We start from the raw sequence: 144,179 nt of genomic DNA, 5'->3' as shown, positions 1-144,179 counted from the left end.
GTATGAGATGCTTTCATGTCTCAAGAGTGCAGCCAACCCCTCTCCACTGCTGGTAAGCTTCTCCCTAAGGAGAAGCGCTACCATTTTGTCCAGGACTTTCCCTGTTTTTAACCTAGCAATTTTTGTACTAAGAATTCCTTGGGGGCCGGGTAGCTCTGGATAGTTTGTTATCTTATCACAACCCTGTTCAGGCTGGTGAAATTCTCCCTGATCCTGTTTTCACCACAGTTTAAGGTCCTCAAACCATGCCCTCTGCCTCACAGCACAGTGGGTGCAGCCCTCCCTGGGCTGCACACAGCCCTCAGGACCCTGTTCAGGACCCTCATCAGGGCCCTGGTCAGGAGGCCTGGGGGGATTCTGAGCCCATGGGTAGTGAGGGTATCTGTGTGTCTGCCTGTCTGTTTGTGTATCTGTGTGTGTGTGTGTGTGTGTGTGTGTGCGCCTGTGTGTCTCTCTCAGTGTCTGTGTGTGTTTGTGTATCTGTGTTCCTGCGCATGTTTATATATGTGCCAATGTGTGTGTTTACATGTGAATCTTTGTGTGTGTTTGTGGGTGGAGCGTATGAGTCTATGTGTGACTGTGTGTCTGTATGTTCATTTGTGTGTTTCTGCATGTGTCCATGTGCACGTGTGTGAGCATCACTTGGGGTGGCCTCAGAGGGAGAGACTTACCGGTTCATGGTTATCTGCCAGAAATGTGTCCGGGACACTGGTATCCACTTGAGCTCTCCTTTGTGGTAACTGTGGTCCACCCCACCAAACATCATCACACTGCCATTCTCCTTCCCACTGAGGAAAGGAGGAAGAGGAAGGGCTCATTTTATGAGAATAACACCACTGACGGTCAGAGGGCTGTGCTTATCCACATATCAGTGGCACTACTATGATCTCCATTTTACACTTGAGGAAATTAAGGCACAGAGGGATTGATAACCAGACCAAGGTTGATCACCGACTAATGAGTGGCACAGAAGAGGTCTGAGGCTGGGCAGCTTGGCTAGGATCTGACCATTCATCCTTCTGAAGAGGGCCGGGGCCCCTCCAGTAACCACCATGCTCCAAGATACCCTAAGAGGACACTGTGCTGGAGGGGTCTGGTTTCTGCTGTGTGTAGTCTGTCATTTTTCAGAGAAGCTGAGGCCTGAAAGCACTAAGGCCTGGGTTCAGAATAACTCAGGGTTGGCTTCACAGGCCTGTGACCTGTAACATCCATGGGGACCCACACTCAGCATGGGCCCCCTGGTCTGCTATTGCTGTCTTAAAATTCTGAGTATGTTTTGAACAGGAGGTCCCATATTTTCATTTTGCACTGGCTCCTGCCAGTTGTGTAGCTAGTCCTGGGCTCCAGTAAAACATTAATGAGGAAGTAAACACTCCCACCATCCCTCCCCTTCCTTCTATATCAAATCCATCAGCAGATTCTGTTAATGTATTCTCCAACCTGTATGCTGACACCTTCCATTGCTCTCCCTCTTCCCTCATCCCCCCTGGACTACATTGCTGCTCTTGAGCCCATGAGCATGGTAATGTTCCAATAAATGTTTATTTGTAGAAACCAAAGGCAGGGCCAGGTGTCACCCTGTGGCCATAGTTATGTTGCGCTAGCCTGTCTCTGAGGAAACTTCTTTATCAGGTGGTGTAAAACTTTTTATGAAACTGAAAGCATCTTACAACCAATTTAAGGAAAGGTCTTGTCCAGTTCAGACTTACTTGCTCAAGTAGAAGGCAAAGACAGGTTGAGAAATCATGCCTTGTGTCTTCAGATTGTCGAACACGGGGATGATCCCTGCCTGTGAGAGGCTGGGGAAGCCTAGGCCCAGGACGCCATCAAAAACGCAATTTGTGAACCCAATCAGTTTCTGGCTCAGACCAAGTGCCTGGCCCAGGTCAATGAATTTCCCGATCTGTGGGAGAGGAGAGTTTTGCCACTTAAAGTTTTCGGAAAGGGGACTGGGAATGGGATGGTGCGGTGACCCATTAGCACCTCAGAGTAGACCTGAGGCCTGCCTCTTCCCTGGCTGTACCTCAGAAAGTTAGATCAAGCTGGGACAGGCTTTCAGGTCACATTTGTGCAGGGCTGTGGATTTTAACCATCCCCTGCTGCTCCTACACACACCATGTGAAGTGAGTCAAACTGGCCTCATGTCATCTGTAAAGTTGGGGAAACTGAAACTCAGGACAGGGCTTAATGATTCCCACTTGAGGGTAAAATGAGGAGAGAGCAGGGTAGTCTTCTCTTTGGCATCACTATTATCAGATGACACAAATATACAGAATTCAGTGCAAAGCATTGGCGTTTTTGCAGCTGCCCAGGAAGACAGAAGCCCATTATACAATGTCGCTGCCAGTTTTCTTATGAATATTCTGCCTGGGAGACATGCCTGCATGTGTGTGTGTGTGTGTGTGTGTGTGTGTGTAGAGGGGGAGAGAGAGAGAGAGAGAGATAAAGAGTACTCAGTCCCCTTGGGGGAGGCAGGCCATAGATTTTATTGGTCTCTCAAAGGCCCCCTAGAGTTAGAAGACATTTATCACATTCTTCTGACATTGGTGGTCCCCTGCTTTCCCTTCCAGATGCCTGAATCCCTCAGCAATCTCAACAGACCTAAGAACATTTTATCCTCTCTGCAAATATCTCACACATGCATGAAACCTGACTGGGCACCCCAGCTCCACCAAATGCATGACCTTGGCAAGGCCCTTGCTCTCCACACATCAGTACCATCTTCTGTATAAGGAAGCTAATCATAGTACTTTCTGTGTGGGTTTGTTTCAGGAGTAAACACATTATAACCAGGAAAGTGCCCAGCATATTCTGAGAATAGAAAAGTGGGTGCTTTTTCCCCTCTCTACCTGCTCCCAGCGAAATGAACCTTGAGATGATCATTGGCAAAGGAGCTGCCAATCCACAGCCAAAGCTACTCTCTGTGTTAGCCATTCTGGGAGTTTTTATGTAAGCATTGGCATTGTTTGCCCGGGAGCAAGTGATGTGGGGTCTGGGGACAGCCATTAGGGTACTGTGAAATGGCAGGCCCCTCCCAGTTGGTACTGCATCTGTTTCATAAGCAGTGCTCACTCCCAGGGCCAGACCTGACTCTACTTCGGGCTTCCACTTACCCGAATGGTGTCATAGACAAGGAATCCATCAATCCCTCCAGAAGTGTATTTCAAGTTAAAGGGCCGGCCTGAGAGCCGGCAAGTGGTGGACAAGTGAGGGTTGAAGAGCTTGTGTTTACCTGCAGACACAAGTGATGAGTGTCCCTCAGGTGCCAAGGATGGAGAAGTGAGTGGGAGGGGAAGTATATGACCAGTTGTGGGTGGGTACTCACGGCAGGCGGCACTGTAACAATGGGTGGAGTGCACCCAAAAGTCAGAGGAGCCGGTGTGAAAGACAACACTGAACTCCTGAGGGGGTGTTCCAATGGTGATGTTTCCGAGGTAGGCCACCTAAGGATCAAGGAAGTGTGGTTTGGGCAGGCCTGGCTGCCTTGGCCAGACTTGATTCCCTAAGCGCTGCCCACCCTGAAGTCTCCCATATCTCTTGAAATCATTTTGAAACCAACCCATCTCACATATTCTGCTCAGACTGGTGCCTTCATTTGACTATTTTTTTTTCCCATGTGCAGCCTTAGTTCACTGACCAGGTATCCAGCTCAAGTCAGGGCAGCATTAGAGCAGAGTCTTAACCACTAAACCTCCAAGGAAGTCCCAGTGCCTCCATTTGAGAAGCTCTCCAGTCTTACTTTCAGTGTTTCCTTCTCCAGGTGGTGTCCCTAGGTCACCCTAGGAGACTTCCCCTAAACTCAGACCATGTCCCTTATACCAGGCAGTTGGTCCCTTTTCGGACAGGTATTTACTCTTTGCCTATCACTCAGGCTGGCCTATTCATTCTTGAAGGAGACATGAGACATTAAAAAAAAATAAAATAATCAGAGTGTTACATTTTCATGATATCACAGACCATAGGGCTCAGTAACTTTGTCCTGGTGTCCTTCTTGGATCTGGAGAGGATGACCTTCCTTGGCCTGGGGCTTCAAACTTGATGTGCAGTTGGCTTTTTCTTTTGACTAGACATGGCTCACCTTTCACCTGTGACTCTTCAGGTCACTTAGTTCAGAAAGAACAATCTCCCCCAAACTAATGACTTATTGTTGGCACATAAATGGATATTTACCTGCCCCCTTGTCATTGCTGGGCACAGTCACCACAGACAAAGAGTTAAGGATGAGAGTGTCTTTTCCTCTGGAAATGCGGTCCCTGTTCCCCAGTGTTCCTGCTGTCTGCAGGAGCCTCAGCCCCAACATCAAGCCTGCTACCTCCAGGTGAACCCCAGTGCTAGGGCAGAGCCCCAGGGGGCGCTGCGGAGCACCATCCTCCCCCCACACTCACATCCAGGTGGTTCTTCAGGGGGTGAAGGGTAGTATTTCTGTCATCAGCAACATTCTGGGCCCTGTTGTCAGTGTTGTCATCCAGGAAATTTGTCAGCAGGTTTTTCTCTCTGAACGTTTCTCGCATGGTCTTCACCTTCGTTAGAGGGATACTTTCATGTAGCATTGTGAAAAGGAAACAAAGAAGGGGCAACAATCAGCTGTCCTTGTTATTGTATGACTGTCTTACCTTAAATTGTAACGGTGCTGTGCATTTTCTGGGAATTTTTATGTGTCATGTTCTTATCAGGACGCCATGCAAAGACCAGGGCGAAAACCTTGATTTGAATACAATTTCTGTTGTGTAATCTTGAGTAAGTCATATGACCATCTGGAGTCTCCGTTTTGCCATCAGTCAAAAGGTGGGATACAATAACCCGCATCCCCGTTATACACTGTTGTGGGTATTAAGTGAGATGATGGATATAATGCACCTGATGTGTAGGAAGACTTGCCAATGACACCCTTTGCCATTGCTATTGCCATCCCACTGTATCTTTTGCAGAGAAGCTCTGGGATGCAATTAGAATGGGCATCAATATCTTCTTTTTACAGGTGAGAATTTGAAATGCAGGAAGTTTGTGACTTGGCTGTGGTCACACTGTTTGTTGGAGGTAAAAGAGCCTAGAAGTAGCCTCAGTGTTCTTTCTCCTGTGCTCAAGCAGAAGAAAGGGGTGAGAGAGGAAGCTGGGAGATGGGGTTAAATTAGGAAAGTAAGAGGCTGGGGAAGCAGGGAAGAGTCAAAATAGAAAGAAAAAAAACTCTGAGAGCTCTGTATGCACAGAGACAGCCAAAGAGATGGAGAGAGAAAGGGAGTCACAGAGATGAAGAGATAGACACATTCACACAGAAATGCAGAGAGAGCAGAGAGGAGACAAGAAGCAAATACAGGAGAAATGCTCTTCCATAGGGCCACACTTACAGTTGCAGATGCTGTGCATTGAACATTTCCAAGGAGTGCCATTTTCACATAGGCCATGCTGTGACTGGCTCCCCCCAGAGCTGTGCAACCCTGAATGCTGATCTCAAGCATCTTGGGCCCCACAGTGCCCCTGGCAAGATACTCATCAATAAGTGTGAGTTGTACTTGAAGAGTGTCAGGCAAGGGCTTCCCTGGTGGCACACTAGTAAAGAATCCTCCTGCCAATGGTGGGAACACAAGTTCAATCTCTGAGCCAGGAAGAACCCACATGTCAGGGAACAAGTATGTCGATGTGCCACAAAAACAGAGCCTGCACTATAGAGCAGGTGAGACACATCTACTGAGCCCAGGAACACAATTACTGAAGCCTGTGCACCTACAGCCCCTGCTCTACAAGAAGAGAAGCCAACACAAAGAGATATGTCTGCATTGCAATGATGAATAGCCCCTGCTCGCCACAACTAGAGAAATCCTGTGCTAAGCACAAAGACCCAGTACCGCTTAAGGTAAATAAATACAGTTAAAAAGAGAGAGAGAGAGAGAGAGAGAGAGATTGGCAGGGAATGATTACATTCCCTTCTAAACATTTGGGGTTGAAGAATAAGGGGACAAGAAAAGCACCAGAGAGATGATTCCACTTACAGTCTCTGTACTTACATGACTAGGCAGTCTGAGAGGGCCACCAGGCTGAGGATCCCAAACCACTTCATGTTACTTTCCCAACTGCAATTACACAGGAAAGAGCATGCAGTGGTGGCCAAGAACTTCTAGTTATACATGCTCTGACCTGCCCTAATTGTCCCCTTTAGGCCACTAATGGATATGATAAGAAATATGAACCTCTCGATAAAATCTTTACCTCCATTTGTGTCCTTGGGGAGTGGACTTCGAACATTCTCAGAATACAGAGATTTCTACTGTAATATTTTGTGTGGGGCTTGGCTGCAAAGCCAAACTGAACTGCATGGACTAAATTAGAGTCGGAAGACTTGCCAACTTGGAGACTAAACACTCCTACTAACGTAATAAAAGCAAATGCTAGGGGGCATGCTTGACATCCATGATCTCGTGTAATCTTCCCAGCTACACATGGGATGTGAATTGCCATGCTCAATGGAGAGTGAATTGCTAGGGGGGAAAATATCAGATGGCAAAGAGAACACTTGAGGGGCAGCCCAGGGACATACGAGTGAGTGGCTTTAGGTAGTGGGAAAGATGGCACAGATCAGGATCTCTTATAATGTGAATCTGCATGAAAAATCTAGGCTACAGTAATATTGCATTTGCTATGTATCAGTATTGAAAGACAGTGATGCATGCATCCACAAGGTAGTTCATAGCATCCAAGAAACATATACAGAGGAACTGGTGTGCAGGGGTCTTGGTTACATGCTGGAAAGTCAAAGTCAAGTAAGACACAGGTGGTCCTTATCCTCAGGCAGCTAGCAGTCTAGGGCGGTTCTCACAATCTCATGGGCCAGGAGGCAAAATAAATGATTGGAAAAGCTGGGAGGGCATCATGGACACATGGCAGGCACACATGCTCTACCAGGGTGGACAGCCTCTCCTCAGCTCCAACCAACATCTGCCATGCTGGAAAGCAGCCTGATTGGGCAATTTCTCAAGTAAAGTCAGAAGCAACTATTTTTCTTTCTTCACAAAACATCATGGGAGCCAAACCTGAAATAACTGTGTGCTGGATTTAGCCTGCAGGCTGTGCAGGTGTTTATTTCTTGCCTAGAGGTGGGAGTACAGAGCTAACTGAGAGCGGGTTCAATTCATGTTGGTCGAATGATTAAGAGACTGAATGCATCTTAACCATGTTATTTTTACTTCCATTTGTAAAGAAAGTTCACCAGGGTCCTGTACATCAATGAATTTAATAATGTCCACTTGCTCAGTTTCTGATTTAATTACCCTATACGATCCATGCCTTGAAACATTTTGTCTACCAAACCAAACATAGAGAGAAATAATTTTGAAGGATCTTATCTCTCAAAGAAGACAGAAAAGACCACTCAGAACTCTTACTCAGACTGAGATGAAGAGTATAGCTGTTAAAATGTTATTCCTGACAAAGTTAAGATGATGGAGTTTTATGGCTCCTTCCAGGACTCCCAGGGCCTACGTGTTCCTGGGGGATGTCTATCCAGGCCTGTTCCTTGGGTAGAACAAAGGGAGGCTGGCCGGGTCACCAGGAGGGTGATACATGGGAGCTGCCATTTCCTACTCATATTTGCACTATGTTAAACTTCAGTTTTTGTGGTTCAATCCATACCAGGGGATTTGACAGCATCTAGCAAATGACACACACAAATACCACTTAGCTCTGCAATGCTCCTTGTAGGGACCTAGCCCAAGGTTAAAGTGGCAAAAATACAAAAAGATATAAGTGAAAGCTATTCACTGCAACATTGTTTGCAAAAGCAAAAGATTTGAAATGTACCTGAAGTGACCATCCACTGGGGAGTTTTGATTAAGGCCTAGGACATGTGAAGAATTTGGTAAAATGGTGATGGAGGGAGGTGTGGAATGGATATGATCTTCAGGGTACACTGTTTAATTTCTTGTAAAAAAAATCAAGAAAAAAATGACTATAGTTTCTTGCCTTTCTATACATGCATATGCCTATTTTCAAATGGAACAGTGGAAGAATGTAAGGAAAGCTAATAAAAATCATAATTTAATGGACAGAGGCAGGGATGGGAGGGAGATTTCTCTTGCTTTACACTTTAACTTTGCAACCATGTAAATGTGTTACAGACTCAAAATATAAATCAATAAACACATCTATCAAAATTGACAATCAAGAAAAATGAGCCTAGTTCTCTCAAATTGGTGACATAGCCTCACAGAACAAAGCATTAATTAAGGGGCTTTAAAATGCAGAATTCTGCCTCTACATTCGGAATGAGATACCTTCTCAAGACAAAGACAAACAAACAAAAACACTTCCCATCCAAACAAAACCAAAAACAAAAACCCAATGAAAACTAAAACTATAACACCTTATTGTTGGTGATATTGCTACCGTTATTTTGATAGTATTGTATATACGTGCATACAAGTTAAAGCAAGTAAGCAATTAACACTCATGTTGTTATGAAGCAAGACCTTCAGTGGAAGAGAGGAAAGAGATTGAAGTATACAAACCAAAAGCTTAAGTAAAACCCTGTTGTCTTAAATCGTGAATTGGAAATATATTTGTAGCAATGAATTACTTTCCTTTTATAAAAAGGAAAATCTGTACTTGTTGGCTCTGAACTCTGAAAAGCCTAGAAGCAATGGCATCTTGATAAGAGTGACTATCCTGAGACCTAGTTTGTGGCTTCTAAATACCATTTCCCACGAGAAGATCCAGAGATTCTTGAAGAGATGGCTGATTTCAGGGCTGGGCCCAGAAATGCACAAGATAAGCCTGGGAATCTTGAAGGACCAGAAAGCTGAGGGCTTTCATAGACCACTGAAAGACAGACAAAAAGTTTAGGAATCCATAGGAAGAGGAAAAACATGGGACAATTTTGAAACAGGAATTGAAGGGGGAAGGGCACAACATTCAAAAGAATGACATAGCCCGAGGACATGACATAAACTGAATAGAACCAAATGGGTGCAAGATGGCAGTACCCACTGGTATAAAAGCTGTCAACCCCATACCCTGGTGCTTTTCTCATCTTCTGAGGTGACCCAGAGTCTGTCTGTGGAGTGTGTTTCTCTCTAAATAAACCTACTTCTTTCCTATCACTTTGCCTCTCACTGCATTCTTTCTGTGATGAGACATCAAGAAACTGAGCTTCCTTAAGTCCTGAAATGGGTATCTGATCTCAGCTGGAAGCCTTTGGGGTTTTGGCCAGTTTCAAGTCTTGACAGCATGGGCTCAAGTCCCAATCAGGGTTTTGGCCGGGTTCACATTCTGGCCAAGTGGGTCGAGTCCCAGTCTGAAGTTTGGCTGAATTTGTGTCCTTGCCACGTGGGTTCATGTCTCAATCAGGATTTTGTTGTCATTTATTTCCAGCCACCAGGGTTGAAATCCCAACTAAGGTGTAAGATTTCAATTACAGCATTACAGTAAATCCACTGAAACAGATTACATATGTAAACAGCCAGGAATGGGACCTCTCTGGTGGTGCAGTAGAGAAGATTTGGCACTCCCAATGCAGGGGCCTGGTTTTGATGACTGGTGAGGGAGCTACATCACACATGCTACAACTAATAGTTCACATGTCTGAACTAAACTTAGGGGATAACTGTGGCCTTTGGGGGTAAATGCACAGAAGAGTCTGAGCTGACTCCACATTCCCCACAGCAGGTGCAGAAATGTACCTTGAAGTATTTCAGGACTTCCCAATTTGTTTCACTTGTTCCTGGTTTTATGTATTTGTCAGTTCAATCTTTACTGTATATATTCCTAAGTGGGTTTGCTTTTTGGTTTGATTGATCTATTCTTCATTTTCTCTCTTTTTCTGTTATTTTTTTTTTCTCCTCTTCTCTTCTTTCTGTGAGTGCATGTGTGTACATCTCTTTCTGTGATTTTGACTGCTTCCTTTTGTTTTTACCGCTTACTTTGTTTTTTTTTTTTCCTGTTCTTTTTATTCTTTCCTTCTTTTTCCCTTTCTTTTCTCTTCTTTTTCCTCCTTTTCCTCAATCCTGTGTAGCTTCCAGGGTCTTGGTGCCTGGCTGGGCATTGTACCTGGATTTCTGAGGCACGAGAGCTGAGTCCAAAACTTTGGACCACCATGGGATATTAATTAACAAGAGCTCTCCCAGAGCTCTCAATCTCAACACTAAGATCCAAGGGTCAGCACTCTTCCCAAAAGCCAGCAAACCCCAGTGCTGGATGCCACAATTCCAACAGTGAGCAACAAAGGAACATAAACTCATCTATTAGCAGACAGGCTGCCTATACTCATACTAAACTCAAGGACACACCAAAACACACCACCAGATATGGACCTGTACATCAGAAGGACAACATCCAGCTCCACACACAAGAACAGATGCACCAGCTCCCCCAGCAGGAAGCCTACACAGGGCACTGGATCAACCTCCCCACTCGACACAGACCACAGAATTAAATAGAACTACATCCCTGCAGGCTGAGGAAAGAAGAACCCAAACACAGTAAGTTAAACAAAATGAGAAAACAGAGAGTGATGCAGCAGATAAAGGAATAAGTAAAAATCCACAAGACGAAAATAAATGAAGAAGAGCTAGGCACTCTCCCTGAAAATGATTTCAGAATAATGACAGTAAAAATGATCCAAGATCTCAGAAATAGTATGGAGGCACAGATGATGCAAGTGAAATAAGTCCTTAGCAGGAGCTAGAGGAACTAAGCAGCAAACAAAAAGTGATGGACAACAGAGTAACTGAAATTAAAAACACTCCGGAAGGAATGAAGAGCAGAATAACTGAGACAGAAGAATGGATAAATGACCTGGAAGATAGAATGTTGGAAATAATTGACACAGAATGAAACAAAGAAAAAAGAATGAAAATAATTGAGGACAGTCTCATAGACCTATGGGGCTACATTAAGCACACCAGCACTTGTATTGTAGGGGGCCCAAAAGAAGAAGAAACAAAGAAAGGTTCAGAAATATATATTAGAAGAGAATATAGGGGAAAACTCCCTAACATAGGAAAAGAAATAGTCAACCATGTTCAAGAAGCACAGAGAGTACCATATAGGATAAACCTAAGGAGAAACACACAGAGAGACTTATTAGTCAAACTATCAGATATTAAATAAAAAGAAAAAAAATTAGAAGAAGCAAGAAAAGGTATCAAAAAACATACAAAGGAACCCCCATAAGGCTAACAGGTGATCTTTCAGCAGAAACTCTGCAGACCAGAAGGGAGTGGCAGGATATACTTAAAGTGATGGAAGGGAAAAACCTACCCCCAAGATTACTCTACCTTGCAAGGATATCATCCAGATTTGAAGGAGAAATTAAAAGTTTTCCAGACAAGCAAGACCTAAGAGAATTCAGCACCAATAGGCCACCTATACAACAAATGCTAAAAGAACTTCATTAGGCTGAAGACACAAGGGAAGGACCAGACCTACAAAAACAAATCCAAAACAATTAAGAACATGGTAATAGGAATATAAATGTTGATAATTACCTTAAGTGTGAATGGATTAAATTATCTAACCAAGAGATAGAATCTGGCTGAATGGATAACAATGCAAGACCCATATATATGCTGTCCACAAGAGACACACTTCAGAACTAGGGACATATATAAATGGAGAGTGAGGGGATGGAAAAAGATATTTCATGTAAAATGAAATCAAAAGAAAGCTGGGTTAGCAATATTGATATCAGACAAAATAGGCTTTAAAATAAAGAGCATAACAAGAGATAAGAAATGACACTACATAATGATAAATGGCTTAATCCAAGAAGAATATATAACAATTGAAAATATGTATGCATGCAACCTAGGAGCACAACAATACATAAGGCAAACACTACAGCATAAAATGGGAAATTGACAGTAACACGATCATAGTAGGACACTTTAACACCTGACTTAGACCAATGGACAGATCATTCAAACAGAAATTAAATAAAGAAACACAAGCTCTAAATGACACATTAGACCAGGTGTACTTAATTGGTATTTATAGGACTTTCCTTCCCCAAAACAACAGAATACCCTTACTTGTCAAGTGCACATGGATCATTCTCCAGGAAAGATCACATCTTGGGTCACAAATAAAGTCCAACTAAATTTAAGAAATATGAAATTGGATCAAGCATATTTTCTGACCACACAGTATGAGACTAGATACCAATTACAGAATTAAAAAACTGTAAAAAATAAAAACACTTGGATGCTAGGTGACACACCGCTGAATATCCAAGAGATCACTGAAGAAATCAAAGAGGAAAACAAAACAAAACAAAAAATCTAGAAACAAATGACAATGAAAATGCAAAGATCTAAAATTTTTGGTTTGCAGTGAAGTAAGTTATAAGAGGGAAATTCATTGCAATGCAATCCTATCTCAAGAAAAAAGAAAAATCTCAAAAAAAAAACAATGAAAACCTTTATCTAAAAATCAGAGAAATGAAAACAAGAAAATAAAAATCCAAAGTTAGCAAAAGGAAAGAAATCATAAGTTGAGATTAGAAATGAATGAATAATAAGTGGAGGAAACAATAGCAAATATGAATAAAACTAAAAGCTGGTTCTTTGAGAAAATAAACAATATTGACAAACCGTTAGTGAGACTTATCAGGAAATAAGGGAGAATACTCGAATCAACAGAATCAGAGTTGAAAAGGAAGTAACAACTAACACTGCAGAAATACAAAGGATCATAAGAGACTGCTACAAACAATATTAGATCAATAAAATAGACATCCTATAAGAAATGAAAAATTCTTAGAAAGTTACAAATTCCAAGACTGAACCACGAGAAAATAGAAGATATTTCTTCAAACCAATCACAGCACCAAACTTGACACTCTGATTAAAAAACTTCTGAAAAACAAAACCCCAGGGCCTGATGATGACACAGATAAGTTCTACTAAATATTTAGCTAAGAGGTAGCATCTATCCTTGTCAAACTCTTCAAAAAAAAAAATGGCAGAGGGAGGAACACTGACAAATACATTCTATGAGGCCATCAATACCCTGATACCAAAATTAGACAATGATGTCACAACAACAACAACAACAACAACAAAAAGAAAGAATGAAAGAAATTATAGGCCAATATCACTGATGGTACAGATACAAAAATTCTCAACAAAATACTAACAAACAGAATCCAACAGCACATTAAAAGGATCATACCCCATCATCAAGTGGGGGTTTTCTCAGGAATGCAAGGATTCTTCAATATACACAAGTCAGTCAATGTGATACACCATTCTAACAAATTGCAAGATAAAAACCATACAATCATTCAAATAGATGCAGAGAAAGATTTTGACAAAATTCAACAGCAGTTTATGATAAAAACTCCCCAGAAACTTGGCATGGTGGGAACATACTGCAAAATAATGAAGTACATATTTGAAAATCCCACAGCCTACATGATGCTTAATGGGGAAAAACGGAAATGATTTCCTCTAAGAAGTGTGCCCCCTCTCACTACATTATTCAACATAGTTTTGGAAGTTTTAGCCACAGCAGAGAAGATAAAAAAAAAAAAAAAAAAAAAAAAAAAACAAAAGGAATCCGAATTGAAAAAGAAGAAGCAAAATTATCACTGTTTGCAGATGACATGAGACTATATATAGAAAACGCTAAAGATGCTACCAGAAAATTACTGGAGTTAATCACAGAACTTGATAAAGTTTCAGGATACCAAACTAATGCACAGGAATCTCTTGCATTGCTGTATACCAAACAAGGAAAATCAGAAAGAGAAATTATGGAAACACTCCCATTTACCATTGCAAGAAAAAGAACAACATACCTAGGAACAAAACTACTTGAGTCAAAAGACCTGTATGCAGAAAATTATAAGACACTGATGAAAGAATTCAGGGACGAGACAAACAGACAGAGAGAAATGTCATGTTCTGGGATTGGTATAATCAATATTGTGAAAATGACTATAATGCACAAAACAATCTACAGATTCAATACAACCCCTATCAAATTACCAATGGCATTTTTCACAAAAGTAGAACAAAGTATTGTACAACTTATATGGAAACACAGATGACCCAGAATTGACAAAGCAATCTTGAGAAGAAAAAAACAGAGCTGGAGGAATCAGGTTCCCAGACTTTAGACTATACTACAAAGCCACAGTAATCAAGACAGTATGGTACTGGCACAAAAACAGAAATTTGGATAAATGGAAAAGGAGAGACAGCACACACATAAAACCACACACATATGGTAAACTTACCTTTGACAAAGGAGGCAATAATATACAATGGAGAAAAGCCAACCTCTTCAATATGTAGTGCTGGGAAGACAGGGCAGCTACTTGAAAAGGAATGAATTTAGCACATTCCCTTACACCATACACAAAAATAAATTCAAAATGGATCAAAGACCTAAATGCAAGGCCTAACACTATAAAGCTCTTAAAGGAAAGCATAGGCAGAACAATCTTTGACAGTAATCAAACAAGATCTTTTCTGACCCATCTCCTAGTGGAAAAGAAATAAAAATAAAAATAAACATGTGACCTAATGAAACTTAAATGTTTTAGCATAGCAAAGGAAACCATAAATAAGATGAAAAGACAACCCTTGGAATGGACAAAATAATTGCTAATGAAGCAACTGACAAAAGATTAATCTCCAAAATATCTAAGCAGCTCAGGAAGCTCAATATAAAAGTAAACAAACAATCCCATCCAAAAATGGGTGGAAGACATAAACACACATTTCCCCCCAAAAAATATACAGATGGCCAACAAACACATGAAAAGCTGTTTGACATAACTAAACATTAAGGAAATGCAAATCAAAATCACAGTGAGGGATCACCAAACAAGCATCGGACTGGCCATCATCAAAAAATCTTGGAATGATAACTGCTGAAGAGGCTGTGTAGAAAAGGGAATCCTCCTGCATGGCTGGAAGGACTGTAAAGTGATACAGCCACTATGAAAAACAATAAGGAGGTTCCTCAAAAATCTAAAAATAGAATTACCATATGATCCAGCAATCCCCCTCTGGGCATATTCCCAGAGAAAACCTTAATTCAGAAAGATACATATACCAAAATGTTCTTTGCAACATTATTTTAAAACAGCCAGGAAATGGAAGCAACCTAAATTTCCATCAACAGAAGAATAGGTAAAGAAGATGTGGCACGTATATACAATGAAATATTACTCAACCATAGAAAGGAATGAAATTGAGTTATTTGTAGGAGATGGATGGACTGAGTGTCTATCATATAGAGTGAAGGAAATGAGAAAGAAAAAACAAATACCATATGCTAAGCTATATATATGGAACCTAAATAAGTGGCACTGATGAACTCAGTGACATATGCTGAATAAAGAGAACGATGAATTGAACAAACTTAAGGGCATGGGGAGGGAGGAAAGGAGAACCTGGGACAAAGTGAGAGAGTAGCATTGGAATTTATACACAACAAAATGTAAACTAGACAGCTGGTGGGAAGCAACTGCATAAGACAGAGAGATTACTCAATGATTGGCGATGACCTGGAGGGGTGGGATAGGGAGGGTAGGAGGGAGGCTCAAGATGGAGGGGATATGTGGATATATGTAGAAAAATAGCTGATTCACTTTGTTGTACAGGGTAAACTGGCACAAAAGTGTAAAATTATTATATCCCAATAAAGTTTGAAAGAAAAACATCAGTGATGACCACAGCGTTAGGTTTTTATGGCATCAAAGTCATAGGACTCAGTAAACTTTTACAGGTGTCCGTTTTGGATCTGCAGAGGCTGACTTTCCTGTGCTTGGGGTTTTAAACTTCATTTCCAGTTGGCTTTATCTTTTGATCAGACATGGCTCAACTTTCATCTGTAACTCTGTGATTCAATTAGTTCAGAAAGAACAGCCACCCTCAAACTAATGGCATATATTTGGCACAAAATGAATGTTTACCTGCTACCTGGTCATTGCTGGGCCCAGTTACCACAGACCAAGAATTGAGGATGAGTGCCTTCTCCTTTGGCAATGTGGTCCCTGTTCCCCAATGTTTCTGATTCCTGAAGGGTTCCCAACCCCAATATTCAGGCTGGCATCTCCAGATGAACTCCAATGCTAGGCCAAAGCACCAGAGGGCACTGTGGAGTGCCATCCTCTCAACACACATCTAGATGAAGAGAAATATTCTAGCAATAACCGTCACTATCAGATGTATCTTCAATGTCCCCCAGGAAATATGTCAGCAGGGTTTTTTTTGCTGAGGGTTTCTTACATGGTCTTGATCTTCCTTAAAGGGATTTTTTTATCGAGCATTGGGTAAAGGAAAAAAAGAAGGGGCAGCAATCAGCTTTCCATGTCATTGTATGAGTGCTGTATGTTACACTGGAATAATGCCATGCATTTTCCAATAATTTTTATGAGTGTCATACTCTTATCAGGGCACCATGAGAAGAGCAGGGCAATGACTTCAGATTGAATATTGCTTCTGTTGTATAATCTTATATAAGTCATGTGACCATTTGAAATCTTAGTTTTCTCATTGGTGAAAAGGTGGAATATAATAACTTCCATCCTCCATATACAATGCTGTGGGTATTAAGTGAGATGAAGGATACAATGTCCCTGATATGTAGGCAGTCTCGACAATCACACCCAATACCATTGCTATTGACATCCCACTGTATCTTTATTAAGGAAGCTGTGGGAAGAAGGGAGAAGTGGGGCCATTACCCTCATTTCACAGGGGAGAATTTGACATGCAGGGAGTTTGGGACTTCGCTGTGCTCACACTGCATGTTAGAGGTAAAACAGCCTAAAAGCAACTTCATGATCTTTCTCCAGAGCTCAAGTAGAAGAGAAGGGTGAGAAAGGAAGCCAGGTGTTGGAATATAAATTAAGGAAAATAAGAATCTAGAGAAGCAAGCAAGAGTCAAAATAGAAAACAAACAAACAAGCAAACAAAAATCAGAGAGTTCTTCACGCATAGAGACATCCACAGTGATGGAGAGGTAAAAGAGAGATACACAGATGAAGACAGGCATATTCACACTGAAATGCAGACAGAGTAGAGAGAATACCTAGAAGCTAATGCAGGAGAAATGCTGTTCCATAGGACCACACTTACAGTTGCAGAGGTTGTGATCTGAACAATTCGAAAGAGTGCCATTTTGACATAGGTCAAATTCTGAATGGCACACCCAGAGTTGCGCAATCCTGCAGGTACTCATCAATCTTGCAGGTACTCATCAATAAGAGCGAGCTGAGCTTTAAGACTGTCAGAGAATAATGACATTTCCTGTTAACCCTGATGGGTGGAAGAATAAAAGGACAAAAGCAAAACCTAGAAAATGGAAAGGGAGATGATGCCACCTACATTCCCTGTACTTACCTGACTAGGCACTCTGAGAGGGCCACCAGCCTGAGGATGCCAATTCACTTCATACTTCTCTCCTAAATCCAAGTATTCAGGAAAGCATGATTTCTGTGCATGCAGTGGTGGCCAAGAGATTTTAATTGTATATATTCTGGCCTGCCCTAACTGTCCCCTTTAGGCCACTAATGGATCATATAAGAAATACGAAATCTATACCTCCAATGATATCCGTGGGGAGTGGACTTAGAAAATTCTTAGAATATAGAGATTTCTACTGTAATCTATTTCTTGGGGTTTGGCTGCAAAAGCAAGCTAAGCCACATGGGCTAGCTATGAGTGGGGAGACTCTTGGAACTTGCATACACACCACTGCTCATAAAGTGATGAGAGTAAATGCTAGGGGCCACGCTTGACATTCACAATGTCATGTGGTATTCCTCCCAAATACATGAAATGTGCATTTCTGTCCTCAGACAGAGAGGAGCTGGCTAGGAGGAAAAGAGGTCAAATGGCAAACTGAAGAATTGAGGAGCAGCCTGTGACATATGAGTGAGGTAGTGAGGCAGATGACACAGATCAGGGGTACTTATGATGTGAATCTGCATCAAAAATCTCAGCTAGAGTAGAATTATAATTGCAGAGTTTCACTATTGGAAGAAATGTGATGCAAGCATCCACAAGATACTTTTTATCATCCAACAAACATACAGAGCACCCTGTGTCCTGGGGTCTGGGTTAGATGTTGGAAAGTCAAACCTGAGTAAGTCGCAAGTGTTCCTTATCTTCAGGGAGTGAGCAGTCTCAGGGATGTTCTCTTAAACTCATTTCCAGGAAGGAAGATAAATGAATGGAAGGGCTGGACTGTCATCATGGACATGGGGCAAGCAAACTTTGCCCTATTAATGGGGGTAGCCAGCCACTCCTCAGCTCAAAGCAGTGACTGCCATGCTGGAAAGAAGGCTGGTTGGCCAATTTTTCAAAAGAAGTCAGAAGTCTGGATATTTATGTACAATCCACTGATTGTAAATGTTAGAAATACTTTTTCTTTTCTTCTTCACAAAACTTAATGTGAGCCAAACCTAAAACAACTTTGTGTGAGATTCAGCTTGCTGTCTGTGCAGGTTTTTATTTCTGGCCTAGAGTTGGGAGTAGAGAAGGGACAGAGTCGGGGGTCAATTCATGTTTGTTGAATGAATAAGAGACTTAATGCCTCCTAACCATGTTAATTTTCCTTCCATTTGTGCAGAAAGATGTTCATGGTCCTATAAACCAATGAATTTAATAATGTCCATTTGCTGTGCATTTGATATATTTCCCTAATTGGATCAATGCCTTGAAACATTTTGTCTACCAAAGTAAACATAGAAAGAAATAATTTTTAAGACTCTTATCAATCAAGGCAGACAGAAAAAACCATTCAGAGCTCTGACTCTGCCTGAGATGAGCATGTTACGTTTTAAAATGTTATTCCAGCCAAAGTAAAGATAGTGGAGTTCTATAACTGCTTCCAGGATTCCCCAGGGCCTGGGTGATCCTGTGTGAGATCCATTCAGTCCTGTCCCTTGGGTAGAACAACAGGCTGGCCTATTCACCACGTGGCTGATAGAAGGGGTGCTGCACCTTCCTAGTCATTTTTGCATATTGTTAAAATTCAATTTTGCTGGTTCAGTCTTTATGGAAGGGATTTGACAGCACCTAGTAAAGACACATACAAATACCATTTAGCTCAGATATTCCACTTCTAGGGATTTATCCCAACAATACAATCAGAAAAATGCCAAAAGACATATGCAGGAACTATCCACTGCAATATTGTTGCTAAAAACAAATGTTTAGAGACATACCTGAACTGACATTCCTCAAGTGAGTGTTAAATAAGGCATAGGTCATCAGACCAATTGGGTATAATGAGGATGGGGGAGGCAATAGTGGCTGAGATTTACAGAGTATATTGTCCAGTTACTTAACAAAGACAGATCTGAAAATTTGTTGTTGTTTTTTTCTTTTTTGTTCCTTTTCCATACTTATATATGTCTACCTCATTAAGAAAGAATGGGAAAAAATATAAATTGTAGTTTATGGAGGAGGGAAGGGACAGAAGTTAGATTTTTCTTGTTTTATAGTTTGACTTTGTAATCATATAACTGTGTTACACAATTAAGAAATTAATAAATAAACAGTCAAAATTGAAAAGTAAGAAAGATGTGCCTCATTCTGTCACGTTGGTGACATAGCTGTACAGAACAAAACATCAGTTTAGTGACTTTCAAATGCAGAATTCTGATTCTACATTCAGAGTGGGATATCTTCTAGGAACAAAGAGAAATAAAAAACAAAACCACCCTCCCTACCAAACAAAACCAAAAATAAGTACCCTAAGGAAAATGAAGCTGTATTCAATAAGTTATTATGGTGATATTGCTACTGTATTTTTGTTGTATTGCATTTATGTGCATACAAGTTAGGGAAGTAAGTAATCAATGCTTCTGTTGTTATGAAGCAAGATTTTCAGTGGAAGAGAGAGAAGAGATTTCAGTGCACAATGAAAAGTTTAAGTAAATCCCTATGGTCTTAAAACTTGATTTAGTAGTATAAGTTTGTAACAATGAAACATTTCCTTTTTTTTCCCAAAGAAAATGTGTTCTTCTTGGTTCTGACCTCTGAAAAGCCTAAAAGAAATGGCAACTTGACAGCAATGCATATCCTAAAGCCTAGCTTCTTGCCTCTAAATACCAAAGAATCCAGACATTCTTGAAGAGATGGCTGATATGAGGGCTGGGCCAAGAAATGCACAAGATAACCCTGGGAATTGTGAAGGAGCAGAAGGCTAAGGGTCAGCAAAGAACACCGGAGTGAAGGCAAGCAGTTTAGGAATCCATATGTAGAGGCCAAAAGTGGGACAATATTGCAACAGGAGGGAAGTGTAGGGACCAATCTTTGAAAGAATGACATACACAGAGGACATGGCATAAACTGAGTAGAACCAAATGGTTCCAAATTGACAGAAAATGTTCACTTCCACTAGGATTTGAGCTGCAGTAACACAACCACAAGGATCAAGAAGTGGACTGTGGCCTAATTCCTGGAAATACCCCCTCCTGGAGTATGTTTCTCTCTAAATAAATAAACCACTTACCTATAAGGTTGTCTCCCACTGAATTCTTTCTGTGATGAGACATGAAGAAGCTGAGCTACCTTAAGTCCTGAAACAAGGTGTGTGATCCCCGTTGGAAGACTTTTGGTTTTGGCATGGTTTGAGGTCTGCCTGCTTGAATTCGAGACCCAGTCAGGGTTTTGGCTGGTTTTGGGTCCTGGCACATGGGTTCAAGTTCCGATTAGTGGTGTAGAGTTTCAAACGGCAATCACAAGGTGGCAGCTATAGGTTAAGAAAATGTTGAGAGTTAGCTCTTGGTCCTAAAGAGGGCCATGTTACTGAACATAGAGAGGCAACACTGAATGGTGTCATGAAGGTAGATCTTATTTCCCTGCCCAGGAATAGAACCTGGGCAGCCTGCATGAAATCCAGGAGTCCTAGACATCAGAGCAGCAAGGGCTAAATGCAAGAAGCTATTTTTCACTGGCTCTTTCCCCTTGTGAAAAATGCATTTGTCACAGAAGCTAAATCTGTAAAAACAGGTACAATTTTATTATTAGAGACATAGCATAACAACAAGTGGGAGGAAGGCAGAGTTTCACATCTAATGACGGGGAGTGCAATAAAGAGATTGTTAAGTCAATTATACCATGCAGGTCTTCCCAGTCTTTGTATACCTTTCAATGATTACATGGTTTCTTTTTTCACACCTGACCAGTCTCAGGGCCCTTTCCATCATGCATGCACAACTTTTTACCAAAATGTACTTCAGCTCAGAGGCTTATGGGAAAGGCTTAGCATGGCATATTATGGGATGATGTTACCTCCCTTTTGACCTCCAAGAAGCATGTGTAATGTCGCCCCTGTCCCAAAGAGGGGGACTGCATAACCACTTAAACTCTTAACAGGGTTTAGCCCCTCCCTGTATCTGCCAGAAAAGTTCAGTTATTTACCCTATTACTGCTGCTATTAAAGAGGAAAGTTAGAAATTTACACTCAGCTAAAAACAAATCCGTGCTTGTTTTGCTAAAGAACAGACAAACAGAATGACCTAAGAATTCAATGTAACTTTAAGATGTTTCACTAAAAAATGGAATGTTCTGCACCTGCTCTTGTAAGTTTCTGTTTGGAACCTTTCATGCCCTGTAAACATGTGCACTATAAGAATAAAGCTCATCCTGTGTTCGGGGCCCAGAACTTTGGAGTGTTAGCTCATCTGGAACCTCCAGCTTAATAAATCTGAGTTCTTCAACCCTCAAGTGTGGTGCTTGGTTTCTCAAAGGACTGATTTCTGCAACATTTCTGGAGGCCCCAGTGAGATTCCAACGACGCCAGCTCCTTGAGCCACCGGACCGATTGCTCGGGAGGGTTGGACCAAAGGAGCTCCAATGTGAAAGAGGAGGCATGCCACCTGATGGTATTCCAGGTTCTCTTTTGGACCGGTGCTCTGACTCTCTGGATATGGCCGGGCCCCAACTGGACTCATTGGAGAGATGGACCAACTCACCAGGAATGGCCACAGGATCAGGTAAGGCCACAGGGCACTGAACCCAGTCAGGTCTGTTCTCCAGATGGAAGAGGAGCTTGATCACCCCCTAAGGTCTTCAGTAAGAAGACCACCAGTTAGAGACCTTCCCAGAGGGGGGAGGTACCCACCAGTTAGGAACCTTCCCAGAGAGGGGAGGCACTGTGATAAACTCTGGTGTGAATGTGTGTGTGAGTGAGTACCCTGGTTTTTTCTCATTCCAGGGTGATTGTGTAGCTCCACGGCCTTTGTGGCTATGGAGTCTGAGTGGGCCCTAACCTGTGGTTCTGCAGTGACCTCATACAGCTCAGGGCTGTGTCTGTCTCTGGGAGACCTGGTTCCTCCTTGCAACTCAGATTCAAATCAGGACTCTATATCACCCACCAAAGCTAAGAGGCACCTAAGTTCCACATGGGGATGCAGCCAGGTGGGCACCTGAAGGGTCTCCTCTTCTGAGGGGGCACCCATCCTTGTTTGTTTTCATGACACCAACACAGGGTGGGATAGACAGAGGGGGGGAGACAATTGATTACTGATTTGATTTAGCAATTGTGTATGTCCAAATGGCCCATTTTGCCCTAGGTCCCTCTGCCAAGATTATTTTCTTAAAATTTTATGGCTCACACTCCCCTTCTGTCACCTGACACTTTGAGCTGACTTATTGAAAAATTAGGCTTCCCCTGAAAGACTAGCCCCATTTGCCAGACAGATCTGTACCTCCCTCCCTCTTGGTCTGCTGGACCACTCTGTGCAGAGCAGCACACTCTGATGTGTTCTTGTATACTTTGGGATTCACATTATGAGGTGCTTTCCTCTGTCACCTTTCCTTCATAATCCCCTGATTCCCCAAGTATTTTAGGCTCTTCACTTAGGCAAAGAGTATGCATACTTGCTCCTATGGCCTGCTCAGTGCCCGCAAGTGGGTCAGTCACCCCAGAGCCCCTCCAGAGCCCCACCTGAAATTATTCCTTCACAAGCCCCATTACAAGAGACCATCTCATTAGAGCCCTGTCTCGCTGAGACATTTAACGATCAGGACCATCTTTAAGGAGGCATGTACTTGTGCTGTCTGGAAATATTGGGCTTTCCAGGAGTAGCAACATCAGCAAATATAAGGTTATAAGGCCCTAAGATGAGGCCTTTCCCATGCGCACCCCTCTTCTCCCTGGTCAAAGAGGTAGATGACACTTGTCAACATGGGGGGACGTTCCTCTAAGATGACTGTTTTGGATTGTATGATGAAAAACTTTAAGAAAGGTTTTTCCAGAGACTATGGTGTTAAGATGTCCTCAGGAAAGCTCCAAACCCTGTGTGAGTTAGAATGGCCCACCTTCAGGGTGGGATGGCCTGCAGAGGGTACTCTAAACCTTCCTATGGTTAGAGCTGTGTACTGAGTGGTGACAGGGACCCCCAGGCACACAGACCAGTTTCCATACATAGATTCCTGGTTGCAAATCACTGTTCAGCTGCCTCCTTGGGTTCAGTTCTGTGCAAATAGACAGGGACAGTGTAGGATCCTCATAGCCCAACTGGCTCCGAGGACAAGCAAAGAAAAGCTGGCAAATGGTATCCACCAAGCAGACCCCAAAGAAGTGCCCCCTGGGCCTCCACCCAATATGCCAGCTTCTCCACCAGTTCCTGTTCAGCCTCCTCACCCTTTACCAGACAGACAGCCTTCCACCATCTGTGTTTTCCACTGCCTCCAAATCCACAGCACTCTCCAAGCCCATGACAACTTCATTCCACCAACCAACAAGTTCAAAAGCCCGCAGCCCTGCAGATGCCCTTGTGAGAGGCCTGATGCCCACCCCAGTTCAATGAGTGTGGTTCTGTCCAGCCAGGAAACCTGGTTCTTTATTATCAGCCCTTCAGCACCACCAACCTTCTCAACTGGAAGCACCACAACCTGTCCTCTTCAGAGAAGCCACAAGCAATGATTGACCTCCTTAAGTCCATTTTTTATACCCACCAACCTACCTGGGATGACTGCTGCCATCTCCTTCTGACTCTCTTCAACATAATGGAATGCTGCCGGATCCTGTCAGAGGCACAGAAATAGTTCCAAGGGCAGGAGCCACCTGGTACAGTAGATCCTGCTGCCTGGGCCCTGAGGGCTGCACCAGACAATCTACTCAACTGGGACTTCAATGCCCCAGATGGGAAGGACTGTCTTGAGGAACACTGACATGTCCTGCTGCAAGGACTGAGGGTAGGAGCCAGAAAACCAACCAACATGTCCAAGACAACAGAAGTACACCAAAAGCCAGATGAATCATCCATGGAGTTCTATGAGGGACTGTGTGAGGCATTCCGGGTGTATACCCATTTTGACCCTGAAGCACGGGAAAGCTAAAGCATGGTCAATGTGGCATTCATGGCCCAGTCTCATGCTGATATCTGCTGTAAGCTTCAGAAGCTTGAGGGCTTCTCTGGCATGAATGCCACCCAGCTGCTGGAAGTCGCAAACGAGGTGTTTGTGAACCGTGACCAAGAAACCAAAAGGAGGCTGACAAGCTCATGAAGCAGAAGGTGTCCCTGCTGGCTGCCACACTGGGGAACCCAGGTCTGGTAAAGCAGACTACTCTCCTGTAAAAAGGGGAAGCCAAGAGGAGACCTCCACTAGGTCGTGACCAGTGCGCCTATTGCAAAGAGACAAGACATGGGAAGAATGAATGTCCCCATCGTAGAGGGACACCTGAAGGGTCAAAGAAGTTTAGTCAACCCAGCAGAGGAAGGTACCAGACTGAGCTAGCCACCCAAGACTTTATCAGTTGGCTGGAGTAGGATCAGGATAGGGAAGCCTGGGCTCCCTGATGCTGGGCCCCCAGGAGCCTACGGTTGCAGTGAAAGTAGGGAGCCAATCAATGACTTTTATGTTGGATACTGGAGCTGAACACTCTGTGGTAACTACGCCTGTGGCCTCCCTCACAGGTCGAACAGCAAATATCATTGGGGCCACAGGGGACAGACCGCTCATTCTGCAAGGCCCGCTCATGTCAGCTAGGGGGCCACCTAGTGACTCATGAATTCCTGTACCTACCAGAGGGCCCCATTATTTTGCTGGGCAAAGACCTGCTGACAAATCTTGGGTCACAGATCACCTTTGTCCCCAGGAAGCCCACAAGCCTCACCCTGGGGAGCAAACCGAATCTGATAATGGCTGTGACCATGCCCAGGGAAGATGAATGGCATCTCTATTCTTTAGAAAGAGAACAAACAGATCCAACTAGGCTGCTAGAAGAGTTCTCTGCTGTCTGGGCAGAAAAGGGGCCCCCAGGTTTGGCCAAAACCCATGCACCCATCATGGTGAGCATGAGGCCAGGGCCACTCCTGTCAGGCAGAGGCAATATCCAGTACTGCGAGAGGCACGTCTGGAGATTTGGGACCACATCCATCGCCTGCATGATGCCAGAATTCTGATTGAGTGTCAGTATCCTTGGAACAATCTGCTCCTACCAGTCAAGAAGCCTGGAGGGAATGATTATGCCCCCATCCAGGACCTCCGTGCCATCAACAACACAGTGATCACCATCCATCCAGTGGTCCTGAAACCTTACACCCTCCTGAGCCTCCTTCCCACCCAAGCAAGCTTGTTCAGCTGCATGGATCTCAAGGACACCTTCTTTTGCCTCTTGCTATCACCAGCCAGCCAGCCCTTGTTTGCCTTTGCATGGGAAGACCCACACACAGGAGAAAGACACAGCTGACTTGGAACTGACTGCCACAAGGCTTCAAATCTTGCCTACCTTGTTTGGTGAAGCACTGACTGCTGATCTTGTTGCCTTCCCCGAAGAGCCTTGAACAGCACCCTACTCCAGTATGTAGATGACCTGTTGCTAGCCAGTCCCACCCAAGAGGACTGCTGGAAAGGCACCAAAGCCCTATTGGTCCTACTCACCACCACAGGGTACAAGATATTACGGAAAAGGTGTAGATCTGCAGACAGAATGTCAAGTACCTTGGGTTTGTTATACTGAGTGCCATTGGGTGCTTGGACATGAAAGGAAGCAAAGCATCTGGTCAATACCTCGCTGAGGCACCAAGAAAGAGGTCCATGAGTTCCTTGGGGCTGCCAGATTCTGCCAGATCTGGATACCGGGTTTCTCTGAAACTGCCAAGCCATTGTACAAGGCCACAGCAGGGTCTGGTAAGGACCCCCTAGAGTGGAGGTCTAAACAAGAAAAAGCCTTCAAGGAGAAATAGAGACTCTTACCCATTGCTCCAGCATTAGGGCTGCCAGATGTGACATGGGACTTTAACCTCTTGGTGCATGAGAAAAATCCTACTGCACTGGAGGTCCTCACACAAACAATTGGGCCATGGCAGCACTTGGCTGCATATCTGTCCAAACGACTGGATCCTTTGGCTGCGGGATTGCCGCCATGTCTCGGGCATTAGCTGCTACAGTGGTCCTGGTCAGAGAAGCAGACAAGCTTACACTGGGACAGAATATAAATGTAAAAGTCCCCCATGCTATTACCACGCTGAAGAATAGACAGGAACATAAATGGCTGACCAATACCAGAATGACTCACTATCAAGGACTGCTCTGCAAAAACCCACGGGTCCACCTCAAGACTGTGCAGACACTGAATCCTGCCACCTTCTTATCTACGGAGGTGGGAACCCCTGATCACGACTCGACTGTGAAGAGGTCCTGGATGAAATCTACTCAAGCAGGCCAGACCTGATGGATATGTCCCTCCAGAACCCAGAATGGGAACTGTTCATTGACAGAAGCAGTTTCATCCAGAAAGGACAACGCAAAGCAGGCTATGCAATAATAACAGCAGATGAGATAATAAAGCCTGAGGCCTTGCCACAGGGGTGGTCAGCACAACGGGCTGAGCTGTGGGCACTCATCCAGGTGCTGAGGCATGCCGAAGGGAAGTGAGTCAACATCTACACAGACTCAAGGTATGCCTTTGCTACTTTGCATGTTCATGGAGCCATCTATTAAGAAAGGGGACTACTAACATCAGGGGGAAAAGGGATCAAAAACAGAGAAGAAATAAATAAACTGTTAGAAGTAACTTGGAAGTCTTCCCAGGTGGCAGTTATCCATTGCAAAGGCCACCATAAAGCAACTGATCTAGTCAGCAAAGGAAATCGGTTGGCTGACCAGGCAGCCAAGGAGGCGGTGACACAACTGAGTCCCACATTAGGCCTGGAGCCGATCTCTAAGGTCCTCTTGGCACCAGAATTGCCCCCGTCCCTGAGGTGTACCAAAGAAGAAGATCAGTGAGCTTTAGGCGAGGGAGGGACCAAAGGAAAAGAGGGCTGGTGGAAGCTTCCAGACCAAAGATTCTTTATTCCCAGTGCTATAGCAATCCAGCTGGTACAACAACACCATGAGACAACTCACTTAGGGAAAACTGCACTAGAAGGTCTACTGAGCTGCTACTATTTTGTTCCTAAGCTCCCAACCCTGTGTGCCCAGATCAGTGCTAGGTGTGTGACATGTGCACGAAACAATGCCAGCCAAAGAATAAGACCCAAGCCCAGGGGTGCGGATGGTTGGGACATTGCCCTCTGAAGATTTAGAAGTGGACTTTACTGAAGTCAAGCCTTACCAAGACTATAAGTATTGGCTTGTGATAGTCTGCACCTACTCGCAATGGGCTGAGGCCTACCCCACCCACACTGAACAGGCACGAGAGGTGGCCAAGGCCCTACTAAGAGACATAATCCCCAGATATGGCCTACCTCTCTCCATAGGGTCTGACTATGGGCCAGCCTTTGTGTCTGAGATGGTTCAGATTTTGTCCAAGACACTGGGAGTCAAATGGAAGCTCCACACTGCTTACAGACCACAAAGCTCAGGGAAAGTCCAGCGCATGAATCAGACCCTCAGGACTACATTAGCTAAGGTATGTCAGGAGACCCAGTTACCTTGGGTCGATATGCTACTCCTAGCCCTACTTTGAGCCTGATGCAATACAAGGTCCTCAGGCTATTCTCCCTTTAAGAATGTATATGGGTGATCTCCTTCAGTGACAGGGAATATCAAGGGGTACCCCCAACAACTAGCAGACCTGGAGATGTCTCAACACCTCCAGGCCCTGGAAAAGGTCTTTTGCCATATTACTCAAGAAACATTAGAAGGGACTCCGATTCCCTTTGGCAATTAGGTTCATCCCGATCAGGCAGGAAATGAGGTATGGGTAAGAGATTGGAGGAAGGAACCACTTCAGCCAGTTTGGACTGGCCCTCATACAGTCATCCTGGCAACCTCTACTGCTGTTAAAGTTACAGGAGTCACCCCATGGATCCACTACACCCAGGTGAAGAAAGCAGCACTTCTAGAAGGGCAAGGGACCTGGACTGCCAAAGCTTATCCAAATCAGCTGCTTCAGGTCTTCCACAGGAGACAACTGAGTACCGTCTGAGGTCTCCAGCCCTGATCCAGTAACTCTAGATCTGACTGGTCTATGCATGGTGGAAGCTTGAGGAATTCATTGAGGGGCATCTGAGAGTTAGGTTTACGATGACACCCTGCCTAGTAGGGAGTAGTTGCACCATTGGCCTTGATGTTGTCTATAGGCTAAACACAAGGGTCATGTTGGCTATAATCTACCCAAAGGTAATGGAATCCCAGAGAATTATCTGGGGGTTGGTTTTCTTACCTAAGGGGATTCAAAACTGTGGGAATAGTCCCACTCCTCCTTGGGACTTGTCTCCTTTTACCTTGCCTCTTGCCCTTATTGATGAGGGTAGATTCCAGCCTAGCTGAGGCCACCATGGAAAGGAGCACCAACGCATGTCTCCTAGCCCTAAGAGGTTATCATCCCCTGGGCTTAGAAGATCAAGGAGTTGATGGGGTAAAATTTAAGAAGCATGGAGAACAGTGATTGAAAAGGAAAGTTTGAAACTTACACTCAGCTAAAAACAACTCCATGCTTGTTTTGCTGAAAAACAGGAAAACAGGATGACCTAACAAGTCAGTGTAACTTTAAGATGTTTTGCTAAAAAATGGAATGTTCTGCATCTGCTCTTGTAAGGTTCTGTTTGGAAACTTCCATGATATGTAAACATGTGCATGATAAAAGTAAACCTCACCCTGAGTTCGAGGCCCAGAACTTTGAAGCGTTAGCTCTGCTGGGGCCTCCAGCTTAATAAATCTGAGTTCTCCAACTGTCCGAGTGTGGTGCTTTGTTTCTCGACAGACCAATTTCTGCAACACTGTTACTTATAACAAAGTGCGGATAATGAAAAATAGAAAGGAATCTGGTCATAAATATAAAGTCCTGGAGCCCATTTGTCTCTTGCCTCAGGAAATGTAAATGGGGGCTGGTAATGCATGTCCAACATGGAGATTATCTTCTGCTTTGCTTCATGAGACGTAAATGAGAAGCCAGTTGTAAATGCCTAGCCTGGAGCCTATCTATCTCCTACCTCAGTAGGTCATCTGCCAGGTGTACTGCGGAGGACTATTTATCAATGTCTGCTCATTTTTTACTGATGTGTCAGCCTTCTATGTGTGAACATTTTCAAAAGCAGGTGCAGGACAAAATTCTTAGTCTCAATACTATTCTTGGCTGTGAGGCTTTTCTCCTATAGTCTTACATACTTATTCATTTGTGCTCTTTTTCTTTCTTTCTTATTTACATTAATCCCAGCAGAACTGTGTGACAACCAAGGGCTACTTTTCATTGCTTTTACTCCCCTCCCTCTGACCCTTGCAAGTGCTGACCCTTTATTCCCAACTTATACCAAGACCAGCTCCTGTACATCATCAACACAATTTGGAAAGTGCTTGTGCCATTTCATTTTGACAGCTTTCTGGGCACTAATACCTGGTTGAGAGGCTACCTTGGAAGGGACAGCATCTAAAATTATTAGTGCAAAACTTGACCATATTGCCTGTTTGCTTTTGACTTAAGAGTGGAATTTTGGATAGCTTGGGACTTTGAGGTGTCACTTCAGGCTTGTCTGAAGTGAGTCAGGATGCATCAACCCTAACCAATATCCTTCTTGGCCATATAATATGGGACCGAGAAAGATTTGGACAACAGCCTCAAAAGGAAAAAAAAATAGAAAGTTATGTCATCAGGTTTGGACACAGTATGAGCTAAGCAATTTAAAATGGAGTGAAGTACCCTATGTTCAAATGTTCATGGTCTTGTATCTATGCAATGGAACCAAAAAGGAATTTAAGGCATATGGACCTCAGTGGGATAGCTTCAGGAAGGAAACAGAGGACTGTTGAACTGACACAACCGACAAGGCCATGACTCCCAAGGGAATGTGGATTCCTCCTCCCCCAAGGCCAGGCCCTTTTGGTTATGCATTCCCTAGCCAACTCTGCCCTAGAAAGCAGTGCAAAATTCTGGAAACAATGGCTAGTTCTCAGACTCTGATGAACAGTTTGTTGTAACTGGCTTCTTTGGTTTCAGCAAAAGGTATATAGTGAAAAAAGGCTGAACACACCTAGAGAATTAGGGAAAAGACCCTTATGACTGCAGTGGCATTTTCTGCTCAGAGACCACCAAAGGAAAACTGTCTTTTCTGGGCCAGTCTGGCCCTGGCAGACCACAAGGCCCACAGGTACCCATACAGGCCAGTGAACTCTGTGTGAATAAAAGGAGCACTGAGAGAGCATTGTGACTTATGTGCCCTTTGCAAACAGCCAGAGCATTTGAAAAAAGAATGTCCCAGATGCCAGAGAGTGATGGCAACCCTTCAGGCATTGATGGTTTTGCAATCAGAAGACAGTGGGGGCTCAAGGACAAAAGTGACTCTGCCTAGAGATAAAATCTACATAAGTAATGTCAAGCATCCACTGTTCACTGATGTGGTAGGCCACTTGATAGAATTTCTTATAGACAATGGTACAATCTTCTCAGCCTTAACCCGCAGGATTAGAAACCTTGGCAGTCAAAAGATAAATGTAGTGAGGTAGGCAGGGAAGCAGCAGGGTCACACATTCCTGGAACATCTTTTGTGCAAGATCAATGGCCAGCTGTTTTTACATTCCTTTCTGCTTGTGCCTGATTGTCCCATCCCTTTAATGAAGAGAGTTATTACCTAAGTTAAGGGCTACTCTGTTTCTTGAGGGGCAAAGGAACCAGCATCATCACTAAAGGGTTCTAACACAAAGCAAAAAGGAAGAGACAAAATCTGAAGCTAAAATAAAGGCCTTCACAAAGACCCTGGAATGTAGGGTATCAAAGTTCTGGGCTTGGCCAAAGATATTCAGCCAGTGATTACTGATGACAAGTGGTATATAGTGTCTAATATAACTGACACTTTTCTTAAACCTAGGGAAGTTCTTCAAAAATATTTCTAAATAGATTACCAAAATAAGAGGCCACTGGTCAGACTAATCTGACCATAGCTGATATTCAGGACCTGATAGGAATTTTGGGAAAGGTCTTCTTCCCTAAGCTAAATGAAGAAAAGTAATACTTTCCAACACAGGTGAATGAGTATGTCAGGCCTTCAGTAGCATTCAGGTAACTACCCAAATCTTTGAAAAAGTAAACAAAACTGTGATTTACAAAGGCAGTCTTCACAGGCCCAGAAGTGTGGCTTCACATGTAATCCAAATCCCATCATTCCTTTTAGGATTCCCAAAAGCTTCCCTATTTAACTTAAGAGACATGTAAGTATTTAACAAAGGGGAAAAAAAGTCAAACAAAGAGGAACTTTCTTGTAACTCTGAGATGCAAATATCCTATTTGGTCTTCTGAGGAAATCTTTTGTCTACATCTTTAAAAATGCAAATTAAAAAAAGAGGGTAATTTCCGAACTTGCCTTGTTAAGGAAAAGCAGAAATCCTAACTGTCTTTTCTGAAATCACTTGTAAAAAGGGTTTTGCTATCTAGATAGGTGGCCTTGATTTATTTTATCTGCCAGAATTCCCATTTGAATTCACCTTCTTGTATCCAATGGGTTTCATATAATAACTGACTCAGGGCTGACATTTTGTAATAGAAACTATGAGGCCTCAGTGTTTGTGTTTGTGTGTTCTTATGGACTTGTCTATGTGTCCTAGATATATGGTATTGCCAAAAATTAATTGCTAAAATAGCACTATTTAATTGACTTAAAGGAAATTAAGTGCTTATATAAATCCTCAGAAATAGAAGATAATATGATCAGAATGAATTTCATGTTCATGTCATCTGGAAAATATTCAGAACTAAACTGATATCTGTTATTGAATGTGGTTAAACTTCTTGGTTTGATTAATACAGACATGTCTGAAAATTCATCCATGTTGAGAATAATACCTCTGTTGTACCTAAGTTTACTAGAGGTCAAATAAAAACTTATTCTGTTCTAAAATTGTCAACCAGAAAAGTAACTCTATGTGGAAAAATAAAACCTTAAAAGGAAAGAAACATGCATGATGTCAGTAAAAGATGGGAGGAATGAGAAACAAGATACTGAAAAGATACTGTTCAGGATTTTCTAGGATTGGATGAAATTTAGTTGGGTAAAAGGATTTTCTGGGGAATCAGCTGGGAAAAGGCTGAGTTGGCTTTCCTTCTCCAAAGTTTTCTTGAAATGCTGCTTTTCATAACAGATAGTATGAGTTTCTTTGTGTTTAAGTGGTCTGAATTTGCTTTTGAGTTCTTTTGTAATGGTTAAGGGATAGGTTTTTTTCTCATAATTACCTATGATCTTTTTGACAATGTCTCTTAAAACTTTTTGAAAAATATTCTAATTATAAAATTTTAATTAACTTTCTTTTGATTTCCAGGTAACTCTGGGGTGTTTCAGAGGGTCCCTGAAGCATCTTAAAGAGAAATATTTTACTAAGATTATTTGGTATGTTAAGTGTAATCATTCATAAGTCTGCCTCTTGTAATCACATTTATTGATTATACTCTAATGAGTTGTTTTATCATGCTTTTCAAATCTTCTGTCTTTTATAGATATTTTTGCACTCTGATGCTGTAGACAAAACATTCTTCATCAAGGAGATTCATAAAAAGCCTAGGGAAGCAACTACAAGAGTTCCACACTAAGATGATAGGTATGTGAGTATTCCAGCCTATACTGAATTAAAACAAGGAGGTGTCTTGCCACAGTGGCCCTTTGTTCAGACATCCAGGTATTTTTCTCCCTGACAGGCAGGGTTGCCTACCTAATCAGCCTTGAAATAATTACAGAAGATGGACCATTGCCTTTCTGCTTCCCAGAAGAATATGGGAGTAAAACCTCTGAGTGGGGAATGAAACAGGAGGTCAGGGCCAGGGCACAGTCTATAAAAGAATGGCACAGCCTGAGGACATGACATAAGCTATATAGAGCCAAATGGGTCCAAGATGGTGGAGAAGTCCACTTCCACTAGGCACAGCATTGGTGATTCAACCAAAAGGATCAAAAATTGTGCTGTGGCCAAGTTCCTGGAAATCTCTGCTCTTTCCTGCAATAGCTCCAATACTTTTCCCTCTCATTAACCTTTCAAATGACCCACCCCTATAAAAACTGACAACCCAATAACCTGGTGCCAAATTGATCACAAGAAATTACATACATAAACAGAAATGGCTGGGAATCCCCTGGTGGCACAGCGGAGAGCACTCCACGCTCCCAATTTAGGGGCCCTGGGTTTGATTCTTGGTCAGGGAAGTAGAGTCCACACACTGCAACTAATCAATCATGTGCCACAACTAAAGATTCTGGATGCTACAACTGAAAGTCCTGTGTGCTGCAAATAAGATGAGCACAGCCAAATAAATGAGTCACTTTTTTTTAAAGCCCAACTGATATTTCTTTGTATGTCCATACACCATGTTCTTTATCCATTCAACGTTGATGGATTAAAGTTGTTTCTACATTCTGGCTATTGTGAAATATGCTGCAATGCATATCACTTTGAGATCATGATTTTAAGTTTTTGGAATACACATCCAGAAATGGGATGGCCAGATCAAATAGGTATTCTCTTTTTTTAATTTTTTGAGGCATCTCCATTATGTTTTCCAGTGGCTACATTTCACCTCCCCAAAAACAGTGTACAGGTTTCCATATTCTTGTCAATACTAGTTATCTTTTGATATTTGGTAATGACCATTCTAATAAATGTGAGATGGTATCTCAGTGTCGTTTGATTTGCATTTTCCTAATAATTAGTGAGGAAGGTACTATCCTACTCCCAAACTTACAGAATAGGAAATTGCTGTCCAGAAATCCAATTATCAAGGTCACAAGACTGGTAGGTGTCAGAGGTGGGATTTGAACCCAGACAGAAAAGCTCCAGGGTGAATATGCCTGGTGAGTACACTGCTCTCTCTTCCGTGTGCTTAACAAACCTGGGTCAAATTGCTTGACTGTGTCTTTCCTCTAAATGTCATAATGGAACAATTTCTCATAACACTGAATATTCTCCTAAAACACAATTTTAAGGTAGTTGTATTTGTGAGGGCCCATCTATGCTGTGACTATTTTATGTTTAATGGATCTGGAGATTTCCGAGATTTTTCTTTCAAGAGAGTCTGAGGAGTATATCCTTGCTTATTTAAGTTTTGGGGTGCTACTTATCATTGTTTTAGCATAAAGATTAGAAGCTAAATAGCTATTACAAGAAGCATAAATATTTGAGGTGGAAATCATCTCCAAACAGATTGTGCCAAATTACACTCTTTCTACAACTGTTCAAAATCTGTCTTTCTCTTGTTTTTGCTTTTTTGTTATTTTTTGTTTGTTTGCTTTGCTTGTTTGTTTTTCTACCTTTTCTCTCACTAGTAGCTATAAATCTCTCTGGTTGCCAATAGGTAAAGTATAAAACTGGGAGATAGGTGAAGATTGTTGCTTTGAAGATCAGTCTTTGGGACTTCCAAGAGCATCCAGTGGTTAACACTCCCTGCTTCAAGTGCAGTGGATGTGGGTTTGATCCCTGCTCAGAGAACTAAGATTCCACATACAGTGTGGTGCAGCAAAAACAAAACAAACAAACAAACAAAAAAAAAACAAGGAGAGGTGATGAGGATCTGAATGTATCCTCATGGTGGGAGCACAGGCTATAAATATAGAGCCTCAGGAACAGTGGGCTCATTCACAAACAAACAGAGCTCCAGCCCTGACCTTAGGCTCATCTTTGGAAGCAAACTGTGATTCTTCCAGCTGATAATATGGCTTTAAGCCATACTGACATCATGTTCCCAACACGGATACAGCAGTGTCTTCTAGTGGAAGCACCTACAAATTCATCAATGAATTTATTTATATAAGTGGTTATTGAGTCCCTACTATGTACCTGTCACCAATACGGGGGTGAGAAGATTGCAGGAACCTTCCTTCATCTACAACGGCTGTCATGTCCAGCAGGGACTCAGGGGGAGACCCTGAAATGGCATATGTTATTAAACAGATCTACTATTCTTACTCTTATTGGTGGTTTCTCACCAACAAAGAGACATTGCCTATGGTTCCATGAAAAGCCCTTAGAAGATGAGTTTGACAAACTGTTCACTTGAGCATCCATTAAGCCCAGATCATGATCTTTATAGTTAAAAATAAATAAATACTGGTTCTGCTCTCTCCTTTCCCTCCTTTCTCATCTCTGCAACTGGTCCTTTTCCGCTCTCTTCAAGCTGATCATAATCCAGTGCCATCCCATAGGGGCCAGGCACACGCAACCATGGACACATGACAGATCTGCACACACATGGTAACTAAGGGCTACTGGTGGTTTCCAGGGTTGGTGGCATGACTGAAGTCAATGGCCCTCCTTGCCCTTTGCCAGACTTTCCCTGGATCCCAGAATAGGAAGCCCCTTACTCTTCTGGTCTCCTACATACACCTCATTTTTTTCCTTCATCTGGCCATCTCTGTGGAGGGTTGTGTCTTTATCTGTCCCCATGAACGAGTGGTGGGTTCCTAAACAGGCTCGCTATCCCAGGGCTCCCCCAAAGCACCTGGGACACAGTAGGTGCTCAGTAAATTTGTACTGAATGAAAAGGTGAGGAAGGAATGCAGATGTCCCTTTCGCTGATTCCGGTCTTGCCTTAATAACGGCCGATACCATGCATTGCATTGCGGGTGTGTTTTCTACCTTATATAAGCTTTCCTGCTCCTTCTCTCTTCTGGGTCTCCCTCCATCTTTTCCCCTTGCTTTCTCCAGTCTGGGTCTCTGCCTAGGGTTTCTGGGTGGGAAGAAGTGATGCTCCCACTCCAAACATACCAAACAATGGCAGCTTGAACCAAATCCTTTGTAGCTCTGAACCTAGAGGATGTTCAGAAAGCTTGAAAGATTTGTGCACCCTGGGTCCCCCTTTACATGAGTGGCATCATACCAAACAGCCTTACAGTCCAAAGGAAGGAAAATACTGTGCCCTGGACATATGGGACTGGCTCAGGAATACACAGAGCCTGTCACTTGGGAAGTGGGACTGGAAAAGACACGGCAGGGTGTGTGGCAGAGAGCTGGATACTGGGGTGGTGGGACAAAGGGGAACCAGCTCAGCTTGAAGGGCCTCACCCAGAAGAGCCCTGCAGTAGAAGTCCACTGCCAAACTCCTCTGAGATGGGGTGAATAGAATCGATTTTTATTAACCCTTACCATCCCTCTGAATGAGGAGATATTGGCGTTGATTGGGCCATCATCAACTCTCCCATGGCCTACAACACTCTCCTGTCACTTCCTTTGGGACTGCCTCTGCTCAGCTCCAGTCATGTGGTGCTGGAAGAAACTGTCAATCATGTTGGGCAGGGCCTCGTGGCCAAGTAAAGCCAATCATAGTGCTCCATGCACCTGCCAGGATGGTTTGTCCAGGGCTGGACACATGACCTGAGTTGAATGATTCAGAGCTGTCCCTGGTACTCTGATGTTTTCTGAGCTTCTTTACTTACACTTGAGACACCTTGGGAATATACATGTAGAAGCCTGAGGGAGGAAAGCTATCAGGCTAGGAGAATAAAAGATGAGAGAAGGGAAAGAGTGAGGGAGAGTAAACATGAGCTCAAGGCTTCTGATTCTTGGGTCCAGTGTTTGGACTTGCTCTCGTGCCTGCATCCCAGATCCCCAGGATCCTTCCAGTTAGGCTCCTCTTTTCCTTGAAGATAGTTGTTGTTTGGCTCCCTCACACCTGTGGTTCAGAAGAGGTTCTAGATCCTGCCCGATTATGATGCACTTCCTTGAGTCAAACAGAGGCACTGATTCTCATTAGCACCATTGGGAATGGAATCTTTTATTCTACTGAGAATAAGGCTTTGCAGAGCACCAAGCACAGTTCACTACCATCTCTGGGTGGGAGTGCCCTATGTCTGAGTGAGTGTGCTTGGAGTAGGCCTGACTGATTCCTGAAGCAGCCCCAGCATTTACACTGCGGGAGCCAGGCCAATCCTGTTGCTTCCCCGATCATAAACTGAGAAATACAGCCTCAGGAAGACGTCACCCAGGATCCAGGTCTCCGTCTGTCTCCAGATCTGTGTTCTCCCACCAAAAGTGCTGAAACATATACCTTGAGAACTCTGGGGGAGATAGGAATACATCCCAGTGAGTCTGATCTCTTATCTGTCACTCCCTTCAGTCTCCAGGGCCAACAGCTTCTTGGTTTCATTTCTCTCCTTTAGTAAGAACCAAATGGCTCTCTCAGCAGCTGTGGAAGTGTGGTGCCCATTCAAAAAGAGGAATGGCTGAGACACGTGGTTGCCCTCAGGGAAGGGTGTGGCAGAGGAAAGATAGGAGTTTGGGATTAGCAGCTGCAAACTACTAAATGGAGGGTGGATAAACAACAAGGTCCTACAGGGAACTATATGCAATATCCCATGACAAATCATAATGGAAAATAATAGGAAAAAGAATACATCCATATATACACACACATATACACATAATATATATGTGTATATATATATATGTATATAAAAACATATAAACAAAACTGAGTCAATTTGCTGTACAGAAGAAATTAACACAACATTGTACATCAAGTATACCTCTGACACATGCTCACTCTTTTCTCTGCAGGCAATGCCTTTTCTTCTCCCACTCCCCCAGATACTGCTCTTTAGCACTGAGCTCAGCTTCTCTAGGAAGCATCCTTCAACCCAGGTTGTGCTGGGTGAATTACCCTGGTGTTCCTTTTGTTTGAAGCCCTCATCACTCCTAATCTGGCCCCAGCACTCCCTGACCCAGCCTCTGGCAGTGCCATTTGCATGGAGTCCAGTGTAGATTTGCATCATCCCAAGGAGGCCTCCTCATGCCGCCATGAGTCTCGGGGTTGCCTGTTGTTGAAATCCTTGTCTTCCTCAAAGCCTTCTTTGAACTCATCAGTCTCCTCTGAACTCTCATTGGGAGCTAACCTTAAACCTCAACCCTGTGCTGGGGCTGTGCAGTCACTGTGAACCCTTTCCTCACATGAGCATTCAACCTCCCCACAGAGGGACCTGGCAGCCAACCTCCCAGAGCAGGAACCGGGTCTTAGCAAGGTGAAGTGTGGTCTAGGGGAACCATGGAATTGATCATCCAACCAGGACAAGTTTGAGATTGGAAGGGAGTCTGTTAGTCATTATGGTGGGAAAACACACTGAGACTGTCCCCAACAAGCCCACTTGTCACTTGGCCTGTTTCAGGGATTGGGAAAGCTGACTCTTCAATTTCATCCATCTTAGGGCTTTGGTGGAACGGAAGCTCTTTGAAGGTAGTGACCCTAAATGTCCCCTCTCCTTGTGCCTCACACCATGGTGGCACAGGGTGGTGTCTCCATTTATTTCAAGATGATGGATGTCCCAGAATGTTCTTATCCTCATGGTGTTGACTTTGTGGGCGGCCCTGGCCCAGCCTCAGGGGCTCAGCAGCATCTACAGGGGTGTGGCTTGGCCTGAAGAAGGCCACCTCCTCCCAGCAGCAGCCCAAGGGTTTCTGCAATGCCCAGGTTTGAGAACCATCCTCCTGGGTTGACCGCTTACCTTCCAGATGTAGGCTTCAGCAGGCACTGGGTAGTCATTGCCATTGATGGTGAAGATGATACTAGGCAGTTGCCTGATGATGTTACACGGAACCACATACTGTTAGAGAAAGAGAAGAGTGGTTGACCAGGTGACCCCTGGTATGTGGAGATCCTCAGAGTGACCCTATGCCGTGTTCCTTCACCTCTAGACCAATACGCCTGGCGCTGATGAGCTTCTGGATGGTGTTGACCAGTTCCAGTGGTCCAAGCAGCATTGAACCTCCGGTATCCAAAATGCCCTGGCAGCCGATGAAACAACCAACAGTTATCCCATTCATGGTGATGCTGTGAAATAGTGGGAGAAATTGGGCACCAGGATCACTCTGAAGTCTCCCCCACAACTGACCTTCTCTCTGCCTGTCTCCGCAAAAGCCCTTCAGCTCATCTCCTCACTCTGTTTTCCTATGCTCTGGTCACATTATCTTCTTTGTCTTCTTGACATGTTCTGGTAGCGCTTCCTGGAGGACACCCATCCCATTTATCTACTTAATTTCTTCTCATCATCCATGTTTTACCTTAAATGTCACTCTTCCAGGGAAGTCTTCCAGGGAAGTCAGACTAGATCAAGCTCCTGTCTTGGTCACACTGTGTACACTCATCCTCATGTGTAGCAAGTACCAAAGTGGTAATTCGTTATGTATGCGACACATTTCTTGTACATCTGCCTCACTAGATGTAAGGGCAAGTGGTATCCGCAGCACATCCCTCAAGTGCCCCTCACACATTGAATGTACAATGTAAATTTGTTGAGTGAATGAATGAATGAATAAGTGAGTAACTGTGTAGGTGAAGAAATGTATGAGGAATAACCAGAGTCCTTTGCATTGTGTCTGACAAATAATAGGTCAATGCACATAGTGAAGATAGATGTTCTGTGGGGCAGCAGATGCTCAGAGTGTTGAAGAGTTGAAATCAGGCTGCCCTGGGAGAGGCTGTTTTCCAGCTCAGCCCTCACACTCAGGTCAGACTCTGAGGCACACAGCCAGGTGATGCCCACGTAGCCCAGGTGTCGTCTAAAGGACCCATAAGCTTCTGTCTAAGGGTATCACACAGAATCCCATTAGTTATTGCCCCTAGTTCTCAGGCCATTCCTGCATCCCAGCTTCCTGATTCTCTCTGTCGCAGCCTCTGCCCTACTGTGCCTGGAATGGGGGTTTCGATGGCATGGGTAGTGGGAGTGTTTCTTTGTATGAGATGCTGTCATGTCTCAAGAGTGCAGCCAAACCCTCTCCACTGCTGGTAAGCTTCTCCCTAAGGAGAAGCGCTACCATTTTGTCCGGGACTTTCCCTGTTTTTAACCTAGCAATTTTTGTACTAAGAATTCCTTGGGGGCCGGGTAGCTCTGGATAGTTTGTTATCTTATCACAACCCTGTTCAGGCTGGTGAAATTCTCCCTGATCCTGTTTTCACCACAGTTTAAGGTCCTCAAACCATGCCCTCTGCCTCACAGCACAGTGGGTGCAGCCCTCCCTGGGCTGCACACACCCCTCAGGACCCTGTTCAGGACCCTCATCAGGGCCCTGGTCAGGAGGCCTGGGGGGATTATGAGCCCATGGGTAGTGAGGGTATCTGTGTGTCTGCCTGTCTGTTTGTGTTTCTGTCTGTAAGTGTATCTGTGTGTGTGTGTGTGTGTGTGTGTGCGCGCCTGTGTGTCTCTCTCAGTGTCTGTGTGTGTTTGTGTATCTGTGTTCCTGCGCATGTTTATATATGTGCCAATGTGTGTGTTTACATGTGAATCTTTGTGTGTGTTTGTGGGTGGAGTGTATGAGTCTGTGTGTGACTGTGTGTCTGTATGTTCATTTGTGTGTTTCTGCATGTGTCCATGTGCACGTGTGTGAGCATCACTTGGAGTGGCCTCAGAGGGAGAGACCTACCGGTTCATGGTTATCTGCCAGAAATGTGTCCGGGACACTGGTATCCACTTGAGCTCTCCTTTGTGGTAACTGTGGTCCACCCCACCAAACATCACCATGCTGCCATTCTGCTTCCCACTGAGGAAAGAAGGAAGAAGGAGGGCTCATTTTATGAGAATAACACCACTCACGGTCAGAGGGCTGTGCTTATTCACACACCAGTGGCAGGGCCAGGTGTCACCCTGTGGCTATAGTTATGTTGTGCTAGACTGTCTCTCAGGAAACTTCTTTATCAGGTGGTGTAAAACTTTTTATGAAACTGAAAGCATCTCACACCCGATTTAGAGAGAGGTCTTGTCCAGTTCAGACTTACTTGCTCAGGTAGAAGGCAAAGATAGGCTGAGGAATCATGCCTTGTGTCTTCAGGTTGTCGAACACGGGGGTGATCCCTGCCTGTGAGAGGCTGGGGAAGCCCAGGCCCAGGACGCCATCAAAAACGCAATTTGTGAACCCAATCAGTTTCTGGCTCAGACCAAATGCCTGGCCCAGGTCAATGAGTTTCCCGATCTGTGGGAGAGGAGAGTTTTGCCACTTAAAGTTTTCGGAAAGGGGACTGGGAATGGGATGGTGCGGTGACCCATTAGCACCTCAGAGTAGACCTGAGGCCTGCCTCTTCCCTGGCTGTACCTCAGAAAGTTAGATCAAGCTGGGACAGGCTTTCAGGTCACATTTGTGCAGGGCTGTGGATTTTAACCATCCCCTGCTGCTCCTACACACACCATGTGAAGTGAGTCAAACTGGCCTCATGTCATCTGTAAAGTTGGGGAAACTGAGAATTAGGACAGGACCTAATGATTCCCACTTGAGGGTAAAATGAGGAGAGAACAGGGTAGTCTTCTCTTTGGCATCACTATGATCAGATGACACCAATAAACAGAATTCATTGCAATGCATTGGTGATTACGCAGCTGCCCAGGAGGAAAGAAGCCCATTACAAAATGTCACTGACAGGTTTCTTATGAAATTCTGCCTGGAAAACATGCCTGCATGCGTGTGTGTGTGTGTGTGTGTGTGTGTGTGTGAGAGAGAGAGAGAGAGAGAGAGAGATTTAAAGAGTACTCAGTCCCCTTGGGGGAGGCAGGCCATAGATTTTATTGGTCTCTCAAAGGCCCCCTAGAGTTAGAAGACATTTATCAGATCCTTCTGACATTGGTGGTCCCCTGCTTTCCCTTCCAGATGCCTGAATCCCTCAGCAATCTCAGCAGACCAAAGAACATTTTAACCTCTCTGCAAATATCTCACACGTGCGTGAAACCTAACTGGCCACCCCAGCTCCACCAAATGCATGACCTTGGCAAAGCCCTTGCTCTCTGCACGTCAGTTCCATCTTCTCTATGATGGAGCTAATCATAGTACTTTCTGTGTGGGTTTGTTTCAGGAGTAAACACATTATACCTGGAAAGTGTCCAGTATATTCTGAGAATAGAAAAGTGGGTGCTTTTTCCCCTCTCTCCCTGCTCCCAGCAAAATTAACCTTGAGCTGATCATGGGCAAAGGAGCTGCAAATCCACACCCAAAGACACTCTCTGTGTTAGCCATTCTGGGAGTTTCTATGTAAGCACTGGCACTGTTTGCCCAGGAGCAAGTGATGTGGGGTCGGGGACAGCCACTAGGGTACTGTGGTAATGGCAGGCCCCTCCCAGTTGGTACTGCATCTGTTTCATAAGCAGTGCTCACTCCCAGGGCCAGACCTGACTCTACTTCGGGCTTCCACTTACCCGAATGGTGTCATAGACAAGGAATCCATCAATCCCTCCAGAGGTGTATTTCAAGTTAATGGGCTGGCCTGAGAGCCGGCAAGTGGTGGACAAGTGAGGGTTAAAGAGCTTGTGCTTACCTGCAGACACAAGTGATGAGTATCCCTCAGGTGCCAAGGATGGAGAAGTGAGTGGGAGGGGAAGTATATGATCAGCTGTGGGTGGGTACTCACGGCATGTGGGACTGTAACAGCGGGTGGAGTGCACCCAAAAATCAGATGACCCGGTGTCGAAGACAACACTGAACTCCTGAGGGGGTGTTCCAATGGTGATGTTTCCCATGTAGGCCAGCTAGGGACCGAGGCAGTGTGGTTAGGGCAGGCCTGGCTGCCTTGGCCAGACTTGATTCCCTGAGTGCTGCCTGCCTTGAGGTGTCCCATATCTCTTGAAATCATTTTGAAACGATCCCACCTCACATCTTCTGCTCAGGCTGCTACTTTCATTTGATCTTTTTTTTTTCCCATGTGCAGTCTTAATTCACTAACCAGGTAGCAAACTCACGTCAGTGCAGCACTAGAGCAGAGTCTTAACCACTGAACCTCCAGGGAAGTCCCAGTGCCTCCATTTGAGAAGCTCTCCAGTCTCCCTTTCAGTGTTTCCTTCTCCAGGTGGTGACCCTAGGTCATCCTAGGACACTTCCTCTAATGTCAGACCATGTCACTTATACCAGACAGTTGGTCCTTTATTGGACAGGTATTTACTCTCTGCCTATCACTCAGGCTGGCCTATGCATTCTTGAAGGAGACATGAGACCTTTTTTAAAATCAATAACAATAACCAGAGTGTTAGATTTTTATGGTATCACAGACCATAGGGCTCAGTAACTTTGTTCTGGTGTCCTTGGATCTGCAGAGGATGACCTTCCTCGGCCTGGGGTTTCAAACTTGATGTGCAGTTGGCTTTATCTTTTGATCAGACATGGCTCACCTTTCATCTGTGACTCTGCAGCTAACTTAGATCAAAAAGAACAATCTCCCCCAAACTAATGACTTATTGTTGGCACAAAAATGGATATTTACTTGCCCACTTGTCATTGACGGGCCCAGTCACCACAGACAAAGAGATGAGAATGAGAGTCCCTTTTCCTTTTGGAATGAGGTCCCTGTTCCCCAGTGTTCCTGCTGTCTGCAGGAGCCTCAGCCCCAACATCAAGCCTGCTACCTCCAGGTGAACCCCAGTGCTAGGGCAGAGCCCCAGGGGGCGCTGCGGAGCACCATCCTCCCCCCACACTCACATCCAGGTGGTTCTTCAGGGGGTGAAGGGTAGTATTTCTGTCATCAGCAACATTCTGGGCCCTGTTGTCAGTGTTGTCATCCAGGAAATTTGTCAGCAGGTTTTTCTCTCCGAACGTCTCTCGCATGGTCTTCACCTTCGTTAGAGGGATACTTTCATGTAGCATTGTGAAAAGGAAACAAAGAAGGGGCAGCAATCAGCTGTCCTTGTTATTGTATGACTGTCTTACCTTAAATTGTAACGGTGCTGTGCATTTTCTGGGAATTTTTATGTGTCATGTTCTTATCAGGACGCCATGCAAAGACCAGGGCAAAAACCTTGATTTGAATACAATTTCTGTTGTGTAATCTTGAGTAAGTCATATGACCATCTGGAGTCTCTGTTTTGCCATCAGTCAAAAGGTGGGATACAATAACCCGCATCCCCGTTATGCACTGTTGTGGGTATTAAGTGAGATGATGGATATAATGCACCTGATGTGTAGGAAGACTTGCCAATGACACCCTTTGCCATTGCTATTGCCATCCCACTGTATCTTTTTCAGAGAAGCTCTGGGACGCAATTAGAATGGGCATCAATATCTTCTTTTTACAGGTGAGAATTTGAAATGCAGGAAGTTTGTGACTTGGCTGTGGTCACACTGTTTGTTGGAGGTAAAAGAGCCTAGACGTAGCCTCAGTGTTCTTTCTCCTGTGCTCAAGCAGAAGAAAGGGGTGAGAGAGGAAGCTAGGAGATGGGGTAAAAATTAGGAAATTAAGAGGCTGGGGAAGCAGGGAAGAGTCAAAATAGAAAGAAAAAAAAACTCTGAGAGCTCTGTATGCACAGAGACAGCCAAAGAGATGGAGAGAGAAAGGGAGTCACAGAGATGAAGAGATAGACACATTCACACAGAAATACAGAGAGAGCAGAGAGAAGACAAGAAGCAAATACAGGAGAAATGCTCTTCCATAGGGCCACACTTACAGTTGCAGATGCTGTGCATTGAACATTTCCAAGGAGTGCCATTTTCACATAGGCCATGCTGTGACTGGCTCCCCCCAGAGCTGTGGCAACCCTGAAGGCTGATCTCACGCATCTTGGGCCCCACAGTGCCCCTGGCAAGATACTCATCAATAAGTGTGAGTTATACTTGAAGAGTGTCAGGCAAGGGCTTCCCTGGTGGCACACTAGTAAAGAATCCCCCTGCCAATGGTGGGAACACAAGTTCAATCTCTGGGCCAGGAAGAACCCACATGTCAGGGAACAAGTATGTCGATGTGCCACAAAAACAGAGCCTGCACTATAGAGCAGGTGAGACACATCTACTGAGCCCAGGAACACAATTACTGAAGCCTGTGCACCTACAGCCCCTGCTCCACAAGAAGAGAAGCCAACACAAAGAGATATGTCTGCATTGCAATGATGAATAGCCCCTGCTCGCCACAACTAGAGAAATCCTGTGCTAAGCACAAAGACCCAGTACCGCTTAAGGTAAATAAATACAGTTAAAAAGAGAGAGAGAGAGAGAGAGAGAGAGAGAGATTGGCAGGGAATGATTACATTCCGTTCTAAACATTTGGGGTTGAAGAATAAGGGGACAAGAAAAGCACCAGAGAGGTAATTCCACTTACAGTCTCTGTACTTACATGACTAGGCACTCTGAGAGGGCCACCAGGCTGAGGATCCCAAACCACTTCATGTTACTTTCCCAGCTGCAATTACACAGGAAAGAGCATGCAGTGGTGGCCAAGAACTTCTAGTTATATATGCTCTGACCTGCCATAATTGTCCCCTTTAGGTCACTAATAGATATGATAAGAAATATGAACCTCTCGATAAAATCTTTACCTCCATTTGTGTCCTTGGGGAGTGGACTTCGAACATTCTCAGAATACAGAGATTTCTACTGTAATATTTTGTGTGGGGCTTGGCTGCAAAGCCAAACTGAACTGCATGGACTAAATTAGAGTCGGAAGACTTGCCAACTTGGAGACTAAACACTCCTACTAACGTAATAAAAGCAAATGCTAGGGGGCATGCTTGACATCCTTGATCTCGTGTAATCTTCCCAGCTGCACATGGGATGTGAATTGCCATGCTCAATGGAGATTGAATTGCTAGGGGGGAAAGATATCAGATGGCAAAGAGAACACTTGAGGGGCAGCCCAGTGACATACGAGTGAGTGGCTTTAGGTAGTGGGACAGATGGCACAGATCAGGATCTCTTATAATGTGAATCTGCATGAAAAATCTAGGCTACAGTAATATTGCATTTGCTATGTATCAGTATTGAAAGACAGTGATGCATGCATCCACAAGGTAGTTCATAGCATCCAAGAAACATATACAGAGGAACTGGTGTGCAGGGGTCTTGGTTACATGCTGGAAAGTCAAAGTCAAGTAAGACACAGGTGGTCCTTATCCTCAGGCAGCTAGCAGTCTAGGGCGGTTCTCACAAAATCATGGCCCAGGAGGCAAAAGAAATGATTGGAAAAGCTGGGAGGGCATCATGGACACATGGCAGGCACACATGCTCTACCAGGGTGGACAGCCTCTCCTCAGCTCCAACCAACATCTGCCATGCTAGAAAGCAGCCTGATTGGCAAATTTTTCAAGTGAAGTCAGAATCAACATTTTTTTTTCTTCCCAAAACATCATGGGAGCCAAACCTGAAATAACTGTGTGCTGAATTTAGCCTGCAGGCTGTGCAGGTGTTTATTTCTTGCCTAGATTTGGGAGTACAGAGCTAACTGAGAGCGGGTTCAATTCATGTTGGTCGAATGATTAAGAGACTGAATGCATCTTAACCATGTTATTTTTACTTCCATTTGTAAAGAAAGTTCACCAGGGTCCTGTACATCAATGAATTTAATAATGTCCACTTGCTTAGTTTCTGATTTAATTACCCTATACGATCCATGCCTTGAAACATTTTGTCTACCAAACCAAACATAGAGAGAAATAATTTTGAAGGATCTAATCTCTCAAAGAAGACAGAAAAGACCACTCAGAACTCTTACTCAGACTGAGATGAATAGTATAGCTGTTGAAATGTTATTCCTGACAAAATTAAGATGATGGAGTTTTATGGCTCCTTCCAGGATTCCCAGGGCCCATGTGTTTCTGGGGGATGTCTATCCAGGCCGGTTCCTTGGGAAGAACAAAGGGATGCTGGCCGGGTCACCAGGAGGGTGATACGTGGGAGCTGCCATTTTGTACTCATATTTGCACTATGTTAAACTTCAGTTTTTGTAGTTCAATCCATACATAGGGGATTTGACAGCATCTAGCAAATGATGCACACAAATACCACTTAGCTCTGCAATGCTCCTTGTAGGGACCTATCCCAAAGATAAAGAGGCAAAATAACAAAAAGATATATGTACAAGCTATTCACTGCAACATTGTTTGCAAAAGCAAAAGATTAGAAACATACCTGAAGTGACCATCAACTTGGGCATTTTGAGTAAGGCATAGGGCATGTGAACAATTGTGTAAAATGGGAATGGAGGGAGGCATAGAATGGATAAGATCTTCAGGGTATACTGCTTAGTTTTATATAAAAGAGGCACCAGAAGACTACCTATAGTTTGTTGCTTTTCCATGCATATATAAGTCTATTTTCAAACAAAACAGTGGAAGAATATAAAAAAAGCTAATAAAAAGCATAATTTCTGGGGCGGAGGCCGGGACAGAAGATAGATTTTTCTTGCTTTATAGTTTGACTTTGCAACCACGTACATGTGTTACAGATTCAAAAAAACAGATAAATAAAAGCATCTGTCGATATTGAGAACCCAAACAAATGAGCCTAATTCTATCAAATTGGTGACATAACCACACAGAACAACACATTAATTAAGGGACTTTAAAATGCAGAATTTTGACTCTACACTCAGAGTGGGATACCTTCTCAAGACAAAGACAAACAAACAAAAACACCTTCCATCCAAAACAAAATGAAAAACAAAAATCCAATGAAATCTAAAACTATAACACCTTAGTGTTGGTGATATTGCTACCATTATTTTGAAAGTATTGTATATATGTGCATACAAGTTAAAGCAAGTAAGCAATTAACACTCATGTTGTTATGAAGCAAGACCTTCAGTGGAAGAGAGGAAAGAGATTGAAGTATACAAACCAAAAGCTTAAGTAAAACCCTGCTGTCTTCAAACTTGAATTGGAAATATGTTTGTAACAATGAATTATTTTCCTTTTTTAAAAAAAGCAAATCTTTACTTCTTGGCTCTGACCACTGAAAAGCCTAGAAGCAATGACTACTTGATAACAGTGACTATCCTGAGGCCTAGCTTGTGGCCTCTAAATACCATTTCCCACCAGAAGATCCAGAGATTCTTGAAAAGATGGCTGATTTCAGGGCTGGGCCCAGAAATGCACAAGATAAGCCTGGGAATCTTGAAGGACCAGAAAGCTGAGGGCTTTCAAAGACCACTGGGAGCCAGACAAAATGTTTAGGAATCCATAGGAAGAGGAAAAACATGGGACAATTTTGAAACAGGAATTGAAGGGGGAAGGGCACAACTTTCAAAAGAATGACATAGCCCGAGGACATGACATAAACTGAATAGAACCAAATGGGTGCAAGATGGCAGTACCCACCACTATAAAAGCTGTCAACCCCATACCCTGGTGCCTTTCTCATCTTTTGAGGTGACCCAGAGTCTGTCTGTGGAGTGTGTTTCTCTCTAAATAAATCTACTTCTTTCTGATCAGTTTGCCTCTCACTGCATTCTTCCTGTGATGAGACATCAAAAAACTGAGCTTCCTTAAGTCCTGAAATGGGTATCTGATCTCACTTGGAAGCCTTTGGGGTTTTGGCCACTTTCAAGTCTCGGCAGCACGGGCTCAAGTTCCAATCAGGGTTTTGGCCGGGTTCGCATTCTGGCCATGTGGGTCGAGTTCCAGTCTGAGGTTTGGATGGATTTGAGTCCTGGCCATGTGGGTTCATGTCTCAATCAGGATTTTGGTGGCATTTGAGTTCCAGCCTCCAGGGTTGAAATCCGAATTAAGGTGTAAGATTTCAATTACAGCATCGCAGCAAATCCACTGAAACAGATTACATATGTAAACAGCCAGGAATGGGACCTCTCTGGTGGTACAGTAGAGAAGACTCGGCACTCCCAATGCAGGGGCCTGGGTTCGATGCCTGGTGAGGGAACTGCATTCAACCTGCTCCAACTAATAGTTCACATGCCTGCACTAAAGATCTTGCATGCCACAACTAAAGATCCCAGGTGCTAGAACTAAGACCTGGGACAGCCAAGTAAATGAACAATTTTTACCTTTTTTAAACCCTAATGATATTCCATTGTATGTCTCTACCACATTTTCTTTATCCATCCAACTCTCGATGCATCTAAGTTTTTTCTACATCTTGGCTATTGTTAATGATGCTCCAATGTATATGAGAGGACAAATATCACTTTGAGATCATTATTTTAAGTTTTTGGACTAACTACCCAGAATTGAGATTGCTGGATCAAATAGAAATTCTCTTTTGGATTTTTTTGAGGAACCTCCATTAAGTTCTCCAGTGGCTACACCATTTTACATCCCCACCAACTGTGCACACGGTTCCACATCCTAGTCAACACTTGTTATACTTTGCTTTATGAAAATGACCATCCTGATGGATGTGAGATAATATCTTACTATCATTTGATTTCCATTTTCCTGATGATTAGTGAGGGAGGAACTATCCTTATCCCGAATTTACAGAATAGGAAATCGCTGTCCAAAAATCCAATTATTGAGGTCACATGACTGGTAGGTGTTAGAGGTGGGATTTGAACCCAGGCAGAAATGCTCCAGGATGTACATGCCTGGTAAGTACACTGCACACTCTTCCATGTACTTAGCAAACCTGGGATCATGTTGTTTTGTATTCTGTTCTTTTCTCTCAATGTCATATTGGAATGATTTCTCATCACATTAAATATTCTCCTAAAACACAGTTTTAAGGAGGTTGATGACATGATGGCCTGTCTATGCTGTGGAACTTTAATGATTTTGGGGAATGTCCCAGATTTTCCCTTTTGCAAGAGACTCTGAGGACTATATCCTTGCTATTTATGTTTTTGGGTGCTTCCGTTCATTGCTTTAGCATAAACCTTAGAAGTAAAATTGCTGGGAAAAAGACCATACATATTTTAAGAAAAAGTCATCTCCAAAAAGATTGTACCAATTTACACTTTTTCAAAAAGTGTCCAAGATCTATCTGTTTGCTTTTTTGATTGTTTGGTTTTTTTTAATTTTTTTTACCTTTTTTGTCACTGGTGGCTATAAATCTCTTTCATCTGTAGGGGGTAAAGGAGATAAGTGGAAGTTGGGTGTAGATTGGTGCTTCGAAAGTCACCCTTTAGGCATCCCTGGTTGTCCAGTGGTTAAAACTGCATGCTTCCAATGCAGGGGACTTTGATTTGATTCCTGGTTGGGGCACTAAGATTCCAGATGCTGTGCAGCGCTGCCAAAAAAGAAAAAAAAAGTTGATAAAGATCAGATTTTGTCCTCATGTTGGTAGCACAGGCTACAAATACAGAGCTTGAAGAACAGTGGGGTCATTAACAGACACAGCTCCAGCCCCGGCTTTAGGCTCATCTAGGGAAGCAAAGACAGACTTTTTTTGGTTGATATTATGGTAGTAAGCCTTGCTGACACACTATGTCTCCCAATATGGATGCAGCAGGATGTTCTTGTGGAAACATCTATGAATTCATCCATTCAGTTATTCAACATGTATTTATTGAGGGCCTACTATGTGCTTGTCACCAGTACTGGAGCCAGAAGTTTGGAGGAGACTTCCTTCATCTGTACAACAGGGGTCATACCCTGCAGGGACTCATGTGAAAATAATGAAATGGCATATGTAATTAACCAGAGTTTTGATTCCTAATCTTTTTGGTGGATTCTCACCAACAGAGAAAGTACTTATAGTTCCATGAAGAGCACTTGGAAAATGAGTTTGAGAAACTGTTTACCTGAGTCTCTATTAAGCCCAGATCATGATATTTACTGTTAAAAAAATAAATACCAGTTCTGCTCTCACCTTTCCCCCCTTTATCAGATCTTCAAGTGGTTCTCTTTCACTCCCCTCAAGCTGATCATAATCCAGTGCCATCCCAGAAGGAGCAGGCAGACATGATCATGGACATAGGGCAGATCTGCACACACATGGGAACTGCAGGGCTTAGGGGTGTGTTTTAAGGTGCGGTGGCAAGACTGAAGTCAATGCTCCCTGTCACCCCACCCCAGCCTTTCCCTGGCTCCCTGAAGAGGAAGACCCTTACTCCTCTGGCCTCCTACCCACACCTCTCTTGTTTTCTCCATTTGGCCCTCCCCATTGTGGGTTGTCCCTTTATCTGTCTCCATGAAGCGGTGGTTGGTTCCTAAACCAGCCTTCTATCTCTGGGGTCCACCACAGCACCTGGCACAGAGTAGGTGCTCAATAAATTTGAACTGAATGAAAAAATGAGGATGGAAGTTAGACATCCCATTCACTGATGTTTGTTTTCCTGAGTAAAGGTCCATACTATGCATTGCATTGGGGTGTGTTTTCTACCATTTTTATTCTTCCTTCTGCTTCTCTCATCTGGGATCTCCCTCTACCTCTGACCCCTGCCCTCCACAGCCTGGGACTCTGCCTAGGGTCTCCAGGTGATAAGAAGTGATACTTCTACTCAAATTGTGCCAAATCATGGCAACATAATCCAAATGTTTTGTAGCTCTGCCCCTGGAGGAAGCTCAGAAAGGCTGAAGGCAAGGCCTTGTGCACCCTTGGTCCCCCTTTACATGAGTGACATCATCCCCAAAAGACTTGGGGCTAAGGGAAGGTGCATGCTGGGCCCTGGAGGGGTGAGGCTGGCTCAGGGATGCACATGGGCCAGTCATGTGGCAAGTGGGACTGGAAAGGACTCCCACTGTGTGGGTAGCAGAGAGCTGGCAACTGGGGTGGGGAGATAAAGGGGATCATCTCAGGTTGAAGGGCCTCACCCAGAACACCTCTGGAGCAGATGGCCCCTGCCAAAGTTCCTTTGAGATGGAAAAAGAGAATATTCTTTTAATACCCCTTACCATCCCTCTGACTGTGGAGGTGGCCAACAAGGTAGGGCCATCATCACCTCTTCCATGGTCTAATACACCATCCCATTTCCTTTGGGGCTGCCTCTGCCCAGCTCCAGTTCCTGGTGCTGGAGGAAAGTGGCAATCACATTGGGCAGGACCATGTGACCAAGGAAGGCCAATCATGGTACCCCATGCCCCTGCCAGGATGGTTGGTCCAGGCCTGACACATGATCTGTTGTGGACCAATCAGAGCCCTCTTTTGTTCTCTGATCTTTTCTGAGCTTCTTTACTTACACTTGAGACACCTTGGGGATATATGTGTAGAAGCATGAGGGAAGAAAGCTGTCAGGCTAAGATAATCAAAGATGAGAGAAGGGAAAGAGTGAGGGAGAGAAAGAGTGAGCTGATGGCTTCTGATTTCTTGGGTCCAGTCACTGAGATGTTTGGATCTGCTCTGGTTCCTGAGTTCCAGATCCCCAGTATCTTTCAAATATGTCTCCAATTTCCATGAAGCCAGTTGAAGCTGGGCTTCTCTCACTGGAGGTTCAGACGAGTTTTTAAATCCTGCCCAATCATGATGCATTTCTCTGACACAAAGAAAGGCACCCGTTTTAATAGCACCATTGGAAATAGAATCCTTTCTTCTTTACTGAGAATAGGGCTTTGCAGAGCACCAAACACAATCCACCACCATCCCTGTGAGGGAGAGCCCTGTTTGTAAGTGTGTGTCTGCTTGAAGTTGATTCCAGAAGCAGCCCCAGCATTTACACTGTGGGAGCCAGGCCAAACCATTTGTGTCCCTAATCATAAACCGAGAAATGCAGTGTTAGGAAGATGTCACCCGAGATCCAAGTCTCAGACAAGTTCAGGTTCTCTGTGCCCCCTTAGAATTTGCTCAGGCAGTGGCCCTGAATACTCTGGGGGAGACAGAAATACACCCCAGTCAGCCTGAGCCTTTACCTGCCACCTCCCTCATTATCCAGAGCCAGCAGCTTCTAGGTTTTATTTCTCTCCTTGGTAAGAAACAATTGGCTCTCTTAGCAGCTGAAGATGTGGGGTGCCCTTCCAAGAACAAAAAAGGCTAAGGCATGTAGTTGCCCTGAGGGAAGGGGTGGGGCAGGAAGGACTGGAGTTTGGGATTAGCAGATTTAAACTACTAATAGAGGATGGATAAACAACAAGATCCTACTGTATAGCACAGGGAGCTATATTCAAAATCCCATGATAAACCATAATGGAAAAGAATAGGAAAAATAATATAAATATATGCATAACAGTCATTTTGCTGTGCAGCTGAAATTAACACAGATGATATACCAACTATACTTCAATATAATTAGAAAACAAAAAGACTATGAATAACCTGTAGTTCCCCTCTTCTTCACTTCTGACACACACTCGCTGTTTTCTCTATAGAGAATGCCTTTTCTTCTCCCTCTTCCCCGCAACCTGTTCTTTAAGACTGTACTCAGCCCCCCTGGGAAGATTTCTTGGACACATGTTCACCCACCGTGGCCACTCCAGGGTGGCTTGGGTGACTTACTCGGGTGCTCCCCTTGTCTGTAGCCCTCATCCCCTCTAATCTGGCTCCAGCACCCCTTAACATAGCCCCCAGGGGTGCCATTTGCATGGAGTCCAGTGTAGACTTGTCTCAACTCAAGCAGGCCTCCTCAGGCCACCATGAGGCTGGGGGTTTCATATTACTGAAATTCCCTGTCTTCCTCAAAGCCTTCTTTGAGCCCATAACCCTCCTCTGAACTCCCAAAGGGAGTTCACATTGTCTCAACCCTCTGCATGGCTGTGCAATCACTGTGCACCATTTACTCATGTGAGCATCCAACCTCCCCACAGAGGGGTCTGGTAGCCCAATCACAGAGGGGGACCTGGGGCTTAGCAAGGGGAAGTGGCTGTTGAGTCCTAGAGGAACCATGTAATTGATCATCCAACCAGGACACTGTCAAGATGCGAAGGGAGACCATTAATCATTATGGTGGGACAACACACTGAGAGTGTCCCAGCCAACCCCACTGGTCACTTGGTGTATTTCAGGGATTGCTAGAACTGACTTACAGTATTTACCACCTGAGAGTTGTGGTGGAACTGAAGCTCTTTGAGGGCAGAGACCCTTAGTGTTCCCCTCTCATTGTGCCTTGCATCATGCCAGCATGGGATGGTGTCTTCACTTATTCCAGGATGAAGAGTGTCCCAGAATTCCCTTTACTCTCAGGGGGTTGGTTTTATGGGAAGGACCTGCCCAACTACAGGGGCTCAGAAGCATCTGCAGTGGTTTGGTTTGGTTTGGCCTGCAGAGGGCACCCTCCTCCCAGCTGCAGCTCAATGGTTCCTGCAAGTCCCAGATTTGAGAACCAGCTCCGTGGTTTGGCCCCTCACTTTCCAGATGTAGGCTTGACTGGCACTGGGTAATCGTTGCCATTGATGGTGAAGATGATAGTAGGCAGGCTCCTTATATTGCCTCATGGAACCATGTGCTGTTAGAGAAAGAGGAGAGAGGTTGGCCCAGCTGATCCCTGGTGTGTGGAGAGCCCTAGAGTGACCCTGTGGCATGTCCTTTCACCTCTTCACCAGAATGCCTGGCAGTGATGAGGTTCTGGATGCTGGTAACCTGTCTAGTTGGGCCAACCAGCAATATGGTCCCAGTATCCAGAATGGCCTGGCAGCCGCAGAAACAACCAACAACCACCACATTCATGGTGATGCTGAGAGGCAGTGGGACAAAGTGGGCACCAGGATCACTCTGAAGTCTCCCCCACGTGACTGCCCCCCTCCCTGACTGTCTCCAGAACAGCACTTCAGTTTATGCCTTGACTCTGTTTTTCTTTGCTCTGGTCACATTACTTTCTTTGACTTCCTTTCAGTTCTTGAATGCACCAGGCTCTCTTGTGCCTCTGGGCCTTGGCATGTGCTGGTCACCCTTCCTAGAAGACCTCCATCCCCTTTGTCTAGCTTATTTCTCCTCATCTTGCAGTTTCTAGCTTAAATGTCCCTTTCTCAGGGAAGTCTTTCCCGGAGACTAGATCAGGCTTCTGTCTTAGTCTCTCTCTGTGAGGATTCTTCATCGTTTGTAGCAAATACTGATGCACTAATTCATTATGTGTGTGACTCATTTCTTGTTGGTCTGCCTCATTAGATGTGAGGGCAAGTTGTATCCTCCATTCCTCCTCAAGTGCACTGCACACAGTGGATGCACAAGGTATGTTTGTTGGATGAAAGAATGAATGAGTTAAGAAATGAATGAGAAATAATGAGAGACTTGTGTCTGGGTCTGAACAACATTGGGTCAACCCACACAGTGAAGATGGAGGTTTTCTGGGAAGCAGATGCTTAGAGCTGTGGGGATGGAGACACAGCCTGCCCTGGAGTGTTTTTTTTTCCAGCATGGCACCCTCACCTGGCTCAGGCCTCTGGGCCTCTGGCCAGCCAATGCCCAAGAATACCCAGCAGGTCTCCAAGGACCTGTAAGCTTCTGTCTGAGGGTATCACACAGAATCTGTTTGTGGTATCAGACAGAATCCCCAGGCCTGTTTGTTCTCTGTATATGTCTGTGTGTGTCTCTGTGTGTGTGTAATTGTGTTCCTGTGTGTTTATTTGTGTGCTTATATATGTGTATATATGTGTCTCTGTGTGTGTTTCTGTGTGTCATTTTGTGTGGAGCATAGGTCTGTTTGTGTGACTGTGTGTCTGTGTGTGCATTTGTGTGTTCTGCATGTGTCCATGTTCACATGTTGGAGCATCACTTGGGGTGGCCCTCAGAGGGAGACGTTTACCAGTTCATGGTCATCTGCCAGAAGTGGGTTCTGGACACTGCTATCCACTTGAGCTCTCCTCTGTGGTAGCTGTGGTCCACCCCACAAAACATTACCATGTTGCCATTCTCCTTCCGGCTGAGGAGATAAAGAAGAAAAAGGGCTCCTTGTCAGAGAATCACACCACTCACTGTCTGAGGGCTGTGCTTATCCATCCATCAGAGGAACTACTATGGTTCCCATTTTACAGATGTGAAAATTGAGGCACTGAGGGATTGAGTACATGACCAAGGTTGGTCACCAGCTAATGAGTGGCTAAGAAGAGGTTTGAAGCTGGGCAGCCCTGTGGGCTCTGACCACGCAGACTTCTAAAGAGGGCCTGGTCTCCCTAGGAACCAGAGTGCTCAGAGATGATATCAGAGGACACCATGCCGGAGGGGTCTGCTTTCCCCCTTGTGTAGCCTGTCATTTTTCAGAGAAGCCAAGGCCGAAGGGCAATAAGGGCAAGCGTTCAGGCTTACCCTGGGTTGGTTTAACCTGTGACCTGTGCCATGCTTGGCGCCCCACACTCAGCAGGGTCCCTCACCTCTGCTATTCCTGTCTTGAAATTGCTGTTAGTTTTTAAACAAGTGGTTCCACATTTTCATTTTGCCTCCGCTCAATTGTGTAGCTGGTCCTGGACTCTCAGTAAAATGTTAGTGAGGAAGTAAGCATTCCCACTGTCCCTCTTCTTCTTCTATAACACCACCAGCAAATCCTGTTGCCTCTCCTCCAACCTGTACCCTGCTACCTTACATTGATATCCCTCTTCCCTCCACCCCCTGGAACAATGAGCTGTCTTTGAACCAATGAGTACAGTTGTAAACCAATAAATCTTTATTTACAGAAACCAGTGGTGGGGCCAGATGTGACTCTGGGGCCACAGTTATGCTGGACTAGACAGTCTCTTGGGAAATTTCTGTATCAGGTGGTCTATACATTTTGATGCATCTGAAAGCAACTTGCAGCTGATTTAGAGAGAGGGGTTGTCCAGTTCACACTTACTTGCTCAAGTAGAAGGCAAAGACATGATGAAAAATGATGCTCCATCTCTTTAGGCTGTCCAAGACAGCATTGACCCCTTGGAGGGCAAGGCTGGGGTAGCCCAGGCCCAGGATGCCACCAAAGGGTGAAAGCTCCAACCCAATCTGTGTCTTACTCAGGACAAATGCCTGGACCACATTGACAATGTTCCTGATCTGTGGGAGAGGAGTGTCCCCACATAAAGGTTACGGATGTGGGGCTGGGACTGGGCTGGGGTGAGATGCCATTAACACTGTAAAGAAGACGTGAGGCCTGGCTGTGTCCTGGGTGGACCTCAGATGGTTAGACCAAGCTGAGACAAGAATCCAGATTCCCTTTGTGCAGGGCTGTGGATTTTGACCAACACCTTCTCCTCCTGCACACACCATCTGAAGGGAGTCAAATTAGCCTCATGTCCTCTGTACAGGTGAGGAAACTGAGACTCAGGACAGGACCAAATTGTTTCAACTAGAGAATCCAATAAGTAGAGATTAGGGTAGTCTTGTCTTTGGCATCACTATGATCAGATGACAGAAATGGACTGAATTCATTGCAATGCATTGTGGATTCTGCATCTGCCCAGAAAGACAGAAGCCCATTATACAATGTTGCTGCCAGAGTTTTTGTGAAACTTCTGCCTGGAAAACATGCTTTTGAGGATGTGTGTGTGTGTTAGAGAGAGACAGAGAGAGACAGACAGAGACAGAGACAGAGTACTCAGGCCCCTTGGGGGAGGTGGGCCATAGATTTTATTGGACTCTCAAAGTCCCCCTAGAGTTGGAACACCTTTGTCAGTCCCTTCTCACATATTTAGCCCCCTGCTTTCCCTGCCCACATTCCTGAAGTCCTCGGCTGCCCCAAGGTGCCTAAGATCAGTTTTATTCTCTCCCCAAATAGCCCACACCTGTATGAATCCTGACTGGCCAGCCCAGCTCCACCACTTACCAGATGTGTGACCCTGGCAAGGTCCTGGTTCTCTGGACCTCAATTCCCTCCTCTGTATAATGCAGCTAATCATAGTACTTGCTGTATGGTGTTGTTGCAAGATTAAACATGTTATTTCCATGAAAGTGCCTGTCACAGTCTGAGAATAGAAATGTGGGTGATTTCCCCCTCTCTCCCTGCTCCCAGCAAAATGAACCTTAAGCTGCTCATGGGAAAAGGAGCTGGATAGCCTCACCCCAAGCCACTCTCTGTTAGCCCTTCAGGGATTTTGAGTGTCCGCAGGGGCTCTCTGTCCCCAGCGACATGCGGTGCTGGACAGATGGGGCCAGCCACTAGGGGACCTTGCGAAAGATGGGCCCTCACAGTTGCTCCTGTATCTGCTCTGTAAGCAGTGATCCCTCCCAGGGCCAGCCCTCAGTCATCTTCTTGTTTCCAGTTACCCAAACGGTGTCATAGCCAAGAAATCCAACCATCCTCCCACAGCCATAGCTGAGGTCAATGGTCTAGCTTGAGAGACGGCAAGTGGTGGACAAGTGAGGCTCAAAGAGCTTGTGTGTACCTGCAGACACAAGTGATGCATGTCCCTCAGGCAACAAGGACAGAGAAGGGGGTGAGAGGGGACTACAAGTTGGACTGGGTGGGGGCCGATACTAACACCAGGAAGGACTGGAGCAGTAGAGGGAGGGCACCCACAAGTCAGATTAGCCTGTGTCAAAGATGACCCTGAACTCCTGAGGGGGTGTTCCAATGGTGATATTGCTGACATAGTCCATCTGGGGGGCAGAGAGGGGTGGCTTGAGCAGGCCTGCCTGCCTTGGCCACCCTTGATTCCAGGAGTGCTTCCTCCCTGAGGTGTCCCATGTCTCCTGAAACGACTTTCCAATCACCCTACTTCACAGCTTCTGCTCAGACCAGTGCCTTCATTTGATTTTTTGTCCATGTGTGATGTTAGATTCCCTACCAGGGGTCAAACCTGCGTCAGTGCAGTAATAACACTGAGTCTTAACCACTGGACCTCCTGCAAAGTCCAAGTGTCTTAATTTGAGAAGTTCTCCAGTCTTCCCTTCAAGGCCTAGCCTGAGTGTTTCCTTCTCCAGGTGGCCCTCCTAGGTCATCCCAGGCTATTCCTCTTACCTCAGACCATGTCCTATCCACACCACACATTTGTCCCTTTTATTGTACACATATTTACTCTTTGCTTATCACTCAGGCTGGTCTATGCATTCTTGAAGGAGACATGAGACCTTTTTTAAAATCAAGAACAATAACCATAGTGTTAGAAAGTTATGGCATCACAGGCAATAGAGTTCAGTAAATTTTTCTGGTGTCCTTCCTGGATCTGCAGAGGCTGACCTTCCTCTGCCTGGGGTTTCAAACTTGATGTGCAGTTGGCTTTATCTTTTGATCAGACATGGCTCACCTTTCATCTGTAACTTTGCATCTCACTTACTTCAGAAAGAACAATGTCCCTCAAATTAATGACATATTTTTGGCCTGAAATGAATATTTGCCTGCCACCTGGTCATTGCCGGGCCCAGTCACCACAGACCAAGGGTTGAGAAGGAGAGTGCCTTCTCCTCTGGGAATGGGGTCCCTGTTCCCCACTGTTTCTGCTTCCTGCAGGAGCCCCAGCCCCAACATCCAGCCTTGCACCTACAGTTGAAATCAGTGCTAGGCCAGAACATCAGGGGGTGCTGTGGAGCACCATTCTCCCAACACACTCACATCCAGGTAGTCCCTCATGGATAGAAGAGAAACTTTTGGGTCTTCAGTGGCATTCTGGGACTTGCTGTCACTATTTTCCTCCAGCAAATGTGTCAGCCTGTTTTTTTCCCTGAGGGTTTCTCACATGGTCTTGATCTTCATTGGAGGGATTCTTTCACCGAACATTGGGAAAAGGAAACAAAGAAGGGGCAGCAATCAGCTGTCCCTGTTATAGTATGACTGTCATTCCTTGCACTGTAATAGCACTTTGTATTTTCCCACCATTTTTTATGAGTGTCTTGTTATTATTAGGAGGCCATGCAAAGACTAGGGCAAAGTCCTCGGTTTGAATACGGTTTCTGATGTATACTCTTGGGTAAGTGGTATGACCAATTGATGTCACAGTTTTCCTGTTGGTAAAAGGTGAAATATAATAACCCCTCTCCCATACAGGACGTGGTGGGTGTTAAGTGAGGTGATGGATATAATATAACTGATATGTAGGAAGTCTCGATGATGACAGCCATTACCATTGTTATGGCCATCCCACGTTCTCTTTTTTTTTTTTTTCAAGTATATAGGTACTTTTTTTTTTGCCCACTTTTTTTTTTATTTTTTGGGGGTACACCAGGTTCAATCATCTGTTTTTATACACATATCCCCATATCCCCTGCCTTCCTTGAATCCCCCCCCCCTCGAGTCCCCCCCACCCTCCCTGCCCCAGTCCTCTAAAGCATCTTCCATCCTTGAGTTGGGCTCCCTTTGTTATACAACAACTTCCCACTGACTATTTTACAGTTGGTAGTATATATATGTCTGTGCTACTCTCTCGCTTCGTCTCAGCTCCCCCTTCAACCCCTGCCCCCTCCCATACCTCAAGTTCTCCAGCCCATTCTCTGTATCTGCATCCTTGCTCTTGTCACTGAGTTCATCAGTACCATTTTTAGATTCCGTATATGTGAGTTAGCATACCATATTTGTCCTTCTCTTTCTGACATACTTCACTATGTATGACAGACTGTAGTTCTATCCACCTCATTACATATAGCTCCATCTCATCCCCTTTTATAGCTGAGTAATATTCCATTGTATATATATGCCACATCTTCTGTATCCATTCATTTGTTGATGGGCATTTAGGTTGCTTCCATGTCCTGGCTATTGTAAAGAGTGCTGCAATAAACATGATGGTACAAGTTTCTTTTGGGATTATGGTTTTCTTTGGGTATATGCGCAGGAGTGGGATTACTGGATCATATGGTAGTTCTATTTCTAGTTTTTTAAGGAACCTCGAAATTGTTTTCCATAGTGGCTGTACCAACTTACAGTTCCACCAACAGTGCAGGAGAGTTCCCTTTTCTCCACACCCTCTCCAACATTTGTGGTTTCCAGATTTTGTGATGATGGCCATTCTGATTGGTGTGAGGTGATACCTCATTGTGGCTTTGACTTGCATTTCTCTGATGATGAGTGATGTTGAGCATCTTTTCATGTGTTTGTTGACCATCTGTATGTCTTCTTTGGAGAAATATCTATTTAGGTCTTCCGCCCATTTGTGGATTGGGTTATTTGCTTTTTTGGTATTAAGCTTCATGAGCTGCTTGTAAATTTTGAAGGTTAATCCTTTGTCCATTGTTTCATCGGCAATTATTTTTTCCCATTCTGAGGGTTGCCTTTTAGTGTTGTTTATGGTTTCTTTCGCTGTGCAAAAGCTTTTAAGTTTTCTGAGGTCCCATTTGTTTATTCTTGATTTTATTTCCATGATTCTAGGAGGTGGGTCAAAAAGGATGTTGCTTTGATGGATGTCATACAGTGTTCTGCCTATGTTTTCCTTGAGGAGTTTGATAGTGTCTGGCCTTACATGTAGGTCTTTAATCCATTTGGAGTTTATTTTTGTGGATGGTGTTAGGAAGTGTTCTAACTTCATTCTTTTACATGTTGCTGTCCAATGTTCCCAGCACCACTTATTGAAGAGGCTGTCTTTTTTCCATTGTATACTCGTGCCTCCTTTGTCAAAGATAAGGTGCCCATATGTGTTTGGGCTTACTTCTGAGTTCTCTATTCTATTCCATTGATCTTCCTTTCTATTTTTGTGCCACTACCATACTGTCTTGATCACTATGGCCTTGTAGTCTAGTTTGAAGTCAGGAAGCCTGATTCCACCAACTCCATTTTTCCTTCTCAAGATTGCTTTGGCTATTCGGGGTCTTTTGCATTTCCATACAAATCGTAAGATTTCTTGCTCTAGTTCTGCGAAAAATGCCATTGGTCATTTGATCGGGATTGCATTGAATCTGTAAATTGCTTTGGGTAGTACAGTCATTTTCATGATGTTGATTCTTCCAATCCAGGAACGTGGTATGTCTCTCCATCTGTTTGTGTCGTCTTTGTTTTCTTTCATCAATGTCTTAAAGTTTTCTGCATACAGATCTTTTGCCTCCTTAGGCAGGTTTATTCCTAGGGATTTTATTCTTTTTGTTGCAATGGTGAATGGGAGAGTTTCCTTAATTTCTCTTTCTGCTCTTCCGTTGTTAGTGTATAGGAATGCAAGAGATTTCTGTGCATTAATTTTGTATCCTGCTACTTTACTAAACTCATCAATGAGTGCTAGCAGTTTTCTGGTAGAGTCTTTAGGGTTTTCTATATATAATATCATGTCATCTGCAAAGAGTGACAATTTTACTTCTTCTTTTCCAATTTGGATTCCTTTGATTTCTTTTTCTTCTCTGATTGCTGTGGCTAAAACTTCCAAAACTATGTTGAATAATAGTGGTGAGAGTGGACACCCTTGTCTTGTTCCTGTTCTTAGAGGGAATGCTTTCAGTTTTTCCCTATTTAGAACGATGTTGGCTTTTGGTTTCTCATATATGGCTTTTATTATGTTGAGGTAATTTCCTTCTATGCCCATTTTCTGGAGAGCTTTTATCATAAATGGATGTTGAACTTCGTCAAAAGCTTTTTCTGCCTCTATTGAGATGATCATATGGTTTTTATCCTTCAATTTGTTGATATGATGTATCACGTTGATTGATGTGCGTATATTGAAGAATCCTTGCATCCCAGGGATAAACCCCACTTGATCATCGTGGATGATTTTTTTAATGTGCTGTTGGAGTCTGTTAGCTAGTATTTTGTTGAGGATTTTTGCATCTATATTCATCAGTGATATTGGTCTGTAGTTTTCTTTTTTTTGTGACATCTTTGCCTGGTTTTGGTATCAGGGTGATGGTAGCCTTGTAGAATGAGTTTGGGAGTGTTCCGCCTTCTGCAATATTTTGGAAGAGTTTGAGAAGGATAGGTGTTAACTCTTCTCTAAATGTTTGATAGAATTCGCCTGTGAACCCATCTGGTCCTGGGCTTTTGTGTGTTGGGAGATTTTTAATCACTGCCTCAATTTCCGTACTTGTGATTGGTCTGTTCATGGTTTCTATTTCTTCCTGGTTCAGTCTTGGAAGATTGTATTCTTCGAAGAATTTATCCATTTCTTCCAGGTTATCCAACTGATTGGCATATAGCTGCTTGTAGTAGCCTCTCATGATGTTTTGTATTTCTGAGGTGTCCGTTGTGACTTCTCCTTTTTCATTTCAAATTCTGTTGATTTGCATCTTCTCCCTTTTTTTCTTGATGAGTCTGGCTAATGCTTTATCAATTTTGTTAATCTTCTCAAAGAACCAACTTTATTTTCATTTATTTTTCTTATGGTTTCTTTCCTTTCTTTTTCATTTATTTCTGCTCTGAACTTTATGATTTCTTTCCTTCTGCTCACTTTGGGGTTTCTTTGTTCTTCTTTCTCTAGTTGTTTGAGGTGTAAGGTTAGGTTGTTTATTCGATCATTTTCTTGTTTCTTAAGGTAGGACTGTATTGCTATAAACTTCCCTCTTAGAACTGCTTTTGCTGCATCCCATAGGTTTTGGGTTGTTGTGTTTTCGTTGTCATTTGTTTCTAGATATTTTTTGATTTCCTCTTTGATTTCTTTAGTGATTTCTTGGTTGTTTAAGAGTGAATTGTTTAGCCTCCATGTGTTTGTATTTTTTGCAGTTTTTTTCCTGTAATTGATATCTAGTCTCATGGCGTTGTGGTCTGAGAAGATGCTTGATATGATTTCAATTTTCTTGAATTTGCTGAGGTTTGATTTGTGACCCAAGATGTGATCTATCCTGGAAAATGTTCCGTGTGCACTTGAGAAGAAAGTGTAGTCTGTCGTTTTTGGACGGAATGTCCTATAAATATCAATTAAGTCAAGATGGTCTAATGTGTCATTTAAAGCTTGTGTATCTTTATTTATTTTCTTTTTGGATGATCTGTCCATTGATATAAGTGGGGTGTTCAAGTCTCCCAGTATTATTGTGTTACTGTCGATGTCCCCTTTTATAGCTGTTAGCATTTGCCTTATGTATTGATGTGCTCCTATATTGGGTGCATAGATATTTAGCATTGTGATATGTTCTTCTTGAATGGATCCCTTGATCATTATGTAGTGTCCTTCCTTGTCTCTTTTAATAGTCTTAACTTTCAAGTCTAATTTGTCTGATATGAGTATTGCTACTCCAGCTTTCTTTTGACTTCCATTTGCATGGAATATCTTTTTCCATCCCTTTACTTTAGTCTATATGTATCCCTCGGTTTGAAGTGGGTTTCTTGTAGGCAGCATATAGAAGGGTCTTGTTTTTGTATCCATTCAGCCAGTCTGTGTCTTTTGGTTGGAGCATTTAATCCATTGACATTTAAAGTGATTATTGACATGTGTGTTCCAATTACCATTTTCTTAATTGTTTTGGGATTGTATTTGTAGGTGTTTTCCTTTTCTTGTGTTTCCTACTTAGAGAAGTTCCTTTAGCAATTGTTGTAAGGCTGGTTTGGTGGTGCTGAATTCTCTTATCTTTTGCTTGTCTGGAAAGCTTTTGATTTCTCCCTCAAATCTGAATGAGATTCTTGCTGGGTAGAGTATTCTTGGCTGTAGGTTTCTCTCTTTCAGGACTTTCAGTATATCCTGCCATTCCCTTCTGGCCTGCAGAGTTTCTGTAGAAAGGTCAGCTGTTATCCTGATGGGTTTTCCCTTATATGTTGTTTGTTGCTTTTCTCTTGCTGCTTTTCATATTTTTTCTTTGTGTTTAATTGTCATTAGTTTGATTAATATGTGTCTTGGTGTATTTCTCCTTGGGTTTATTCTGTATGGGACTCTCTGTGCTTCTTGGACTTGGTGAATTATTTCCTTTCCCATATTGGGGAAGTTTTTCACTATAACCTCTTCAAATATTTTCTCAGACCCTTTCTTGTTTTCTTCTTCTTCTGGGATGCCTATAATTCGAATGTTGGCACATTTAAGGTTATCACTGATGTCTCTGAGACTGTCTTCTATTCTTTTTATTCTTTTTTCGTTTTCCTGCTCTGTGGCGTTTGTTTCCCCCATTCTATCTTCCAACTCATTTATTCGTTCTTCTGCCTCAGTCATTCTGCTGGTTATAGCATCTAGAGTATTTTTAATTTCAGTTATTTTGTTATCCATTACTGTTTGTTTTTCTGAGTTCTTATGAAATGTTTCTTGTACTTTCTCTATTTTATCGAGATTTTGTATCATTTTTACTATCATTACTCTGAATTCTTTTTCAGGCATTTTTCCTATTTCCTCCTCATTTATTTGGGCTTGTGGGTTTTTTTCCTGCTCCTTTGCCTGCATGGTGTTTCTTTGTTTCCTCATGGTTTTCCAAACTTTTGGGGTTGCTTGTCCTGGCAATAGAGGTGTTTATAGAAGACTGTCCAAGCCTCAGACTAATGTCCAAGTATTGGATTAAACGAATATTAAGTCTAGGAAACACATACATGTATAAGACACACAATTACTGAATCCGTTAGGACATAAGGCTCTAGAAAGACCTGACAGAACCCCAGTGTGCTATCAGATATTCAAAGAGAAACCCAACAGAAATTGACAACTGAAACAGAACAAATCAGAGACAAAAGCAAAAGCAAACAAACAAACAAATAACACCCTACACATACAAACATCAATCCAGGGAGATTTTGTAAGCTAGGATCAAATATAGAAAAGAACTGGAGTACCACCAGAGAGAATGGAGATTCTCAGAATGTAATTAGACAACTGTACTAAGAACTAAGATAAAGACAAAAGCCTAATATTAAATACCAAGGTGGTGCGTCATCTGGAGAATAGAGCAAGGAATCTGAGCAGACTGATAGTGTTGCTTATAAGTATGTTAAGATAAAATAAAGTTAAAATGTCTGGAAGAAAGGGGAACAGAAGAGCATAGTGTGACTGGAAATATGCAAATAAAAAGAACGGAATAGAAATGTATAAAAGATAGGGATGAAAGGAAAGTATGAGAGATATATTGTCTGTACTACCGAAAACTTAGCTAGATATAGAAGTATATAAAAAGGCAAAAAATAAAAAAAGAATAAAATATCATTAAAAAATCATGTTATAAAACTTGTAGATCCCTTAGGGCTAAGATCGTATTTAATACAGAAAAGAAAAAAAAAAAAAAAAGAAAGAGAGAAAAAGAAAAAAAAATATCCAGAACTGATCCCAGAATGGACCAGTTCAATAGGTATTGATACTACTATTTCTGTTTCCTTAGCGTCTCAGCTGTAAGTGTCCTTCTCCTTGCCTTGGGTTTTTTTGCGTTATTCTGTGACCAGCAGAGGTTCCTTTATTGTTCGTCTGTAAGCGTTGGTGTGTGGGGAGGGAGAGGGTACAATAGTGGCTCCTTCTCCTGGGAGTGAGTGAGCAGTGGCGCACTGTTGTTTCAGTCAGGCTTGGAGGTGCCTGTTGCAGAGGGCGCTGGTGGCTCAGGCGTAAACAAAAAGTCTTAGAGTTGGGCCTCTCTCGGGGTTTTTTTCTTTTTGATGCTGTTGTTTTTTTTTTTTTTTTTTTTTTTCTTTCTCTCGGCAGCCTCCCTACTGCTGGCGTTGCAAGGGGTTTTAATCTAGCTCCGCCAGAGTGCCTGAGGGTGCTTTTTATCCCTGAGCACCTTAGGTGGCCCGCAGGGCTTCTCTCCACTGTCTGTTGCAGAGGCGCCAAAAGAGAGAGAGAGGCTACGCGCATGGCTCCTCCCCCCGGCCCGTGAGCCTGCAGCCTCCAGCCGCCATCATGGCCGGGCAGCTCTCAGGGACGGGCACTCCTCTCCGCGGACCTCCTCCCTCCTGTCCTCTCGGTCCGGCACCCTACCGGCAACAATGTTTCTCACCCTGAACCAGCTCTCTGGTTCCCACGCTCCCGCTCCTGGACCCTCCGTTCAGCTGCGGATCGACATCTGGGTCCGGGATCGCTGAGCTGTGCTGCGGACCTTCCGTATGTTTCTCACTCCCTCCCATCTGCCACAGCTCCGCCGCCTCACCCTCTTTGAGCCGTCGTAGATGCCTCCTTACTGGCTATGTTGGGCTCCCCGGAGCCCTTTCTGGTGTCCAAGGCCGTCTGCTGGTGTTCAGCTGGTTCTCTGTGGGAATTACTGCATCCTTCCGTGCATTCCCAATGCATCTGTGGAGAGGGATGCACTCCACATCTCTCTACTTTGCAGCCATCTTTTCTCTTCTGTCCCCACGTTCTCTTTTTCAAAGTAGCTCTGGGAAGCACATAGAAAGGGGATCATTATCTTATCTTTATTCAGGAAAATTTGAAATGCAGGGAGTTTGTGTCTTGGCTATGGTCACAATACTTGTTAGAGGTAAAACATCCTAGGAATAGCCTTCTTTATCTTTTTTCAGGGCTCAAAGAGAAGAAAGGGATGAGAGAGGATGCCACAAGATGTGGCATAAATTAGGAAATTCAGAGGCAGGGGAGCAAGGAAGACTCAAAATAGGAAGAAAAAACTCAGAGCTGTCTGCATGCACAGAGACAGCCAAAGAGATGGAGAGAGAAAAGAGATACAGAGATGAAGACACAGACACATTCACACAGAAAAGGAGAGAGAGCATAGAGAAGACCTAGAAGCTAATACAGGAGAATTGCTCTTGCATAGGACCCCACTTACAGTTGCAGAGTTGGTGCACTGAACAATTCCAAGGAGTTCAATTTTCACATAGGTCATGATGTGACTGGCACCCCTAGAGTTGTGCAACCCTGCAGGCTGACTCCAAGACCCTTGGGCCCCACGGTGCCCATGGCAAGTTACTCATCAATAAGTGTAGGTTGAACTTTAAGATTGTCAGGAATGATTATCCCTTCTAATCCTGATGGGTGGAAGAATAAGAGGACAAGAAAAACCCCAGAAAGAGCGGTGATGCCACTTGCAGTCCCCGTGCTTACATGACTAGGCACTCTGAGAGGGCCACCACCCCAAAGATCCCAAGCCATTTCACGTTTCTTTCCTGGCTGCAGTTACTCAGGAAACAGCATGCCATGGTAGCCAGGAGCTCCTAGTTACATATGCTCTGATCCGCCCTAATTGTCCTCTTTAGGCCACTAATGGATAGGATAAGAGATATGAACATAATAAAATCTTTACCTCCATCAGTGTCTGTGGGGTGTGTACTTCAAAATTTTTCAGATACACATGTTTCTACTGTAATCTCTCCCTTTGGGTTTGTCTGCAAAACCAAACTGAACCACACGAACTAAGTAAGAGTGGGGAGACTCTTCCTAAGTTAGAGACAAAACATTGCTACTAACTTGATGACAGTAAATGTTAGGGGTCATGTTTGATATTCATAATCTCATGTGGTCTTCCTAGCAACTTCATGAGATGTACATTGTTGTCCTCAGTTTGAAAGGAGATTGTTAGGAGGAAAACAGATGAAATGGCAAAGAGAATACTTGAGGGGCAGCCCAGTGACTTATGAGTAAGTGGCTTTAGGTAGTAGGACAGATGGCATAGGTCAGGGGCTTTTATGATACCAATCTGAGTCAAAAATTTAGGCTAGAGTAGTATTACAATTGCACATTTCTATTATTGGAGGATATGTGATGCATGCACCCACAGTATACTTTATATCATCCAACAAACTGATATAGAGGACCACATTTGCTGGGTTCTGGATTAGATCCCGGAAAGTCAAAGCCGAGTAAGACACAGGTGGTCCTTATCTTCCGGGAGCTAGCAGTCTAGGGCACTTCTCAGAAACTCATGGCACAGGGGGCAAGATAAATGAATAGAAGGTCTGGGGGGGCATCATGGACACAGGGCAGGCACCACATATCCTACCAGTGGAGGCAGCCTTTCCTCAGCTCCAACTAGTGTCTGCCATACTGGAAAGCAGCCTGGTAGGCCCAGTTCTCCAGAGAAGTCAGAAGTCTAGATATTTAAATCAAATCCCCTGATTTTAAATGTTAGCAACTTTTTTCTTTTCTTCTTCAGAAAACATTGTGACAGCCAAACCTGCAACAACTATGTGACAGATTCAGCCTGTAGGCTGTTCAGGTTTTTATTCCTTGCCTAGAGGTGAGATTAGAGAGGGAACAGAGAGGGGTTTCAATTCATGTTGTTTGAAAGAGTAAGACACTGAATGCATCTTAACCATGTTAATATTCCTTCCATTTGTAAAGAATGATCACCAGGGTCCTGTACACCAACAAATTTAATAATGTCCACCTGCTGAGCATCTGATTTAATTCCCCAATAGGAGCCATACCTTGAAACATTTTGTCTACCAAACCAAACAAATAAAGATATATTTTTTAAGGGTCTTATCTCTGAAAGAAGAAAGAAGAAAACACTCAGAGATCCTTCTCAGCCTGAAATGAAGAGGCTATCTTTTAAACTATTATTCCAGACAAAGGGAAGACAATGGAGTTTTATGGCTCCTTCCAGGATTCCCAGGTCCTGGGTCTTCCTGGGTGATATCTATCCAGGCCTGTCCCTTGGGTAGAACAATGGGAGGCTGGCCTGGTCACCAGGTGGGTGATAGATGAGGTGCTGTGCCTTCCTACAAATTTTTACACATTGTTAAAATTATGGAGGGCATTTGACAGCAATGTACCAAATTCTAGCAAATTTCACACAGAAATACCATTTAGCTCACTCATTTTACTTCAAGGGATTTATGTCAAAGATACACTGGCAAAATTCAGAAAGACATACATACATGCTATTCACTGTAACTACTGAGAACTTGCACCACAAATACTGAAGCCACAGTGCCTAGAGCCCATGCCCCATAGCAAGAGAAGCCACCTCAAAGAGAAACCTGCACACCCCAATGAAAGAGAAGTCCCCGTTCAGTTCAACTAGAGAAAGCCTATGCACAGCAACAAGGATCCAAGAGAACCAAAATAAAGACACGGGTATAATCAATTAATTAATTAATTAATATAATAAAAAAATCTTCTGTTAAAAAAGAAATAAAACTCTGTACTTGGCTCTCACTACTAAAAAGCTTAGAAGCAATGGCAACTTGATAACACTGACTATCCTGAGGCCTAGCTTGTGGCCTCTAAATACCATTTCCCACCAAAGGATCTAGAGATTCGAGAAGAGATGGCTGATTTCAAGGCTAGGCCAAGAAGTACACTAGATAAGCCTGGGAATCTTGAAGGATCAGAAAGTTGAGGGCCTTCAAAGACCACTGGGAGCTGGACAAAAAGTTTAGGAATCCATATGAAGAGGCAAAAATCGGCACAATTTTTAAACAGCAGGGAAGGGGGCAGGTCACAACATTTTAAAGAATGACATAGCCTGAGGACATGACATAAACTGGGAGAACAAAACAGGTCCAAGATGGCAGCCAAGTTGACTTCCACTAGATCTTGAGGCTCAGAAATACAAGCATAAGGATCAAAAAGTGTCCCAATTCCTGGAAATCTCAACCCCTTCCAGAAATAGCTGGAATACCTTTCCCAGAGATTAGTCTATGGAATTTCCCAACCTTATAAAAACTGACAACTCCATACCCTGGTGTCTTTCTCACCTTCTGAGATGGTCCACAATCTCTCTGTAGAGGGTGTTTCTGGTAAATAAATCCTCTTCTTACCTGTCAGTTTCTTTCTCACTGAACTCTTTCTGTGATGAGACATTAAGAAGCTGAGCTTTCTTAAGTCCTGAAACCAGGTGTGTGATCTCAGTTGGAAGACTTTGGGTTTTGGCTGGTTTTGAGCTTTGGCAGTATGGGTTCAATTCCCAATCAGGGTTTTGGCTGGGTTTGTGTCTCAGCTGCATGGGTCCAAGTTCCAATTCAAGGTACTCAGTTTCAGCTGGGCACCATGTACTGACAAGGATAAGTTTAGAAAATGTTGAGAGTTAGGTCTTTGTCCTAAAGCAGCCCATGGTACACCATGATTCAGGTGTACAGGGGAGGACCCTCTGCTGTGGTCTGCTCATTTTTGGCTGGTGGGCCAAATTTCTATGCTTATACACATTCAACAGTAGGTCCAGGACAAAACTGTTAATCTCTATACTCTTCCATTTAACTGTGAGTTTCTTCTCCTACATTCTTACATTCTTATTCATTCCTGCTCACTTGCTTGCTTCCTCTTTCTTTCTTTCTTCCTCTTTCTTTCTTTCTTTCCCTTTCTTTCTTTCTTTCTTTCTTTCTTTCTTTCTTTCTTTCTTTCTTTCTTTCTTTCTTTCTTTCTTTCTTCTGTTAACCACAGAATGCCTATATAATTACCAACGTGTACTTTTTACTGCTTTTACTCCCTGCCCTCTGACCTCTACAAGTGCTGACCCTTTATTCCCAACTTATAGCTAGGCTCACTCCCACTCATTGTCAACACCACTGGGGACATCTTGTGTGTCATTTTTTTTTGTGAGAACTTTGTGTTAACTGCATTAACACCCAGTTGAGTGACTACTTTGTTTTTTTTTTTTTTTTTTTTCTTTTTTTTTTTCTCCCTGTATGATACCTATGGTGAATGGAGAATTTACTCCATAATTCTGTACTGCTTGTTTTAATTCTTTCAATATTTTGAAGGGTATCGGCTCATGTATTGCCTCATAAATTCCATTGGGATTATTAGGATCTACTCCAGGTGCCACCCTTTCATGAATAGTTACTGGAAATGCCATTTGCATAGCTTCCAGATCTCCCTCTTGTCTAGCCTGCAAAATGCCCTTCTGTGAGGGTGATAAAACTGAGTGTCCTATAGACACAGGAAAGGCATAAGCTCCCCCAGGCGGCATTAAAGAGGGTGGAGGAGGGGGCAGTATAGGAAGTTTGCCCTCCTCCACAAGTGAGGGAGCCGAGGGTCTTAATCCCTCAGCCACTTGTATTCCCTTTTGTTTTTCAGTTTCGTTTGGCACCGCACATGCCCATCGGTCCTCTGACGGACGGGCTTCTTCATCTAAGCTATCATTTGAGCCTTCAGGAGCCCATAGAGGCGCTAATAGAGGCTTTAATACTGACTTAATCAGAGACCACATTTGACCAAACAGAACCTGGTACGGGAGTCCCTTTAGAATGCAGTTTTTTAAGTTTGCTCCCAACCTTATCCCCAAGTACATAAACCCAGTGTTAGCCTAAAGAAGAAAACCACATAGAGTATTCTCAACTATTTACAGAATTTCTAACAATCGACCTTCACTTGCTTTTTACAAGACCTTCACTTGCTTTTTACTCCACCTGCCCTTAGGAGCTGCCATAACAGGCATACATCTGGTCAATATTAATCTAAACTTTATTTCCCATATTTTACCCCGAACACAAACTACCCAAGAGATTTACTTACTGGCAGGATTTTTTCAGAGGCCTCTTACTCTCCTCTTGGGGGCCTCACGGCACTTCCCAATTCTTTACTTTTATCAATTTCACTTTCCGTGAACCTTCGTCACTCAAGCCTTTCGGGCCCCACGTTGGGCGCCGCTTGCCAAGACCAGCTCGGCGACTCGAGGTGAGTGACGGGTGCCGCAAGCTTGAAGAAGACACAGACACAGACTGAAGAGAAAAGTGGGACCGGGGGGCTCAAGACCTCTCGGATCAAGAGCCGAGAGACTACTTTGGAAGGGATAGCATCTGAAATTTTAACTGCAAATCTTGACCATATTGCGTGGTTGGTTTTGAGTTGAGCGGAGTTTTGGATAGCTTGCAAGTTAAACATGTGACTTCAGGCTTGTCTCAGGTGGGATAGGCTGCATAAATCCCAACCAATACACCTGTGACCCTATACCCTTGGATTGGGAAATATTTGGACAACAGAAATTAAAAGGAGAAGAACTTAGTAGGTTATATCATCAGGTTTGGGTACGATATGAGTTAAGAAATTTAAAATAGAGTGAAGTGGAACAAATTTGAATCCAATCTCTTGTAACTGTTGTGTTTTATGTTGTAAATTTTGACTTAAAAAAAAAAAAAAAAAAAAAAGCACAATGTGACAGTTGCGAGTTAAGTATTATTTGGGGAAAATGAAGACAGCAGCCCTGGAGAAGGCACCCCAGAGAGCTCTCTGAAACTCTTCCAAAGAAGAATAAGGGAATTTACGGTATATGTGATTTTGGTGAATGGGGCGTACAAGCAATAGAGCACATATTTTTCAGCAGAAGGTGTCTGCTAGTCTTGAGGAAAAATCATACCCATGAAGGATTTTAGTATTTTTCTAAATATGAGGAGATACAAGAATTGGGCTCATAAAATGAGCTCCTGTAAATATCTGACTATCTGAAGACCTGTTCTGCCAGTTTTTTTGTTTTTTGTGTTTTTTGTTTTGTTTTGTTTTTTAGCTCTTTATTGCAATATAATTGCTTTACACTCTTGTACCAATTTTTGAGGTACAGCAAAGTGAATCAGCTGTATTTATACATATATCCTCATATCCCCACCCTCCCTCCCACCCTCCCCATCTTGGCCCTCCAAGGCATCATCCATCATCCAGCTAATCTCTCTTTGTTATACAGCAACTTCTCGCTAGCTATCTATTTTAGAGTTGGTAGTGTATACATGTCTATGCTACTCTCTCACTTCGTCCCAGGTTCCCCTTCGCCCCTACCAACCCCGTGTTCCTCAGTACATTCTCTGTATCTTCATCCTTATCCTTGCCCTGTCACTGGGTTCATCAGTACCATTTTTTTAGATTCCATATATGCATGGAAACAACCTAACTGCCAGTTTTTTGTAGAGAATGGAGTGCCTCATTCTAGCTCTCCACCTTGAACTTTCAGGGTGACTTTGAAACTCAGCAGCTGCAGCAGCACATGATTTAAACCTTGTAGTGGTAGATGGCAAGAGCCAATGGCGAGTGCCAATTAGAGTTGACATACTTGACTCAAGACTGACATTTTCAAATGGGAACTAAGGGGGCCTGATGTTTGTTTCAGTTTGTGTGTTCATAAGTATCAATGTGTGTGTCATAGATATATGGTATTGCCAAAATTAAGTTGTAAAAGAGCTGTATTTAATTGAATTAAAGGAAATTAAGTGCTTACATAAATAGAAATAGAAAATAATTTGGGCAGAATGAATTTTATGTTCACATCATCTGGAAAATATTCAGTACTAAACTGATATCTGGTATTGAAGGTGGCTTAGACTTGTTGGTTTGATGAATATAGACATGTCTTTAGAGTCATCCATTTTGAGTATCGTACACCTGCTGTACCTACGTTTACTAGGCATCAAATAAAACCTTATTTTGTTATAAATTTTTCAATTATAAAAGTAATATGTATGTTTTAAGTAAAAGAAGATGGTGGCATTAGAAAAAATACTGAAAAGAGTTGTGCATAATTAGGATTTTCTAAGATTGGATTAAATTTAGTTGGGTAAATTATTTTTCTTGGGAGCAGGCCAGGTGAAGACTGAATTGGGTTTCCCCTTCCATAGTTTTCTTGAAATGCTGCTTTTAATAACAGATAGTATGTTTTTTTTGGTTTTTTGTTTGTTTGTTTGTTGCCTTTAATTGGTCTGTATTTGCTTTTGAGATCTTTTGTAAATTTGGTTAAGGAATAAGTATTGTTTCACAGTGACCTCTGATCTTATTTGAGATTTTAAAATTATTTTAAAAGGTGTGGGAGGGGGCGGGGGGTGAAGGGGAAACTGAGACGAAGCGAGAGAGTAGCACAGACATATATATACTACCAACTGTAAAATAGTCAGTGGGAAGTTGTATGGCGGGGGGAGTCCAACTCGAGGATGGAAGATGCCTTGGAGGACTGGGGCGGGGAGGGTGCGGGGGACTCGAGGGAGGGGAGTCAAGGAAGGGAGGGAATACGGGGATATGTGTATAAAAACAGATGATTGAACCTGGTGTACCCCCAAAAAAATAAAAAAAAAAATTGACATTAAAAAAAAAAAAAAAAAAAACAAAAAAACAAAAACTGTATTACAATCTTCCCAAATATCCAATTTTAATTGAATTTATTTTGATTTCCACATAACTGTGGTGTGCTTTAGAGGGCCCCTGAGGTATCTTAAATAGGAATATTTAACTAGGATTATTTGGTATATTAAATGTAATCATTCTTAATTCTGCTTGTTTTAACAAAGTTTATCAATTATACTGTAATGACATGCTTAATCATACCTTTTAAGTCTTCTGCCATTTATAGATATTTTTGTACTCTGATGCTGTTACAAAAAGTGCTTCCTCATCAGGGAGTATCATTGGAAAATTATGGAAGCAATTACAACAATGCATACCAATATGATGGCTATATGAGGATTCCAGCCTATACTGACTTAACACAAGGAGCTGTCCTGCCCAGGGGGCCTCTACATCAGGCATCCAGATTTTTACTCCCTGACAGGCAGGGTTGATGTCCCTACTCAGCCTTGAAGCAGGTACAGAAGATGGACCATTGCCCTTCTGCTTCCCATAAGGATATGAGAGTAAAGTCTCTGAGGGGGGAAACAGGAGGGATAAGGGCAGGGCACAACTTTTGAAAGAATGACAAAGCCAGAAAACATGACATAAACTGAGTAGAGCCAAATGGATCCAAGGTTGAGGAAAAGTCAACTTCCACTACAACTTGAGCCTCAATAATACAAACATAAGGATCAAAAAGTGGGTGGTGGCCCAATTCCTGTAATTCCCACACTTTCCTGAAATATCTGGAATACTCAGCCTACTCATTAGCCTATGAAAGTACCCACCCCTATATAAACTGAAAACCACATACCCTGGTGCCTTTCTCACCTGGGATGGCCCACAGTCTATCTGTGGAGTGTATTTCTCTCTGAATAAATCCACTTCTTAACTATCACTTAGACTATCACTGAATTCTTTCTGCGATGAGACATCAAGAAACTGAGTTTCATTAAATCCTGAAACCAAGTGTGTGATCTCAGTTGGAAGATTTGGGGTTTTGGCCAGGTTCTAGTCTTCACAGCATGTGTTTAGGTCCCAATCAGGGTTTAGGCCAGATCTGAGTCCCAGCCAGGTGGGTTATTATCTCAATCAGGATTTTGATGGGGTTTGATCCGTGGTGCCAGGGTTCAAGTCCCAATCCGAGGTGCAAGGTAGGAGGCCTGGGTGATTATGAACCCATGTGTGCTCTGTGTTTCTGTGTGTTTTTGTGTCTCTGTGTGTGTATGTGTTTCTGTGTGTATCTGTGCATGCTTCTGTGTCTCTGTCTGTGTCTGTATGTGTCTATGTGAGTGTTTCTGTGTGTATCTTTGTTCCTGCCCATGTTTAGATGTGTGACAATGTGTGTGTTTATTATTTGTCTCTGTGTGTGTTTATATGTGTGTCTTTATGGATGGAGTGTGTGTATCTGTGTGTGACTGTGTGTGTGATCATGTATTTGTGTGTGTCTGCATGTGTCCATGTGCACGATTGGCAGCATCACTTGGGGTGGTCCTCAGCAGAAGAGGGTTGTCGGTTCATGGTCATCTGCCAATAGTTGGTTCTTGATACTGGTATCCACTTGAGCTGTCCTTTGTGGTAGCTGTCCACCCCACCGAACATCACCATGCTGCCTTTCTCCTTCCTTCTGAGGAGAGAAGGGAGAGGGAGGGTTCCTTGTCAGAGAATAACACCCCTCACTGTCTGAGGGATGTGCTTATATACCCATCAGAGGCACTACTATGGTCTCGATTTTTCAAGTGCTGAAATTGAAACATAGAGGGATTGTTTACCCAACAAGGTTCTGTCACTGACTAACGAGTGGCAGAGAAGAGGTTTGATGCTCAGCAGCCTGGCCTGACTCTGACCGCCCAGCCTTCTGAAGATGATCTGGTCCCCTCCAGCAATCAGGGTACTCAGACATACCTTCAGAGGACATGCTAGAGGGGTCTGACTTTCACTTTTATGTAGCCTGTCATTTTTCAGAAAAGCCAAACCCAGGGGCTCTAAGGGCATAGGTTCAGGCTCACTCATGGTTGGTTTCATGGGCCTGGGACCAGTGCCATCTATGGGGCCCCATGCTCAGCAGGGCCCTGCACCTCTGTTATCCCTGTCTTGAAATTCCTAATACTTTCTGAACAGGAGGTCCCACATTTTCATTTTGCACTGGCTCCTGTCAATTGCGTAGCTGGTCCTGGACTTCCAGTAAAATGTTAGTGAAGAAGTAAATATTCCTGCCATCCCTCTCCTTCCTTCTGTATCAAATCCATCAGCAAATCCTGTTAACTTTTCCTCCAACCAGTATTCTGATACCTTCCATTGCTCTCCATCTTCCTTCCACTGCCCTGAACCAAACCACCACCCTTGAGCCCATGAGCATGGTTGTTTTCCAGTAAAACTTTATTTACACAAACCAGTGGCAGGTCCAGATGTCATCCTAGGCCATAGTTATTCTGGGATAGACAGTCTCTCAGTACACCTCTGGATCAGGTGGTCTAAAAGTTTTCATGCAAGTGAAAGCATCTTACAAAGTGATTTAGAGAGAGTGCTTGTCCAGCACAGACTTATGGGGTTAAGTAGAAGGCAAAGACAGGCTGTAAAATGATGCCTCGTGTCTTCAGGTTGTCAAAGGCAGGGCTGGTCCCTTGGAGAGCAACACTTGGGTAGTCCAGGCCCAGGACACCATTGTTGAGTGTGTGATCCAACCCAATCTGCATCTGCTCAGGCCAAATGCCTGGCCCAGGTCAACAACGTTAATGATCTGTGGGAGAAGATAATGTTTCCACATAAAGTTTTGGGGAGTGGGGCTGGGATGGAGATGCCATTAGCAGCTCAGAGAAAACCTGAGGCCTGATGCTGCCCTGGATTGACCTCAGATGGTTAGACAAAGTTGGGACAGGAATTAGGGTCCCATTTGTGCAGGGCTGTAGATTTTAACCAATACCTGCTCCTCCTGCTCACACCAGCTGATGTGAGTCATGTTGGCCTCATGCCTTCTGCACATGTGGGGAAACGGAGACTCAGGACAGGACCAAATGTTTCCCACTTGAGTCCAAAATGTCTAGAGAGCACAGTAGTCTTCTCTTTGGCATCTCTATAATCAGATGTCAGAAAAAAACTGAATTCATTGCAATGCAATGTGGATTCTGCATCTAATCAACCCAGGAAGACAGAAGCCCATTACACATTGTCACTGCCAGAGTTCTTATGAAAATTCTACCTGGAAACATGCTTTTGGGGATATGTGTGTTTAAGAGAGAGAGAGAAAGGCAGAGAGAGGCTGAAACAGAGAGAGAGAGACAGAGAGAGCACTCAGGCCCTTTGGGGCAAGCAGGCCATAGGCTTTATTGACTCTCATAGACCTCCTAGAATGAGAACCCATTTATCAGGCACCTTCCACTACTGTAGCAGCCTGCTTTCCTTGCCCACATACCTTCAGTCCTCAGCTGCCCCCAGGAGCCTAAGAACAGTTTTGTCCTCTCTTTAAATACCCCACACCTTCATGAATCCTGATAACCAGCCCAGTTCCACCACTTACCAAATGCATGAGCTTGGCAAGACCCTGGCTCTGTGCACCTCAGTTCCCTCCTCTTTATAATGGAGCAAATCATAGTACTTGTTGTGTGGGTTTGTTGCAGGATTAAACATGTTATTACCATGAAAGTGCGTGGCACAGTCTGAGAAAAGAAAAGTGTGTGCTTCCCCCCATCCCCCACTCCCTGTTCTGAGCAAAATGAACCTTGAGCTGCTCATGGGCAAGTGAGCTGAAAATCTACACCCCAAGCCACTCTCTGGGTTAGCCGTCCCGTGAGTTTGTGTCAGCAGGTCCTCTGTCTCCCCAGGGACATGCTGTGGGGCATGTGCCAGCCACTATGAAACACTGGGAAAGACAAATTCTCTCAGATGGCCCTTAATTTGTTCTGCATGCAGCAGTCACTCACAGGGTGAGCCCTGACTCAGCTTCTGGTCTCCAGTTAACTGAGTGGTGTCATGGCCAAAAAATCCAAGCATCTTCCTAGAGCCCTAGTGTAGGTAGATGGGCCGGCCTGAGAGACGGAAGGTGATGGACAACTGAGGGTTGAAGAGCATGTGTGTACCTTCAGATACAAGTGATGAATGTCTCTCAGGTGCCAAGGATGGAAAATTGGGTGAGGGGGGAGTATAAGATGGGTGGTGGTTGGGTACTCACGGCAGGAGGAACTGTGGCAGTGGATGGAGGGCACCCACAAGTCTGATGAGCCGGTGTCAAAGATGATCCTGAACTCCTGAGGGGGTGTTCCAATGGTGATGTTTCCAAACTAGCCCAACTTCACAGACCACAGAAGGGTGGTTCAGGCAGGCTTGGCTGCCCTGGTCACCCCTGATTCCCAGAGTGCTGCCTCCCTTGCAGTGTCCCATGTTCCCTGAAATCACTTTCCAACTTCCTTTTTTCACAGCTTCTGCTCAGGCTGGTGAATCACTGGATTTTGTTTGTTTTTCTTTGTCCATATGCGATCTTGGTTCCCCAACAAGGTTTTGAACCCATGTCACTGCAGTATTACCACAGACCTTAACCACTGGACCTCCAGGGAAATCCTGGTGCCTTAATTTAAGAAGCTCTCCAGTCTCCTCTTCAAGCCCCAGCCTAAGTGTTTCCTTCTCCAGGTGGCTTTCCTAGGTCACCCCAAGCTGCTTCCTCTAAACTCATACCATGTTCTAGCAATACCACACAGCTGGCCCTTTTATTGTATATGCATTTACTCTTTGCTTATCACTCAGGCTGGCCTATGCATTCTTGAAGAAGACATGAGACCTTTTTTAAAATCAATACCAATAACCAGGGTGTTAGGTTTTGATAGTGTCACAGGCCATCAGGCTCAGTAACTGTTTTCTGGTGTCTTTATTGGATCTGCGGTGGCTGACCTTCCTCTGCTTGGGGTTTCAAACTTGATGAGCAGTTGGCTTTATCTTTTGATCAGACATGGCTCACCTTTCATCTGTAAGTATGTGGCTCACTTAGTTCAGAAAGAACAATCTCCCACAAACTAATGACATATCTTTGACACAGAAATGGATATTTACGTCACCTGGTCATTGCTGGGCCCAGTCACCACAGGCCAAGAGATGAGGTTGAGAGTGTTATCTTCACTGGGAATGGAGTCCTTGTTCCACAGTGTGGCTGCTTCCTGCAGGAGCCCCAGCCTCAAAATCCAGCCTGGCACCTCCAGATGGACCGCAGTCCTAGTCCAGAGCAGCAGGGGGTGCTGCGGAGCCCACCCTCCCAACACACATCAAAGTAGTTCCTCAGGGGTTAAAAGGAAATTTTCAGGTCATGAGTGGCGTTCTGGGACATGTCCTCAGAGTTCTCTTTCAGGAAATTTGTTAGCAGATATTTTTTCCCTGAGGGTTTCTCACATGGTCTTCATCTTTCTTAGAGGGATTCTTTCACCAAGCATTGGGAAATAGAAAGAAAGAAGGGGCAGCAATCAGTTGTTGGTTTTATTGTATGACTTTTACACTTTGCAATGTAAATGCACTGTTTATTTTCCAAGCATTTTTTATAAGTGTCATGTTATTATCAAGATGCCATGTAAAGACCAGGGCAAAGACCATGGTTTCAATACCAGTTGTGTTGTGTAATCTTGGGTAAGTCATATAAACATTTGGAGTCTCAGTTTCCCCATTGGTAAAAAGGTGGAATATAATAACCCCCATCCCCCTTATAGAATGGTGTGGGTATTAAGTGAGATGATGGGTATAATGCACCTGATACGTATGAAGTTGGAATAATGACAGCCATTACCATCGCTATTGCCATCCCACTGTATCTTCTTCAAAGAAGGCTCTGGGAAGCAGGTAGAAGGGAGATATTATCTTCTTTTTATAGGGAGGAATTTGAAATGAAGGAAGATTGTGACTTGGCTGTGGTCACATTGCTTTTTAGAAGTAAAACAGCCTAAAAATAACCTTCCTGAACTTTCTCCAGGGCTCACACAGAAGAGAGGGATAAAAGAGGAAGCCATGAGATGTGGTATAAATTACAAAATTAAGACACTAGAGAAGCAAGAGAGAGTCAAAATAGCAAGCAAATAACTCAGAGATTTCTGTATGCACAGAGACAGCAAAGTAGATGGAGAGATAAAAGAGAGACACAGAGATGAAGACACAGACACATTCACACAGAAATGGAGAGGGAGCAAAGAGAAGACCTAGAAGCAAATACATGAGAAATGCTGTTCCATAGGACCACACTTACTGCTGCACAAAATGTGCACTGAAAAATTCCAAGGAGTGCCATTTTCACATAGGTCATGTTGTGACTAGCACCCCCAGAGCTGTGCAAACCTGTACGCTGATGATCCTTGGACACCATGGTGCCCATGGCAAGGTACTCATCATAAGTGTGAGTTGAACTTTAAGACTGGCAAGGAATGGTAATATTTCCTCCTCACCCTGATGGGTGGAAGAATAAGAGTTCAAGAGAAACCCTATAAAGGCCATTTACAATGCCTGTACTTACATGACTAGGCACTCTGAGAGGGCCACCAGCCTGAACATTCCAAGCCACTTTATGTATCTTTCCTGGTTGCAATTACTCAGGAAAGAGCATGTAGTGGTGGCCAAGAGCTGCTAGTTATATATGTTCTGACCTGCCCTAATTGTCCCCTTTGGGCCACTAATGGATCTCAAAAGAAATATGAACCTGTCAATAGAATCTTCACCTCCATTCATGTCTGTGGGGAGTTGACTTAGAAAATTCTCAGGATACAGAAATTTGTTCTATAATCTCTTCCTTGGGGCTTGGTTGCAAAACAAAAATGAACTCCATGGACTAATTAAGAGTGGAGAGACTCCGCCAACTTGCAGAGAAAATGTTGCCACTAATGTGATCACATTAAATACTAGGGGCCATGTCTGACACTCATGATCTCATGTGGTTTTCCTAGCAACTTCATGATTTGTGCATTGCTGTCCTCAGTTGGAGAGGAGACTGCTAGGAGGAAAAGAGGTCAAACAACAAAGTGAAGACTTGATGAGCAGCCCAATGACATATGAGTGAGTGGCTTTAGGTACTGGGACAGATGGCACAGATTTGACGGCATTTATGATGCCAATCTGCGTCAAAAGTCTAGGCTAGAGTAGTGTTACAATTGCAGAGATTCACCATTGGAGGAATTGTGATGTATACACCCAAAAGATGCTTTCTATCATCCAACAAACTTATACGGAGGCCCCTGTGTGCTGGGATTTAGGTTAGATGCTGGGAAGCCAAAGTTGAGTAAGACATAGTTGACCCATATCTTAAGGAAGCTAGCATTCTAGGTCAGTTCTCACAAACTCATCGCCCAGGAGGCAAGGGCAATGAATGTAAGGCCTGGGCAGGCATCATGGACACAGGGCAGGCATCACTTGCCCTAGTAGTTGGGGCAGCCTCTCCTCAGCTCTAACCAGTGGCTGCCATGCTGGAAAGCAGACTGGTTGGCCAAGTTTTCAAGAGCAGTCAGAAGTTTGGATATTTATGTATAATCCTCCGATTTTCAATGTTAGCAACTTTTTTTTTTCTTCTTCACAAAACATAGTGTGAGTCAAACCTGAAACAACTGTGTACTGTATTCATCCTTCATGGCATAAAGGTTTTAATTTCTGGTCTAGAGGTGGGAGTAGGGACAGAAGAGAGAGGGGGATCAATTCATGTTGGTTGAATGACTATGAGACTGAATGCATCCTAGCCATGTTTACTTTCCTTCCCTTTGTAAAGAAAGGTTACTAGGGTTCTATAAATTAAGGAATTTAATAATGTCCACTTGCTGAGTATCTGATAAAATTCCCCAGTAGGATCCATGCCATGAAAGATTTTGTCTATCAAACCAAATATAAAAAGAAATTATTATTATGCCCCTTATCTCTCGAAGATGACAGAAAGACTACTTTGAGCTCGTGCTTAGCCTGAGGTGAACAGTCTACCCGTTAAACTCTTATTCCAGCCAAAGTAAAGACAATGGAGTTTTATGGCTCCTCTCAGGATTCCCAGGGCCTGGGTGTTCCTGAATGAGATCTATCCAGGCCTGACCCTTGGGTCGAACAACAGGAGGCTGTCCTGGTCACCAGGTGGGTGATATATGTGGTGCTGCATCTTTCTACTCCTTTTTGCACTTTGTTAAAATTCAGTTTTGGTAGTTCAATGCTCATGGAGGGGATTAGACAGCACCTAGCAAACACACACACAAATATCATTTAGCTCACAAATTCTAATTCTAGTGATTTATCATAGAGATACACTGATAAACATACAAAAAGACATACACATAAGCTATTCACTACAGCATGGCTTGTAAAAACAAACTATGAGAAACACACCTGAAGTGACCATTCATGGAGGAGTTATGCATAAGGCATAGGACATCTGAAAAATTGGGCACAAAGGGGATGTTGGGAGGCATGGAATGGGTGAGATCTTCAGGGACTCTTTAGCTTTTTAAAAGCAGGGTCCAGAAAGGTGCTTGTAGATTGTTGCTTTTCCATACAAATATATGACTATTTTCAATAAGAAAGAGTGGAAGAATAAACCAAAAGCTAATAAAAATTGCAATTTAGAGGGGAGGGGCAGGGACAGAAGTGATATTTTTCTTGTTTTATGGTTTGACTTTGCAACCATGTAAATGTGTTTCAGAATCAAAAAAATAAAGACATCTGCTGAAATTGAGTACTGAGAAAAATGAACTTAATTCTATCAAGTTGGTGACATAGCTGCACAGAAGAAAACATCACATAAGCAGTGTTAAAATGTAGAATTTTAACTCTGCTTTCAGAGTGGGATATCTTCTAAGGACCAAGAGAAACAAACAAACAAAACACCCTCCTGGGACTTCCTAGGTGGTACAGTGGTTAAGACTCTGTCTGCCATTGCAGGGGACATAGATTCAAGCCCTGCTCTAGGAGGTTCCCACATGCTGTGAGGCAACTAAGCCCATGTACCACAACTATTGAGACTGCATTTTAGAGCCCGTGAGCCACAACTATTGAGCCTGTGTGCAGCAGCTACTGAAGTCCAAGTGCCTAGAGCCCGTGCTCCACAACAAAAGAAGCCACAGCAATAAGGAGATCGTGCACCACAATGAAGAGTAGCCCCTGCTTGCTGCAGCTAGGCATAGCCTGTGTGTGGCAACAAAGACCCAACACAGCCAATAAATAAATAAATAAATAAATAAATAAATAAATTTATTAAAAAAGCAAGCAAGCAAACAGAAAAACACCCTCCCTCCAAACAAAACAAAAAACAAAAAGCCAAAGCAATCTAAAACTATATCCAAATATATCCAACCAGCAATCTAAACAATATCATCTTATTGTTGGTGATATTGCTACTGTTATTTTGAAAGTATCATATGTTTGTGCAAACAATTTAATGCAAGTAATTAATTAAACCTCATGTTGTTATGAAGCAAGACTTTCAATGGAAAAGAGAAAAGACATTTAAGTGTAAAACAAAATGATTAAGTAAAAACCCTATGGCTTTAAACCTTGAGCTGGAATTATAAGTGTGTACCAATGAATTATTTTCTTTTATTTTCTTATAAAGAAAATTTGTACTTCTTGGCTCTTACCACTGAGAAACCTAGAAGAAAATGGCAACTTGACAACAGTGACTATCCTAAGACCTAACTTGTGACTTCTAAATACCATTTTCCACCAGAGGATCCAGAGATTCTTGAAGAGATGGCTGATTTTAGGGCTGGGCCAAGAAATGCACAAGATAAGACTGGGAATCTTGAAGGACCAGAAAGATGAGGGTCTTCAAAGACCACTGGGGGCCAGAAAAAAAAGTTTAGGAATCCATATGAAGAGGCCAACCGTGGGACAATTTTGAAGCAGGAGGGAAGGGGACAGGGCACAACCTTTGAAAGAATGACATAATCTGAGGACATGACATAAAATTAGTAGAACCAAATGTGTTCAAGTTGTCAGAGAAGTTGACTTCCACTAGACCTTGAGCCTCAGTAATACAAGCATAAGGATCAAAAAGTGGGCAGTGACCCAATTCCTGTAAATCCTCATGCCTTCCTGAAATCGTTGGATTACTCTTCCCACTCATTAGCCTATAGAATTACCCACCCTATAAAAACTGACAACCCCATACCTTGGTGTCTTTCAACCTTCTGAGAGGGCCCACAGTCTGTCTGTGGAGTGTGTTTCTCTCTAAATAAATCCACTTCTTACCTCTCAGTTTGTCTCTCACTGAGTTCTTTCTGTGGTGAAACATTGAGAACCTGGGCTTCCTAAGTTCTGAAACCAGGTTTGTGATCTCAGTTGGAAGACTGGGTTTTGTCCAGGTCGAGGCCTTGCCTCACAGGTTCAAGGCAAAATCAGGGTTTTTGCTGGGTTTGTGTCCTGTCATGTGGGTTCAAGTTCTAATCTGAGGTGTACAGTTTCAGCTGGTGACCACAAAGTGAAAGTGATAAGGTAAAAAAAAAAAATGTTGAGAGTCAGGTTTTGTTCCTAAAGAGGTCTGTGGTACTGACCTTGGAGAGGCAGCAGTGAATAGCATGAAGCAAGATCTTAATTCCCTGCCCAGAATTTGAACCTGAGTAGCCTGCATGAAAACCAAAAATCCTAGCCACCAGACCAGCTAGGGTTAGAGGCTAGAAGATATTTTCCCCTGGCTCTTGTCCCCAGTGAAAAATGTACTTCTCACAGAGGCTAAAATTGCCAAAGCAGTTGCAAAGTTTATTATTAGAGACATAATATAACAACAAGTGGGAAAGCACACAGAGAAATAATTTGTTTAGTTTAGACAGAAGCAAAGCAGAGATGCACACCTGGAGAGAAAGGGTGTGGGCATTTCTCCCTAATGAGAGGGAGTGTAGTGATGATGCAGTTAAGTCATTTATGTAGGGTAGTTCTTCTTGGTCTTTCTTTAGCTTTGGCCAATTATCTGGTTTCTTTTTCCAAAGCCAACCTGTCACAGGACCCTCCCCATCATGCATGCACAACTTTTTTCCAAGATGGATTTCAGCCCAGAGGCCTATAGAAAAGCCTTACCATGACATATTATGGGGTGGTGTCCCCTCCTTTTTGACCTCCAAGGAGTCTTTCTGTGCATGTGTATTGTTTCCCTTGTTCCAAGGACAGGGAGTGTATGACCTCTTGATCTATTAACTGAGTTATCAAAATATATACAGGAGTCCAGTCATAAATATGTAATCCTGGAACCCACTTGTCCCTTGTCTCAGGAAGTGTAAGCAGGGGGTTGGTAATGAATGTCCAGCCAGGAGATAATCTTCTTCTTTGCCTAATGAGATGCAAACAGGAGGCCAGTTGTAAATGTCTAGCCTGGAGCCCATCTATTTCCTAGCTCAAATCCCTGGAGAGATGAGAACTCCAATAAATTTTTATTGGGAAGATGAAGGGTGAAAGTCTGTCTTCTGCAGGTTCTTCATGCTGACATGGGCCTCATAGACCCTACTTAGCTTAGGTTACTAAGCTCTGGTCCTATCTTATTAAGGGGCTTAGGGTGACTTCTGTTATTTTGGCAGGATCTGTTCCAAGGAGTAGCTGGAATCTCTGCATCACATCATCTTGGCTGGGAAACCATTGTGTCCTTAGAAATAACACCCTAGACAAGTAGATTAAGAAGGCAGGGGCCAAAGATCAGTACTATATATATATATATATATATATATATATATATATAGTAACTAGGGGTCCAAGCAGAAGAGTAAAAACTTGAGTTACTCTGTACAAAGGAATGGAGTCTTTTGGCATGGTCATATACATTTTCAATGTCCTCTTCTATTAGCCCACTGTAATTGATGTAGGTATAACAGACCCAGTTAGAAGTATTTGGAGGAGTGACAGCTTGAACATTAATAGACAAAATAGATCTCACTTTTTCTTTCTTTTTTTTTCTTTTTTAGGAGAATAAGCCTGAAACCTAGACTAGACCTGGTGCTTTTGGGAGGCTTGTAGCCAGGTAGCCAGTTGTATAGTTTCATCTCAGTAGGTTTTAACCTTTGTGTGGTATTAACACATAGATAACAAGTGCTATTGGTCTGAAAATTTTTGTCCTTAATAGCCAAAGCAGATGTTACTGTCAATGATTTTAGAGTTTCAACTAAGTATGAGACAATGCAAGAATTTGACCACATAAAATCTTTTTCTGATATTATCTAACTATCCGGAGGCCTGTTCTGCCAGTTTTTTCCAGAGCACAGAGTGCCTGATTTTGGATTTCCACCCTGAACTCCTTTCAGGGGGTGTTGAAGGTCAGCAGCTGCAGTGGCCATGATTTAGTCCTTGTAGAGATAGAGAGCAAGCGTCAGTTTCCAATTGTCAAGGCCCCTTCCTGTTCAGAAGTTTAACTATGGTTTGGGGGGAATTTCATGACCATTTCATCCTACAGTGTTAGGACAGCTCATTCCCAGGCCTGGTGAAGATTTCATTGACAAGCTACTTGATGTGCTGTTCCTGCACTAGGCCCTGAGAACAGCAGCCAAAAACCTATGGGCCACCTGTTTAGTCTTTTATGGTCCAGGAAAATATTCCCTCTTATTGCATGTTTCCATATCCAGAGTTTCACTGTTAACATTACTGATCTCATATGGAATTATATATCATTTTATCAGAGGCTCAGTCACACATTTGGTAATGCAAGAAATAACAATTTCTTGAAATAGGCAATATAGAAAATACCATAGCTAGCAGTATTAGTAAGGTCATAAGTAAGAATTTAATTCATGAACTTCCATTAGGTGCAGCCTAGTATATACCCAGGTTATCTGACTTAGTCTATTCTCTACCAATCCTTATTTTTCAGGGAAATTATATATTGACAATGTTTGTAAGGCATTTAGCCCAATTTTGTAGTGTAACTAGACTGATTATCTTTAGGATAATTAAATTGTTCCCAGTACAAAGGAACTGATAATGCTGCTGAGAATCTAAGAGGTTTTAATCTCCAGAGGTAGCAGAGAGAAAAATAAATGTTTTCATTTCACCAACAGGAATAAATTACCAAATTGCTGTAAACCATAAGTAATTTGAAGAGAAGAGCTCTTTTATATCTGTAAAATTAGGATTAAAAGCCAGCAATATGTTAGACAAAATTCATAAAAATCATCCCATATTTAGCAGTTCATTTAACCCCACAAAATTAACTTCTGTTCTGTTTGAGTCCAGTGAAGGGGGAACCTTGATCCCTGGGAGTGTAAAAGGTATACCCCAAGTGGAAAACACAATTTTAACCATATTTTTAATTGTCAGGTCATTAGCAATGCAGCCAGAAAAGGCTTTAACAGAAAAAATTTAAAAAAATGAGGTTTGTAAGGGAGCCAGGAAAAGCCAAGTAGCCATCTTGGATTTCCCATAGCCCTGAATGTTTACTTTACAGCCTATGTTGACCCATTTTCAATTCCCTGATTTAGGAGTAGACCATTGTCATGCTTGAAAGACATCAGGATGGCAAAAGTTTGACAATGAGGGTTCATTTTTGTAGACGCTGAATTAACTTATTTACATGATCCATAGTCTTCATAGATCACTGTGAAGTACTACTTATTCACTCAACCAAATTAACGAAAGATCTTAAAAGCAAATATAAATCACTTAATGGCAAGGTAACTCAACACAGTCTGTTATCAAAAGCAGCATTCCAAGAAAACTTTGTTTTCTTAACAGAGAGAGAAAACCAAATTCCAGTCTGCTACCAGCTTACTGTTAATCACATATTTATTTACCTAATTAATTTTAATTTAATCTTAGAAAGTCTTTTTAAACATCCTGAAGAGGCAGTATCTTTGCAAAGGCATCAGAGTGAAAGAATAGCTGTCTATAATGACAAAAACCTTCAGAAGGCATGTTTAAAATCTGATTACAGTGCAGTTGATACAGCAATTTGGTTACTGTTGTGACATACAACATTTTTAGATGATAACTAGAAGTATGATTGATAACATTTTACCAAGACATTTCAGAATTTTAGGAATGCCATATAATTTCTGGGATATTCACATTAGCAAACAGTTATCATACAATATGAAAAGGGTTTAGAACACTTGGGATAAAATATCTCAGTGTGGCACCAAACATTTAATAATAGTTTTAAACCATTCATTTATCTGTAAAAGGAAACCAATGTTCAGTAATTAATGTTTTATTATCTGGTTTTATTCCTAAAAATTTCACCTAAGATTCTTACCTCACTTGAACTTTTCCCCCTCAAATTTTCTTTACATTGAGTTACTTTCATCACTGACACATTTGCAACAGATAGCTTATATTAAACCTAGGCACAATAAAGTGTTATACTTAATGTTAATGACTTTAAAGACATGTCTATATTAATTAGATCAACAAACATTAGTACAAGTATTAATTGAATATTGACTATTTCCCAGTTCATGTGAACCTCAAATTTATTCAGCTTAATTTCTCTTGTATTTACCATTGTTTGATTTCGAAGTGCTTGCTTTTCTTTAAGCCAGTTAAACAGAGCTCATTTACAAATTAACTTCACCGATATTATTCAAAGACAAAGACACATGCTGAGACATACACATATATGCAGACAGACAGAGATCTCATAGTTTCCACTTGAAATTTAAAATCCCTCTTGCCCCCCACCCACACTTCCCTTGGCTTGCAGGTCTACTGATTAACCACAAAGCCTGAAGTTTCAGACAAAATGGGTTGTTATTGTATCTCAAGAGGCTGATAGGAGTATACTTAAGCTTTCTCCTAGGCATTCTTTTGTTCTCTCAGGGTCAGAATTCTGATAAAGATATTTTAACAAGCTTGTTGTTTTTAATTTCATATGTTGAAATAACTGGTTTTGGCATTTAAGAAAAATTTTTTCTTAACCAGTTTTCTCCAGAATCTAAAGAATATTGTGGCCACACTGTCAAAAGTCATCCTTCTCTTTCTGTCGTCATGGTTTCATAACTAAAATTTAAATGAGATAGTACTAAAATTGGCTCTGATAACAGGGGCACACTGGCCAATAAAATGTTGTCCCAGCAGGGACTGTCCCTCTGGGGAAGTGGGGTCTTTTTTGATTAGAAGAAAGAGTAAGGGAAATTTCAGGAGTGGGGAAATCTTGGTTTCCCACCACTGAGAGTTGGGAGAAGTTAGAAGGAGAGTCTATAGAATGTTAACAGAGGTTTTTCTCTGATTCCTCAGGCTTTTGATTATAGGAGAAAGTCCTTGACAAAAGAGAACCTAAGTCCATTTTCCCATCCTGTGGTAATAAATGTGTAACTGTAAGAGACACACTTTCAGGCCATTTTTCCATCCTCCAACTTAAATAAAGGCGAGTCATGGCTGCAGTAGAATCTAAAAGTTTTTCCTTTTTCTCAGCCCATCTGGCTTAGAAAGGGGATCCTCCCATGTCAAGTAACCTGAAACTGAGAACAAGAGAGTGCTCCTGGAATGGAATCCAGCATCCTGGAACACTTACAAGGAGGCCTGTGCCTGAAGGAATTTGGGGCTTCCCCCTAATTCCCTTCACACTTGCTGGGGTTTTAAGCATATTTTCCAGCGGAATCCTGACCAGATATCCCAGACCCACAATGATACCTTGTACAAGGCACCCAATCCAGCATGGCTGGAGAAGGGCTTTTGAACAAGTGCAGAATGGTTGCTAGGACTTTTCTTAGGAGGAATCCCTTATCCATAGAGCTTCCTATGCTGTAGTGTATCCCTTGAGACTGAGCATTTATAAAGCTGATGTAGGATGTAGGATGTTTGGAAGCAGCCAGATCAATAGAAAGTCTGTTACAGCCTATGGGCTGTTAAGGCCTGAAATGAAGGCAGAATGGAGGAGCTGGATTTGGCCACAAGGGAAAGTGACACACAGGTCAGGATCTGAGGGCTAAGAGATGGCAAAATGCTCATAGAGGATCTTTGAACACAGAGCAAGGTGAGAGATTAATCAGCAGAGGAACCCCAAGTCTATCACCATTTGCTTGTCATCTAAGGTAAAATTGAAGGAGACATAAGGCTTAGGTGAAAAAGAAACCTTGTTTCCTGAGTAGAGTAGATTAGAAAATTGCAGAGAAAATTAAAAAAATAAATAAATAAAAAAGAAGAAACAAAGGGCGAGGTGCTTGCCTGGCAGGCTGCTTGGAGAGAAGGACACTGGAAGGCAGCAGGACTCATAGGAAGTAATTTTTCTTCCCTGAGAAATAAAGTGTGGCAAGTACCAGGAGACAGTGGCAGGCACTGAGCTCAGACACCCCTTGCATTGCTCCCAAGTTTACTGAAGAAGAACACCTTGGTTGTGGGGCATGCTAGGTGTTGTAGTTTAGGCAGAGTGGGAGAAAGAGGTAGAGGGGAGAGCTGGAGCAAAAGAATGAGAGAGGGAGAGAGGGATTGTGAGTGAGAGAGACCCCTTGGGCTCCTGAACTGTAAGAGCCAACATTAAGCCCTGTGGGATTTGGAAGGAGGACAAAGCAGAGAGCTGAGAAAAAGCAAGTTCTCATGGGAGAGGGAATGAAAGTGAGAAGTCTCCAGCCAGCAGTTTGGGTGAGACCAGCAGTGTACCTTGAATTCCTGGGTTTCACCACCATCTAATCCAAGAGAGGCAGCAGTGAGCAGTGGGGTGAAGTGAGATCTTAATTCCCTCCCCAGGAATTGAACATGGGTAACCTGCATGAAAACTAGGAGTCCTAGCCACCAGACCAGCAAGGACTAGAAGCTAGAAGCTATTTTTCCATGGCTCCTGCCCCCAGTGAAAAGTGCATTTCTCACGGAGGCTTAAACTATAAAAGCAGGCACTAAGTTTCTTATTAGAGACATACCATAACAACAAGTGGGAGAGCACACAGGGAAACCATTTGTTTAGTTAAGACAGAAGCAAGGCAGAGATGCACACCTGGAAAGAAATGTGGGGGTGTCCCCCCTGATGAGGAGGAGCCAGTAAAGCATCAGTTAAGTCATTTATATTGGGCAGTTCTTCTGGGTCTTTGTTTACATTTGGCCAATTATCTGGTTTCTTTTTCCACAGCTGACCTATCCCAGCACCCTCCCCATTATGCATGTGCAACTTTTTTCCAAGATGGATTCAGGCCCAGAGGCCTGTGGGAAAGCCTTACCATGACATATTATGTGATGGTGTCCCCTCCTTTCTGACCTCCAAGGAGCTTTTCTGTGCATGTGTACTGTCTCCCTTGTCCCAAGGATGGGGAGTGTATGACCACATGATCTCTTAACTGGGTTTAGCCCCTCCCTGTCCTGCCATAAAATTGTCCAATGTTCAGTTATTTACCATATTTCTGTTACTGTTTCTTATATCAAAGTGCAAATAATGAAATATAGACAGGAGCCTCATCATAAATATGTAGTCCTGGAACACATTTGTCTCTTGCCTCAGGAAATGTAAACAGGGGGCTGGTAATGATGTCCAGCCTGAAGCTCATCTTAATCCTGCCTCATGAGATGTAAACTGAAGGCCAGTTGTAAATGCCTGGACCGGAGCCCACCTGTCTCTTACCTCAGTATGTCATGTGTCAGGTATACAACAGAGGATGCTCTGCCAATGTCGGCTCATTTTTTTTTTCTTTTATCTCACATAAACTCCGTGTTTATTTAGATACATGTAGAAAGCACTCATACAAAAGGAAAATCATATCCTTTCTTTCTTCTGCCTATGTCTTTGCAAGAAAACCCACAAAAGAGAGGACCCTGCTCCTCCAAGTGCTCAATGCTACAGGAAATCACCAAAATCATTTACTTGTTTTACTCTACTAAATATACTTTCTACATTCTCTGCAGAACTGAGTATCTTTCTTGTTTGGCAGTATTTTCCCTTAGGTTAAGAAAATATCAATGACATACCATCTTGAGATTATTTTGCAGACTTTGACTCATTAGATATAGCACATAATTCAACTCTGGAGGCACAAATCCAGAACTCAGCCATCAAATTCAACTATATCACGTGAACAGTAATATCCCATCTACTTGAAACAACATGGAAAAAGGCTTCTCCACACTGATATCAGCTTAGCTGCTTTACAATTTTAAGTTGAGTAGATGTTTATTGAACCCCTGCAATGTTGCAGACATTGTGCTGTGTACTGAGGAGTAAGACATGGTTCCTACCCTTGAGGAATTCAGTCTCCTGGAGGCAGATTGTTAGACTTACACTTATAAGAGTGAAGTAAGTATTGTTAAATAGAGGTAAGCCCAGGGAACCTCTTGCACTTGGAAGGAAGGCTGTGGCAAGGCTTTTTATGTTTAGCAAAAGTGGTGAAAGGATTCCTCCTGAAGGGTGAGAATGAGGCCACAAGGTAGAGAAAAAAAATGGGGGGATATTCTAAAAGGAACATCATGCACTACAGCAGAAAGGTGCAGAGAGTTTGAGATACCTTTAGCAGTGTGACACGATGAGCACTGGGTGTTTACACATGTTGAATGAGGAGATACTACAATTACTGAAGAAGGCACTGGTCTTATATGGCAAGCTAAGCAGCTCCTACTTTATTCTGAAGGCCCTGGGGATTTATTGAAGGATTTTGAGCCAGAAGACTGTTTGGATTTGCATTTTAGAAACATCAAGCTGGCATCTGTGTGGAGAATGGATTGTTGGGGAATAAGAGAGGGGCCACAAAAATCAGCTAGGAGTTTGTTGTATAATCTAGGCAAGAAATAATGATTTTATTTTGGAAATTTAGTTCACATGTATATGAAAATACATATGAGGAACACAGAAGCTGCCCCCTGACAAAATTCATTTCCCATTGTATCAAATTAAGGTTGAAATATAGAGCAATCTCCTGAGAATATATCTTGTTTTTTTTCATCCCGTGAGAGTGAAGGTCTCTAGAGATGGAAGTATACCTTCAGGATCCTACACTTTAATAAGGACTACTTTAGATTCTTTCTGTGTCCTACATATTATATAAGTTAAATTCAAAGAATTATTGACTATCCATGTGCCTAACAGTGTATTAGATATATGAGGATATTGAAAAAAGATAAGACATGGTCGCAGTAAAGCAGCCAAAGATATGAATAGGTAGGTCAAAAGAAAAGACATATAAATGCTTCCTGCCTCCCCCAGATATGGGAAGATATTTCACCACATATATAATTATAGAAATGCCAGTTAAAATAATGACATATTATTGACACATAGCACCTTGGCAAAAGCGCTAAAGTTTGATGATACTCAGTGTGAGCTGCAGGCATGTAAATCAGTGAACAACTTGATAATACCTATCAAAATTTCCTTTGGCCAAGTAATCTCATTGCTAGAAACTTATTGTAAACACATACTTGTCCAAGCTTATAAAGATGTGTGCTTAAGGATATTTACTACAGCATTGGCTATAGTAACAAAAAGCTGGAAACCACTGAAATGCCCATCAGCAGAGAATTGGCTGAAGAAATTATGGTTCATCCAAACAATGAAATAATATCCAACAGTTAATAAAGAATGTGTTGATCGTCATGTGCAAATCCAGCAAGAGGTCCAAAAATCTATCCAGTAAAAATCCAAAAATCAGGTTATAGAACTGTATAGTCTCATCTCATTTATGTTGAAAAATACATAAACAGAACATGTTTTCTTATATATGCATAGAAAGTTTCTGAAGGATGCACAAGAAACTGTTAACCTGGAAGTAGGGATGTGAAGCTGCAGGTGGGAGAGTAAGACCTCTTTCTCACATCTATTTTTCTACTATTGTTGATTGTTTTTTAAACTACTTTATTTTTTAAAAGCAGATTCTTGCTCTTCAAGAGCTGCCAAATTGATGACATTTATAAGAAAACTCTTCTTAAACACAGCTTAAAAACATTTATAAAAAAGTGCTTTATGTGACAAGTGCCTACTGGAAACAGGAGTCTTGACTGGTCCCTCAACCAGTGGAGGAGGAAAAAGGAAAATGGGATGCCTTCCTCATGCCAACACACACCATCTGAGCTGATCCTAGCAGCCTTCTCCATTGGAAATATCAGCTTCAGTGATGAAAGCAGAATGTTTTGGGTTTTTATAATGTTGGTAACATTCCGAGGGTGAGAAGGAGAAGGTGGATTCATTTCTTTCTCATAGTGATGACCATGGTTGACAGACTAACAGGGTTGGCATTAAGGTTTTCTCAGCCGTAATGTGGCACCACACTGCTGACTCCAACCGAAGAAAATAGTGTAGCAATGATAAGGGTGGCAGGCAGAAGTTCCAGGTGGCTGTTGGTACTTGTGCTGACATTACAGTTGTCAATCTGGGATGTGCTCAGGCCATCGGAAGCCCCACTGTCCTCTAGTTCTTCATTCTGTTGCCTCTGTAGGCTTGCCAGAATTTGCAACTCAGATTCACTCATCTGGCTGGGCTAATAGTTTCTCCAGTCATAATCAGATACTTCAGGAATCGGTTACAACTTCTACCCTGAAGTTTCCCATAGGGATGTTTTGTTTATGAAAGCTGACACTTTATGGGCAGGTAGGTCCTTTGCTTTAATAACAGGATATGGAATTTTTGGAAAGGATTCACTCCTTCTTCCAGAGGGAGAAAGGCATGGAGTAGGCACCAAACTAATTTCAGAGTCTTTTTTATCTATCTGCTTCACCAAGGAATTCTGGTTTTCTGATTCTCCTGCTTCTGCATAGGCATTATTTAGATATCCTTTACTTATCCACCTCACAGTCTTCCCCAGCATGCTCTCTAATGTTAACTGAGATAACCCTGGGGGACTAGTTATTGGGCCTGCAGAACCCTGGATACTATGATTACCCTCTTTGCTGCTGTCACCAACATAAAAATTATCCTCTAAGTGGGTGTCTCTCCTTGTCACCGGGTATCCTCTTTTAGATCCAAAATAAATGGGCACTCCTTTGGGGACATATTCTGAGTCTTTCCATAAGGTGCTGATTGTGGTCTTGATGAAAAAAGTGCAAATATCCCTTGAAACTATCTGGGTTTCCTCCGTTTGTTGGTCATGTTCACGGTCCTTGCTGGTTTCTAGCCACAGGTGTGAAGTGTGGCAGAAGTCTTCATCCAGAACTAGAAACTGAGTGCTGGAGGCCAAAAGGGGTATGTAGTCATCATTTTCAGGAAATTTCCACTCATCTGCTTGATCAGAAGACTGGGGTGCTGGAGAGCTGGGGTTGACTGTCTCTGTTATTTGTTGGGACACAGTGGGGAGGACCATTGTTGCTTTATGTTCATTCCTGTTATTTCCTGAAGAATTGCTGTTGGGTGTCTCTGTCCTTTGCTGTTTTTTCTTAACTGTAGTCTTCCCCTGTTATTCTTATCAGCTGATGGTTCTTGAGGGGGATGTGGATGCATAATAGGAAGATGAGTATGAATAGGTACAGGCTGCTTTATTTGGCCAAGATTTTATTTTTCTCCTCATGCCTCAGACTCAGGTAACAGCAAAGCTGACATTTCTGCACTATTAACACACTTCTCTACTGTAGATTTCTGGCATGATCGGTTATTTTTGGACTCAACAGATCTTACTGTCTCACTGGATATCCTCAAGTTATTTCTTCTGTCAGAGGGTGGAGGTAGTCCAAGAACTTTGGATCCAAAGGCAATATGAAAAACATCTTGATTTTTACTGCTCCACATGCTACCTGTTCCTCTGTTAATGAACTTATCTGATTCTGCAGAACTTAGAGGATGAGCTCCAAATTTTATTTCAGTTTGGCAGAGTTTAGTTATGTTTAGCAGCTGTGTGACTTGTGGAAACATCTGTCGCTAGTTATCAGCTTTGTGGAATAATGCCTGTAGGTTCATCATCTTTATCAGCAGTGTCTTGAGGCTGAGACAATAATTTGATCCAGTGAATGGACAACTGCTCCTTTGACTATTTCACTGGTAAATGTCACAAAGTCAATGCATAGATTGCACCAAATTTTGTGCTTGATCATGAAGAGTGCGATTTTTGCATGAAGAAGGGTTGAGGACAGTTCCTTATGGACTGTTGATAAATACAATCTTCTTTTTATGTTCCTTAAATCAGTAATTAGCAATTTGGTGGAGATGTCTCTTCCCAGGAGTATGGAAATCTGAAGTACAAGTAACCGCTGAATCAGTCCAAAGATTTGCTTATTCTCCTTTGGTAAATTAATTGTATTTGTTTGGCTGCTGCCTACCTGGACAAACTCAAAACTTTTAACTTCTTTATCAAATTCTTTCCAAATCACAGATGGACTGTCAAGGATCTTCCATTTTGCTCCGGGATTTTTTCCATGAGCACTATAGATTTCAACAAATATGTCTATTTTGTGCAAGATCAACAGCCAGGTGTTTTTACATTCCATTCTGTTTGCCCCTGACTGCTCCGTCCCTTTAATGGGAATAGATTTATTAACTAAGTTAGGGCTCACTGTTTCTTGAAGGGCAAAAAACCACCATCATCACCAGTTCTAACAAAAAGCAAAAGGGAACAGATAGAATCTGAAGCTAAAATAGAAGGCTTAGTAAAGATCCTGGAATGTGGAATATTAAGATTCTGGGCTTGGCCAAAGGTATCCAGGCAGTGATTATTAAGTAAAATGGGTTATATAGTGTCTAAATATAAGGTACAGATTTCTTAAACCTAGGAAAGCCCCTCAAAAATGTTTCTAAATAGATTACCAAAATAGGAGGCCACTGGTCTGACTAAATTGACCATAGCTATTTTTCAGGGCCTGATAGGAATCTTTGAAGAGGCCTTCTCCCCTAAGCTAAATGAGGAAAAGTAATACTTTCCAACATAGGTGAATGGGTATGTCATGCCTTCAATATCATTTAGGTAATGACTGGATTCTTTGAAAAATAAAACAAAGTTGTCCTTGTTTTCCAAATGTAGTCATTACAGTACAAGAGACTTGTATCCAAAGTAATCCAAAACCTGCCAATCATTTTACCCCTCCCCAAATCTTCCCTGTTTATCCTAAGAGGCTAGTAAATATTAAAGGAAGGGGAAAAATTCAAACTAAGAAGAACTTGCTTGTAATTTTGAGATGCAAATGTCCTATTTGGTCTTCTCAGGAAACCTTATCTCTGCCATCTTTTTAAATGAAAAGTTTACAATAAAGGGTAAAGTAATTTACAACTTGACTTGTCAAGGATATATAGAAATCCTAAGCATCTTTTCTGTAAACAATTGCAAAAAGGGTTTAGCTATCCAGATATGAGACCTTGATTTGTTCCATCTGCCAATAGTCCAATTTGAATCCACCCTCTTGTAACAAATGGGTTTTAGGTTGTACCTGACTCAGCACTGAAATATTGGAAAGGAAACTATGAGCCCTCAGTATTTGTGTTTGTGTGCTTGTGTGTACTTATGTGTGTCATAGATGCCAAAAATTATTTACCAAAAATTAATTTTAAGAGTTCTATTTTATTGATGTAGAGGAAATTAAATGCTTATATAAATACTCAAAAATAGAAAATAATATGGTCAAAATAATTTGATGTTCATGTCATCTGGAAAACATTTAGTACAAAACTGATATCTAGTATTGAAGGTGGCTTAAATTTGTTGGTTTAGTTAATATAGACATGTCTTTAGAGTCATCCATGTAGAGTATAGTACATCTTTTGTACCTACATTTACTAGAGGTGAAATAAAAACTTTATTCTGCTATAAATTTGTCAACCAGAAAAGTAAATCTATGTGGAAAAATAAAACCTTGTAAGGGACATAAGATGTGTGTTTTCAATAAAAGAAGGTGGGGGGAATGAGAAAAAATATACTGTAAAGAGTTTGCATTATCAGGATTTTCTAGGATTGGATTAGATTTAGTAGGGTAAATGGATTTTGTTGCTAGTGTGCTGGAACAAGACTTAATTTGGTTTCTGTCTCCAAGGTTTTCTTGAAATGCTGCTTTTAATAAATGATACTATGAGTCTATTTGCCTTTAAGTAATCTGTATTTGCTTTTGTGATCTTTTGTAACAGTTAAGGAATAAATATTGTCTCACAGTGCCCTATGATCTTATTTGACCAAATGTTTTAAAACTTTTTGACAAACTTCCCAAATATCAAATTTTAAGTTCTTTTTGATTTCCAGCTAACTGAGGGGTGCTTCAGAGAGCCTCTGAGGCATCAAAAAAAAAAAAAAAAAGACATATTTTACTAAGATTATTTGGTATAAGTGTAATCATTCATAATTCTGGTTACTGTAAAAAAAGTTTATTAATTATACTGTAATGAGGTGTTTAACCATGCCTTTTAAGTCTTCTGCCATTCACAGATATTTTTGTACTCTGATCCTTTTAAAAAAAAAGTGCTTCTTCATCAAGGAGATTCATAGAAAGGCTATGGAGGCAATTACAACAGTTCCATACCACAGTGATGACTATGTGAGGATTCCATCCTGTACTGACCTAAAACAAGGAGCTGTTCTGGCCCAGGGACCCTGAGAACAGGCATCCAAAGATTGTTCTTCTTGATGGGCAGTGTCAATACCCTTACTCAGCCTTGAAGCCCTTCTGCTTCCCGTAAGAATATGGGAGTAAAATCTCTGAGGGGGGGATGAAACAGGAGGGAAGGGGGAGGGCATACACTTTGAAATAATGACATAGCCCAAATACATGACATAAACTGAGTAGAGCCAAATGGGTCCAAGATGGCGGATAAGTCAACTTCCACTAGACCTTTAGCCTCAGTAATACAACCACAAGGATCAAAAAAAGTGGGTGGTGGCACAGTTCCTGGAAACCTCTGCCCTTTCCTGAAATAGCTGGAATAATCTTCTCACTTATTAGCCTTTGAAATTACCCACCCCTATAAAAACTGACAACCCAATACCTGGGTTCCAAATTGATTGAAAGAAAACTAAATACAAAAACAGAAATGACTGGGACTTCCCTGGTGGTGCAGTGGAGAAGACTCCATGTTCCCAATGCCAGGGGCCTGGGTTTGATCCCTGGTTTGGGAGGTAGATCGGACATACCACAGCTAATAATTCACATGCCACAACTAAAGATCCTGCATGCTGCAACTGAAAATACTAATTAACATTTGTTATTTATTTATTTATTTATTTGTAATGACCATCCAAATAGATGTGAGAAGTTATCTCAGTGTCACTTGATTTGCATTTCTCTAATGATTAGTGAGGAAATATCCTTCTCCCAAATTTACAGAATAGGAAACTGCTGTCCAGAAATGAAATTATAAAGGCCACATGACTAGTAGATGTCAGAGGTGGGATTTGAACCCAGGCAGAAAAGCACCAGGATATACATGCCTGGTGAGTACACTGTACTGTCTCTCTAAGCTTAGCAATCCTGCATCACTTTGTTTTGTATTCCATTCTTTTCTATCAATGTAGTATTGCACTGATGTTTTATAACACTAAATATTCTCCTAAAACACAATTTTAAGATGGTTGTTTGCATGATGGCCTATCTGTGCTGTGGATACTTTATGTTTAATGGACTTTGGGATGTCCCAGATTTTCCCTTTGGTAAGAAACTCTGAGGACTATATTCTTGCATATTTAAGTTTTTAGGTGTTTCTCATCATCACTTTAGCATAAACTTTAGAAGCAAAATAACTAGGACAAAGACCATATAAATTTTAAGAACAAGTCATCTCCAAAACAACTGTACCAATTTACACTCTTTAATGAAGTGTTCAAAATCTGTCTTTTTCCTGTTTTGGTCTACCTTTTCTCTCACCAGTTGCTATAAAACTTTCTGGTCTCCAGTGGGTAAAGGATAAAAGTGGAAGATGGGGGAAGATTGTTGCTTTAAGGTCAGACTTTGGCACTTCCATGGTGATCCAGTTGTTAAGACACCCCAATTCCAATGCAGGGGATGTGGATTTGATCCATAGTCAGAGAACTAAGATTCCACATACTGTGTGGCATGGCCAAAATAAAAGAAAAAAAAGAGTTTATTAAGATCAGAATTTATACTTATATTGGTAGTACAGGCTACAAATATAGGGCCTCAGAAACAGTGAGCCCATTAACAGACACAGCTCCACCCCTGGCCTTAGGCTCATCTAGGGAAGCAAAGCCTGACATTTTCTGGTTGATATTATGGCAGTAAGCCCTGCTGACACTATATGTCTTCCAGCATGGATGCAGCAATGTGTTCTAGTGGAAGCATCTACAAATTCATCCATTCATTTATTCTACATGCATTTATTGAAGGCCTACAATGTGTCTGTCACCAGTACTGGGGACAGAACTATGGAGGAGACTTCCTTCATTTGTACAATGGGAATCATGCCTTGTAGGGGCTCATGGGGAGACAGTGAAATGGCATTTGTAATTAATGAGAGCTATTACTATTACCCTTATTGATGGTTTCTCACCAACAGAGAGACATTGCTTTTAGTTTCATGAAGACCACTTGGAAAATGAGTTTGACAAACTGTTCACTTGAGTCTCCATTAAGCCCAGATGATGATATTTACAGTTTAAAACAAATAAACTGGGAGGAGAAAGATGGTGGCAAAGTAGAAGGATGTGGAGTGCATCCCTCTCCACAGATGCATTCAGAATACACCAAAAGATGCAATAATTCCCACAGCGAACCAGCTGAACACCAGCAAATGACCTCGGACACCAGAAAGGACTGCAAAGATCCTGATATAACCAGTAGGGAGGCATTTGCGACTTTCAAAGAAGGTGAAGCAGCTGAGCTGTGGCAGATGGGAGGGAGGGAGAAACACATGGGGGGTCTGCACCATGGCTCAGTGTGCCCAAATTGAGACATCAATTCACATCTGAGTAGGGAGTCTGGGAGCAGGAGTGTGGGAACCGGAGAGCTGGTTCAGAGTGAGAAACATTGTTGGCAGTGGGGAGACAGACTGAGGGGACAGGAGGGAAGAGGTCTGCAGAGAAGAGTGCCTACCATAGAGGGCTGTGAGACTGTAGAGGTGGCTGGATACTGCTGATACACAAGCAGTGGGGAGGAGCTGTGTGTGTAGCCTCTCTCTTAGTGCCTATGACTGACAGAGGAAGGACCCCTGTGGGTCAACCTAATGCACTTAGGAACAACAAAGGCCCCCAGGCAGGGCTGGCTTAGAGTGCCTGCAGCTGAGAGCCAAAAGAACACAGAGTGGGCCAGCTCTGGAGAGGCTCTATTTACAACTGAGACACCAGCATCCTTCTGCAACAGGCACCACCACACCTGACTGAACTGCCATGTCCCAGACAGGACACAATTGCTCACTCACTCCCAGGGAAAGGAAACACTATTGTACCCTCTCTCTCCCCACACACCAGTGCTTACAGATGAACAATAAAGGAAGCTCATCTGGTAGCAGAATAATACAAAAAACCCAAGGCGGGTAGAAGGACACTTACAGCTGAGACCCCAAGTAAACAGAAATATTAGTATTGATTCTATTGAACTGGTCCATTCCAGGGTCAGTTCTAGTTTAGTTTTATTTCTTTTTTTTTTTTGTTTTCTTTTTATATTAATTACAAGCTTAGTCCTAAGGGATCTACAAGTTTTATAACATATGTTTATTCCATTTTTATTCTATTTTTATTTTTAGCCTTTTTATATATTTCTAGCTAAGGTTTTTGTAGTGCTGACTGTAACTCTCCTACCTTCTTTTCATCTCTATCATTTATGCATTTCTATTTCTTTCCTTTTATTTTCGTATTTCAGTAACCCTACCCTCTTCTGTTGCCCTGCCTGCTATGCTTCTTTACTTTATTTTATTTTAATATACTTATAAGCAATATTATCAGTCTGCTCTGTCCCCCTGCTTTATTCTTGAGATGACACACTGCTTTGGTATTTATTATTAGGTTTTTTGTCTCTATCTTAGTTCTGAGTATAATTGTCTGATTTCATTCTGAGAATCTTCAGTCTGTCTGGTGGTACTCTAGCTCTTTATTATATTTGATTCTAGCTTTCAATATTTCCCTGGATTTGTGTTTGTGTGTGTGGTGTTATTTGTTTGTTTGTTTGTTTTTGCTTTTGTTTCTATTTTGTTCTGTTTTGGTTTTTAATTTCTGCTGGGTTTCTCTTTGAATGTCTGATAGCATACTGGTTTTCTTCTGTCAGGTCTGTCTAGTGACTTATGTTCTATTGGATTCAGTATTTGTGTGTCTTACACATGTATATGTTTCCTTGACTTAGTATTTGTTTGACTCAACACTGCCATTAGTCAGGGGTTTGGACAGTCTTCTTTAAACCCCTTTATTGCTGGGACAAGCAACCTCTGAAGTTTAGACTACCATGAGAAAACAAAGAAACACCATGCAGGCAAAGGAGCAGGAAAAAAATGCACAAGAGCAAATAAATGAAGAGAAAGTAGGAAAAATGACTGAAAAAGAATTCAGAGTAATGATAGTAAAAATGATACAAAATCTCAATAACAAAATACAGAAAATACAGGAAACAGTTAATAAGGACTCAGAAGAACTAAAGAACAAACAAACAGCAATGGACAACAAAGTAACTGAAATTAAAAAAAATATATATGGTATAAACAGCAGAATAACTGAGGCAGAAGACCAAATAAGTGAGTTGGAAGATAGAATGGGGGAAATAACTGCCACAGAGCAGGAAAAAGAAAAAAAGAATAAAAAGAATGGAAGATGTTGGTGTGCTTAATATTATCAGAGACCTTGCTGATAATATTAAGCACACCAACATTCAAATGATAGGCATCCCAGAAGAAGAAGAAAAAAGGAAAGGGTTTGAGAAAATATTTAAACAGATTAGAGTGGAAAACTTCCCCAACATGGGAAAGGAAATAATTAACCAAGTCCAAGAAGCACAGAGAGTCCAATACAGAATAAACCCAAGGAGAAATATACCAAGGAACATATTAATCAAACTAATGAAAATTAAACACAAAGAAAAAAATATGAAAAGCAACAAGAGAAAAGCAACAAATAACATATAAAGGAAAACCTGTAAGGATAACAGCTGACCTTTCTGCAGAAACTCCGCAGGCCAGAAGAGAATGACAGGATATAATGAAAGTCTTGAAAGAGAAAAACCTACAGCCAAGAATACTACCCAGAAAGAATCTCATTTAGATTCAACAGAGAAATCAAAAGTTTTACAGACAAGCAAAAGTTGAGAGAATTCAGCACCACCAAACCAGCCTTACAACAAGTGCTAAAGGAACTTCTCTAAGTAGGAAACACAAGAGAAGGAAAACACCTACAAAAACAAACCCAAAACAATTAAGAAAATGGTAATTGGAACACACATGTCAATAATCACCTTAAATGTAAGTGGATTAAATGCTCCAACCAAAAGACACAGATTGGCTGAACGGATACAAAAACAAGAACCTTCTATATGCTGCCTAAAAGAAACCCACTTCAGACCAAGGGACACATATAGACTGAAAGGAAAGGGATTGAAAAAGATATTCCATGCAAATGGAAGTCAAAAGAAAGCTGGAGAAGCAATACTCATATCCGACAAATTAGAATTAAGTAAAGACTATTAAAAGAGACAAGGAGGACACTCCATAATGATCAAGGGATCCATCCAAGAAGAAGATATCATAATTGTAAATATCTATGCCCCCAACATAGGAGCACCTCAATACATAAGGCAAATACTAACAGCCATAAAAGGGGAAATTGACAGTAACACAATAATAGTAGGAGACTTTAACACCCCACTTACATCAATGGACAGATCATCCAAACAGAAAATAAACATGGATAAACAAGCTTTAAATGACACGTTAGACCACCTCGACTTGATACATATAGGAAATCCCATCCAAAAATGACAGAGTACACTTTCTTCTCAAGTGCACAGGGAACATTCTCCAGGATAGATCACATCTTGGGTCACAAATCAAGCCCTGGTAAATTCAAAAAAATTGAAATTGTATCAAGCATTTTCTGTGACCACAACATCATGAGACTAGATATCAATTACCTGAAAAAAACTGTAAAAACACAAACACATGGAGGCTAAACAATATGCTATTAAACTACCAGTAAATCACTAAAGAAATCAAAGAGGAAATAAAAAATACCAAAAACAAATGACAATGAAAACACAGCAACCCAATACCTATGGGATGCAGCAAAATCAGTCCTAAGAGTGAAGTTTATAGCAATACAGTCCTACCTTAAGCAACAAGAAAAATATTGAATAAACAACCTAAACTTACACCTAAAACAATTAGAGAAAGAAGAACAAAGAAACCCCAAAATTAGCAGAAGGAAAGGAATCATAAAGATCAGATCAGAAATAAATGAAAAAGAAAGGAAGGAAACAATAGCAAAAAAAATTAATGAAACTAAAATCTCGTTCTTTGAGAAGATAAACAAAATTCATAAACCATTAGCCAGACTCATCAAGAAAAAATAGGGAGAAGATGCAAATCAACAGAATTAGAAATGAAAAAGGAGAAGTAACAACGGACACCACAGAAATACAAAAGATCATGAGAGACTACTACAAGTAACAATATATATGCCAATAAATTGGATAGCCTAGAATGAATGGATAAATTCTTAGAAAAAGATAATCTTCCAAGACTGAACCCAGAAGAAATAGAAAATATGAACAGAGGAATCACAAGTACAGAAATTGAGGCTGTGATTAAAATCTCCCAGCAAACAAAAGCTCAGGGCCAGATGGATTCACGCATGAATTCTATCAAACATTTCAAGAAGAACTAACACCTATCCTTCTCAAACTCATCCAAAATATAGCAGAAGGAGGAACACTCCCAACCTCATTCTACGAGACCACCATCACCCTGATACCAAAACTAGTCAAAGATGTCACAAAAAAAGAAAATTACAGACCAATATCACTGATGAATATAGATGTGAAAATGCTCAACAAAATGCTGGCTAACAGAATCCAACAGCACATTAAAAAAATCATACACCATGATAACATGCAGTTTGTCCCTGGGATGCAAAGATACTTCAATATATGCAAATCAATCAATGTGATACATCATATCCACAAATTGAAGGATAAAAACCATATGATAATCTCAATAGATGCAGAAAAAGATTTGACAAAATTCAACATCCATTTATGATAAAAGCTCTCCAGAAAATAGGCATATAAGGAAATTACCTCAATATAATAAAAGCCACATATGAGAAACTAAAAGCCAGCATCATTCTAAATGGTGAAATACTGAAAGAATTCCCTGTAAGAAGAGGAACAAGACAAGGGTGTACACTCTCACCATTACTATTCAACATAATTTTGGAAGTTTTAGCCACAGCAATCAGAGAAGAAAAGAAATAAAATGAATCCAAATTGGAAAAGAAGAAGTAAAATTGTCCCTCTTTGCAGATAACATGATATTATACATAGAAAATGCTAAAGACTCTCTCCCAAAACTGCTAGCACTAATTGATGAATTTAGTAAAGTAGCAGGATACAAAATTAATGCACAGAAATCACTTGCATTCCTATACACTAATAATGAAAGAGTAGAAAGAGAAATTAAGGAAACTCTCCCATTTACCACTGCAACAAAAAGAATAAAATATCTAGGAATAAACCTGCCTATGGAGGCAAAAGATCTGTATGTGGAAAACTACGACACTGATGAAAGAAATCAAAGATGACACAAACAGATGGAGGAACATATCATATCCTGGATTGGAAGAGTCAACATTGTGAAAATGACTGTACTACCCAAAGAAATTTAGAGATTCAACGCAATCCTGATCAAATTACCAATGGCATTTTTTCACAGAACTAGAGCAAGAAATCTTACGATTTTTATGGAAATGCAAAGGACCCCAAATAGCCAAAGCAATCTTGAGAAGGAAAGATGGAGTTGGTGGAATTATGCTTCCTGACTTCAAACTATACTACAAGGCCACATTGATCAAGAGAGTATGGTACTTGCATAAAAATAGAAAGGAAAGTCAATGGAACAGAATAGAGAACTCAGAGGTAAGCCCAAGCAGAAATGGGCAGCTTATCTTTGACAAAGGAGGCAAGAATATACAATGGAAAAAAGACAGCCTCTTCAATAAGTGGTGCTAGGAAAATTGGACAGCAACATGTAAAAGAATGAAATTGGAACACTTCCTAACACCATACACAAAAATAAACTTAAAATTGATTAAAGACCTAAATGTAAGGCCAGACACTATAAAACTTGAGGGAAACATAGGCAGAAGACTCTATGACATACATCAAAGCAAGATCCTTTTTTATCCATCTCCTAGAATAATGGAAATAAAATCAAGAATAAACAAATGGGACCTAATGAAACTTAAAAGTTTTTGCACAGTGAAAGAAACCATAAACAAGACAAGAAGGCAACCCTCAGAATGGGAAAAAAATACTTGCCAATGAAGCAATGGACAAAGGATTAATCTCCAAAATATACAAGCGGCTCATGCAGCTTAATACCAAAAAAGCAAATAACCCAATCCTCAAGTGGGCGGAAGATCTAAATAGACATTTCTCCAAAGAAGACATACAGATGGTCAACAAACACATGAAAAGATGCTCACTTCACTAATCATTAGAGAAATGCAATTCAAAGCCACAGTGAGGTATCACCTCAGACCAGTCAGAATGGCCATCATCAAAAAATCTGGAAACAACAAATGTTGGAGAGGGTGTGGAGAAAAGGGAACTCTCCTGCATTGTTGGTGGGAATATATGTTGGTACAGACACTATGGAAAACAGTTTGGTGGTTCCTTAAAAAACTAAAAATGAAATTACCATATGATCCAGTAACCCCACTCCTGGGCATATACCCAAAGAAAACCATAATCCCAAAAGAAACATGTACAGTAATGATTATTGCAGCACTATTTGCAATAGCCAGGACATGGAAACAACCTAAATGCCCATCAACAAATGAATGGAAAAAGAAGAAGTGAAATATATATACAATGGAATATTACTCAGCTATAAAAAGGGATGAGATGGAGCTATATGTAATGAGGTGGATAGACCTAGAGTCTGTCATACAGGGTGAAGTAAGCCAGAAAGAGAAAAACAAATATTGTATGCTAACTCATATATACAGAATCTAAAAAAAAAAAAAAATGCTACTGATGAACCCAGTGACAAGACAAGAATAAAGATGCGGATGCAGAGAATGGACTGGGGGACATGAGGTTGGGGGGGCGGGGGGAGAAGGGGAAGTTGGAACAAAGTGAGAGTGTAGCATAGACACATATATACTACCAACTCTAAAATAGGTAGCCAGTGGGAAGCTGCTGTATAACAAAGGGAGTTCAGCTTGATGATGGATGATGCTTTGGAGGACTGGGACAGGAAGGGTGGGGGGAGTAGAGGGAGGGAGGGGATATGGGGATACGTGTATAAATACAGATGATTGACCTTGGTGTACCTCAAAAACTGGAACAAGAGTGTAAAGCAATTATATTCCAATAAAGAGCCAAAAATAAATAAATAAATAGGTTCCTGCCTTTGGGTCACAATATATTTATGAGACATGAAAACAGTTTAAGAAATTTAGTATTTAAAAAATCCTCTCACATCTTTTCCAACGTAAAATTGCTTTGAATATAATAAAAGACATTACATAATGAAATTTACATTTGAATATAATAATAGACATATGTTATATAATGAAATTTTGTGGTATTAAAAATTGTATGTAACCTATTCTCAAAATTAATTTGTTTCTGGTAAAAAAACTGGATAATTAAAAAAATTAAAATATAAAATAAAATAAAACAGACAAAGAAACAAACAAAAAATAACTACTAGTCTACTCTCACCTTTCCCTCCTTTATCAGCTCTGCAGCAAGTCCTCCTTCACTGCCCTCAAGCCAATCAAAATCCAGTGCCATCCCAAAGGGACCAGACACACATAACTGAGGACATACAGCAAATCTGCACACACAGTGTAACTGAAGATCTTAGGGGTGTGTTTCAGGGTTGGTTGGAAGACTGCAGTCAATGTCCCCCACCCCAGCATTTCCCTGGCTCTCAGAATAGGAAGCCCCTCACTCCTCTGGCCTCTTATGGATAGTTCTGTTGTTTTAGCCATCTGGCCCTTCCCATTGGGGGTTGTCTCTTTATCTTTGTCCATGAACCGGTGGTGTGTTCCTAACCCAGCCCCCTATCCCTGGGGTCCACCACAGCACCTGGCACACAGCAGATGCTCAGTAAATTTGTACTGGATGAAAAGATGAGGAAGTAAATGAGACATCCCTTCCCTGATGTTTGTCTTGCCAGAGTAAAGGCCCATGCTATGCATTATGTTAGGGTGTGTTTTCCACCTTATTTATTCTCGCCTGCTACTTGTCTCTTTTGCATCCCCCTCCACCTCTGACCCCTGCTATTCCCAGCCTGGGCCTCTGTCTAGGGTCTCCAGGTGATTTAAAAAAGTGATGCTTCAACTCCAGTGTGCCAAATCATGGCAGCTTGATCCAAATCATTTGTAGCTCTGCCCCTAGAGATGCTCAGAAAGGCTGAAGGCTTTGTGCACCCTGAGTCCCACTTTACATGAGTGGCATCCTCCCCAACAGCCTTGGAGGCCAAAGGAAGGAACAGGTTGGGCCCTGGAGGGGTAGGTCTGGCTCAGGGATCCTCAAGGCCTGTTACTAGGGAAGTGGAACTGGAATGGACACTGCAGGTGTGTGTGGCAGAGAGTGTGTGACTGGGCTGGGGGAACAAAGGGGAACCATCTCAGGTTGAAGGGCCTCACCCAGAGGAGAAGGCCACTGCCAAAGGTCCTCTGAGATGGGAAGAATGGAATGTATTTTTATCACCCCTTATTATCCCTGTGAGTGAGGAGGTGGCAGAGTTGATGGGTTTGTCACCAACACTCCCATGGTCTAGGACACCACCTACCACTTCCTTTGGGGCTGCCTCTCCCCAGCTTCAGTCATGTGGTGCTGGAGGAAACCGTCAATCATGTTGGGCAGGGCCAAGTGACCAAGTAAAGCCACTCATAGTACTCCATGCCACCACCCGGATGGTTGGTCCAGGGCTGTATGCATGATCTGAGGTGGACCAAGCAGAGACCTCCCTGGTAACTGGATGTTTTCTGAGCTTCTTTCCTTAAGGTTTAGAGGTCTTAGGGATATATGTGTAGAAGCCCGAGGGAAGAAAACTGTCAGGCTAAGAGAATCAAAGATGAGACAAGGGAAAGAGCGAGGGAGAGAAAGAGTGAGCTGATGGCTTCTGATTTCTTGGGTCCAGTCACTGAGATGTTTGGATCTGCTCTGGATCTGCTTTGGTTCCTGGGCCGCAGATCCCCAGTATCCTTCCAAGAAGTCTCTCCTTTCCTTGAAGTTGGTTGGAGTTGGGGTCCTCTCACTTCTGGTTCACCTCTAGATAAGTTTCTAGATCCTGCCTGATTATGATGCAAGTCTCAGACCCAAACAGAGGAACCAATTCATATTAGCACCATTGGGAATGGAATCTTTTATTCTACTAAGAATAGGGCTATGCCAAGCTCCAAACACAGTCCACCACCATCCATGGGCAGGCATGCCCAACGTGTGACTGAGTGTGTGTTTGGAGTGGACCTGATTGATTCCTGAAGCCTCAGTATTTATACTGCGGGAGCCAGGCCAATTCTGTTGTTTCCCCGATTATAAACCGAGAAATACAGCCTCAGAAAGACGTTACCCAGGATCCAGGTCTCCGACTGGTTCTGTTTCTCTGTGTCCCCTCCAAACCTGCTGAGACAGGTGCCCTGAGGACCCTGAGGGAGATGGAAACACACCTCAGTCAGCCGGATCCCTTATCTACTACCCCACTCAGTATCCAGTGCCGGAGGCTTCTCAGTTTTATTTCCCTCCTTTAGGGAAAACCAAGTGGCTCTCTCAGCAGCTGTGGAAGTGGGATGTCAATCCAAGAAAAAGAATGGCCAAGACATTTGGTTGCCCTGAGGGAGGAGAGTGGGGGAGGGAAGGATTGGGAGTTTGGGATTAGCAGATGTAAACTACTTTATAGAGGATGGATAAGCAGCAAGGTCCCCCTGTATAGCACAGGGAACTGTATTCAATATGCCATGACAGACCATAATGGAAATGAATAGGAAAAAGAATAGAAAAAATATATATGCATTCATATATATATGCATAACTGAGTCAATTTGCTGTACATATGAAATTATCAGAACATTGTAAATCAAGTATGTTTCAATATAATAAAAAAAAATAGAACAAGAATTGCCAGTAGATCCCCTATTCTTTCCTTCTGACCCATGCCCACTGTTTTTTCTGTGGAGAATGCCTTTTCTTCTATATCTTCCCCACAACCTCCTCTTTAAGACTGTGATCAGCCCCTCTAGGAAGACTTCCTGGACCCACATTCCCCCTCCCTGACCACTCCAGGCTGGGCTGGGTGACTTACCCTGGTGGTCCCCTTGCCTGTAGCCCTCATCACCCCTAATGTGGACTTGGCACCACTTGGCACAGCCCCCAGAGGTGGCATGTACATGGAGTCCAGTGTAGATTTGCTTCATCCCAAGCAGACCTCCTAATGACCCTATGAGGCTTTGGGTTTCAAATTACTGAAATTCCCTGTCTTCCTCAAAGCCTTCTTTGAGACCATCAGCCTCATCTGAACTCCCATAGGGAGTTGACATTAGGCCTCAACCCTGTGCCAGGGCTGTGCAGTCACTGTGCACCCTTTACTCATGTGAGCATCCAACCTCCCCACAGAGGGGTCTGAAAGCCCAACTCACAGAGGGGGATCTGGGGCTTAGCAAGGGGAAGTTACAGCTGAGGACTAGAGGAACTATGTATTGGTCACCCAACCAGGACACGTTTGAGATGGGAAGGGAGACTGTTAATCATTATGGTAGGAGAACACACTGAGAGTGTCCCAGCCAACCCCACTTGTCACTTGGTGTATTTCAGGGATTGCTAGAGCTGACTTTCCGTGTTTATCCATTTGAGTGTTCTGGTGGAACTGAAGCTTTTTGAGGGCAGAGGCCCTTAGCGTTCCCCTCTCCTTGTGCCTCGCACAATGCTGGCACGGGGTGGTGTATGCATTTATTCCAGGATGATGGATGTCCCAGACTGTTTTTTACTCTCAAGTGATTGGTTTTTTGGGAAGAACTGCCCCAGCTATGGGGACTCAGAATCATCTGCAGTGGTTTTGCTCTGACTGCAGATGGGCCCTCCAGCCAGCAGAAGCCCAAGGATTCCTGCAAGACCCAGGTTTGAGAACTAGCCCCCAGGGTTGGCCCCTCACCTTCCAGATGTAGGTTTGAGGGGGCACTGGGTATTCGTTTCCACTGATGGTGAAGATGAGAGTAGGCAGGCACCTGATTTTGCTACATGGAACCTCGTACTGTTAGAGAAAGAGGAGAGAGGTTAGCCCAGCTGATCCCTGGAGAGCCCCAGAGTAACCCTGTGGCATGTCATTTCACCTCTTGACCGATCGGCCTGGCAGAGATGAGCTTCTGGATGGTGGTGACAAGTCTAGTTGGGCCAAGCAGCAATGAGGCACCAGTATCCACAATGGCCTGGCAGCCACGGAAACAACCAATATCCAGCCTGTCCACGGTGATGCTGAGAGACAGTGGGGCAAAGTGGGCAACAAGATCACTCTGAGGCCTTCCCCCATGACTACTCCCCTCCTTGACTGTCTCCAGAACAGTCCTTCAGCTCATGCCCTGACTCTGTTTTCCTTTGCTCTGGTCATATAACCTTCTTTGACTTCCTTTCAGTTCTTGAATGCACCAGGCTCTCTTGTGCCTCTAGATCTTGGCATGTGCTGGTCACCCTTCCTAGAAGACCCCCATCCCCTTTGTCTAGCTAATTTCTCCTCATGTTCCAGGTTGTAGCTTAAATGTTACTTTTACAGGGAAGTCTTCCCCGCAGACAATATCAGGCTCCTGTCTTGGTCACTCTCTCTGAAGATTCATCCTCATTTGTAGCAAGTACCAAAGTGGTCATTTGTTATGTGTGTGACTCATTTCACATACGTCTGCCTCACTAGATGTAAGGGCAAGTTGTATCCTCAGTGCCTCCCTCAAGTGCTCAATACACAGTGGATGCACAATATATGTTTGTTGAGTGAATGAGTGAGTGAATGAAGAAATCCATGAGAGAGCTCTGTCTCGTGTCTGACCAATAATGATCAATCCACACAGTGGAGATGGATGTTCTGCAGGGCAGCAGATGCTCAGAGTGTTGAGCTGGAAAAAGCAGGCTACCCTGGGAGATATTGTTTCCCAGGTAGGACCCCTCACCCAGCTCAGACACTGAGACCCTGGCCAGGCAATGCCCAAGCTAGCCCAGGGGGCCTCCAAAGGACATGTAAACTTCTGTCTGAGGGTATCACACAGAATCCCACCTGTTATTTTCCCTTGTTCTCAGGGATCTCCTGGATCCCAGTTTCCTGATTCTCTCTGTTATATCCCCTGCCCCACTGTATTCCCTTGATGGGTGCATTGGTGGCAATGGGTAGGGGAAGTGTCTCTTTGTATGAGTTGCTTTCAGGTCTCAAGAATACATCCAACTGGTAAGCTTCTCCCTAAGGGGACCAGTTTTTCCAGTTTGTCCAGGACATTCCCTGGTTTTAAACTAGCAATTTTGTGTACTAAGAACTCCATCATTCCCAGGTAGTCCTGGACAGTTGGTCATTCTCCCTGATCCTCTTTACACCACAGTTTAATGTCCTCAAATGATGCTATCTGCCTCCCAGCACAGTGGGTGCAGCCCTCTTTGGGCTGCACACACCCCCCTGGAATTTATTCAGAATCCTGGTCAGAGCCCTTGGTAGTAGACCTGTGGTGATTATGAGACCACTGGTGGTGTGTTTACCTGTATGTTTGTGTGTGTGTCAGTATATATATCTGTGTGTGTGTGTGTTTGTATCTGTGTTTCTCTGCATGTTTCCGTGTGTGTTTATATGTGTCACTCTGTGTGTTTACGTGTGTCTTTGTGGTTGAAGTATATGTGTCTCCGTGTAATTGTGTGTCTGATCATGCATTTGTGTGTGTCTGCATGTGTCCGTGTGTACCTGTGGGAGCATCTTTGGGGATGACCCTCAGAGAGAAAGGCTTACCGGTTCATGGTTATTTGCCAGTAGTGGGATTGAGACACTGGTATCCACTTGAGCTCTCCTTTGTGGTAGTTGTGGTCCACCCCACCAAACATCACCACACTGCCATTCTCCTTCCCACTAAGGAGAGAAGGAAGAGGGAGGACTCCTTGTCAGAGAATAATGACACTCACTGTCTGAGGGCTGTGCTTATCCACCCATCAGAGGCACTACTATGGTCTCCATTTTGCAGATGTGAAAACTGAGGCACAGAGGGATTGAGTACCTGACCAAGGTCGGTCACCAACTGATGAGTGGCATAGAGGAGGTTTGAAGCTGGGCAGCCTGGCCGAACTCCAACCACCACCCTTCTGAAGAGGACCTGGTTCCCTCTAGCAACCAGAGTACTTAGAGATACCCTCACAGACACTGTGCTGGAGGAGTCTGGCTTCCCCCTAGCATAACCTGTCATTTTTCTAAAGCCAAGGCCCAAGGGCACTAAGGGCATGGGTTCAGGCTCACATAGGGTTGGCTTCATGGGCCTGTGACTGGTACCATCCCTGTGGCCCCATACTCAGCAGAATGCTGTGCCTCTACAGTCCCTATCTTGAAATTCCTAATACTTTTTGAACAAAAGGTGCTACATTTTCATTTTGCACTGGGTCCTGCCAATTGGGTAGCTAGTCCTGGGCTCCCAGTAAAATGTTAGTGAGGAAGGAAACATTCCCGCCATCCCTCTCCTTCCTTCCATATCAAATCCATCAGGAAATCCTGTTGCTTTTTCCTCCAACCTGTATGCTGACACCTTCCATTGCTCTCCCTCTTCCCTCCACCCTCCTGGACCAAGCTGCTGCCCTTGACCCCATAAGCATGGTTGTGTTCCAATAATCATTTATTTATAAAACAAGTGGTGGGTCAGATATGGCCCTGGTACTATAACTATGCTGTGATACACTGTCTCTCAGGAAACTTCTATATCATGTGGTCTATAATTTTTCATGCAACTGAAAGCATGTTACAGCTGTTTTAGAGAGGCTTTTCCAGCTCAGACTTACGTGCTCAAGTAGAAGGCAAAGACAGGCTGAGAAATGATTCCTCATGTTTTCAGGTTGTCAAAGACAGGGGTGGTCCCTTCATGGGCAAGGCTGGGGTAGCCCAGGCCCAGGACATGATCAAAGATTGCATGCTCCATCCCAATCAGTTTCTCACTCAGGCCAAATGTTTGGGCCAGGATGACAAGGTTCCCAATCTGTGGGAGATGAGAGGGTTCCCACATAAAGGTTTGGGAAATGGGGCTAGGACTGAGCTGGGGTGGAGATGCCATTAGCACCTCAGAGAAGACCTGAGGCCTGGCTGTGCTCTGGGTGGACCTCAGATGCTTAGTTAGACCAAGCTGGGATAGGAATTCAGGTTACATGTGTGCAGGGCTGTGGATTTTAACCAACAACTGCTCCTCCTGTGCACACTATCTGAAGTGAGTCAAATTGGTCACATGTCTTCTGTAAAGGTGGGGAAACTGAGACTCCGGAGAGGACCAAATTGTTCCCACTTGAGGACAAAATGAAAGCAGAGTAGTCTTCTCTTTGGCATCACTATGGTCAGATGACAGAAATGAGCTGAATTTTGAATTCTGCATCTGCCCAGGAAGATAGAAGCTCATTGAACAAAATTGCTGTCAGAATTGTTAAGAAAAATCTGCCTGAGAAACATGTTTTTGGGGATGTGCTTTGTGTGTGTGTGTGAGAGAGAGAGAGAGAGACAGAGAGACAGAGACAGAAAGACAGAGAGAGAGAGAGAGATGCCATAGATTTTACTAGACTCTCAAAGGCCCCCTAGAGTGAGAACCCATTTCTCAGGCCCCTCCCACATATGTGGCCCCATGCTTTCCCTGCCCAAATGCTTTAAGTCCTCGGCTGCCCCCAGGGGTGAAAATCAGTTTTAGCCTCTCCCAAAATGCCCCACACCTGTATGAATCCTGAATGTCCTGCCCAGCTCCACAGCTAACCAGATGCATCACTTTTTCAAGGCCCTGGATCTCTGCAGCTCAGTTCTCTCCTCTGTATAATGGAGCTAATCATAGTACTTGCTGTGTGGGGTTGTTGCAGGATTAAACATGTTATTACCATGAAAGTGCCTGGCACTGTCTAAGTATAGAAAAGTGGGTGTTTTTTCCCCCTCTCTCCCTGCTCCCAGCAAAATGAACCTCGAGCTGCTCATGGGCAAAGGAGCTGCAAAGTCACATCCCAAGCCACTCTCTGGGTTAGCTGTTCAGGGAGTTTGTGTGTCAGCAGGGGCGCTATATCCCCAGGGACAGTCCCTGTGGGGAGGGAGGCCAGCCATTAGGGGATGTTGGGAAAGACAGGCCCTCCCAGTTGGTCCTGTATCTGTTTTGTAAGCAGCAGTCCCTCCCAGGTCCACCCCTGACTCAGCTTCTGGTTTCTAGTTACCTGAACGGTATCATAGCCAAGAAATCCAACAATCCTCCCAGAGCCATATTTGAGATTGTATGGCCGGCCTGAGATCCGGCAAGTGGTGGACAAGTGAGGGTCGAAGAGCTTGTGTGTACCTGCAGACACAAGTGATAAGTTTCCCCCAGGTGCTAAAGACAGAGAAGGGAGTGGGAGGGTGAATATAAGATGGGAGGGGAAGTGGTGTACTCACGGCAGGTGGGACTGTTAACAGTGGATGGAGGGCACCCAAAAGTTAGAAGAGCCAGTGTCAAAGACAACCCTGAACTCCTGAGGAGGCATTCCAATAATGATGTTGCCAACACAGGCCAGCTATGGGGGTCGGGGAGAGGTAGTTAATGTAGGTCTGGCTGACCTGGCCACCCTGGATTCCTGGAGTGCTGACCCCTCATGGTGTTCCATATCTCCTGAAGTCTCTTTCCAGCTAACTCACCACACAGCCTCTCTTCAGCCTTCATTTGATTTGTGCGTGTGTGTGTGTGTGTGTTTCCATGTGCAATCTTAGTTCCCAACCAGAGATCAAAACTGTGCTAGTGCAATATTAACACTGAGTCTTAACCACTGGATCTCCAGGGAAGTACTGGTGCCTTCAATTGAGAAGCTGTCCAGTCTCCCCTTCAAGGTCCAGCCTGAGTGTTTCCTTCTCCAGGTGGCCCTCATAGGTCACCCCTGGCCACTTCCTCTAAATTCAGGCCATGTCCTATCAACACCATGTAGTTGGCCCTTTTGTTGGACATGTATTTTTACTCTTTGCCTATCACTCAGGCTGGCCTATGAATTCTTGAAGGAGAGATGAGACCTTTCTTAAAATCAATAACAATGACCAGCGTGTTAGATTTTTATTGTGTCACAGGCCATAGGGCCCAGCAACTTTTTTCTGGTGTCCTTCTTGATCTGCAGAAGCTGACCTTCCCTCTGCCTGGGGTTTCAAACTTGATGTGCAGTTGGCTTTATCTTTTGATCAGACACGGCTCACCTTTCACCTACAGCTCCATGGCTGACTTAGTTCAGAAAGAACAATCTCCCTCAAACTAATGACATATCTTTGGCATGAAATGGATTTTTACTTGCTCCCTGGTCATTGCTGGGCCCAGTCACCACAGACCAAGAGCTAAGGCTGAGAGTGCCTTCTCCTCTGGGAATGGGGACCCTGTTCCCCAGTATTGCTTCTTCCTTCCGGAGCCCCAGCCCCAAATCCAGCCTCGCACCTCCAGGTGAACCTCAGTGCTAGGCCACAGCACCAGGGGGTGATGGGGAGTACAATTCTCTTAACACACTCACATCCAGGTGGTTCCTCAGGGGTTGACGAGAAATATTCTGGTCATCACTGGCATTCTGGGGCCTGCTGTCAGTGTTCTCCTCCAGGAAATTTGTTAGCAGGTTTTCTTCTCTGAGGGTTTCTTGCATAGTCTTGATCTTCATTAGAGGGATTCTTTCACTGAGCATTGGGAAAAGGAAACAAAGAAGGGGCAGCAATCAGTTGTCCATGTTATTGTATGACTGTCATACCTTGCATTGTAATGATGCTGTGTATTTTCTCAGCATTTATACGTGTCATGTTATTACCAGGCCACCATGTAAAGACCAAGGCAAAGACCTCGATTTGAATACCAGTTCCCTTGTGTAATCTTTAGTAAGTTTTAGGACCCTTTGGAATCTCAGGTTCCCCGTCAGTAAAAAGGTGGAACATAATAACCCCCATCCCCCATATAGAATGTGGTCAGTAATAAGTGAGATGATGGATATAAGGTACCTGATATGTAGGAAGTCTCAACAATGACAGCTATTACCATTGCTATTGCCATCCCACTGTATCTTTTGCAAAGAAGCTCTGGAAAGCAGATAGAAGGGGGATCATTGCCTTCATTTTACAGGGGATGAATTTGAAATGCAGGGAGATTGTGACTTAGCTGTAGCCACACTCCTTGTTAGAGATAAAACAGCCTAGAAGTAGCCTTCCTGATCTTTCCCAGGGCTCAGGCAGAAGAGAGGGCTTAGAGAAGAAGCTAGGAGATGGGGAATAAGTTAGGAAATGTAGAGGCTAGAGAAGAAAGGAAGAGTCAAAATAGGAAGAAAAAAAAAAACTCAGAGATGTCTGCAGGTACAGAGACAGTCAAAGAGTTGGAGAGTTGAAAGAGAGATACAGAGATTATTTTCCTTTTTTTTAAAATGATAATCTGTGCTTCTGGGCTCTGAGCTCTGAAAAGCCTAGAAGCAATGGCAATTTAATAACACTGACTATCCTGAGGCTTAGCTTGTGGCCTCTAAATACCATTTCCCACCAGAGGATTTAGAGATTCTCGAAGAGATGGCTGATTTCAGGGCTGGGCCAAGAAGTGTACAAGATAAGCCTGGGAATCTTGAAGGACCAGAAACCTGAGGGCCTTCAAAGACAACCAGGGATGAGACAAAAATTTAGGAATCCAAACGAAGAGGCCAAAAGTGACACAATTTTGAAACAGGAGGGAAGGGGGCAGGGCACAACCTTTGAAAAAATGACATAGACTGAGGACTTGACATAAACTGAATAGAGCCAAATGGGTCCAATATGGCAAAAAAGTTGACTTCCACTAGACCTGAGGATCAGAAATAAAAGCATAAGGATCGAAAAATAGGTGGTGGCCCAATTCCTGGAAATCCCCACCCCTTCTTGAAATAGCTGGAATACTCTCCCCACTCTTTAGCCTATGGAAGTACCCACCCTTACAAAAACCAAAAACTGACAACAACATACCCTAGTCCCTCTCATCTTGAGATGACACACAGTCTTTCTATGGACTGTGTTTCTAAATAAATCCACTTCTTACCTAATAGTTTGTGTCTCAAGCAATTATCTCTGTGATGTGATATCAAGAACCTGAGCTTCCTTAAATCCTGAAACAAGGTGTGTGATCTTGGTTGGAAGACTTTGGGTTTTGGCCGGGTTTGAGTCCTCACTATGTGGATCCAGTCCCAGCCTGAGTTTTGGCTGGGTTTGAGCCCCAGCTGTGTGGGTTCATGTGTCAGTCAGGGTTTTGGTGGGGCTTGAGTTCTGGCCACCAGGGTTCAAATCCCAATCTGAGGCAGAAGGTTCATTTTTAGAATCATATCAAATCCATTGAAACAAATTAAATATATAAACAGCCATGACTGGGACCTCTCTGATAGCCCAGGGGAAAAGAATCTGCCCTCCCAATGCAGGGGCCTGGGTTCGATGCCTGGTCAGGGAACTAGATCTCACTTGCCACAACTAATAGTTCACATGCCACAACTAAAGTATCCTCATGCTGCAACTGAAGATCACGCATGCTGCAAATAAGAGATAGCACAGCCAAATAAATGAATGAATTTCTTTTAAAAATGACCGAATGATATTCCATCGTATGCTTGTACCATTTCTCTATCCATTCAACTGTTGATGGATCTAAAGTGTTTCTTTAACTTGGTTATTGTGAAGGATGCTGCAATGTACATGACAGGACAAATGTCCTTTTGAGATCATGAATTTAATTGTTTGGAATATACACACAGGAGTGGGGTTGCTGGATCAAATAGGAATTCTCTTTTTGATTTTTTTGAGGAACCTGCATTATGTTCTCCAGTGGCTACGCCATTTTACATCCCCACCAACAGTGTACAGGGTTCCACATCCTCATCAACACTTGTTTTAGTTTCTTTTTTGATACTGACCATCCTAATGGATGTGAGATGGTATCTTTCTGTCATTTCATTTGCATTTTGCTGATGATTAGTGAGGGAGGAACTATCTTTGTCCCAAATTTACAGGATAGGAAACTGCTGTCCAGAAATGAACTCATCAAGGTCACATGACTGGTAGGTTTCAGAGGTGGGATTTGAACCCAGGCAGAAAAGCTGCAGGATGTACATGCCTGGTGAGTATGCCACACTGTCTTCCATGTGCTTAGTAAACCTGGGATCATGCTATTTTGTATTCTGTTCTTTTCTCTCAATATCATATTGGGACAGTTTCTCCTAGCAGTAAATATGCTCTTAAAACACAATTTTAAGGCAGTTGACTGCATGATGGCCTATCTATGCTGTGGACACTTTATGTTTAATGCTCCGTGATGTCCCAGATTGTCCTTTTTGTAGGAGACTATGAGGACTATACCCTTGCTTATTTAAGTTTTCCAGTGCATCTGGTCATCATTTTAACATAAACCTTAGAAGCAAAATTGTTGGGATCAGACAATACATATTTTAAGAAAGTCACCTTCAAAAAGATTGTACAAATGTACACTCTTTCAAGAAGTGTCAAAGATCTATCTTTTTCCTGTTTTTTCTACCTTTTTTCTCACCAGTGGCTATAAATCTCTTTTGTCTGCAGTTGGTAACGATAAAAGTGGAAGGAGGGGTAAGCTTGTCGCTTTCAATATCAAACTTTGGAACTTCCCTGGTTGTCCAATGGCTAAGATTTCAATATTCAAATGCAAAGGAGGTGGGCTTGATGCCTGGATGGGGAACTAAGATCCCACATCCTATGTGTTGTGGCCAAAAAAAAAAAAAAAAAATGATGAAGATCAGATTTATCCTCATGTTGGAGGCACAGGCTACAAATTTAGAGCCTGAAGAAGAGTTGGCTCATTAAAGAAATATAGATCAATGAAACAGGATAGAAAGCCCAGAGATAAAACCACAAATATATAGTCATCTTATCTTTGACAAAGGAGGCAAGGATATACAACAGAATAAAGATACCCTCTTCAATAATTCGTGCTAGGAAAACTAGACAGCTACTTGTAAAAGAATGAATTTAGAACATTCCCTAACACCATACACAAAAGTAAACTCAAAATGGAGTAAAGAGCTAAATGTAAGGCCAGAAACTATAAAACTCCTTGAGGAAAACATAGGAAGAACACTCTTTGAGGTAAAACTCAGCAAGATCTTTCTTGACCCACCTCCTAGAGTAACACAAATAAAAACAAAAATAAACAAATGGGACCTAATGAAACTTAAGGGTTTTTACACAACAAAAGAAACTATAAAGAAGACAAAAAACCAAGCCTCAGAATGGGGGAAAATATTTGCAAATGGATCAACAGACAAAGGATGAATGTCCAAAATATATAAACAGTTCATGCAGCTCAGTATCCAAAAACAAACAAACAAACAAACAACCCAGTCAAAAAAGGGGCAGAAGACCTAAATAGACATTTCTCCAAAAAAGACATACAGATGGCCAAGAGGCTCATGAAAAGCTGCTCAACATTACTAATTATTAAGGAAACAAATCAAAACTACAATTAGGTATTACCTTACACCGGTTAGAATGGGCTTCATCAGAAAGTCTACAAACAATAAATGCTGGAGAGTGTGTGGAGAAAAGGGAACTCTCTTTCACTCTCGATGGGAATGTAAATTGACACAGCCACTATGAAGAACAGTGTGGAGGTTGGAGTTTCCTTAAAAAACTAAAAATGAAATTACCGTATGACATGGCAATATATCCAGAGAAAACCATATATCCAGAGAAAACCATAATTCAAACAGACACATGCACCCCAATGTTCACTGCAGCACTATTAACAATAGCCAGGTCATGTAAGCAACCTAAATGTCCATCAACAGAAGACTGGATAAAGAAGATGTGTTGCACATATACAATGGAATATTACTCAGTCATAAAAGTTAACATAACTAGGACATTTGTAGAGACATGGATGAACCTAAGGACTGTTATACAGAGCGAAGGAAGTCCAAAAGAGAAAAACTAATATTGTATATTAATGAATATATGTGGAATCTAAAATAATGGTACAGATCAACCAGTTCTTTAGGCAGAAATAGAGACACAGATGTAGAGAACAAACATATGGACACAAAGGAGGGAAAGCCAGGGGGGTTGGGGTGGGATGAACTAGGAGATTGGGATTGCCATTTATACATTACTAATAAGAAAAAATATCAAATTGTATACTTTAAATACATGCAGTTTATTGTAGGTCAATTATATCTCAATAAGAGTTCTTTTAAAAATTAATCTTCATGGTGGTAGCACAGGATACTAATATAGAGCCTGAAGAACAGTGAGCTCATTAGCAGACACAGCTCCTGCCCTGGCCTTAGGCTCATCTAGGGAAGCAAAACCTGCCTTTTTCTGGTTGATATTTGGCAGTAAGCCCTGCTGACACCATATGTCTCCCAACATGGATGCAGCAGTGTATTCTGATGGAAGCATCTATGAATACATCCATTCATTTATTACACATGTATTTATTGAGGGTCTACTATGCGGCTGTCACTAGCACTGGGGCCAGAAGGCTGGAGGAGGCTTCCTTCATCTGTACAGTGGGGGTCATGCCCTGCAGGGGCTCATGGGGAGACAGTGAAATGGCCTATGTAATTAATCAGAGTTATTACTCTTACTCTTATGGGTGGTTTCTCAGCAACAGAGAGACATTGCTTATGGTTCCATGACGATCACTTGGAAAATGACTTTGACAAACTGTTCACTTGAGTGTCCATTAAGCCCAGATCATGATATTTACTATTAAAAAAATGCTGGTTCTGTTCTCACCTTCCCCCCCCTTTATCAGCTCTGCAACTGGTCCTCTTTCACTCACCTCAAGCCAATCATAATCCCAAAGAGACAAGGCACACATAAATGTGGACATATGGCACATCTGCACACACATGGTAATGGCAGGGCTTAGAGGTTTGTTTCAGGGTGGGGGTGGCAAGACCGAAGTCAATAGCCCCTCGTCTTATGCCAGCCTTTCACTGACTCCCTGAAGAGGAAGCCACGCACTCCACTGGCCTCCTACCCACATGTCTCTTTTTTCTCCATCTGGCCCTCCCCATTGCGGGTTGTCTCTTTATCTGTCTCCATGAACTGGTGGTGTGTTCCTAACCCAGTCCTCTAACCCTGGGGTCCACCACAACACCTGGCACATAGTATGTGCTCAGTAAATTTTTACTGAATGAAAAGATGAGGAAGGAAGTGAGATGTCCCTTTTGCTGATGTTCATTTTGGCTGAGTAAAGGCCCATACTATGCATTGTCTTTGGGTTTGTTTTCCACCTTATTTATTGTTTCCTGAACCTTCTCTCATCTGGGTCTCCCTCCACCTATGACCCCTTCTATCCACAGACTGGACCTCTGCCTAGGGTCTCCAGGTGGGAGAAGTGATATTTCCACTCCTAATGGCCAAACCATGGGAGTTTGAAACAAATTTTTTGTAGTACTGCCTCTGGAGGAAGCTCAGAAAGTTTGAAAGATTTGTGCATGCTGTGTCCCCCTTTACAAAAATGGCATTCTCACCAACAGCCTTGGAGGCCAAGGGAAGGATCATGCTGGACCCTAGAGGTGTGGGCCTGGCTCAGGGATCCACACGGTGCTGTCAGTAGGTAAGTGGGCCTGGAAAGAACACTGTAGGTATCGGTGGCAGAGAGATTGTGACTCGGGTGGGGGACAAACGGAACCACCACAGCCTGAAGGGCCTTACCCAGAAGCCCCTGAAGCAGGAGGCCACTGCCAGAGTTCCTCTGAGATGGGAAGAATAGTCTATTTTTATTACCTCTTACTATCCCTCTGAATGAGAGATGGCAGAATTTGTGGGGCTGTCACCAACTCTTCCATGGTCTAGAACAACCCCCTGTCACTTCCATTGGGGTTTCCTTGCCCCACCTCCAGTCACATGGTGCTGAAAAAAACTGTCAATCACAGTGGGCAGGGCCATGTAACCAAGTAAAGCCAATCATACTACCCCATGGCCTGGACAGGATTATAGGTCCAGGCCTGACACATGATCTGAGGTGGACCAATCAGAGTTCACAATGGGGTCCTGATATTTTCTAAGCCTCTACACTTAGGGGTGAAAAGCCTTGGGGATATAGGTGTAGAACCCTGAGGGAAGAAAGCTGTCGGGGGTAAGAGAATCATAGATGAGAGATGGGAAAGAGTGAGGGAGAGAAAGAGTGAGCTGATGGCTTCTGATTTCTTGGGACCAGTCCCTGAGATGTTTGGACCTGCTCTGCTTTCTGTGTCCCGGATCCCCAGTATCTTTCAAATAGCTTTCCCCTTTCTTTGAAGCTAAAAGCAGTTGGGCTCCTCTCACTTATGATTCAGAGTGGTTCTAGATCCTGCCTGATTATGAAGCACCTCCTTGACCCAAAGAGAGGCACCCTTTTGTATTATCACCATTGGGAATGGAATCATTTATTCTTTACTGAGAATAGGACTTTGCAGAGCACCAAACACAGTCCAACACCATCCCTGGGTAGGAGTGCCCTACCTGTGAGTGAGTGTGTAGTTGGAGTGGGCTTGATTGATTTTTGAAGCAGCCCCCAAATTTACAATGCAGAAGCCAGGCCAATCCTGTTGTTTCCCCGATCATAAACCGAGACTTACAGCCTCAGGAAGACCTCACCAAGGATCCAGGTCTCTGACTGGTTCAAGTTCTCTGTGCCCCCTTTAAAGTTGCTGAGGCTGTGGTGCTGAAGACTCTGGGGTGTGGGAAAACATTCAGAAGCCTTTCTGAAACCTTGAAAATGTTACTAAAAGTAATTAAAGTATGTGGGCTGAGCAACTGGATGCAGGATGTGCTGCTTGAGCAGCGGAGGAACTAAGAGTGCTGGGTGTGGAGACCATGGGGGCATAGGCTACCATGGAAACAGGAAATTGACCCTTTCTGGGGGTGCAGCCCCTTTCTCACTTGCACACCTCATATCACCCTGTTTGGCCCCGGAGGATGGCTGGTTACCCAGAGACAGGTGAGATTCCTCAGGGGAGGAGCAACCTAAGACAGGCACAGTCGCAGAGGGGCCAACAGGGGTGGGGCACAGACCCTTAATCCTTCTGAGAGAGGTCTTCTGCACCCAGGCTGCTTTGCTTTCCACATCCAGCTCAAATCCACACCTAGCTCAAATCCACACCCAGCTCAAATCAGACCCAGGAGGCAAACAAAGATCACTGCCCCCAGTCATGTGAGGCCTTTGTTTGTTTACTTCAAAGATAACCTTGATTGTGGGATGAAACTGGGAGTGTTAGACCCTTAGGCTATGCCGAGAGCTCAGTAAAAGCAACGTGGGATCAATCAGTGAGGCTTTTGATCCTAGAGGTCTTGAGTCCCCTGGTCTCATCTTTCTCTTAAATCTGTGTCTGTGTTTCTTTAAGCTTGCAGCACCCATCACTTGCCCGGGGTCGCCAAGCTGGTCTTGGCATTGGGGGATACAGAAACAGAGCCCAGTCAGCCTGAGGCCTTATCTGCCACCTCAGTCAGTAATCGGAGCTGGCAGCTTCTCAGTTGTATTTGCCTCCTTTGGGAAGAACCAAGTGGCTCTCTCAGCAGCTGCGGAAGTGGGATGTCAATCCAAGAACAAGAATGGCCAAGACATGTGCTTGCCATAAGGGACGGTGTTGGAGGAGGGAAGGATTTGGAGTTTGGAATGAGCAGATGCAACCTACTATATAGAGGATGGATACACAATGTCCTCTTGAATGACACAGGGAACTCTATGCAATATCCCGTGATAAACCGTAATGGAAAAGAATAGGGAAAACTATATATATATATATATATATATATATATATATATATATATATATGTCTCTGTGTGTGTGTGTGTATATATATCTATATATACACACAAACATATCCATAACTGAGTCACTTTGCTATACAGCAGAAATTAATATAGCATTGTATATCAATTATACTTGAATACAATTAAAATTTTAAAAAAGCACAAGAATGGCCTGTAGTTCCCCTGTTCTTTCCTTCTGACCTGTGTACATTTTCCTTTGTGGAGAATGCCTTTTCTTCTCTCTCTTTCCCACAACCTGTTCTTTAAGACTGTGCTCAGCCCCTGTAGGAAGACTTCCAGGACTCACACTCACCCTCCCTGGTCACTCCAGGCTGGGTTGGGTGATTACCATGGGGCTCCCCTTGTCTGTAGCCCTCATCACTCCTAATCTGGTCCTGGCACCACTTGGGCACAGCCCCTAGGGGTGCCATTTGCATGGAGTCCAGGGTAGATTTGCCTCAACTCAAGTAGGCCTCCTCTTGCCTCCATGAGGCTGGGGATTTCAAATTACTGAAATTCCCTGTCCTCTTCAAAGCCTTCTTTGAGCTCATCAGACTCCTCTGAACTCCCACAGGGAGCTGACATTAAGCTTAAACCCTGTGCCAGGGCTGTGCAGTCACTGTGCACTCTTTACTCATGTGAGCATCCAACCTCCCCACAGAGGTAGTCATGCAGCCTTCCTACTAGAGGGGTCTGGTAGCTCCACACACAGAGGGGGACCTAGGGCTTAGCAAGGGGAAGTTGCAGCTAGACTAGGGAACCATGTAATTGATCATCCAATTGGTAAACTTTTGAGATGGGAAGAGAGACTGTTAATCATGATGGTGGGACAACACACTGAGACTGTCCCCAGCCAACCCCACTGGTCACTTTGCATATTTCAGGGATTGTTAGCACTGACTTTCTATGTGCAACCATCTGAGTGCTCTGGTGGAACTGAAGCTCTTTGAGAGCAGAGGCCCTTGGTGTTCCCCTCTCACACCATGCTGGCACGTGGTGGTGTCTCCATTTATTCCAGGATGATGGATGTCCCAGGCTCCCATTTACTCTCAAGTGGTTGGATTTCTGGGAGGCACTGGCCCAGCCACAGGGAATCAGCACCATCTACAGCAGTGTGGCTTGGCCTGCTGTGTGCCCCCCTCTCTGCAGCAGCCCCAGGGGTCCTGCAAGGACCAGATTTGAGAACCAGCCCCCAGGGTTGGCCCCTCACCTTCTATATGTAGGCTTGAGTGGGCACTGGGTAGTGGTTGCTGTTGATGGTGAAGATGACAGGAGACAGGCTTGTGATGTTGCTACATGGAACCAGGTACTATTAGAAAAAGAGGAGAGAGGTTGGTTCAGCTGATCTCTGGTGTGTGCAGAGCCCCAGAGTGAGGGATTGTGTACCTGACCAAGGTCGGTCACCCACTAATGAGTGGCACAGAGGAGATTTGAAGCTGGGCAGCCTGGCTGGACTCTGACCATGCACCCTGCTGAAGAGGGACTGATCCCCTCAGCAACTAGAGTGTTCAGAGATACCCTCAGAGGACGCCGTGCTGGAGGGTCTGATTTCCCCTTTATGTAGCCTGTCATTTTTCAGAAAAACCAAGGGCTGAAGGCACTAAGGGCATGGAGGCAGGCTCACCCAGGTTTGGCTTCACCAGCTTGTGACCTGTGCCATCTATGGGGCTCAATGCTCAGCAGGGCTCCAAGTCTCTGCTCTCCCTATATTGAACTTCCTAACAGTTTTTGAACAGGAAGTCCCACATTTTCATTTTGGTTCCTGCTAATTATGTAGTTGGTCCTGGGCTCCCAGTAAAATGTTAGTCAGGAAGTAAACATTCTGGCCATCCCTCTTCTTCCTTCCATATCAAGTCCATCAGCAAATCCTGTTGCCTTTCCCTCCAACCTGTATCCTGACACCTTCCATTGCTCTCCCTTTCCCCTCCACCACCCTAGTCCAAGCCTCTGCCCTTCAGCCCATGATCATCGTTGGATTCTTTTTTTCATTGTTGGATTTCAATAAAAATTTAATTACAAAAACCCAGTGGCAGGGCCAGATGTGGCCCTGAGGCTACAGTTACACTGGTGTAGACAGTCTCACATGAAATTTCTTGAGCAGGTGGTCGATAATTTTTCATGCAACTGAAAGTATCTCACAGCTGATTTAGAGAGAGACCTTGTGCAGCTCAGGCCTTTTACCTGCTTACGTAGTAGGCAAAGACAGGCTGAGAAATGATGCCCTCTCTCTTCAGGTTGTCAAAGACAATGGTGGTCCCCCAGAGGGAGAGACAGGGGTAGCCCAGGCCCAGGACTCCATCCAAGGGTGCATACTCTGACCCAATCTGTGTAGCGCTCAGGTGAAATGGCTGGAAATCGTCCACAAGATTCCTAATCTGTGGGAGAGGAGAGTGTTCTGTGTACAGGTTTGGGAAGTGGGCTGGAACTGGGCTGGGGTGGAGATGCCATGAGCACCGCAGAGAAGACCTGAGGCCTGGCTGTGCCCTGGGTGGACCTCAGATGGGTAGACCAAGCTGGAACAGGAATTCGAGTTCCATTTGTGCAGGGCTGTGGATTTCAACCAACACTCTCTCCTCCTGCCCACACCATCTGTGTGCGAGTAAAAAATCTGAAGTGAATAAAATTGGCCACATGTCTAATGTATGGATGGGAAAACTGAGACTCAGGACAGGACCAAGTGGTTCCCAGTTGAGAATAAAATTAGTGGAGAGCAGAGTAGTCTTGTCTTTGGCATCACTATGATCAGATGACAGAAATGGACTGAATTCATTGCAATGCATTGTGAATTCTGCATCTAATCTGCCCAGGAATACAGAAGCCCATTATACAATGTTGCTAGCAGGGTTCTTATGAAAATTCTGCCTGGTTAACATGGTTTGGGGGATGTGCGTGTATGTCTATGTGTGTGTGTGTGTGTCTATGTGTGTGTGGGGGACAGAGAGAGAGCGAGAGATGTCAGTCACTTTGGGGATTCAGGCCAAAGTTTTTATTAAACTCTCAAAAGCCCCTAGAGTGAGAACCAATTTATCGGTCCCTTCCCACATCTGTGGTCCCCTGCTTTCTTTTCCCAGATGCCTGACTCCCTTGGCTACCCTGAGGGGCCCAAGAACAGTTTTGTCCTCTCCCCAAATACCCCACACCTACATGAATTCTGATTGACAGTCCAGCTCCACCGCTTACCAGATGCATGACCATGAAGAGGTCTTGGCTTTCTGCACCTCAGTTTCCTCCTCTATATAATGGAGCTACTCATAGTGCTTGCTGTGTGGCTTTGTTTCAGGATTAAACATGTTATTACCATGAAAGTGCCTGGTATGGTCTGAGAATAGAAAAGTGGGTGTTTTTCCCCCCTCCCTCCTCCCAGCAAAATGAACCTTGAGCTGTTCATGGGCAAAGATGCTGCAAGTCCACACCCCAAGCCACTCTCTGGGTTAGCCATTCTGGGAGTTTTTATGTCAGCAGGGGTGCTATCACCCGTCGCCCCAGGGACATGCCCTGTGGGAAGGGCAGCCTGCCACTAGGGGACCTTGGGAAAGATGGGCCCTCCCAGTTGGTGCTGCAACTGTTTTGTAAGCAACGGTCACTCCGAGGGCCAGCCCTGACTCAGCTTCTGGTTTCTAGTTACCTGAATGGTGTCATAGCCAAGAAATCCAACAATCCTCCCAGATCCATAAATGAGGTCTGTGGGCCAGCCTGAGAGCAAGAAGGTGGTGGATGAGTGAGTGCTGAAGAGCTTGTGTGTACCTGCACACACAAGAGATGAGTATCCCTAAGGTGCCAAGGATGGAGAAGGGCATTGGAGGAGGAATATAAGAAGGGAGGGTGGGGGTGCAGGAACTCACAGCAAGAGGAACTGGAGCAGTGGATGGAGGGCACCCACAAGTCAGATAAGCTGGGTTCAAAGACAACCCTGAACTCCTGAGGGGCATTCCAATGGTGATGTTGCCAAAGTAGCCCAGCTAGGGGGGCCAAGGAGGGGTGGTTATGGCAGGCTTGGCTGCTTGGCCACACTTGATTCCTGGGGTGCTGCCCCCCTCAAGGTGTTCCATGTCCCCTGAAATAACTTTGAACTGCCCCGCCTCACAGCCTCTGCTCAGACCTGTGCCTTCATTTGGTTTGTTTGTTTGTTTTTCTTTTTTTTTTTTTTTTTGGTCTATGTGCGATCTTAGTTCCCCACCAGGAATCAAACCTGCATCAGTGCAGTGTTAGTGCAGATTCTTAACTACTGGACCTCCAGGGAAGTCCTGGTGCATTCATCTGAGAAGCTCTCCACTTCACCTTTAACACCCAGCCTGAGTGTTTCCTTCTCCAGGTGGCCTTCCTGGGTCATCCCAGGCCACTTTTTCTAAACTCAGATCGTGTCTTATCAACACCAAGCAGTTGGCCCTTTTGTTGGATATGTATTTACTCTTTTCCTATCACTCAGGCTCACCTATGCATTCTTGAAAGAGAGAAGAGAACTTTTTTAAAATCAATAACAATAACCAGAGTGTTAGATTTTTATGGTGTCACAGGCCGTAGGGTCAGTATGGAGTCCTCCTTGGATCTGCTGAAGCTGAACTTCCCCTGCCTGGGGTTTCAAACTTGATGTGCAGTTGGCTTTATCTTTTGATTAGACATGGCTTACCTTTCATCTTTAACTCTGTGGCTCACTTAGGTCAGAAAGTACAATCTCCCTCAAACTAATGACATATCTTTGGCACAGAAATGGATGTTTTCCTGCCACCTGGGCATTGCTGGGCCCAGTCACCACAGACCAGGGGTTGAGGATAAGAGTGCCTTCTCCTCTGGGAATGGACTCCCTGTTCCCAGTGTTTCTACTTCCTGCAGGAGCCCCAGCCTCAACATCCAGCCTGGCTCCTCCAGGTCAACCCCAGTGCTAGGCCAGAGCACCAGGTGGAGTTGTGGAGCACCATCCTCCCAACACACTCACATCCAGGTGGTTCCTTGGGGGCTGAAGAGAAATTTTGGGGTCATCAATGGCATTCTGGGACCTGTTGTCAGTGTTCTTGTCCAGGAAATGTGTCAGCAGGTTTTTTTCCCTGAGGGTTTCTCGCATGGTCTTGATCTTCATCAGAGGGATTCGTTCACCAAGCGTTGGGAAAAGGAAACAAGAAAGGGGCAGAAATCAGCTGTCTCTGTTATTATATGACTGTCAGTCCTTGCACTGTAATGGTGCTGTGCATTTTCCCAGCATTTTTATGTGTCATGTTAATATCAGGATGCCATACAAAGACCAGGGCAAAGACCTCAGTGTAAATACAGGTTCTGTTGTGTAATCATGGTTAAGTCATATGACCATTTGGAGTCTCAGTTTCCCCATCAGTTAAATGTTGTGCGCATTAAGTGAGATGATGGATGTAATGTACCTGATACGTAGGAAGTCTCAACAATGACAGCCATTACCAGGGCTCAAAGAGAAGAGAGTGCTGAGAAGGACGCCAGGAGATGGGGAATAAATTAGGGAAATTAAGAGGCTAGAGAAGCAAGGAATACTCAAAATAGGAAGAAAATAATTCAGGGAGTTCTGCATGCACAGAGACAGCCAAAGTTATGGGGAGATAAAAGAGAGAGATACAGAGATGAAGACAAATACACATTCACACTGAAATGGAGACAGAGAAAAGACCCAGAAGCTAATACAGGAGAAATGCTGTTCCACAGGACCACACTTACAGTTGCAGAGGTTGTGCCCTGAACAATTCCAAGGAATGCCATTTTCACATAGGTCATGATGTGACTGGCATTCCCAGAGTTGTGCAACCCTGCAGGCCCTCCCCAAGACACTTGTTTCCATGGGGAAGTATTCATCAGTGAGTGTGAGTTGCACTTCAAGACTGTCAGGGAATGATTACATGTGCCTCTAACCCTGATGGGTGGAAGTATAAGAGGACAACAAAACCCCAGAAAGAGAGATGATGCCACTTACAGTCCTGGCACTTACATGACTAGGCAGTCTGAGAGGCCACCAGCCCAAGGATCCCACAATACTTCATGCTTCTTTCCTGGGTCTAAGTACTCAGGAAAGAGTGTGTTCTGAGCATTCAGTGGTGACCAAGAGCTCCTCTTTACATATGCTCTGACCGGACCTGATTTTCCTTTATGGGCCACTAATTGATCTGATAAGAAGCATGAACTTCTCAATAAAATTTTTACCTCGTTACCCGTACCTATTTTTGTACCTAAGCCAAGGTCACTCCTTAATACCGGGCCATTGCCTGAGCTGGGGCGTCGCGCTCTGCCTAGCGACGGAGGGCGGGGAGGGGAGAGGGGGCGCGGGTGGCGGGGCGGGGGCGCCTGGCGCTCCCCGGCTAGCCAAGCGCGCACCTGCCCGGCGCCTGCCTGACCCGCGAGCCCGGCGGGAGGCAGGGCGGTGTCCGCGGCGCCGAGGAGGGGCCGAGCGGCGCGGCGCGGCGCGGGCGGGGGGATTCGCGGTGGGCGCGGGCGCCGCGCGGCTGCGAAGGCTGGAGGCGCTGAGGCGCGAGTGGGTCACGCCGCCGGAGGGCACGGTGGGCTGCGGCCGACCCGCAGACCAGGAGCCGGGTGTCCCGGGCGAGGGGCAGGCGGGCCGCGCCCACCCCGGCAGCCGCGAGCGGCGCGGCCCCGGCCCAGGCCGGCGGTCGCCAGCGAGCCAGCGCCGGCTCCATTCATTCCCGCGGCTCCGCCTCCTCTCCCGGGCTGGGGCGGCTTAGGCGGCGCGTCGGAGAGGATGGCATTCCTTGTGGATATGCTGGATAATTGCAGTCATGAGGAGTTGGAAAATTCTGCTGAAGATTACATGTCAGATCTAAGGTGTGGGGACCCTGAAAATCCTGAATGTTTTTCTCTTCTCAATATTATGATTCCTATTAGCCTGTCAGATGTAGGCTTTGTACCTCTCTGTGGTGGAGATCAGACCCAGAAAGTTCTTGCTCTTTTTGCACCTGAGGACTCACTCACAGCTGTGGCACTTTATCTTGCTGATCAGTGGTGGGCTATTGATGATATTGTGAAAACATCTGTCCCTTCTAGAGAGGGGCTTAAGCAGGAAGTATATGTGCCTCCTTTCTTACCCAGAGCTACCAACTGCCAGTTCTTGATACAATGTTTGTAAGAAAGAAATATCGAGGCAAAGACCTTGGGCTTCATACGCTGGAGGACTTCGTTGATTCCTTTACCAAAGATGCACTTGGCTTGCGGTATCCACTGACTTCACTCGTGTATATAGCTTGCAACCAGTACTTTGAAAAATACCCAGGAGACCATGAACTGCTTTGGGAAGTTGAAGGTGTTGGACACTGGTACCAGAGAATACCAATCACCAGAGCATTACAAAGAGAAACACTTAAAATTAGTTTCTCAAAATGAAGATAAAAGACCTATGTCTGGAGAATATGGTCTTGCATCTGTTCCAGAATATGAAACAGGAGCTGAAGACAGTCAGTCTAGTGAGATGCAGCTAACTATTGATTCTCTAAAAGATGCCTTTACAAGCACTTCTGAAGGTCATGATAAAACACCTGTTTCCACTCGTACTCGAAGTAGTCATCTAAAGTGGCCAAAGATTGGAAAGCGGTTTCAGGATTCTGAATTTAGTAGTTCTCAATGGGAAGATGAAAAGACTCCCCAGACTTCACCTACAGCTTCAGTGAACAAATTGGAGTCCACTGCAAGGACATCAGAGAGCTCAGAAGAATTCTTGGAAGAAGAACCTGAACAGAGTGTGATTGAATTTGAGGATGAAAGTAGTGATAAAGATGTTCGACCAGCACCAGAAACCCAGCCAGGCCTGGCAAAGCAAGAAGGTGAAAAGGAATCTGAATTAGAGCCTATGAATGGTGAGATACTGGATGATACTCTTAAGACTTCACTTATAACAGAAGAGGAGGACTCCATTAGTGAAGCTTTAGATGAAGAATTAAAATGGCAGTCTTTTAATTCCACTGAAGACTCTACGAATCTTATTCCACTGGTGGTAGAATCTTCAAAATCTCCTGAGGCTTTTGCACAGGATAAAACTTCACATGTAACTGACTCAGAAATGTTGCTAGATGAAGGCCCATCTGATGACAAGGGGCACACCGAAGAGAAGCTGCCTCTAGTTTCAAGGAAGAAAGCACATTTGGGGAGTTCAGACAGTATGGCTACTATCCCAAATGAAGAACGGTCTGACAGTGGTTTTCCAAACTCTGTGATAGCTGAATTTTCTGAAGAATCGATTCCTGAAAATGTATCACCCAACACTACTGCTTCATTGGAAGACCAGGGTGAGGAGGGGGTAGCCGAGCCCCAAGAAACACCTACAGCTCTTCCTCAGAGCTCTTTGATAGAGGTTGAACTTGAAGATGTGCTGTTTTCACAGAATGCAGGACAGAAGAACCAGTCAGAGGAGCAGTCTGAAGCGTCTTCTGAACAACTAGATCAGTTGACTCAGTCAACAGAGAAGACTGTGGATAGCAGCTCAGAGGAGATAGACGTGGAAGTGCCTGTGGTTGACAGGAGGAATTTAAGAAGAAAGGCCAAAGGGCACAAAGGACCTGCGAAGAAGAAAGCCAAACTGACCTGAATGAGGAATGAGGAAGAAATGCGGATCATAAATCCTCTTCTTTGTAACATGATTGTTGTTTTTAAAATTGTGGCAATTAATAAATAGCATGGGGCACAGGACAAAAATTCGAAATTTTCCGTTTGAACTTATGTATGATGCCGCTTTCCCCCTCCCCTGCAGGACCTAGGACTCACCATTCTTTTTAATTTTTCAGGCTATTTTGTGTAAATACACTTTTTTTATTTTTATTAACCATGTTTTGATTTTGGGAAACCATATCATATTATATTTTCTTTAGCAGTTGGGGATATCTGACCATTAATATTCCAGAAAATATAAACTAAAAAACTGTGAAAGTAGTAGGGTTTCCATCAGTTGTAAGGATCACAGAAATCTTTTATACTAAGAGTTTTTTTTGTTTGTTTTTTTGGCACACGGGCTTGGTTGCTCTGCGGCGTGTGGGATCTTCCTGGAGCTGGGATTGAACCCGTGATCTCTGCATTGGCAGGCGGATTCTTAACCACTGTGCCACCTAGGAAGCCCTATACTAAGAGTTTTAATAGTAATCTTGGTGAAGGTTCTAGAAGTTTTATCTTAAATTTCAAAACTAATCACCATCTTTTAAAACGTAGGCATGCTTAAGCAAAAATGTCAGTAAATTAGGATAAGTGTAACTTCAACTAAATGAGAGCACAACTTCAGAAATTTATGGTCAAAGGTGTATGAAGGTGGTATTTTGGCCTCTTAGTTCTTAGCTGTAGGTGCAGTTTCTTCCTTTGACTTCAATGTCTGTGGAAAGGTACAAACAAAATCTGTTTCCAGTTCACTCTTGGTAACATCCGATATTAAAGTACTGCTAGGGATTTACCTCTGGCATGTAGGCACTAGTATAATTATTTAAAATTTCCTTGGAAGCTGGGGACTGTACTTTTGTCCTCACCCAATTAAAATGTATACTTTAGAAGTGTGAACCTTTCCTAAGGCTTCTCCTTAATCCTGCCACTGCCTTTATTCTAGAATTTTCTTTATATTCCCCCCAGCTTTCATTCACTTCCCTAACTCATGGAGTGATTCCTCTCAAAAGATCCTTTTGCCCACCTGCTAGCTTATACCCTTGGCTTCCATTTTTGGTAGGTTTGGAACTGTGCCCCACAATCTTAGACCTAGATGGTGGGCATAAGCTGCTCTAGGAGCCATAGTTACAAGAGCTTAAATCAGATCGGAGGCTTTGTTTGTCCCTTTGGGCTTCTCACTTGATTTGTTCTGTGTGGACAGGTTACAAGCTAGCCTGTGTGTACATTGTGTTGCCCCAGCAAAGGCCTTTTGCCTGGGAAAACTAAAGAAATCAAAACTACCAAACAGCCTCAATTGTTTATTTTTATATAATAATTTATTTAAAAATGAACAAAATGGTTATCCCTAGAATCCAAAGATAATCTTAAAATAACCCTACTCTTTGGAAGTATTATGTGTGCTCAAATTTTCATGTATGTTTGAGGATGTTGTGAGGCCATTTAAATTGTTTTTAAAACTGCTTGGTCCTTACATGAAGAAAATAAACATGTTATGACTTTGTGTCATTATTTGAGGTGCTAAGGATTGATGTTGAAGGTTTATTCAGTCTAGTCAGGTGATACTAAATTTTATTTTGGGATGTTGTCGTTTTAGGAACATTTAAATTTGAGGTAAAATACTCATATTTAGCAGGCAAAATAGCAAACCCTCCTTAATCATGTAAAATTTTGAACACTTGTATCCTCTACATTTTCTTTAATTATTGGTCAGAGTCAGGCCAGATTATTCCATTCTAAATGAAAATTAAGCAGGTTGGCCATTTGTTTTCTCAACGATTGCTAATCAAGTGAAAGAATAAGTTTGAGTAATACTAGTCTATCGTTCGAATGTTTATGCTGTTTTATACATTTTGTGAGAAATTTTTGTTAATACCACAATTAGGGAAATAAAGATTTAGTAAATTCTTAAAAAAAAAAAAAAATTTTACCTCCATCAGTGTCCCTGGCGTGCGGACTTAGAAAACGCTCAGAATACAGAGATTTCTACTGTAAACTCTTCCTTGAGGCTTGGCAGAAAAACAAACTGAACCGCACCAACTAACTAACAGTGGGGAGACTCTTGCCAAATTGGATATAAAATACTGATATTAACATGATAAAAGTAAATGCTAGGGGCCATGCCTGACATATGTGATCTCATGTGGCCTTCCTAGGAACTTCATGAGGTGTGCAATGGTGTCATCAGTCCAAAAGGAGATTGCTAGGAGGAAAAGAGGTCAAATGGCATAGTGACAACTTGAGGGGCGTTCCAATGACATGCAAGTCAGTGGCTTTAGTTAGTGAGTCAGATGTCACAGATCGGGGCACTTATGATGCAAATCTGCATCAAAAATCTAGGTAAGAGTAGTATTACAATTGCACAGCTGCACTATTGGAAGAAATGTGATGCATGCATCCACAGGATACTTTATATCATCCAACAAACATAATACAGAGGACCCTGTGTGCTGGGGTCTAGTTTAGATACTGGAAAGTCAAAGTGGAATAAGACACACATGGTCCTTAGCTTCAAGGGGTAACAGTTTAGGGCCTTTCTCAGAATCTCATGGCCCAGGAGGCAAGGGAAATGAATGGATGGGCTGGGTGGGCATCATGGCCACGGGCCAGGCAGCACATGTCCTACCAGTGGGTGCAGCCTCTTCTCAGCTCTAACCAGCATCTGCCATGCTGGAAAGCAGCCTGGTTGGCCAAGTTTTCAAGAGACATCAGAAGTATGGATATTTATGTAAAATTCCCTGATTTTAAATATTAGCAATTATTTTTTTTTTTGTCTTCACAAAACATAATGTGAGACAAACCTGAAACAACTGTGTGTTAGATTCAGCCTGCAGGCTGTGCACATTTTTATTTCTGGCCTAGAGGTGTGAATAGGGAGGGGACAGAGAAGAATTTCAATACTTGTTAGTCGAATGAATAATAGACTGAATGCATCTTAACCATGTTAATGTTCCTTCCATTTTTAAAGAAAGATCACCAGGATCACATAAACCAATGAAGCTATTAATGTCCACTTGCTGAGATTGTGATATAATCTCCTCACAGGATCCATGCCTTGAAACATTTTGTCTACCAAGCCAAACATAGAAAGAAATAATTTTTCAGTGTTTTATCTCTCAAAGAAGAATGAAGATACCACTCAAAGCTCCTGCTCAGCCTGAGATGAACAGGCTACCTATTAAATTGTTAATCCAGCCAAAGTAAAGACAATGGAGCTTCATGGTTCCTTCCAGCATTCCCAGGGCCTGGGTATTCCTGCATGAGCTCTATCCAGGCCAGTCACTTGGATAAACGGTGGGAGGTTTGCCTGGTTGCCAAGAGGGTGATAGATGGGGTGCTGCAACTTCCTACTCACATTTGAATGTTGTTTAAATTCAGTTTTTCTAAATCTGTACAGAAGGGATTTGACAGCATTTAGCAAATGACATGCACAAATACCATTTAGTTCAGCAATTTTACTTCTAGGGATTTATCCCAAAGATATACTGGTAAAACTACAAAAAGTCATACCCACAAGCTATTCACTGCAACTTGTTTGTAAAAGCAAAAGGTTAGAAACATACCTGAAGTGACCATTCACGGGGAGTTGAATAAGGCATAGGGCATCTTAACAATTAGGTATTATGGGGATGGAGGGAGGCAGGGAATGGATGAGATCTTCTGGGTATACTGTTTAGTTTTTTAAAAAGAGGGACCAAAAAAGTGCTCATCGTTTGTTACTTTTCCATACACATATATGTCTATTTTCAATAAGAAAGATTGGAGGATAAATAAAAAGCTAATAAAAATTGTAATTTATGGGGAAGGGGCAAGGACAGAAGTGAGATATTTCTTGTTTTATAGTTTAACTTTGCAACCTTGTAAATGTGATACAGAGAAAAAAAATAGGTAAATAATCACATGTATAAAAATTGAGAGCTAAGACAATTGAGCCTAATTGTATCATGTTGGTGACATAGCTGCACAGATAAAAACATTAGTTAAGTGGCTTTAAAATGCAGAATTTTGACCTTACCTTCAGAGTGAGATATTTCTAATGACAAAGAAACAAAAACACCCTGCCTCCAAAACAAAAGCACAAACTAAAAACCAAAGAAATCTGAAAATATACCCCAAACATTATTTTTTGTGACATTGCTATTGTTATTGAAAATATTATAAGTATGTTATAGGTTAAAGCAAGTAACTAATTAATGGTTCTGTTGTTATGAAGGAAGACTTTCAGTGAAAGATAGAATGGAGGTTTAAGTATACAACCAAAATGCTTAAGTGAATCCCTGTGGTCTTAAAAGTTGGATTTGAAATATAAGTTGCTAGCATTAAATTATTTTATTTTTTTTTTAATGAAACTCTGTACTTCTGGCTGTGATCACTGAAAAGCCTAGAAGCAATGGCAACTTGATAACAGTGACTATCCTGAGGCCTAACTTGTGGCGTCTAGATACCTTTTCCCACCAGAGGATCCAGAGATTCTTGAAGAGATGGCTGATTTCAGGGCTGGCCAAGAATTGCAACAAGATAAGCCTGGGAATCTTGAAGGACCAGAAAGTTGAGGGCTTTCAAAGACCACCAGGGGATGGACAAAAAGTTCAGGAATCCATAGGAAGAGGCCAAAAGAGGGACGATTTTAGCATCACATCAAATTGATTGAAATAAATTAAATATATAAAAAGCCATCACTGAAACTTTCCTGGAGGAACAATGGACAAGACTCCATGCTCCCAATGCAGGGGGATTGGGTTCAATCCTTGATCAGGGAATTAGATCCCATGTGTCAAAACTAATAGTTTGCATGTCACAACTAGTAGTTTGCATATCACAACTAAAATTCCTGCATGCCGAAACAGAAAATTTGCTTTGCCCCAACTAAGACCCAGGGCAGCCAAATTATTTTTTTTTAAATGCCAAACAATATTTCATTTTATGCCTCCACAACACTTTCTTTATGCATTCAACTGTTGATGAATCTAAGTTGTTTCTACATATTCTCTGGTATGAGTGATGCTGCAATGTACATGACAGTGATCTCACTGAGACAGCAGTGACTGGTCCTGAAGAGAGATCGTAATTTTTTGCCCAGGAATTGAACCTGGGTAGCCTGAATGAAAATCAGGAATTCTAAGCACTAGATAGGAATTCTAGCACTAGGGGCTAGAGGCTAGAAGCAATGTGGTCCTAGATCTTTCCCCCATTTGAAAGCAAGAATGTTTCAAGGAGGCAAAACCTGTAAAAACATATACAAAGTTTATTATTAGAGGCCCAGCACAACATATGGGAGAGCACATAGAGAAACAGTTGATGTATTTAAGACAGAAGCAAGGCAGCAATACACACCAAGAGAGAAATAGTGTGGGCATCCCCTCTAAGAAGGAGGAACACGAAAAGTCAGACATTATGCAGAGATACACACCCAGGGAGGAGTGTGGATGCCCTGAATGAGGAGTGCAGTAAAGAGGTGAGTTAAATTACTTACATAGAACAGCCCTGCCATGTCTTTGTTTACCTTTGGCAAACTATCTTGTTTCCTTTCTCACATCTGTCTGGTCCTAAGACCCTCCCAGAGATGCATGTGCAACTTTTTGCTGAGGTGGATCCTATTGCAGAGGCCTATGGGTGCATGTCCACACTTATTTTTGGGGGGGTGGGGTGCTCCCTCCCTTTTTTGACCCCAAGGAGCCTTCCTACGCATGTGCAGACAGGAAAGTTTTCCTTGATCTCAGGAGTGGGCACCTTCTCTCTTTACTTCAGCAGAGCTCAGCTTCTGCCACTAGCTTGGTCCTTGGAGTGTCTGGGTGAGAACAAAGCTTCAGTTTGACTCTATTGACAAACACCAGCTGTCCAGCCCAGGGGCCTGTCTATCTCCTACCTCAACAGGGCAAATATCCCTTTGAGATCATTATTTTAATTTTTTGGATTAAATGCTCAGAAGTGAGATTGCTGGATCATATAGGAATTATCCTGTTATTTTTCTGAGGAACCTCCATCATGTTCTCCAGCGGCTACACCATTTTACATCCCCACATCAGTGTACAGGGTTCCACATCCTCATCAACAATTGTTATCTTTTGTTTTTTCATAATGACCATCCTAATGGATGTGAGATGGTATCTTACTGTCATTTGCTTTGCATTTTCCTGATGATTAGTGAGGGAGGAGCTATCCTTATGCCAAATTTACAGAAGAGGAAACTGCTGTCCAGAGATGAACTCATCAAGGTCACATGACTGGTAGGTGTCAGAGGTGGAATTTGCACCCAGGCAGAAAAGCTCCAGGATGTACATGCCTGGTGAGTACACTGCACTGTCTTCCATGTGCTTAGCAAACCTGGGATGATGCTGTTTCATATTCTGTTCATTTCTCTCAATGTCATATTGGAACGATTTCTCATAACAATAAATATTCTCCTAAAACACAGTTTTAAGGTGGTTGGTTGCATGACAACCTATCTATGCTGTGGACACTTTATGTTTAATGGACCTTGGGATATCTCAGATTTTCCCTATTGCAAGAGACTCTGAGGACTCTATCCTTCTTATTTAAGTTTTTGGTGCTTCTGACCATCACTTTAGCATAAACTTTAGAAGCAAAATAGCTCGGACAAAGACCGTGCATAGTTTAAGAACAAGTCATATCCAAATAGATTGTACCAATTTACACTCCTTCAAGAATTGCTCAAGGTATTTTTCCTGTTTTTTTTTTTTCTTTTTTTTTCTAGCTTTTCTCTCACTGGTGGCTATAAATATCTAGTCTGCAATGGGTAAAGTATAACGTGGAAAGTGGGGGAAGATTTTTGCTTTGAAGATCAGACTTTGGGACTTCCCTGTTGAAACAGTGGTAAAGACTCCATGCAAATAATTCAGGTGATGAGGATTTGATGCCTGGTCTAGGAACAAAGTTACCACAGGCTGTGTTGTGCAGTCAACAGGAAGTTGATGAATATCAGAATTTATCATCCTGTGGGTAGCACAGCCTACAAATATAAAGCCTGAAGAACAGTGGACTCATTAACAGACACAGCTTCAGCCACTTAGGCTCATATACGGAAGCAGAGCCTTTCATTTATTGGTTGATATTATGGCAATAAGCCATGCTGACACCATATGTCTCCCCATATAGATGAAGCAGTGTGCCTAGTATAAGCATCTATGAACTCATCCATTCATTCATTCAACATGTATTTATTGAGGGCCTGATATGTACCTACCAGTAGTACTTGAGCCAGAAGATAGGAGGAGACTCCCTTCATCTGTACAATGGCGGTCATGCCCTGCAGGCTTATCAGGAGACAGTGAAATAGCATATGCAATTGATCAGAGCTATTACTCTTACCATTATTGGTGTTTTCTCACCAACAGAGAGACACACTTATGTTTCCATGAAGAGCACTTGGAAAATGAGTTTGACAAACTGTTCATGTGAGTATCCATTAAGCCCAGATCATGATATTTACAGTTAAAAAAACTCAAAAAAACTGCTGGCTCTGCTCTCACCTCTCCCCTCTTTATGACCTCTGCAGCTGATCCTTTTTCACTCCCCTCAAGCCTGTCATAATCCAGTGACATCCCAAAGGGACCAGGCACATGTAACCGTGGACATAGAGCAGATCTGCACACATGGTAACTGCAGCACTTAGGCGTGTGTTTCAGGCTGGGGTGGCAAGACTGAAGTCAAGGCCCCCCCAACTACCCCAGCCCTTCACTGGCTCCCTGAAGTGGAAGCCCCTCACTATGGCCTCCTACCCACACCTCTGTTGTTTTCTCCATCTGGCCCTCCCCATTGGGATTTATGACTTTATCTATGTCCATGAACTGGTGGTGGGTTCCTAAACCAGCCCTTTATCCCTGGGGTCCACCACAACACCTGGCACACAGTGGGTGCTCAGTAACTTTGTACTGAATGAAAAGACGAGGGAGGAAGGGAGACATCCTTTTTGATGATGTTCGTCTTGGCTGCGTAAAGGCTCATCCTATGCATTGTGTTGTGGGCGTGTTTTCCACCTTATTTATTACTTCCTTCTCTCCTCAGGATCTCCCTCCATCTCTGACCCTTTCTGTCCACTGCCTGGGTCTCTGCTTAGGGTCTCCCGGTTGGAGGAAGTTATGCTTCCACTCCAAATGTGCCAAACCATGGCAGCTTGAGCCAAATGGTTTGTAGATCTGCCCCTGAAGGAAGCTAAGAAAGGCTGAAGGCTTTGTGCACCCTGAGTCTCCTGGTACATGAAAGACATCCTCCACAGCAGCCTTGGAGGCCAAGGGAAGGAACATGCTTGGCCCTGGAGGGGTGAGGCTGGCACAAGGATCCACACAATCTGTCTGTTTGGGAAGTGGGACTGGAAAGGCAACTGCATGTTTGGGTGACTGGGGAGGGGGCCAAAGGAGAACCATCTCCGCCTGAAGCGCCTCACAGTGAATCCCCCTGGAGCAGAAGGTCACTTTCCAAGGTCCTCTAGAAGGAATGAGTAGAAACTGTTTTTAACACGCCTTACCATCCCTCTGAATGAGGAGGTGGCAGAGTTGCTAGGCCATCACCATCTTTCCCATAGTGTAACACATCCTTCTTCCACTTCCTTTGGGGTTGCCTCTCCCCAGCTCCAGTCATGCAGTACTGGAGGAAATTGTCAGTCACATTGGGCAGGGACATGTGACCAAGGAAAGCCAATCTTAGTAGTCCATGACCCTGCCAGGATGGTTCATCCAGGGCTGGAACATGACCTGAGATGGAGCAATCAGAGCTCTCCCTCATAACCAGATGTTTTCTAAGCTTCTTTCTTTAGGGTTAGATGTCTTGGGAATATATGTGTAGAAGCCTGAGGAGAGAATGCTGTCAGGTTAAGAGAATCAATGATGAGGGAAGGGAAAGGTGAGGGAGAGAAAAAGTGAGCTAATGGCTTCTGATTTCTTGGGTCCAGTCACTGAAATGTTGGGATCTACTCTGGTTCATGTGTCCCTGATCCCCAGTATCCTTCCAGTAAGTCTCCCCTTTCCTTGAAGCCAGTTGGAGTTGGTCTCCCCCCACTTGTGACTCAGATGATGTTCTAGATCCTGCCCGATTTTGAAGCACCTCCCTGAACCAAAGAGAGGCACCCATTCACAGTAGCACCATTGGGAATGGAATCCTTTATTCTTTTGTGAGAATAGGGATTTGCAAACCCCAAGCACAGTCCACCACCATCATTGGGTGGGATTGCCCATTGTGTGAGTGAGTTTGATTTGAAGTAGGTCTGATTGATACCTGAAGCAGGAATCATTTACACTGCAGGAGCCAAGCCAATCCTTCGGTTTCCGCGATCAAAAACTGAGAAATACAGCCTCATAAAGATGTTACCCAGGACCCAGGACTCCGATTTGGCCCACTTCTCTGTGCCCCCTTGAAAGTTGCTGAAACAGTTGCCCAGAGGACTCTGGGGGAGATGGAAATACACCCTAGTCAGCCTGATATCTTATATGACACCGCCCTTTGTATCCAGAGCTAGCACGTTCTCAGTTTTATTTCCTTCCTTTTGTGAGAACCAGGTGGCTCTCTTAGCAGCTGAGGAAGTGGGGTGTCCATCCATGAACAAGAATGGCTAAGACATTTGGTTGCACTGAGGCGGGGTGGGTTGTGGGAAGGAGGGATTGAAAGTTTGGGATTAGCTGATTCATTCTACTATGTATAGGATGGAAAAACAACAAGGTCCTAATGTATGGCATAGGGAACTCTATTTAAAATCCCATGATAAACTGTAATGGAAAAGAATATGGAAAAGAATACACACACACACACACACACACACACATAGATACATACATAACTGAGTTACTGCTGTACAGCAGAAAATGCAAATCAACTATAATACAATATAGTTAAAAAAAATAAAGAGTAGCACATAGTTCCCCTATTTCTTTCCTTCTGACCCATGCTTGCTGTTTTCTCTGCAGAGAATGCCTTCCTTCTCCCTATTCCCCATAACCAGTGCTTTAAGAGTGGGCTCAGGCCCTCTAGGAAGCCTTCCTGGACCCACGCTCACCCTCCTTGGCCACTCCAGGCTGGGTTGGGTGACTTACCCTGGTACTGCCCATGTCTGTAGCCCTCATTACCCCTAATCTGGCCCCAGCACCACGTGGCAAAGCCCCTAGAATTGCTATTTGCATGGAGTCCACTGTAGATTTGCCTTAACCCAAGCAGGCCTCATCATACCTCCATGAGGCTGGGGTTTTTGAATTACTATAATTCGCTGTCTTCCTCAAAGCCTCCTTTGAGCCCATCAGCCTCCTCCGAACTCCCACAGGGAGCTGACATTA

At 43.2% G+C, this 144,179-nt stretch overlaps 4 protein-coding genes and 2 pseudogenes across 4 annotated transcripts in view; 1 reads left to right on the top strand and 5 right to left on the bottom strand.

The window, feature by feature from the left end:
• LOC130849321 (pregnancy-associated glycoprotein 2-like) overlaps positions 1-6,055 on the bottom strand; it is an 8,912-nt gene extending 2,857 nt beyond the window's left edge. Inside the window, exons 1-6 of the mRNA XM_057728124.1 lie at positions 6,003-6,055; positions 4,386-4,536; positions 3,326-3,443; positions 3,114-3,232; positions 1,710-1,903; positions 672-788 (exon numbers count right to left, since the gene is read on the bottom strand). Of these exons, the coding sequence (XP_057584107.1) occupies positions 672-788; positions 1,710-1,903; positions 3,114-3,232; positions 3,326-3,443; positions 4,386-4,536; positions 6,003-6,055 (752 nt within the window). The remainder of the gene's footprint in view (positions 1-671; positions 789-1,709; positions 1,904-3,113; positions 3,233-3,325; positions 3,444-4,385; positions 4,537-6,002) is intronic.
• Positions 6,056-37,222: 31,167 nt separating this feature from the next.
• Positions 37,223-45,437, bottom strand: LOC130849351 (pregnancy-associated glycoprotein 2-like). The gene is made up of 9 exons (XM_057728172.1): positions 45,385-45,437; positions 43,761-43,911; positions 42,700-42,817; positions 42,488-42,606; positions 41,083-41,276; positions 40,731-40,847; positions 39,000-39,141; positions 38,816-38,914; positions 37,223-37,375 (listed from the first exon to the last, which is right to left on the bottom strand). Exons 1-9 carry the CDS (start codon positions 45,435-45,437, stop codon positions 37,223-37,225), a joined length of 1,146 nt encoding a protein of 381 aa, XP_057584155.1.
• Positions 45,438-54,368: 8,931 nt separating this feature from the next.
• Positions 54,369-96,313, bottom strand: LOC130848751 (protein CFAP20DC-like; annotated as a pseudogene).
• Positions 96,314-109,857: 13,544 nt separating this feature from the next.
• LOC130848750 (pregnancy-associated glycoprotein 2-like) lies at positions 109,858-130,360 on the bottom strand (annotated as a pseudogene).
• Positions 130,361-132,010: 1,650 nt separating this feature from the next.
• Positions 132,011-133,846, top strand: LOC130848268 (soluble lamin-associated protein of 75 kDa-like). The gene is given in 3 exon segments (XM_057726539.1): positions 132,011-132,323; positions 132,326-132,632; positions 132,634-133,846. Coding segments are annotated over 3 exon segments (1,833 nt in total).
• Positions 133,847-143,146: 9,300 nt separating this feature from the next.
• Positions 143,147-144,179, bottom strand: part of LOC130848749 (pregnancy-associated glycoprotein 2-like) — a 16,927-nt gene continuing 15,894 nt past the window's right edge. The window contains exon 9 of the mRNA XM_057727155.1: positions 143,147-143,299. Coding sequence (XP_057583138.1) covers positions 143,147-143,299 — 153 coding nt within the window. The remainder of the gene's footprint in view (positions 143,300-144,179) is intronic.

The sequence above is a fragment of the Hippopotamus amphibius genome, chromosome 3 (genome assembly GCF_030028045.1).
Source record: "Hippopotamus amphibius kiboko isolate mHipAmp2 chromosome 3, mHipAmp2.hap2, whole genome shotgun sequence".
NCBI classification, from domain to species: Eukaryota; Metazoa; Chordata; class Mammalia; order Artiodactyla; family Hippopotamidae; genus Hippopotamus; species Hippopotamus amphibius.
Note: the sequence above shows the minus strand (reverse complement) of the source record. Positions and strands in the feature narration are given on the sequence as shown.

What these genes read in the sequence shown, in the direction of transcription:
- LOC130849351 (XM_057728172.1), bottom strand. Translation starts at nt 45,437, where the DNA reads ATGAAGTGGTTTGGGATCCTCAGCCTGGTGGCCCTCTCAGAGTGCCTA. An exon ending in TTGTCTATGACACCATTCGG is followed by an intron (nt 41,277 to 42,487) that starts GTAAGTGGAAGC and finishes CCTCTCCCACAG; the next exon opens with ATCGGGAAACTCATTGACCT. An exon ending in TGGCAGATAACCATGAACCG is followed by an intron (nt 39,142 to 40,730) that starts GTAGGTCTCTCC and finishes ACTATTTCACAG; the next exon opens with CATCACCATGAATGGGATAA.